We start from the raw sequence: 121,896 nt of genomic DNA on the forward strand, positions 1-121,896 counted from the left end.
TCTCTCTCTGTTTCTGCTCCTGTCCTTGTCGGATTCTTGTTTGTTTGTGTCATTCATGCCTGAACCAGACTGTCGTCATGTTTGCTGTAACCTTGTCCTGTCCTGTCGGAATCTGCCGGTCCATCTGAGCCTACCTATGTTTGGTAATTAAAGAAGCTCTGTTTAAGTTGATTCGCTTTTGGGTCCTCATTCACGCACCGTAACAGAAGAATCCGACCAAGAATGGACCCAGCGACTTCGGATCCTCTCCACTCAGCCGTCGAGATCCAGGGAGCGATGCTAGGCAGACACAAGCAGGAATTGTCTGCTGCTCGACATGCCGTTGAGACCCTGGCCACCCAAGTCTCCAACCTCACAGAACAGGTTCACCATCTCCGCCTCGATCCACCGGCCACTTCCAGGGCTTTCGAATCTCCGGAGCCCAGAATCAATAACCCGCCGTGTTACTCTGGGGAGCCCACTGAATGCCGCTCGTTCCTCACCCAGTGTGATATTGTGTTTTCTCTCCAGCCCAACACTTACTCCAGGAGCACTGCTCGTGTCGCCTACGTCATATCTCTCCTTATTGGACGGGCTCGTGAGTGGGGCACGGCAATCTGGGAGGCAAGGGCTGAGTGTACTAACCAGTATCAAGACTTTAAGGAGGAGATGATACGGGTTTTTGATCGATCTGTTTTTGGGGAGGAGGCTTCCAGGGCCCTGTCTTCCCTATGTCAAGGCAATCGATCCATAACAGACTACTCTATTGAGTTTCGCACTCTTGCTGTCTCCAGTGGCTGGAACGAGCCGGCCTTGCTCGCTCGTCTTCTGGAGGGTTTCCGCGCAGAGGTAAAGGATGAGATTCTCTCCCGGGAGGTTCCTTCCAGCGTGGATTCCTTGATTGAACTCGCTATTCGCATTGAGCGACGGGTTGATCTTCGTCACCGAGCTCGTGGAAAGGAGCTCGCGCTCTCCGTCGCCTCCCTCTCCGCATCACTACCATCTTCCTCTGCCGGCTCGGGTGCTGAGTCCATGCAGCTGGGAGGTATCCGCATCTCGACTGAGGAGAGGGAACGGAGAATCACCAACCGCCTCTGTCTCTATTGCGGTTCCGCTGGTCATTTTGTCACTTCATGTCCAGTAAAAGGCCAGAGCTCGTCAGTAAGCGGAGGGCTACTGGTGAGCGCTACTACTCCTGTCTCTCCTTCAAGATCCTGCACTACCTTGTCGGTCCATCTACGCTGGACCGGTTCGTCAGCTTCCTGCAGTGCCTTAATAGACTCTGGGGCGGAGGGCTGTTTTATGGACGAGACCTGGGCTCGGGAACATGACATTCCTCTCAGACAGTTAAAGGAGCCCACGGCCTTGTTCGCCCTGGATGGTAGTCCTCTCCCCAGGATTCAGCGTGAGACGCTACCTTTAACCCTCACTGTTTCTGGTAATCATAGTGAAACCATTTCTTTTTTAATTTTTCGTTCACCTTTTACACCTGTTGTTTTGGGCCATCCCTGGCTAGTTTGTCATAATCCTTCCATTAATTGGTCTAGTAATTCTATCCTCTCCTGGAACGTCTCTTGTCATGTGAAATGTTTAATGTCTGCTATCCCTCCTGTTTCCTCTGTCTCTTCTTCACAGGAGGAGCCTGGTGATTTGACAGGGGTGCCGGAGGAATATCACGATCTGCGCACGGTGTTCAGTCGGTCCAGGGCCACCTCTCTTCCTCCACACCGGTCGTATGATTGTAGTATTGATCTCCTTCCGGGAACCACCCCCCCCCGGGGTAGACTATACTCTCTGTCGGCTCCCGAACGTAAGGCTCTCGAAGATTATTTGTCTGTAGCTCTTGACGCCGGTACCATAGTCCCCTCCTCCTCTCCCGCCGGAGCGGGGTTTTTTTTTGTCAAGAAGAAGGACGGGTCTCTGCGCCCCTGCATAGATTATCGAGGGCTGAATGACATAACAGTGAAGAATCGTTATCCGCTTCCTCTTATGTCTTCAGCCTTCGAGATCCTGCAGGGAGCCAGGTTTTTCACTAAGTTGGACCTTCGTAACGCTTACCATCTCGTGCGCATCAGGGAGGGGGACGAGTGGAAGACGGCGTTTAACACTCCGTTAGGGCACTTTGAATACCGGGTTCTTCCTTTCGGCCTCGCTAACGCTCCAGCTGTCTTTCAGGCATTAGTCAATGATGTCCTGAGAGACATGCTGAACATCTTTGTTTTCGTTTACCTTGACGATATCCTGATTTTTTCACCGTCACTCCAGATTCATGTTCAGCACGTTCGACGTGTCCTCCAGCGCCTTTTAGAGAATTGTCTTTTTGTGAAGGCTGAGAAGTGCACTTTTCATGCCTCCTCCGTCACATTTCTCGGTTCTGTTATTTCCGCTGAAGGCATTAAGATGGATCCCGCTAAGGTCCAAGCTGTCATTGATTGGCCCGTCCCTAAGTCACGCGTCGAGCTGCAGCGCTTTCTCGGCTTCGCGAACTTCTATCGTCGTTTCATCCGTAATTTCGGTCAGGTGGCAGCTCCTCTCACAGCCCTTACTTCTGTCAAGACGTGCTTTAAGTGGTCCGTTTCCGCCCAGGGAGCTTTTGATCTCCTCAAGAATCGTTTTACATCCGCTCCTATCCTTGTTACACCTGACGTCTCTAGACAGTTCGTTGTCGAGGTTGACGCGTCAGAGGTGGGAGTGGGAGCCATCCTTTCTCAGCGCTCCCTCTCTGACGACAAGGTCCACCCATGCGCGTATTTTTCTCATCGCCTGTCGCCGTCGGAACGTAACTATGATGTGGGTAACCGCGAACTGCTCGCCATCCGGTTAGCCCTAGGCGAATGGCGACAGTGGTTGGAGGGGGCGACCGTTCCTTTTGTCGTTTGGACTGACCATAGGAACCTTGAGTACATCCGTTCTGCCAAACGACTTAATGCGCGTCAGGCGCGTTGGGCGCTGTTTTTCGCTTGTTTCGAGTTCGTGATTTCTTATCGTCCGGGCTCTAAGAACACCAAGCCTGATGCTTTGTCTCGTCTCTTCAGTTCTTCAGTAGCCTCCACTGACCCCGAGGGGATTCTCCCTGAGGGGCGTGTTGTCGGGTTGACTGTCTGGGGAATTGAGAGGCAGGTAAAGCAAGCACTCACTCAAACTCCGTCGCCGCGCGCTTGTCCTAGGAACCTTCTTTTCGTTCCCGTTCCTACTCGTCTGGCCGTTCTTCAGTGGGCTCACTCTGCCAAGTTAGCCGGCCACCCTGGCGTTCGGGGTACGCTTGCTTCCATTCGCCAGCGTTTCTGGTGGCCCACCCGGGAGCATGACACGCGTCGTTTCGTGGCTGCTTGTTCGGTCTGCGCGCAGACTAAGTCCGGTAACTCTCCTCCTGCCGGCCGTCTCAGGCCGCTTCCTATTCCCTCTCGACCGTGGTCTCACATCGCCTTAGATTTTGTCACCGGACTGCCTTCGTCAGCGGGGAAGACTGTTATTCTTACGGTTGTCGATAGGTTCTCTAAGGCGGCTCATTTCATTCCCCTTGCTAAGCTTCCTTCTGCTAAAGAGACGGCACAAATCATCATCGAGAATGTTTTCAGAATTCATGGCCTTCCGTCAGACGTCGTTTCGGACAGAGGTCCGCAATTCACGTCTCAATTTTGGAGGGAGTTTTGCCGTTTGATTGGGGCTTCCGTCAGTCTCTCTTCCGGCTTTCACCCCCAGTCTAACGGTCAAGCAGAACGGGCCAATCAGACTATTGGTCGCATCTTACGCAGTCTTTCTTTTCGCAACCCTGCGTCTTGGTCAGAACAGCTCCCCTGGGCAGAATACGCCCACAACTCGCTTCCTTCGTCTGCGACCGGGCTATCTCCTTTTCAGAGTAGCCTCGGGTACCAGCCTCCGTTGTTCTCATCTCAGTTCGCCGAGTCCAGCGTCCCCTCCGCTCAGGCTTTTGTCCAACGTTGCGAGCGCACCTGGAAGAGGGTCAGGTCTGCACTTTGCCGTTATAGGGCGCAGACTGTGAGAGCTGCTAATAAGCGTAGAACTAAGAGCCCTAGATATTGTCGCGGTCAGAGAGTTTGGCTCTCCACTCAGAACCTTCCCCTTAAGACGGCTTCTCGCAAGTTGACCCCGCGGTTCATTGGTCCATTCCGTATCTCTCAGGTCATTAATCCTGTCGCAGTGCGACTTCTTCTTCCGCGATATCTTCGTCGCGTCCACCCGGTCTTCCATGTCTCCTGTGTTAAGCCCGTTCTTCGCGCCCCCGCTCGTCTTCCCCCCCCCCCCCCCATCCTTGTCGAGGGCGCACCTATCTACAGGGTCCGTAAAATCTTGGACATGCGTCCTCGGGGCCGTGGTCATCAGTACCTAGTTGACTGGGAGGGGTACGGTCCTGAGGAGAGGAGTTGGGTTCCCTCTCGGGACGTGCTGGACCGTGCGCTGATTGATGATTTCCTCCGTTGCCGCCAGGTTTCCTCCTCGAGTGCGCCAGGAGGCGCTCGGTGAGTGGGGGGGTACTGTCATGTACTGTCATGTTGTCTTGTCTCTGTCCTTTCCCTTCACCCTGTCTCCCTCTGCTGGTCGTGTTAGGTTACCTTTTCTCCCCCGCTTTCCCCCAGCTGTCCCTTGTCTCCTCTAACTACCCATTCACCCCGTTCCCCACCTGTTCCCTTTTTCCCTCTGATTAGGTCCCTATATCTCTCTCTGTTTCTGCTCCTGTCCTTGTCGGATTCTTGTTTGTTTGTGTCATTCATGCCTGAACCAGACTGTCGTCATGTTTGCTGTAACCTTGTCCTGTCCTGTCGGAATCTGCCGGTCCATCTGAGCCTACCTATGTTTGGTAATTAAAGAAGCTCTGTTTAAGTTGATTCGCTTTTGGGTCCTCATTCACGCACCGTAACAATATAGACGTAAATAGCATCATTGATGAAATATGATTACATTGATAAAGTATGGTTTCATTTGCGTTGTTAAACCATCCCTTTGGAATTACATTTAAAAATAGCAACAGTGGGAAGTGGAAACTCTCCAACAATCATTCTCACGATAGCACATTGGTTATAGACAGTGACAAATATGAAAGCTAAGCAAGGCTGGACTTGGTTAAAGACCTGAATGGGAGACGAAAGGGATAGATAGATCAACTGTCCAGTAGGAGGTCCTGCCGGCCTCTTGCTTTTTCTGATAGTGGTTTCTGATAGTGGTGATAAAGGTTTGTGTTGAAAATTGGTTGACATAATGACATATTTCTGTGGTTGAAATTTCAACCTCAAAACAGTATTTCTTTATGACTTATTGCAAATCCAATGTATTTTACACGTAGATTCCACATCACAATACAATGACAAATTACATTGAAACAATGTTGATTCAACCAGTTTGTGGCCAATGGGATATGACTAGATGCTAGATAACGTGAAAAAATACTAATCGAACAGCAGTTATACAACTGAACACAAGCTCATCCTGTTTCATATAGTGAATATGTGACCTGACCTCAGAGAGAGAAGAGAAGCAGTACTTGGAGAGTCTGTGGGAAGAGGAAGCCTCAGAGTGTACACTTGTACTTTGGGCACTGGGCCAATACTCTGCCACGTTAGCTACAACTTCGTACACGTTATTGGTCATTTTATCAACTATTTTAGATTTAATTTTAAACTTAGTCTTGGACTAAATTACCTTTTTGTCATAGTCCCATTTTAGTCATTTCATGCTTCTTAGTGTTAGTTATTAAATTGTATCTCTTAGACACAGCTTGGGTCACCTGGCATTGCAACAACTACAACTTTTCACAGGAAGTGAAGTAGTTCAGAGTAATCATTTAGTTAATCCTTGCAGGAAATCAGGAACAGTCCACACCCTTTGTAAGAGCAAGCGTTTGCCATATTCCAGAACCATAAGAAGGCCAGTGACACAATTCCATTAATTCCATTGCACTGAGGTGACAGATGGATGATCTAGCACGAAGGTTGCTATTCCCTTCAACAACTTCTTATCCTCTTCACTAAGTTTGAGTTCAGTGACTTGGATGAGAAAAGGTGATGAGGGGTGACCTCACAAACCTGTTACCTCACATGTAGTCACCATTTTCTCCTCACAGATGTCCACCAAAGACGACATCACCCTTCTCTTGGCTTCTGCTCTCTCACCTTAGTTCAACAATTTAAAGGCAATGCTTCCAATTACTAATTGAGTGTATGTAAACTTCTGACACACTGGGAATGTGATGAAAGAAATGGAAGCTGAAATAATAATTTAAATAAATAATAATTTCACATTCTTAAAATGTAGTGGTGATCCTAACTGACCTAAAACAGGGAGTTTTCACTCAGATTAAATGTCAGGAATTGTGAAAACTGGGTTTAAATGTACTTGGCTAAGGTGTATGTAAATGTCCGGCATCAACTGTACACGTGATTAGCAGATGTTATTGCGGGTGTTGCGAAATGCTTGTGCTTCTAGCTCCGACAGTGCAGTAATATCTAATAAATTACACAACATATACACACAAATCTAAGTAGGAATGAATTAAGAATATATACATATGGACGAGCGATGTCAGAGCGGAACGGACTAAGATACAATAGAATAGTATAGAAAACAGTATATACATATGAGATGAGTAATGCAAGATATGTAAACAATATTAAGTGAATGAGATACCATAGAAAAAGTATATACAGTTCAAGTCAGAAGTTTACACACACCTTAGCCAAATACATTAAAACTCAGTTTCACAATTCCTGACATTTAATCTTAGTACAAATTCCCTGTCTTAGGTCAGTTATTATCCCCACTTTATTTTAAGAATATGAAATGTCAGAATAATAGTAGAGAGAATTATTTATTTCACAGTCAAAAGCGGCAGCTATGAAAAGCGGCAGCTATGACTAAAAGCTGGAGGAGGAGGACTGCGAGATAGACTGCAGGCCTGTTGGCTTGGGTGGAAGGGTGGAGGGGCGGAGGACGGTTTGCTGGAGAGCTTGTTAAACAGTTGAATCATCGGAACCCAGCGATTGTCCAGGTGGGTGAAACTCCCCTCAGGCTTCTCCTGAGGAAAGCCTTCCCACCAGGGCATTCAACACCATGGCAGAACCTCCAAAGGGAGATAAATCATTATTTTTAGATAATGAGCATAGGGGCGTCATTCAGCTAAACATAGGGCATGGCAAAGTGACTGGAGGAGGATTGTTTTAAAGTTGAAGCTCATTTACTGCATTTCTGCATCATGGAAAAACTCAAATTCAATGATGATGGTTTCATTTCAGAGAGACGGCATTTTTGCAAAATGCTATATATACACCTTACTCTCAGAGAAATAAGTAGTACTGCTAGGTTTTAGACAAAAATGTAACAAGAAAATGTAACAAATAACATTTTTTTTTATAAAGAACTGTAATAAATTATACATTTGTGTCATCAATATCTTTTTTTATTTATATACAGTAAAATGAGATCTGTATGTAAAACATTTACATTTGACATTTTATTCATTTAGCAGATGCTCTTCTCCAGAGCGACTTACAATAAGTGCATTCATCAAATATACAGGATACAAACATTCCATTCCAGCTAAACAATGGATGTTCTGTGTTTTGCAAAAAAACTCATTTTCATACACATCAAAAATCTATTAATTAAAAATCTGAGGACACTAATATTTTACACGCACACAAATGTACCCTAATGTACCCATTTCTGATCAAAAAACAGAAATGTTAAAAATTGGTGGATATCGCGTTTTGGAAATAAAGTCTTCATCTGTAGAACTTAACATTCAGACACTCTCTGCTCTTCTTTTCTCCATCTGCCTTTTTGGAGTTCTCACACGTGTGTGTGTGTGTGTGTGTGTGTGTGTGTGTGTGTGTGTGTGTGTCTAACTGCAACCCAACCAACGTTCACCAAATTTTGCACGCCCAATTTTTCAGTTTTTGATTTGTTAAAAAAGTTTGAAATATCCAATAAATGTCGTTCCACTTCATGATTGTGTCCCACTTGTTGTTGATTCTTCACAAAAAAATACAGTTTTATATCTTTATGTTTGAAGCCTGAAATGTGGCAAAAGGTCGCAAAGTTCAAGGGGGACGAATACTTTCGCAAGGCACTGTACTTACCCAGAGAGACCCACAGCTGTAATCACTGCTAAATGTGATTCTAAAATGTATTGACTCAAGGTGTGAATAATTATGGAAATTAGATATTTCTGTGTTTCATTTTCAATATATTTGCTAACATGTCCAAAAACATGTTTTCACGTTGAAAAAAATATATTTAATCCATTTTGAATTCAGGCTGTAACACAACAAAATTTGGTGAAGGAGTATGAATACTTTCTGAAGGCACTGTACTTACACTGACTATACAAAACATTATGAACACCAGGTGAACCCTATGATCCCTTATTGATGTCTGTCACGATCGTCATAATAAGTGGACCAAAGTGCAGTGTGATATGGGTTCCACATCTTTTTATTTCTAAGTGAAACTCATAGCAAAACCAAAACAATAAATCTATCTATCCATAGACAAGATCCCACAAAACACAAAGGGGAAATGGCTGCCTAAATATGATCCCCAATCAGAGACAACGATAAACAGCTGCCTCTAATTGGGAACCATACCAGGCCAACATAGAAATATAATGACCTACAGTAGATGACCCACCCTAGTTACACCCCGACCTAACCAACATAGAGAATAAAAGCTCTCTATGGTCAGGGCGTGACAATGTCACTTGTTAAATCCACTTCAACCAGTGTAGATGAAGGGGAGGAGATAGGTTAAAGAACGATTTTTAAGTCTCGAGACAATTGAGACATGGATTGTGTATGTGTGCCATTCAGAGGGTGAAGAGGGCTCACCGATTTGTGTCAAGAACTACAACGCTGCCGTTTTTTTCATGCTCAACAGTTTCTCGTGTCTATCAAGAATGGTCCATCACCCGAAGAACATTCAGCCAACTTGACACAACTGTGGGAAGCATTTGAGTCTTTTTACAGACTTCATCATTGGCAGTGTGCAATTTACAAAAACATTTTAAATTACACAACAGAACACTTCACTTTTGGTTGAGATGGATACGTGAATCCAACATTTAAATTATGAATTTGTATCTAAATGACTAAAATGTAAATGTTCTTGGCTGATAAAGCCGGTGTATTCATTCTCCTGAACTCTGGCTAATTATTGTTCAATGGCCGAGGGGGTGCCTTGTAACCTTATCCAGTTTGGATAGAAAGCTTCGAATTTGTAGATAACTGAAGAAGTCTAACCTTGGTATATTAAACTCATAGCTCAGTTTTTCAAATTATTTTAGAGTACCCTTTTCAAGTAATTGATGGACATATTGAAGTTTTAAGTGTGTCTAGTTTCTAAAACTTGTGTCTAATCGTAGTGTTTTAAAACCCTTAATTTTTCCCTCAGGGATAGAGGGGCCGAAGTACATTCGGAAGCGCATACGTTCTAAACCATTAGCTGCATTTCATTTGTCCAACGTCACTTCGGCCCTGAGATTCACTACCTGGCTTTTTCCAGGCAGCAGTCATTTGGCTCATGAAGAATTAGTTTATCTTGGAGTTTCCGTGTCCCACCATTCCAAATATGGCCTAAATGGGTGGCTTCCAGTGCAAGCCCTCCAAGCCGCTTCCCCAGGCCGTGGAGGACTTTGTCCAGAGCTCCGGGGACCATGGGGTCATCCTCATGTCCCTGGAGACCTTGGTAGGACAGCTACCTGAGGACAACGCTGAGGGAATCGCCGCTGCCTTTGCCCAACTGCCTCAGAAGGTCATCTGGAGGCACACTGGGAAGACACCCGCCTCCCTGGGCATCAGCACCTTACTGGTGGACTGGCTCCCCCACAATGACTTCCTGGGACAACCCAAGACCCGGGCCTTCATTGGCCACGGCGGCACCAACGGAGTCCAGGAGGCCATCTACCAAGGTGTCCCCATAGTTGGCCTCCCGTTTATCTTCGATCGGCCTGATAACCTCAACAGGAGGAGGGCTAAGGGAGTGGCTAAGGGAGTGGCTAAGATAGTGGACATCTCCACCGTAGACAGAGATGTCTCCCTGGAGATGTTGAAGACTGTCCTCTATAAGCCGTCCTACAGGGAGAACATGCAAAGGCAGTCCAGGCTACACAAAGACCAGCCTATGGGACCCTACTCTTTGTTTTGCAGTACTTTAGGTCTTGGGGAAGGTAACCTCACTGTGAGACACTAAGCTAGCGTCGATTAGCGGTCATCTGCTACACTTTCCCATTAGAGCTACAGGCCTAAGTGGCTGCTGTGCCAGCCTGTTGTTCAGTGCCAGTGAATTTCAGTCAACATGGTCAGGGCTCTCCACCAGCCACAACACTCTCTAAGTGCATCGGTAGGACATCAGAGATTTCATCCTCGAAATGCCATTACACAATGTTTACTGAATAGGTCCTGAATCAAGCCCACACTAGGCTACCATTATGAACCCAGAGGAAAGGATTGCATTACTCAACGCTTTTTCCAATATTGTTGGTGAAAACACCATACAGTATTAAACACAGAGCATGTCTCAAGGACAAGGCCTTGAGGATTGCTGGGTGAATACAAATTGCCATCATCGGCAGGACGTTATGGAAAGGGAAGAGTTCAGAGTAAAATGGAAGAAGACAGACGTATCCTCTTGAAGGCTGGCAGACTAGAGTTTACTCCTTGCTTTATTTAAAGGTGGACTCAGCGATTTGATGTAGATGCAGAAAGTAAACAGCATAGTGGGTCAAAACTGGGTGATTGTATTGTTCGATTTAGCAGCATGGCAGAAATGTCATACATAATTCACATTGAGTACAACTGCCACTGCCACACAAATAATATACATGTCTGTGTTGTTGTTGATCTGTCTAGCTCATGGTGCCCCTTTAAAGATAATACAGTCAGAGAGGGAGTTCCAGACAAACACAGACATACACCACATTGCTCTTTCAGCATTTTTCATAATTGAATAATAAGGATGAAGCAATTTCTTTGTTTCCATTTAAAACAATCACTTTCTTTTTTATAATGGTGATCATGATGAAGCAGCTTCCCAGTAAACATCACCCCATGTGGTTATTTGGTGGGCAGGGTTTGCAGGGCCTGGCCCACACAAAGCCCACACCACGCAAACACGTATTGGCCCAGCACAGGCTAGCCCACAGCAAGCCAACACTAGCTCGACACGGGCTAGCCTACACCAGCCCAACACAGGCTATCCCACATAATGTAGAGGGGGAAGAGGCACTGTCGTGCCCGCATCACGACTGTGCGGTGTGTGTGCACCACGTTAGGTCATTAGAGATGCAAAAGCCCTGTTGATATTCTCCTATAGTCCACGATCAGCTCCTTGGTCTTACTGATGTTGAGGGAGAGGTTGTTGTCATGGCAACACACTGCTATGTCTCTGACCTCTTCCCTGTAGGCTGACTCATCACTTTTAGTGATCAGGCCTACCACCGTCGTGTGTTGGTGTTGGAGTCATGCGTGGCCACGTAGTCATGGGTGAACAAGGAGTACAGGAGGGGACTAAGCACACACCCCTGAGGGGTCCCTGTGTTGAGGGTCAGCATGGCAGAGGTGTTGTTGCCTACACTCACCACCTGGGGGTGGCCCATTAGGAAATCCAGGATCCAGTTGCAAAGGGAGGTGTTCAGTCCCAGGGTCCTTAGCTTGGTGATGAGCTTGGAAGGGACTATGGTGTTGAACGCTGAGCTGTAGTCTATGAACAGCATTCTCATATAGTTATTTCCCCTCTTGTCCAGGTGGGAGAGGGCCATGTGAAGTGCAGTTGAGTTTGCATCATCTGTGGATCTGTAGGGGTGGTATGCGAATTGGAGTGGGTCTAGTGTGTCTGGGATGATGGTGTTGATGTGTGTCATGACCATCCTTTCAAAGCACTTTATAAGTACAGATCTGAGTGCTGCAGGGCGATAGTCATTTAGGCAGTTACCTTGGAGCTCTTGGGAGCAGGGACAATGGTAGTCAGCTTGAAATATGTAAGGATTTGTCATGTGAGCCCCCACTCTGGCCTCTAAGTCACCAGACTGCTCGTTATGGCGCACACCTGTCACCATCGTCACACGCACCTCCGCGTCATCAGACTCAGCTGGACTCCATCACTTCCCTGATTACCTTCCCTATATATGTCACTCCCTTTGGGCATTATTGTTTCTGTTTATTGTCTCTGTGCCGTTAGTGTTTCTTGTTTTGTATTTTGTTTATTTTATTAAAACACTCACTCCCTGAACGTGCTTCCCGACTCTCAGAGCACATGGTTACAGGATTACAGACTGGGACAAGGATAGATTGAAAATGTCCCGGAAGACACTTGCCAGGTGGTCTGTGCATGCTTTGAGAGCACGCACTGGTATTCCGTCTGGCTCAGTGACCTTGTGGTTGTTAACCTGTTTCAACATTTGGCTCACATCGGCCACCGAGATCACACAGTCATCTGGAAAAACAGGGGCTTACACGAAAGGCACATTAGTAATTGTTCCCATATTCCTATTATTTTGAGGAATATAACAAACTTTTGACTACTTTATTTAGGGGTGTCAATAGTTTTGACCCCTACCTTTTGAGATTTTAAAAAATTACTAAAATCTCTTTCTCTGAGCAATTGTATTAGTATAAAATTTATCATTTCCAATTTTTTGGAGAATACAATTTAGCTCAGTATTTTAATTATTTATTTTATACAGTCATTATTGCTCATTTTTATTAAGGGTGTCAATCATTTCAGACCCCACTATTGAACTATGTGGAGAACTGTATATGTGCCAATGCTCCAGTAGGAGGAGTTGCCCAGTTTGTTTGTTTCTTCTGATAGTGGATTTAACGTTGCAAATCTCACATTGTTTCAAAGGTACAAATTCAACGTATTTTATACAAGGTTGGTCTTGTTGTTGAAATTTTAACCTCAAAACAACAGTTTAAGTTGATGACTTTTTGCAAATCCAATGTATTTTTCAAGTAGATTCCATGTCACAATACATTGACAATGTACGAAACAATGTTGGTTCAACCAGTTTGTGCCCAGTCATTTTGTCTGTCAACTTTGCTCCTATCATTGGGACATATGAGAGAGGTGAGGGGGCAATCGCAAAGTGACTCTTGCCCTGGACTGTCCACCTGACGTTAAAGACAAAAGGAACACCAAGGTGTTGAGCCAGAAACACAGACCCACCATTTGCAGGATCCATCAGAAACAGATCATAGTTAGCGTGAAGGAATGACAGCAACAGCTCGGTATCTTCAAATATCTGAGTCACCATCTCCAACCCATCCCTGTGTAAAGTGCCCTTTAAACCCATCCCTTTAAGATGCAGACCCTTAAGAGCCAACAAGTCTTGACCATCTCTTTGGATCTGCAGTAGTCTGGGCACAAACCAACTAAAGAACTCCTTGTCAAGTCCACCACCAGAGATAGGGATGGTGATGCTTGAGTAGTGAGGGGACTTTTTCTCAATGTACCAGTTGGTGGATGGACAAATCACTGTGATGCTTTGGCCTCTTGAGTGCAGGTATTTGATGAGGACCTTCATGTTCACCCAGTGGCTTCCATCCAATGGGATGACCAGCACCTTCCCCCCCCATAGACACTGGTTAGAGAGAAGCACTGGTTGATGCAACTCTAAGGGGAGTCCTTTGATGGAACATACTGGGCACAGACATCAATTCAACATCTATTCCACGTGGGTTCAATGTAATTTCATTAAAATGACGTGGAAACAATGTTGATTCAACCAGTGTGTGCCCAGTGGGAAGGGAAGAATAGTTATTTACAGAGAAACTTCATCACTCATTTCCTCTGCAATAGCCGCAGGATTTAGTAATTATATTGGACTTTGGATTTAATCACTATACTAAAACAAAGAAAAACAAAAATATAAACACAACATGTGTAACAGTATAACTTTCGACCGTTCCCTCGCCCATACCCGGGCGCTAACCAGGGACCCTCTGCACACATCAACAACAGTCACCCACGAAGCATCGTCACCCATCGCTCCACAAAAGCCACGGCCCTTGCAGAGTAAGGGGAACCACTACTTCAAGGTCTCAGAGCAAGTGACGTCACCAATTGAAACGCTATTTAGCGCGCACCACCGCTGACTAGCTAGCCGTTTCACATCCGTTACACATGCAACAATTTCAAAGATTTTACTGAGTTACAGTTCATATAAGGAAATAAATTCCTTAGGCCCTAGTTTATGGATTTCACATGACTGGGAATACAGATATGCATCTGTTGGTCACAGATACCTTAAAAAAAAGGTAGGGGCGTGGATCAGAAAACCAGTCCGTATCTGGTGTGACCGACCCCCAGTTGCCTCATTGAGCGCGACTCATCTCCTTCACATAGTTGATCAGGCTTTTGATTGTGGCTGTAACGGTGGGTGAGCGATGGGTGTGGAGTCAGACGCAGAGAGCAAAAGTAAACGGGAAAAAACGCTTTAATGTCCATAACAAAGTAACAGGCCCAAACAGGGGTGAAGCCTTAAACACAGGTGCAAACAAACCCAAAACCTTAGTTACAAAACCCAGACAGCGAAAACCCAAAAGACAACGATACACCACAAACGTAACAATAACAACAAACCTGCACAAACACCAGCGGGCTAAACAAACTTAAATAACACCCATCCCAAAACCCCAACAGGGAACAGGTGAAAACAATTAGACAAAAACAAACGAAAAGGAAAAAGGGATAGGTGGCAGCTAGTAGACCGGAGACGACGACCGCCATTCGCCACCCGAACAGGAAGGGAAGCCACCTTCGGTGGTATTTGTGACAGTGGCCTGTGAAATGTTGTCCCTCTCCTCTTCAATGGCTGTGCGAAGTTGCTGGATATGGGTGGGTATACATGTCGATCCAAAGCATCCCAAACCTGCTCAATGGGTGACCTGTCTGGTGAGAATGCAGGCCATATAAGAACTGGGAGATTTCCATCTTCCAGTAATTGTGTACAGATCCTTGCGACATGGGGCTGTGCATTATCATGCTGAAACATGAGGTGATGGCGGCAGATGAACGGAACAACAATGGGCCACAGGATCTCGTCACGGTATCTCTGTACACTCAAATTGCCGTAGATAAAATGCAATTGTGTTTGTTGTCCATACCAAAACCCCATCACCACCATGGGCACTCTGTTCACAACGTTGACATCAGCAAACTGCTCAAACCACACAACGCCATACATGCTACACTGTCTGCCATTCGCCCGGGACATTGGAAATCGGGATTCATCTGTAAGAGCACACTTATCCAGAGTGTCAGTGGCCATCAAAGGTGAGCATTTGCCCACTGAAGTCAGTTATGACGCCGAACTGCAGCCAGGTCAAGACCCTGGTGAGGACGATGAGCACGCAGATGAGCTTCCCTGACCAAGTTTCTGACAGTTTGTGCAGACATTCTCTGGTTGTGCAAACCCATAGTTTTATCAGCTGTCCGGGTGCATGGTCTCAAATGATCCCACAGGTGAGGAAGCCAAATGTGGAGGTCTTGAGCTGGCATTGGTTACACATGGTTTGCGGTTGTGAGGCTGGTTGGACCACTCTGGTGGACATTCCTGCAGTCAGCATGCCAATTTCACGCTCCCTCAAAACTCGAGGCTTTGCGTTGTGGGACATAACTGCACCTATTAGAGTGGACTTTTATTGTTCCCAGCCCAAAGTACACATGTGTAAGGATCAGTGGTGCAACTTTCATTGGGGACGGGAGGGGACATGACCCCCCTACATTCTGAAATTGCATATTTGTCCCCCCCAGTTTTATCATTGCACTGTAAAACACAACCCTGCACCAGTGTGCTTTAGGACCATGCAGACGCCTCAGAGTGGGTAGGCTGTTTTACAGTTCCAGCCAGCAGAATTTGGACCTGCACGGACAAATCAGAGTGTGCAGACAGGCTGTGTGAAGGCAAAACTTCTGAAAGTCTGGCGTATAGGACCAGCACAGGCGAGATGAACAGAGGCAGCTGCTGTCTGTGTTGCACTTTTTCTCCGAGTTGTAAAAGCAAGCAGAGCTGAAAATGGTTACTCTTTAGTTGACTGATCTAGTTGGCAAGGTTATTGCTGTTTGACAGGGAAAAAAGTATTTATTCCCAGTGCTGAGCTATTAGTGTAACTGACGTGTTACGTTAGCTAATGTTTCATCCCCTCTCAACTGAAGAATGAACTAGCTAGTAGCAGCTAGTTAGCTAGCTAGCAGCTACCACAGCCAGTTCAGGTCTAGCTAGCCTCTAGCAGTATCTAACAGCTTTTGTGCAAATGGAAAAGTTTTGTAGCCTTTGTTTTTCCCCGTTTCAACAGAATTAAATTTGATGATGTACCATTGTACCATTAGTTAGAGCTAGCAAAATGTGGCTAACTTTAGCTAGCTAGATCACTAACTTTAGCTATTATTTTTGCCTCAACCACACTAGACCTGAATCAAACTATGAAGCCAGCTGCTAAACGATTTTCAGAATTTTTTTCAACGCAATGTGAGTTTTATTAGTCAGTATAGCAATGTACTGTTATTGATCTGTCTGTTTCCCTAGCTAATTCCCTACTTAGCTGTATAGATTATGTATTTTGGATGTTTTCAGTGTATTTTGAACACTTTCCCAAAAACATTGGTGCACTCAAATTACAAAAACTTAACTCAAGTTAAGTTATACACTGATGAAGACAGCTTGTCTGTCAAAACGTTGGTTATTCAATTATTGCATCTGAGCTCCTAGAGTGTGCGGCTCTCCTTAAATTTTTCAACTGATTAACTCTGACACCCCAATTAAATCACACATTACTGCTACTTCATGATGAAATTGTCTTGCGTAATAGTGGAGATCCCAATCCAACCTGTTAATTATCTAGCTGTCACGTTCTGACCTTAGTTCCTTTGTTTTGTCTTTGTTTTAGTATGGTCAGGGTGTGAGTTGGGTGGGTTGTCTATGTTCGTTTTTCTATGATTTTCTATTTCTGTGTTTGGCCTGGTATGGTTCTCAATCAGAGGCAGCTGTCAATTGTTGTCCCTGATTGAGAACCATATTTAGGTAGCCTGTTTTTCTAGTGTGTTTTGTGGGTGGTTGTTTTCAGTCTTTGTGCCAGACAGAACTGTTTCTGTTGTTTCTTTGTTATTTTGTTATTCAGTGGTCAGTTTTGATTATTATTAAAAATCATGAACACTTACCACGCTGCACCTTGGTCCTCACCTTCTTCCCACGACAGCCGTTACACTAGCAGCATTGTGTTTGCACTGTGGGGAGCAGCAACATGTACACTGCCCTCAGTTTCATGCTGTGCTTCATCCACATTTTCACATTAGAACTTCTATTTGCACTTCAGAGACACTTACTGCTGCCGCCCAGCTACGTGCATACAATACTTAGAACACTCTGCCAAAGGATTGTTCCAATCTAATAAACAGTGACAGACAACACAGGGCACCTACTTCACCACTAGATAGAGTGAGTAACAGTAGAGAGTGGGCTGTCAGTGCAGTGGGGTTTGCTACTGTTGGCCAGATGGGAGACAAAAAGACAGGAGGCAGGAGGGAGGGTGGACACTGACAGGCAGTACACAGTCTGATGGGTGGAAGGCCGCAGTAGGTGGGTGGGTGGATTGTCATGTGAATAACATACAGGCAGAGAGATGGGAAAAGGAAACAGCCAGACACAGGGAGGAAGATGGGCTGAAGCACAAATACTGGGGTGACTGATTTCCAGACTGTTTGTACCTGCAAGTGCAAAGTTTGCACCTGCTACTTTCAGAAGAGAATAAAATGCATAAAACAAAGCTAGAAGCATGAAACTGTCTTCAACTTTGAGATTTTCTACACTTTTTTAAAACCTTTTGTTCTACTACCCCTGTAGGTCTTACTACCTCTGAAAAAGAACAGGTGCTAGCAATGTACACATGGAAGCTGTACACACACACACACACAAATAGACAGTAAATCTGACCCTGGCCCTTGTATATAAACATAATAGGGGCTTGATTTAGCATGACTGGTAATCCATGTCTGTGCAGGTGGGAGTGCTGTCTGCCTTTGCCCCCAGCTGGAAGCTCCTAGGTTGCTCCACATTGATATGCCACAGCAATCAGGCAAGGTTGGTAGACACTGGGCTTGTTTGACATTGCAGCAGACTTAACAGGCGAGTCCAAGACTGACTGATCTACAAAGCACCAGGCATGATAAATAAATACTTGTTAATATTTGTAGATCAGTTACTCAGTCACAATTTACCCACAAATGTTATCTGCTTGAACATGCCCATGGACTGTGCAGTAATGTACAGTGTAAGTGTATTCCTGAAGTAAATCTGTTTTTGAGGGCTAAACTACAAGTAACAGTGTATTTTACCCTCTTTTTTTCTCCCCAATTTCGATCTTGTCTCATCGCTGCAGCAATCTGCTTGAACATGCCCATGGACTGTACAGTGTAAGTGTATTCCTAAAGTAAATCTGTTTTTGAGGGCTAAACTACAAGTAACAGTGTATTTTACCCTCTTTTTTTTCTCCCCAATTTCGATCTTGTCTCATCGCTGCAGCAGGCTCAGGAGGCGAAGGTCAAGTCCTGCATCCTCCCAAACATGACCCACCAAACCGCGCTTCTTAACACCCGCCCGCTTAACCCGGAAGCCAGCCACACCAATGTGTCAGAGGAAATGTGTCAGAGGAAACACCATTCTCACCCAGTTGTGATACAGCCTGGGAATGAACCAGGGTCTGTAGGGATTCCTTTAGTACTGCAATGCAGTGCTTTAGACAGCTGCGCCACTGGGAAACCCAGTATAGGCTATTTCTATCCTGCATTGGGGCTGCAATACCATTGCGAGCAATTCTACCTTGATTAAATATTTTGCCAGAGCTCAGTACAGTGGAAAGTCTTTGAATACTTGTTGTGGGCCAATAGTTAGCCAAAGAGGGTGTGAATCATTGCTATCGAAAGGAGGCAGAAAACGTTTAGCGCTCTGTCTGACTCTGTTTATCGGCTTGGGCTTAGATAATGGTGGAAACTGTGCAAAGATATCTTTGGTTCAGGTCAACTGGCAATCTTGTTCATCATGCAAGGGAGACCCAGATGTTCCATCAGCAGCTGTTCCTTTAAATCAGAAATTAAGTGAATTAACAGATGTGTGACAATGTCCTAACCAAGTAGGAAGTCACAGGCTTTTACACTACAGTGCCTTGTGAAAGTATTCGGCCCCTTGAACTTTGCGACCTTTTGCCACATTTCAGGCTTCAAACATAAAGATATAAAACTGTATTTTTTTGTGAAGAATCAACAACAAGTGGGACACAATCATGAAGTGGAACAACATTTATTGGATATTTCAAACTTTTTTAACAAATCAAAAACTGAAAAATTGGGCGTGCAAAATTATTCAGCCCCTTTACTTTCAGTGCAGCAAACTCTCTCCAGAAGTTCAGTGAGGATTTCTGAATGATCCAATGTTGACCTAAATGACTAATGATGATAAATACAATCCACCTGTGTGTAATCAAGTCTCCGTATAAATGCACCTGCACTGTGATAGTCTCAGAGGTCCGTTAAAAGCGCAGAGAGCATCATGAAGAACAAGGAACACACCAGGCAGGTCCGAGATACTGTTGTGAAGAAGTTTAAAGCCGGATTTGGATACAAAAAGATTTCCCAAGCTTTAAACATCCCAAGGAGCACTGTGCAAGCGATAATATTGAAATGGAAGGAGTATCAGACAACTGCAAATCTACCAAGACCTGGCCGTCCCTCTAAACTTTCAGCTCATACAAAGAGAAGACTGATCAGAGATGCAGCCAAGAGGCCCATGATCACTCTGGATGAACTGCAGAGATCTACAGCTGAGGTGGGAGACTCTGTCCATAGGACAACAATCAGTCGTATATTGCACAAATCTGGCCTTTATGGAAGAGTGGATAGAAGAAAGCCATTTCTTAAAGATATCCATAAAAAGTGTCGTTTAAAGTTTGCCACATGCCACCTGGGAGACACACCAAACATGTGGAAGAAGGTGCTCTGGTCAGATGAAACCAAAATTGAACTTTTTGGCAACAATGCAAAACATTATGTTTGGCGTAAAAACAACACAGCTCATCACCCTGAACACACCATCCCCACTGTCAAACATGGTGGTGGCAGCATCATGGTTTGGGCCTGCTTTTCTTCAGCAGGGACAGGGAAGATGGTTAAAATTGATGGGAAGATGGATGGAGCCAAATACAGGACCATTCTGGAAGAAAACCTGATGGAGTCTGCAAAAGACCTGAGACTGGGACGGAGATTTGTCTTCCAACAAGACAATGATCCAAAACATAAAGCAAAATCTACAATGTGAATGGTTCAAAAATAAACATATCCAGGTGTTAGAATGGCCAAGTCAAAGTCCAGACCTGAATCCAATCGAGAATCTGTGGAAAGAACTGAAAACTGCTGTTCACAAATGCTCTCCATCCAACCTCACTGAGCTCGAGCTGTTTTGCAAGGAGGAATGGGAAAAAATGTCAGTCTCTCGATGTGCAAAACTGATAGAGATATACCCCAAGCGACTTACATCTGTAATCACAGCAAAAGGTGGCGCTACAAAGTATTAACTTAAGGGGGCTGAATAATTTTGCACGCCCAATTTTTCAGTTTTTGATTTGTTAAAAAAGCTTGAAATATCCAATAAATGTCGTTCCACTTCATGATTGTGTCCCACTTGTTGTTGATTCTTGTCACGTTCTGACCTCTATTTCCTTTGTATTGTATTTATTTAGTCTGGTCAGGGCGTGAGTTGGGTGGGCAGTCTATGTTTGTTTTTCTATGTTTTGGGGCATTTCTATGTTTTCGGCCTAGTATGGTTCTCAATCAGAGGCAGGTGTCATTAGTTGTCTCTGATTGAGAATCATACTTAGGTAGCCTGGGTTGCACTGTTTGTTTGTGGGTGATTGTCTATGTTAGTGGCTTGTGTCAGCACAGGTCTCATTTTGTAGCTTCACGGTCGTATTTGGTTTATTGTTTTTGTTACTCTTTTGCATAGTGTTCAGTCTTTCTTTATTAAAGATTCACCATGGACACTTACCACGCTGCGTATTGGTCCTCAGATCCATCTCGCCTCTCCTCTTCAGATGAAGAGGAGGACGGCCGTGACAGAATCACCCACCAACCAAGGACCAAGCGGCGTGGTAGAAAACAGCGACGACAGCAGCAGCAGCAGCAGCAACAACAACAGCGGCCGGTATCACAGGACTCCTGGACATGGGAGGAGATACTGAACGGAGAGGGACCCTGGGCACAGACTGGGGAATATCGCCGCCCCAAAGCAGAGCTGGAGGCAGCGAAAGCTGAGCGGCGGCGATATGAGGAGGCAGCACGGCAGTGCGACAGGTACGAGAGACAGCCCCAAATTTTTTGGGGGGGGGGGCACACGAGGGGTGGAGCTAAGCCAGGTAGCAGACCTGCGCTCACCCCTCGTGCTTATTATAAGCAGCGCGATACTGGGCAGGCACCGTGTTATGCGGTTAAGCGCACGGTGTCGCCAGTACGTGTCCATAGCCCGGTGCGCTATAGGACAGCCCCCCGAGAGTGTCATGCGAGTGCGGGCATCGAGCCAGGGCGTATGGTGCCTGCTCAGCGGGTCTGGTTGCCGGTACGCAGTTTTGGTCCAGGGTATCCTGCGCCGGCTCTGCGTGCTGTGTCTCCGGGGCGCTGGGAGGGTGCAGTGCGTCCTCTGCCTGCGCTCCGCTCGTGCCGGGCGAATGTGGGAATGGAGCCGAAGGGAGAGGTGCGTGTAGTAAGCACTAGATTTCCCGTGCTTACCCACAGCCCGGTTCAACCTGTGCCTGCACTCTGGACGGTCCGGGCTAGAGTGGTTATCCAGCCTGGGGAAGTGGTGCCAAGGTTGCGCACCAGAGCTCCAGTGCTCCCCCACAGCCCGGTCTTTCAGGTGCCCCCTCTTAACCCCAAGCCTCCTGAAGGTCTTCCCAGTCTGGTGGTTCCTGTGGCAGCCCCACGCACCAGGCTGTCTCTCTGTCTCCTCCCTGCAGGTGGTCCTGTCTGTCCGGCGCCGCTGCCGGAGTCTCCCGCCTGTCCGGCGCCTCTGCCGGAGTCTCCCGCCTGTCCGGCGCCTCTGCCGGAGTCTCCCGCCTGTCCGGCGCCTCTGCCGGAGTCTCCCGCCTGTCCGGCGCCTCTGCCGGAGCCCCCCGCCTGCCCGGCGCCGCTGCCGGAGCCCCCCGCCTGCCCGGCGCCGCTGCCGGAGCCCCCCGCCTGCCCGGCGCCGCTGCCGGAGCCCCCCGCCTGCCCGGCGCCGCTGCCGGAGCCCCCCGCCTGCCCGGCGCCGCTGCCGGAGCCCCCCGCCTGCCCGGCGCCGCTGCCGGAGCCCCCCGCCTGCCCGGCGCCGCTGCCGGAGCCCCCCGGCCCAGAGCCGCTGCCGCCCCTCTGTCCCGAGCAGCTGCCCCTCTGTCCCGAGCAGCTGCCCCTCTGTCCCGAGCAGCTGCCCCTCTGTCCCGAGCAGCTGTCCCTCTGTCCCGAGCTGCCCCTCTGTCCAGTGGGGTCATTGAGAGGGGTGGTCATGCTGAGAAAGCCACGGAGGCGGACAATAAAGCGGACTAAGACAATGATGAAGTGGAGTCCGCGTCCCGCGCCAGAGCCGCCACCGCGGACAGACGCCCACCCAGACCCTCCCCTATAGGTCAAGGTTTTGCGGTCGGAGTCCGCACCTTTGGGGGGGGGGTACTGTCACGTTCTGACCTCTATTTCCTTTGTATTGTATTTATTTAGTCTGGTCAGGGCGTGAGTTGGGTGGGCAGTCTATGTTTGTTTTTCTATGTTTTGGGGCATTTCTATGTTTTCGGCCTAGTATGGTTCTCAATCAGAGGCAGGTGTCATTAGTTGTCTCTGATTGAGAATCATACTTAGGTAGCCTGGGTTGCACTGTTTGTTTGTGGGTGATTGTCTATGTTAGTGGCTTGTGTCAGCACAGGTCTCATTTTGTAGCTTCACGGTCGTATTTGGTTTATTGTTTTTGTTACTCTTTTGCATAGTGTTCAGTCTTTCTTTATTAAAGATTCACCATGGACACTTACCACGCTGCGTATTGGTCCTCAGATCCATCTCGCCTCTCCTCTTCAGATGAAGAGGAGGACGGCCGTGACAATTCTTCACAAAAAAATACAGTTTTATATCTTTGTTTGAAGCCTGAAATGTGGCATAAGGTCGCAAAGTTCAAGGGGGCCGAATTCTTTCGCAAGGCACTGTATATAACTACAAAGCTAGCCCACTAGCGGCACAAGTATCAGCTGCTGCACATTCTCTCATAGTTGTCTTGTTTTTGCCAGCTAGTGTGTGAGCAAGTTTCTAAATGAGTTACTCCTGTGAACATTTGGCAATACATTTTACAGTATGTGTGGGAGTATGAGATTCCCCCTTTCAAGGATCTCACCCTCCAGTGTACCGTAACGTATGTACTTAGGCAACTGTTCTGGTCATAGATGGTTTTCTATAGTAATAGCATCACCCACATGGTTTTTCACACACACAAAATTCTCAGTCTATTCTATATTCCTCAATGTATTTTTTTGTAAGATAATGCACTTCAGACCATGAGTGAGAAAGACACATTGTTAAATGACAGATGAACAAATGTTAAATCAAATTAAACTTACAGTAAATATACATATGGATTAGTCTTGACCACTCCGGAAGCATCATTCCATTACTCACACAGGGATGTTTTGCAGATGAGCAACTACGAGGATTCTAAATTGAAAAAGCTAAGTCTGAAGCTAGGTCTAGCTTTAAATGGTCATTTCCGTTGTAGAAAAAGTAATTTAATATAGAAGTCTGCTGTGTGACGCAAAGTAAAGGTACACACACACCTCCGCAGCTAGTCACAGGAGTGTAATACAGTGAAGGTAAAACAAATAAATGATTGTGCCCACTCATTGTACTTCTACTGCTCCAACTATTATTATGAGAGGACAGTGTGTGGGTTCCAATGTAAATGACATTTTTCCATTACATAAATCAAGTCTTCGGCATTTATTCCACTGGTAGAAGACACAGTCACAAATGCTTCTTGGGGAAGAGGAAAAGAAGGTAGAATGTTCTCAAGAGATAACTACTTAACCTCCAGTTCAACCACTCACACACACACACACACACACACACAGGTTTCCAGGCTTACATGAGAGGATGACTTATAAGGTAACGCAGTGTCGGATTTTCAAACATGTACCTCATTTAAGTGAGATAGGTGAGAGTGCTATGTCGCATAGCCTGCTGTGCTGTTCTGCAGGGAACAATGTTCTAACACCCAGAGCCCTGATGATGGCATGGACACCAACCTACCAGCCACAGCATCACAGTGGAGGCTGGTGACTTGAAAAATTGAGAAGGACGGGAGACCTACAGTATGGGCGCGGAACGCATGGAGACGACAAAAGTGTGTTTCAAATATCGTCAAATGAATTATTTTAACCTAAAGCATTTAATAACGCATTTAATAAATGGGAATGAGAGAGCTACTTACATAGTGTTGGGAAGGGATCACAGCAGTGTTTGAATGAGGGTATGAGGCATGAGATGAGGTGTTCAGAGGCTTGACCAGTGCAGGACAGGATTTGACTGGGAAGACAAAAAACAATAACACAACACATTACACAGCTATACAAAAGAGCTAAGAATGAGTTAGTCCAAGCATGAAATAAAATCATTGATGTGTAATAATGTGAATGTTTTTGTGTATGTGATTGACACACAGTAATGAGAGAATATTAATAGGGGCACTCACAGTGCTTGGAAAGGAAACACTCAATGTGCCAGTGGATGAGCGGGGACATGAGACGTGGCTTCAGTTCATGTCATGTGAGAGTTGACAATGGTAGTGTAGTGGAGTGGTCATCACCTCTTAAATAGGGAGCAGGAGGGGGCTTAGCTGTAAATACAAATAGCAGGTACATTTCATCCAATTTGATTTGATCAGATAGGGTTAAAGTTAAAGTAGTGGAATAAAGTGATGGGTTTTAATGAGTATAGGGTCAGTAATTAAAATGAGTATATTTATTTGGAATTTTTCCCACTTCCCTTTTCAATTTTATATCATACAGTGTAATTGATCTATACTATCTTTCAGTTGGGGGCGGTAATGCAACATATTGGATGCCAACCACTGTTACACCTCACCGAAGAAGAAGAAATCAGTGGGATCTCACATTTTGCAACACATGATTTGAAAAAGCACGTGATCAAACGAAGCTTGATGAAGTAATTCTTGGAATGGACTGTTGTGCTTCCCTGGGGGCAGAAATGTAAAATGCTACACTAAACTGAACTAGCTGGCTAAGCAGATAGCTAGCTACCTCTTACTAATGTTGAATAGCTAGCTATCTAGCTCTCAAATATGCCAGTAAATTAGAAAATGACAAGAAGCGAAAATAATTGGTAAACTAGAAATTGGAATGCACTCGTTAAATACTGCTCCAGGGGCAGTAATGTTAGTTTGGGTGAAGATAACCATAGCATATCATTTAGATAAGTCCATGGCTGCCCCTAGGACAGTAAATACATTTTATGTGATCTTGTCCCAAGCTAACATTACTTTTTTACTTTTTTACCTTTATTTAACTAGTTACCTAGTTAATTAAACTAGATAACTAGTTAAGAACAAATTCTTATTTACAATGACGACCTACCCCTGCCAAACCTGGACGACGCTGGGCCAATTGTGCACCGCGCTATCTGCCCAATCACAGCCAGATATGATGCAGTCTGGATTTGAAACAGGTACTGCAGTGACTGGCACTGGCTTAGACCACTGCACAACTCGAGAGCCTCATTACAGCTCCTGGGGAGATATGTAATCAGTGCATTCAAATGGCTGCCCCGAGGGCAGTTAAAAAAGTATTGCGTTTTGCTTCAAGTCAGGAGAACAGTTGTATCTTAGAGATAGTCACATTTGTCTGACTACTGTAGCACAATAATGGTTTCAAACCGTTACAACTCAAAGTTTTATTTCAAGGTTCTCAGTTCAAACCTCCGCCATGTTTTCAAAAGTTGTGTATCTGTTAAACTCCACCAATTGACTTTTAAGAAGCTATTCAAATTTGTTCTGCACTAAACCAATTAGATTAATTCTGCCCTTAGAACAAAGTTGACTACACTTTATGTCAATATGCCAGTGACGAAGGAGATGGAGGCAATGTAAAATGTTTGGACATTTACAAAGTATCTGAAGATGGAAGGGAAGTGTGGGGAAGTCACTAGAAGAGAGTGGCAAAGGAATAGTTGTTTTTATTTATTTCACCTTTATTTAACCAGGTAGGCAAGTTGAGAACAAGTTCTCATTTACAATTGCGACCTGGCCAAGATAAAGCAAAGCAGTTCGACACATACAGCGACACAGAGTTACACATGGAGTAAAACAAACATACAGTCAATAATACAGTATAAACAAGTCTATATACGATGTGAGCAAATGAGGTGAGATAAGGGAGGTAAAGGCAAAAAAAAGGCCATGGTGGCAAAGTAAATACAATATAGCAAGTGAAACACTGGAATGGTAGATTTGCAGTGGAAGAATGTGCAAAGTAGAAATAGAAATAATGGGGTGCAAAGGAGCAAAATAAATAAATACAGTAGGGGAAGAGGTAGTTGTTTGGGCTAAATTATAGATGGGCTATGTACAGGTGCAGTAATCTGTGAGCTGCTCTGACAGCTGGTGCTTAAAGCTAGTGAGGGAGAGAAGTGTTTTCAGTTTCAGAGATTTTTGTAGTTCTCCGTGGTCTAATTGCTGCAAAGAAACCACTACTAAAGGACACCAATAATAAGAAGAGACTTTTCGGGCCAAGAAACACGAGTAAATTTGTCCTTGTCTGATGAGTCCAAATTTGAGATTTTTTTGGTTTCAACCGCCGTGAATTTGTGAGAAGCGGCGTGTGTGAACAGATGATCTCCACATGTGTACTTCCCACCGCAAAGAATGGTGGAGGAGGTGTTATGGTGTTGGGGTGCTTTGCTGGTGACACTGTCTGTAATTTATTTAGAATTCAAGGCACACTTAACCAGCATGGCTACCACAGCATTCTGCAGTGATACGCCATCCCATCTGGTTTGGGTTTAGTGGGACTATCATTTGTTTTTCAGCAGGACAATGACCCAAAACACACCTACTGTCTATATAAGGGCTATTTTACCAAAAAGGAGAGTGATGGAGTGCTGCATCAGATGACCTGGCCTCCACAATCCCCCGACCTCAACCAAATTAGATGGTTTGGGATGAGTTGGACCGCAGAGTGAAGGAATGCAGCTGACAAGTGGTCAGCATATGTGGGAAATCCTTCACAACTGTTGGAAAAGCATTCCAGGTGAATCTGGTTGAGAGAATGCCAAGAGTGTGCAAAACTGTCATCAAGGCAAAGGGTGGCTATTTGAAGAAATATATAAAATACAAATATAAAATACATTTTGATTTGTTTGACACTTTTTTGGTTACTACTTGATTCCATATGTGTTATTTCATAGTTTTGATGTCGTCACTATTATTCTACAATGTAGAAAATAGTAAAAATAAAGAAAAAACATTGAATGAGAAGGTGTTCTAAAACTTTTGACTGGTAGTGTACATAACGCCATCTAACCAAACATAAAATAATGTTAGCTACATGCATTTAACTTATCAAGCTAGCCAGCCAGCTAACGTAAGCTTCTGTATTTATCCAAATAGCATTTGCTCTTATCCACAATAGATAGATTCCAGATGTCAGTCAGCTAGCGCGCTAAGCCAAGGTGGAAAAAGTTACAAAATAGCCTACTTTACAAAGAACATGCTGAGCAGTTGACAGAACAAAAAGGACACACTTTCCTCTTTTGTTTTGAGCCCACGGCAAGAAGGCACCAGAGTCTGCAGTGCTAACGGATTCTCACTAGATAACACGACCACAAAGTCTGTGAAGAGCATGAGGTGTAGCTAACGTTAGCCAGCTTGAGCTAGCTACGAACTCAGTAGCACAGAGTAGATCCTCCATATGATGTTGAGAAAAGGTTAATTGTGGGTAGGTCCGAAGATATCCGGAAATAAGTTACAGTTTTCCCAATTGTTAACACACGTTTTCTGAAACTACATTTCAGGTACTCTATACTCTAAACACAAAACACTAAACCGTTGGCCAATTCCCCCAAACCCCACAGATATCTTGCAAAATGAAACACAGCAATCAAAATCATGGAAGATGGTAGGGTTTTCAATAATTTGCACAATGGCAGTCTCCTGTTTGTCTGTAAACAGACGCATTCTACCACCATGTGGTTACCGTCTTTCAGTTGTACAAAAACAAAATAGCATACAGTACAGTAAGCACTGCAGTAGTACAGTATACAAGATAAACATGTTACAAAATACATTAAGCATTTACTCTGTTTCCCCATACTGTGCTTTATGTTGTACTACTGACAAGTAGAAGAAGTAGTAGATAGGTTCAATGTCTGCAGTGCATACCTATTCTCATTTTGGAACGTCTGGATGATGGATGCTACGGTGAAGCGGCTCAGATTGGGCTGCACTCTCTACACAGCATCTCTCAAGGTCAAACCATGGTTGACCATATGGTCCAACACAGTCGCCTGAATTTCATCAGAGATTACTCTCCTTGTTCTTGTTCTTGTTCTTGGTCTTCCTCCACCTCTACCTCTACCCCCACCTCCACCTCCACCTCCACCTCCACCTCCACCTCCACCTCCACCTCCACCTCTACCAAGTTTGCTTCCATTGTTCTCCAAACACAAGAGTACTCACCTGTGGCCTTTTTATCCATACCAAAGGTCTGATTGCAAAGTGAACATTTACACAATTGGTGTTTGCACATGTGAAGAGTGAAATTGATCAACTGGCAATTGAGCTTAGCTTGTTGAACGGTGTTGCTTTTCATATTATTGGATTAGCTATTGGATTGGCTGCCTTCAACTAATTTCATCGCTGTATCAGGAACTACATGTTGAAGATAGAAATAGAATGAATAGAGCACACAATCTCCTATACTATTCCAATCTACCTGGTAGTCATATTTGATCTAGAAAATAAATTTCTGTCTGAACATTTTGTAAATGTCCATTCTCCTGAAAGTCCATTGCCCCAGGTATACATAATCAAGCCAAACCAATTAACCAATTATATTTTGTACAGATAAGTATAAATACGTTGTAATGCTCAACTACTGTATGACTCTTTCAACATGCCACTGAAAAGGTTGAAAGCTGCAAATAATTTTATGATACGTGAAAATACTATTAATACTAGTAAATCAAAGCCATTTGCAAACATTGCAAACAACAAGTTGGACGCTTGGCAAAAACAACTTTGAACCTCTTTGTCCATCTGAGGGTAAGTGTTCTTGTTTCAAATGTACATTTTACCAGGGCTCTCCAACCCTGTTCCTGGAGAGCTACCATCCTGGAGGTTTTCACTCCAACCCTAATCAGCGCATCTGATTGTAATAATTAGCTGGTTGATAAACTGAAATCAGGTTGTTACAACTGGGGATGAAGCGAGAACCTACAGGAGGGTAGCTGTCCAGTAACAGGGTTGGATAGCCTGCACTATATCATCTTTAAAGGGATAGTTTAATCAGATTACACACTAAAATTATTTTCCACCTACCTTGGCAGTAGTTTATTAAATGTGGGGTATTTTGTTTCCTTTCAACACTTAATAGCCATTTTGTTACTGTTAGCATTCTCAGTAACACTTAACAGTAAACTATTATTTTGCCTGTGTAAAAAAACTAAAAATACTTTTGGAGCAACATTTTATCAGCATGTTGTTAATATGATACTTTGCTATGCAATTAAAATGTCATTACCAATGAGTGAGTTTGTAACTACTGTACAGGAGGAATAGTGACTGTTCCTTATTCCACTTATATAATAACTCCATTATTATTCAATTTATAACGCAATTTCCGAAGTCCCATGTTACAATGTTGCTATTGTAATAATGAAAGTTACTACACATATAAGAAGTTGGTGTCATGTATTACTGTATTATCTTATGTCTCATCCATTATGTTTGGGGGTGTTCATAGCAGCTATTATGGTCATGAACTCTTTTACATGACCCATCAGCCAAATGTGTCTGGGTTAGCCTCATCTTTTACTAAAAAAAAAGTTGGAATTTGTCTTTCAGCAATAAGACCAGAGCGAACACTTTGTGAGAGATTGCTGGGGTGGTGAAGGACGGCACTGTGACAGGAGCCAACATCCCACAGCTGGTTGGACTGGAGGACGGTACTGTGGTGGTGGTACTGTGGAAAGTTACAGTATGGCTGGCAACAACACCTGACTCCATACTTACAGATCAAGCAGTGCCAGCACTTAAGGTAATTATCATTGTCATTACATGGTATGAGCTTATTCTTATCAATTTATGTTATAGCTGGTATTCATGGTTTTGTCTTGTCTATTTTCCTGTTTTCCAGCTTTGATGCTCTGTAGCCTGGTGTTATTGTCGCCAAGGAGCGTTCGGACTCAGTCGGGACCAGGTTTCAGCTGCTGTGCAACGCTGACGTCCTCCCCCCCCAGAGATGGTCTTACCTGTACAAACACCACCTGGACTAGACACAGCTCGATAAACATCTTTTTGAGAAGATCAGGGAGTTTTGCAATGACGAGGCCATGGTCATCACATGCCCTGCACCAAAGTCAAGGGCAGGACAGATACAGGCTTTCAGAATATCGATTCCATTGTTGATGCATGATGCAGTCGACCGAGTCCATCACTACAGTAAGACTGCTGAATAGCTCATCAATGGCTGTCTACCTGCACCCTCTATCTGCACAGATTATGCACACTTGCATGACTCTCTTCTAACAGTCTCTCACTCATACATACACACACCCCTACCATACATTGCTGCTACTATTTATTAGAAATGTATCCTGCTGCTCAGCCACCTTACCCCTGTTTGTATGTATAACTCCCCTGTTTGTATGTATAACTCCCCTGTTTGTATGTATAACTCCCCTGTTTGTATGTATAACTCCCCTGTTTGTATGTATAACTCCCCTGTTTGTATGTATAACTCCCCTGTTTGTATGTATAACTCCCCTGTTTGTATGTATAACTCCCCTGTTTGTATGTATAACTCCCCTGTTTGTATGTATAACTCCCCTGTTTGTATGTATAACTCCCCTGTTTGTATGTATAACTCCCCTGTTTGTATGTATAACTCCCCTGTTTGTATGTATAACTCCCCTGTTTGTATGTATAACTCCCCTGTTTGTATGTATAACTCCCCTGTTTGTATGTATAACTCCCCTGTTTGTATGCATATAACTACCTCATCTATCACCAGTATCACTGCCATCATTATTGATATTGTTCTTCTAAATAGTGTAAAGTATTGTGTTCTTTCTCTACTGGTATTGACACTATCTATTTTCTGTAGATAGTTTTGTATTGCCACTTTCTATTTTTGATATTGATGCTGCACTGTTGAGGAAGAGCTTGCAAGTAAGCTGTAAGTAAGCATTTCACTGTACGGTTTAAACCTGACGTATCCTGTGGATGAGATAGATTTTTGTATGATTTGGTTTGATATAGTGTGTTTACCAGAGACCATAATGTGAAGACCATCATGACCTGGACCAAAGTCAGGTTAGGATATAGGCTAAGGACTAGATAGTGTATTTTTACCTGGAGCTATTCCTTATTGTAGGCTACTACTTTCACCACTCTCACTCTGTTTAGAACTAAGCCATATACAGACACACGTCCGCATGGGAATCCTTAAAGAGATGGGTGGGGCTAAGGTTTAAGAGGGTGTGAACTATGCTGAAAGGGTGTAAACTAAAAAAGAGCTCTCTGGCAAGTCCAAAAACCTTTCTCAAAAAGGCTTTTCCTCAAAACTGCGTATACAAGAGAATAAACTTTTAAAGCAGCATACCTTTCCCATATATTTCTCCAACTGTAATGTATTATATACCATTACGAGGCTGTGAGTCTGTTCTTTTATCAAAAAAAAAAAAAAAATAGCAAATCACTTGAATTTCACATAAGTCCCCATAGAGAAATTCAGACACATATGTTCAACTCATATCTAGTTTATCCAGTGACCACTGCATTTACAAAGGTGGCTACTGACTGAAATGTAGCTAGACTCAGGAGCTCATGGATACACAGGCTACATTGGCAAATTGGTAGTATATGATTACACCACAGGCAACAATAACTGGTGACTAGTTTGTTTTCAGACAAATACACTAAGTATACAAAACATTAGGGATACCTGTTCTTTCCATGACAGACTGACCAGGTGAATCCAGGTGAAATGTATGTGGCCTTATTGATGTCACTTCTTAAATCCACTTCAATCAGTGTAGATGAAGGGGAGGAGACAGGTTAAAGAAGGATATTTAAGCCTTGAGACAGTTGAGCTATGGATTGTGTATGTGTGCCATTCAGAGGGTTAATGAGCAAGGCAATAGGTTTAAGTGCCTTTGAACAGGATATGGTAGTAGGTGCCTGGTGCACCGTTTTGAGTGTGTTAAGAACTGCAACGCTGCTGGGTCTTTCACACTCAACAGCTTCCCCGTGTTTATCAAAAATGGTCCACCCACCAAAGGACATCTAGCCAACCTGACAACTGTGGGAATCATTGTAGTCAACATGGGCCAGCATCCTTGAGAACGCTTTCGATACCTTGTAGAGTCCATGCCCAGACGAATTGAGCCTGTTCTGAGGGCAAAGTGGAGTGCAACTCGATATTAGGAAGGTGTTCCTAATGTTTTGTACACTCAGTGTATGTTCAACTCCTCATTGGTTTATGCTCTGACCACTGCATTCAGACTCATTACATCAGTCTTTAATGGTTTTAAGAAGAAAATAATGTATTCACTCAAATATGGCCACACTGTACTGTACTTTTGTAACTGTCATGCTGTGAACAATGTTCATTGCTGGTCACAGCTACAGTGCCTTGCGAAAGTATTCGGCCCCCTTGAACTTTGCGACCTTTTGCCACATTTCAGGCTTCAAACATAAAGATATAAAACTGTATTTTTTTGTGAAGAATCGACAACAAGTGGGACACAATCATGAAGTGGAACGACATTTATTGGATATTTCAAACTTTTTTAACAAATCAAAAACTGAAAAATTGGGCGTGCAAAATTATTCAGCCCCTTTACTTTCAGTGCAGCAAACTCTCTCCAGAAGTTCAGTGAGGATCTCTGAATTATCCAATGTTGACCTAAATTACTAATGATGATAAATAGAATCCACCTGTGTGTAATCAAGTCTCCGTATAAATGCACCTGCACTGTGATAGTCTCAGAGGTCCGTTAAAAGCGCAGAGAGCATCATGAAGAACAAGGAACACACCAGGCAGGTCCGAGATACTGTTGTGAAGAAGTTTAAAGCCGGATTTGGATACAAAAAGATTTCCCAAGCTTTAAACATCCCAAGGAGCACATAATATTGAAATGGAAGGAGTATCAGACCACTGCAAATCTACCAAGACCTGGCCGTCCCTCTAAACTTTCAGCTCATACAAGGAGAAGACTGATCAGAGATGCAGCCAAGCAGCCCATGATCACTCTGGATGAACTGCAGAGATCTACAGCTGAGGTGGGAGACTCTGTCCATAGGACAACAATCAGTTGTATATTGCACAAATCTGGCCTTTATGGAAGAGTGGCAAGAAGAAAGCCATTTCTTAAAGATATCCATAAAAAAGTGTTGTTTAAAGTTTGCCACAAGCCACCTGGGAGACACACCAAACATGTGGAAGAAGGTGCTCTGGTCAGATGAAACCAAAATGGAACTTTTTGGCAACAATGCAAAACGTTATGTTTGGCGTAAAAGCAACACAGCTGAACACACCATCCCCACTGTCAAACATGGTGGTGGCAGCATCATGGTTTGGGCCTGCTTTTCTTCAGCAGGGACAGGGAAGATGGTTAAAATTGATGGGAAGATGGATGGAGCCAAATACAGGACCATTCTGGAAGAAAACCTGATGGAGTCTGCAAAAGACCTGAGACTGGGACGGAGATTTGTCTTCCAACAAGACAATGATCCAAAACATAAAGCAAAATCTACAATGGAATGGTTCAAAAATAAACATATCCAGGTGTTAGAATGGCCAAGTCAAAGTCCAGACCTGAATCCAATCGAGAATCTGTGGAAAGAACTGAAAACTGCTGTTCACAAATGCTCTCCATCCAACCTCACTGAGCCCGAGCTGTTTTGCAAGGAGGAATGGGAAAAAAATTCAGTCTCTCGATGTGCAAAACTGATAGAGACATACCCCAAGCGACTTACAGCTGTAATCGCAGCAAAAGGTGGCGCTACAAAGTATTAACTTAAGGGGGCTGAATAATTTTGCACGCCCAATTTTTCAGTTTTTGATTTGTTAAAAAAGTTTGAAATATCCAATAAATGTCGTTCCACTTCATGATTGTGTCCCACTTGTTGTTGATTCTTCACAAAAAAATACAGTTTTATATCTTTATGTTTGAAGCCTGAAATGTGGCAAAAGGTCGCAAAGTTCAAGGGGGCCAAATACTTTTGCAAGGCACTGTATATACTGTATATTACTTTTTTTGATCATTTTAAGTGAAAACAATCACAGTAAGGTAATTCATTGTTACCCAGAAATCTAACCCTGGAATGTAATGAAATTCCAAAGATCTGGAAATCAACATTTGTCCTACCACTTTTAAAAGGGGGAGATCCAACTCTTAAATAATTATAGGCCAATCTCAAAGCTGTCACCCCTGGTGAAAATACTTGAAACACTTGTGAGTGAACAGCTAAAATAGTTTTTATATACTAACTATATTTTATCAATGCACCAATCAGGCTTCAGGAAGAAGCATAGCACAATTACAGCAGCCATGAAGGTTTTAAATTATATCACTGAAGCCCTTGACAAAAAACAACACGGTGTCTCACTTTTTATTGATCTCTCTAAGGCTTTTGATACAGTTGATCATACTATACTGAGGCAGAGATTATCGAGTGTAGGTATTTCGTAGCATGTAGTTGCATGGTTTGCTAACTATCTGTCTGATAGAACTCAGTGCACTCAATTTGATGGGCTCATGTCTGTTAAATTGTCTGTGTGTAATGGTGTGACCCAGGGCTCTGTACTTGGTCCCCTCTTATTTACTATTTATATAAATAATTTAGACAAAAATGTGCAAAATGCGCAACTTCACTTTTATGCTGATGATACTGTTATTTATTGTTGTGCCTCATCTCTCACAAAAGCTGTCCAGAACTTGCATACTGTTCAACATACCTTGTGTCAATTGAAGCTTATCCTCAATACTGACAAAACTAAACTAATGGTTTAGTTTTGAGAGAAATATATCTCCTTTCACCTATTACTACCTGTCAGGGCAATGAGATTGAGACTGTAACCTCATAAATATCTTGTAATTGTAATTGATGACGGCCTCTTTTAAATTGCATATTCAACAACTTACAAAACAATTGAAGCTGAAGTTGGGATTTTATTTTAGGAATAAGGCCTGTTATTATTTTGAAGCCAGAAGGAGGCTAGTATCAGCTACATTTCTGCCTTTACTAGACTATGGGAATATTTTATATATGAATGCTTCCGCTCTATTTGAGATCAATTGACACCCTTTACCATGGAGCATTGAGATGTATTTTAAACTGCAAAACACTTACGCACCACTGCACTTTATATACCAGGGTTGGCAGGCCTTCTCTAGTCACTCGTAGGCTCAGTCACTGGTATACTTTTATTTACAAAGACATTTTGGGTTTAATACCATTTTTATTGTTCAGAAATGTGGTGGGTACTCTCTTCGTTCGCAGGACTTTATCCTGCTAGCTGTTCCAAATGTCCGAACTGAATTTGGTAAAAAGGGATTTTATGTACTCTGTGCCATCGGCTTGGAACGCCTTACAAAATACTTTTAAACTGGAAGAACTTGTCCCAATTGGTGTTTTTAAATCACTGATGAAGGATTTTGAGGCGGATTCCCTGACCTGTCAATGTTTTTAATTTGCTGTTTTATGATTTTGTTATACTCTTGTGAATTCTGTGGTTTTTACTAGATTATGTGTAGTTTTTCATGTTGTCTGTCTGTAATTGCGATAATGACTTGGTGCTGCCTATCTTGGCCAGGACACTCTTGAAAAAAATATTTCAAATCTCAATGAGCCCTTCCTGGTTAAATAAAGGTTAAATATAAAAAAATAAAAATAAAATGATATTGAGATAAAAATTGCTGCATTGGACCTTTAATGTAGCCATTATCAAAAATTCCCATCTCTACAAAGCACTTTAAACTACAGATACCACTCACACTCAGAACATCTACTACAGTCCCCTTTAGGCAACATAAATATTCCAGGTCACAGCTATGATTGGTCAGGTTGAGGAGTTTGATGTGGAGACGTGAAGGACATTTGATATCATATCTTTGTGTGATGGCTAACTATTAGTCCACCCTTGTATATCAAGGGCACTTTACATATTCAGTCGGAAGTGAAGCAGCACCCACACACGTTTCTGCTCTATGCTCAAACATGTCTAGAATTCTGTGCTATATGCAAATGAAATTGAGCAGAGTCAACATGCAGCTGAGTCAGGGGTGATGGGTGCAGTGTGGGTGTTCAGAGGGGATGAAGATCTTTATTAAGACATAACCACAGGTGGCTGGTGGCACCTTAATTGGGGAGGACAGGCTCATAGTAATGGCTAGAACGGAATAAATGGAATGTTATTATTAAGCACATGAAACATGTGGTTAACATGTGTTTCACACCCCTCCGTTCCAGAAGTTATTATGAGCCGTCCTCCCACCACCAGCCTCCTATGGACACAACGTGATTGGCCTTCTTTTGCACCTTGTCTGTAGGATTCTATGTAAAAAATAAAATATCTCGCTTTTCCTGCCATGCGTGCTGTCCAATCACGTCAGCTCATAGATAGTGTTGGATGTCAAGAGGTATGACGATGACTCAGTGATTTGACTCACAGATTTGGATGTAATTTGGTTAAATAATTATGCATACTCGAGTACAGTAAGTGATGCATCTGCGGAGCATAGAATAGCCAAACACTTCATTTCAAATGGGCCAATGCTAACTAACAGGCCTAGTGCTATTCATGCATGCATGATGCCATGTTACTGGTCCCATAGCTGCTATTACAATATACTCTATGGCACAGCCCCATCAGAAGAACAACAATTCAGCCAAATTGAGGATTAAACAAAAGTAATTGTATTTTTTTACATTCCTTCTGTAGCTTCCAAACCAATACAGTTTCTAATGGTCTATAACATCTCAGCTGCATGCATCCAGGCTTTCACAACAAAACAATTTCTTAGAACAGCTATGTTGGTAGAGAAGCACCTGCACTGCAGCTGCTACTCCTCCTCGCTGTTTAGAAATGGAGGTTTACATAGATACTGTAGCCTTCATGTAAACAGACACTGGTCGGTTCTAGGCCCTCTCTATACCAAGTCACTAGGCTCCGTCATATCCTCACATGGTCTCTCCTATCATTGCTTTGCAGATGACACTCAACTTCTTTTCTCCTTCCCCCCTTCTGACACCCACGCATCTCTGCGTGTCTGGCAGATATCTCAGCTTGGGTCTCGGTCCACCACCACAAGCTCAACCTCGACCAGATGGAGCTGCTCTTCCTCACAGGGAAGACCTCTCCATCATGGTTGACAACTCCACAGTATTTCCCTCCCAGAGTGCAAAGAACCTTGGATTGACCCTGGACAACACCCTGTTGTTCTCTGCAAACATCAAAGCAGTGACTTGCTCCTGCAGGTGCATGCTCTACAAGATCCGTAGAGTACGACCTTTCCCCTCACACAGGAAGTGGCGCAGGTCCTAATCCAGGCACTAGTCACCATGGTGCTTACCTACGGAACAGCAAGAGGAACTGCCCCTCCCTACTGTCAGGCTATGCTCAAACCCTACACCCCGACCCGAACACTCTGTCTTGCCACCTCTGGTCTCTTGGCCCTCCCTCCTCTGTCCTGACACCCCAATGGTGGAACCAGCTTCCCCCTGAAGCTAGGACAGCAGAGTCCCTCCCTATCTTCCAAAAGCACTTGAAACCCTACATCTTCAAAGAGTATCTTAAATAATCCCCCTCCTCACCTCAACCGTCCTTAACCAGCATAGTCCCCCCCCCCCAGCTCTAACTTTGCTAATAACTACTTTATTGAGGAAAAGTGTACTTACGATGCCTGTGACATGTGGTTGTCCCACCTTGCTATCTTAAGATGAATGCACTAACTATAAGTCTCTCTGGATAAGAGCGTCTGCTAACTGACTCAAATGTAAATGTAAGACTCACTGAAGACAAATTGTGAAACAGTTGAACATGATAGCCTGCCAGATACTAACGGACTTCTGCTTACATTTGAGACTTGTAGTGTTGGTGAGAGTTTGTAAACATGACGAATGATAAAAGTAGCCTCACAGTTAACAATAAATAATGAGCAGCAGTGAGTTTAGTTTTCCTGTGTCTGATGTGTCTCAGTCATGTCTTGTTTATGTTACTCATGGCCATTTCTTAGAAGTCCTGGGTGAGTTCCTGTGAAGCCAGGTAGAACTAAGCCCAGTAACATTCTGTATACAATGGAACAACTCTATGGATAGCTTATGCAAAATAAATTCTACTTCATCCCATTTCCTAGAATATGTCCTATTAACTAGGATCCAGACTGGAAAACGGCATTAATGCATGGCCTTATTCTTCAAGTCCTAATGATGAAATCATTATAAACAAAAGGGGAAAAGTACATTTCTGGGACTGATCGCTACAAGGGAAAGGTGTGCAGTCCAGCCGAGCATCTCAGAGAAACACAAAGAAAACTGTAGTTTGTATGGCATGTAGCCTTTTGCATCCACACTTTTTAATTCCATGTACCAACGTCTGCCTTGTAATTTAATTATATCTTAAAATCTCTCTCCATGGAATTGTGATCATTTTTGTTGTGTTGGGTTGGCAGCAGGGCTCTTGTCTCAGACATCTAATTTGTGGCATTGTGGTCGTCATCATGATCGTCATGGGTAACTGCTGAGTTCATTTTTATTCTAATTGCTAGTTAGCAACCACCTCCTCACAAGGTGCTAACATGGCAACCCTTTTGAAAGTTGCCATCCTCATCAAGTGCGTGTACATTATCTGACTTTAGAAAATGAATGTCAAAGCACAATGTATTTACAAGTATGTTTAATATTATACTGTACATGCATGGGTATTTCTAGTGTTATTACAATGGTATCAGGCATGTAATGTATAGTTTCACAGTTGTCCTCCAACTTGTGTGTTTTTGTGAGTACCCTACACACAGTTCTATGTCAGGGTAGAAGTTCAGGGGAGGCATCAAGCTCCAACATTTTGCCTTTTGAATCATCTACAATGTTCATCCAGAACACAATCAAAACTTGCACGTTTACTCCAATGCTTTCGAAGATGTTGCATTGTTGAAAATGTAATTGATGCTGTTTGTTTTGGTCTCTCCAGACGCCGCCACTGGAAAGACACATGGCATGAAATAGCCATTTTACTGTAATGTCCCCCCTGCTATTAACATGAGAGTGCATTCTCGGGCTACCCCACTCATAGTAATTGTATCAGTAGTGTGGGCACAGTCTCTGCAGTGAATGGAAGAGTCTGAATCACAAGTCTGTAGGCCCAGAACAATGCATTCCCAGCCACCCCAGTCTTTCTTCTCTATCCATAACACACAACATTATTAGAACCTATTGTTGATTGTTGACGTCATTGTTGATTTTGGTCAAAACCCTGCTTCTTCCTACAAGTGGTATTGTGGTAGTTGATAATGTATTAACAACCCTGGAACTGAACCATATTGGTAGTGGGGATGATGGTGGTGGTCATAGGGGCGAGATGATGCATGTGCAGAGAGCGGGAAATCCATGAAAAAAATCTGACACGGGCAAAGTTTTTCCAAATTTCACATTTTCATAACCTGATTTGAGGTTGTTGCCCATCTCTGTCCTTCGAGCACAAACTAACTCCCTCCACAATAAAGGCAATGAAACATGCCTTTGTGTCTTCCTGAGCCCAGTAAATAAGTCCGTAATTATCTGTTCTGTAATCTAAACCCACGGCCACGCCACCCACCTGCTCACCAATAGGGCCACGCTGCTTCCTTTTGGGGCCATCTGCTTTCAAAACACTGCAGTGTTTAGTCACTTTGACAAACCCCTTGGACCTCTGTCCTTATAAATGGGTCCTAATGATAAACAGTTGTGGGCTGTGATTACTCCATATCTAGAGAGTGTCTCCTAAACAACCTTTAAACAAACTAAAATCAAAGAGAAAAGGACAATTTTGGCCTTCAGTGTGCATGGAGGCCAACATCACTTGACACAGTTTATATAAGTGACACAGCTGTTATGATGTAAAAATCCCACCTTCCCCAAACTGATGATGCATGTGGAATAACAAGTGGAGTCAGAGTGTTTTCCTCTATCCGATAGAGAGGGAGAGTAAGTAGCCTCTCTCTCTCTAAGCAAAAGATGAGGTGAGAGGGTGGTTTAAGGTCACTGATTTGCTTATAAAGACAGGGAAATATGCAAGGAAGAAAAGGAAATGGGCAAGAGAATTTTTCACTCCATTTATAGTTCAGTTGTGCCCCCTACTGGTAATGCAATTTGGGTCTGCAAGGGGTAGGGGCTATATAAATGGCCTGTTGACTGATTTAACTGAATTTAGTTGTGTCTTCCTGAGCCCAGCTTCCCAGTAAATAAGTTCGTAATTATCTGTTCTGTAATCTAAACCCACGGCCACGCCACCCACCTGCTCACCGATAGGGCCACGCTGCTTCCTTTTGGGGTCATCTGCTTACAAAACACTGCAGTGTTTAGTCACTTTGACAAACCCCTTGGACCTCTGTCCTTATAAATGGGTCCTAATGATAAACAGTTGTGGGCTGTGATTACTCCATATCTAGAGAGTGTCTCCTAAACAACCTTTAAACAAACTAAAATCAAAGAGAAAAGGACAATTTTGGCCTTCAGTGTGCATGGAGGCCAACATCACTTGACACAGTTTATATAAGTGACACAGCTGTTATGATGTAAAAAGCCCACCTTCCCCAAACTGATGATGCATGTGGAATAACAAGTGGAGTCCGAGTGTTTTCCTCCGATAGGCTACTTACACACACACAAACACTATCTCTCTGGATGCAAAATATCAGGTGAGAGGGTGGTTTAAGGTCACTGATTTGCTTAGAAATACAGAAATATGCAAGGAAGAAAAGGAAATGGGTGAGAATTTTTCACTCCATTTATAGTTCAGTTGTGCCCCCTACTGGTAATGCAATTTGGGTCTGCAAGGGGTAGTTGGGCTATATAAATGGCCTGTTGACTGATTTAAATTGTCTGATTTAGTTTTAGTAAATTGTTTGATTTTCCTTTATTCAAGGAAAATTAAATTCATCATGATTAGCTATTTATGTGTTTCGACACTATCTGCTTGGAAAGTGGTAAGTAAGGCTACTCTTAGGTCTCAAATGACACGCCTATAAATACAAACCGATTTAACGTTTGCCAATCAATACATTTTTTTATCAAAGTCAATTTATACAGTAACATTCCTAGATTATGACAGGTAGCCTACCAGTATTTAGTTAGAAAGACGTCACTACTACTGTTACCTGGATCTCTGATTGGCTCAGAGAGTCGATCCGGGTACTCGGCTGGAAGGCTGGAAAGAGCCTATAGGTACCAATATGGCGGAGGTAAGAGGGAAAATAGGGGAGAAGCATCAGATTTTAAATCGATGTTTTTTTACATTTTTGTCGTTAACTTCCTTTTTAAGTGTTATCGATTTCATAGATTAATGTTTTTTTGTTCTATATGTGTGGTTTTGTGTAATGATTGCCGCAATTGCCTCTAAAATATGTTTAAATGTATATACCGATCTTTCACGACAAGGCCTGTGCGCGTTCTCAGCTGCTTTGCTAACATCGACTGGGTAGCTTGAGACGCCAATTTGGTGGAGGAAGAAAATAAGACATTATTTGCAAGTAATTGCGATGGTATTTTTTGGTTCTTGTGTACACAAAATAATGTAAAAAATCTTTAATGACCGGGGAATTGTTCCCAGTTTTAGAAATACCGTGTAGCTAAACAAAACGATTTTTTTTCTCTAGCCTAGGTTTTCCTGTGTAACGTTAGTTAATAAGATTACCTTTCTCGACCATTTCCGAACACCGACAGTTTGTGGGAAAACTGTCTATTGTTGTTATTTTGCGTCCCACATCCAAATGTTATCCTATTGCTAGCATATTTACTAATAATACGATAACATTACATCAAACCGCTTATCTATACGGTTGGTAACTCGCTGAGGAACACTCAACTCCGTTCTCTTATATCGAGGCGGAGTTGAGTTTTGATAACTGGTCGCGGGATTTGTTAGCAACAACCTTGAGTCACCATCAGTCGATTCTTGTCAAAATGTAAATTCTGAAACCGCTTACTTGTACCAATGTTTGTCCTGTACAACTGCGGTCCTTTCGCAGGGTGCTGAAATTAATGCTTTTAATAAAACTTTTAGCAAATACAACCACCGACTGTTATCTAATTTGTGTTGCTCGGTTGCAAACTGGTCTCAGAGCGTATCATATTATTCTGTACGTAAATTCGAGACACTCCATTTAGTATGATATGTTACGTTTGGTCTGGTTCCATAAAACAGACGGTTACTTAAGGCAAAAACGAAAGGATGGGTGGGTGAATAGGTTGCGAGTTCGAATCTAATCACGGAGAACTTTATAATTTTAGATCGTTAGCAACTTTTCCTCTACTTTGAGCTAACCCTTCACCTAACCTTAACCCTTTTTAGCTAAACCCAACCCTTAACCCGAACCAAAAATGTAATCTTCAATGCGGTAGGGACATCCCAAGGGTCCCGGATAGCATGTAGCCAATTGAATCTCATCTTACGAAGCTAGTATGTACAAGGAAAAGTTGGTTGTAATTTAAATTTTTACAAGAATCGACTGATGTTTTCAACAGTGTAACAGAGCAGCATTCACATTAGCCTGGGCAGCTGCTAGTGGGGTTTATGGATGTCTATTATGGGCTTGATGTGAATGAAGAATGTTTTATGTATGAACTGGTCACTGGGGGACTCGAGTGCATTACTGGTTGTACACTAAGACTAATGGTGGAGATCCATAAAGCCCACTAGCGACAGCTCAGGCTACATTCATGTATAGTATTTAATCTTCAATGTTGCTTCATTTGTGCTCTTATTTTTTGTTCTTCTAAACAGGCTTCCTTCGGGAGTTCGAGCCCAGGTAATGTAGAAATTATATATATATATTTTTTAAACACAATCCTTAATTCAAACAATAACATAGCGTCACTCCGGCTGTTTTTATAAAACATCGGAGGGATAGGCCTGGATAAATGTGTAACCACTCTCAAATTCATAGACAGGGGTATGGATTCAAGGACTGACCATCCATGATATAAAAATTATAGTTTTAATCATGTTTTGAAGCAATAGTGTTTGTTTACATTTGTTGTTTACAAATATTGGAGTAAAACAAGCATACATACATACATACATGCATGCATGCATACATACATAGAGTACCAGTCAAAAGTTTGGACACACCTACTAATTCCAGGCTTTTTCTTTATTTTTACTATTTTCTATATTGTAGAATAATAGTGAAAACATCCAACTATGAAATTACAAATATGGAATCCGGTAGTAACCAAAACATTGTTAAATAAATATACTTTATATTTGAGATTCTTCAAAGTAGCCACCCTTTGCTTTGATGACAGCTTAGTCACACTCTTGGCATTCTCTCAACCAGCTTCATGAGGTAGTCACCTAGAATGCAGTTCAATTAACAGCTGTGTCTCCTCACAGCTGCTCATGTCCCTTAATATTGATGATGTGGTTCTTACTGACAAGAAGCACATGGCTGAGCTCTTTAACCACCACTTCATTAAGTCAGGATTCCTATTTGACTCTAACATGCCTCCTTGCCCGTCCAACATTTCCTCATCTCCCATCCCTTCTAATGCAACTATCCCCGATGCTTCTTCCTCTTTTTCCCTTGCCCCGCTACAAAGTTTCTCCCTGCAGGCAGTCACTGAGTCCGAAGTGTTAAAGGAGCTCCTTAAACTTGACCACCAAAAAACATCTGGGTTAGGTTTCGACCCTTTCTTCTTTATGGTTCCTTCCCCTATCATCACAAAACCTTTTTAACCTGTCTAGGACTGGCTCCGTAACAGCCAGTGAAAGTGCAGGGCGCCAAATTCAAAACAACAAATATCTCATAATTAAAATTCCTCAAGCATACAAGTATTTTACACCATTTTAAAGATAAAATTGTCATTAATCCAGCCACAGTGTCTGATTTCAAAAAGGATTTACAGCGAAAGCACCACAAATGATTGTTAGGTCACCACCAAGCCACAGAAAAACACAGCCATTTTTTCCAGCCAAAGAGAGGAGTCACAAAAAGCAGAAATAGAGAGATTATTAATCACTAACCTTTGATGATCTTCATCAGATGACACTCATAGGACTTCATGTTACACAATACATGTATGTTTTGTTTGATAAAGTTCATAGTTATATAAAAAAAATCGGAGTTTACATTGGCGCGTTACGTTCAGTAGTTCTAAAACATGCGGTGATATTGCAGAGAGCCACATCAATTTACAGAAATACTCATAATAAACATTGATAAAGATACGACTATTATACATGGAATTTAGATAAACTTCTCCTTAACCTCTTTATGATAGGGGACGGTTGCGTCCCACTTGGGCAAAAAACATGGAAAATGCAGCGCGGCAAATTCAAAAAAATTATATAAAAATCTAACTTTCATTAAATCACACATGTAAGATACTCAATTAAAGCTACACTCGTTGTGAATCCAGCCAACATGTCAGATTTTAAAAAGGCTTTTCGGCAAAAGCATAAGAAGCTATTATCTGATGATAGCACAATAGTAAACAAAGAGTGTAGCATATTTCAACCCTGCAGGCGCTACACAAAACGCAGAAATAAAATATAAAACATGCGTTACCTTTGACAAGCTTCTTTTGTTGGCACTCCAATATGTCCCATAAACATCACAATTGGTCCTTTTGTTTGATTAATTCCGTCCATATATATCCAGATGTCCACTTATTTGACACGTTTGATCCAGAAAAAAACAGCTTCCAAAAAAACGCAACGTCACTACAAAATATTTCAAAAGTTGCCTATAAACTTTGCCAAAATATTTCAAACTACTTTTGTAATACAACTTTAGGTATTTTTAAACGTTAATAATCGATCAAATTGTAGACGGGTCTATCTGTGTTCAATACAGGAAGACAGCAAACCATGCTACTTTTCATGTCTTGCGCACTCTCAACAGTGTTACCCAGTTCCTAGATGGCCTACTTCTTCATTGCAGAAATGAATAACCTCAACCAAATTCCAAAGACTGGTGACATCCAGTGGAAGCGGTAGGAACTGAAAATAGGTTCCTAAGAAATATAATTTGCCAATGAGAAATCGGTGAACAGACAGAGACCAAAAAAAATAATCTGAACGGTTAGTCCTCTGGGTTTTCCCTGCTACATAAGTTTTGTTATACTCACAGATATGATTCAAACAGTTTTAGAAACTTCAGAGTGTTTTCTATCCAAATCTACTAATAATATGCATATCTTATATTCCTGGCATGAGTAGCAGAAAGTTGAAATTGGACACGCTATTTATCCAAAAGTGAAAATGCTGCCCCCTATACCTTAAAACCTGTTGAGGATAGGGAGACGCTAGCGTCTCAACTGGCCAATTGCCAGGGGAAATGCAGAGCGCCAGATTCAAATAAAATGCTATAAAATTCAAACTTTCGTTAAATCACACATATAAGATACTCGATTAAAGCTACACTCATTGTGAATCCAGCCAACATGTCAGATTTTAAAAATGCTTTTCGGCGAATGCATAAGAAGCTATTATCTGATAGCATGCACCCATCTGCACCAGTAGTAAACAAAAGAGTATGTATTACCTTTGACGAGCTTCTTTTGTTGGCACTCCAATATGTCCCATAAACATCACAATTGGTTATTTTGTTCGATTAATTCCGTCCATATCGAAAATGTCCATTTATAAAGTGTGTTTGATCCAGAAAAAAACAGCTTACCAAAAAACAACTTCACTACAAAATATTTCAAAAGCTGCCTATAAACTTTGCCAAAATATTTCAAACTACTTTTGTAATACAACGTTCGGTATTTTTAAACGTTAATAATCGATCAAATTGTAGACGGGGCAATCTGTATTCAATACAGGAACGAAACCAAAACAGCACTGCTGTTCACGTCTTGCGCAACTCACAAATGTGTCCCCAGTTCCGAGTTGGCCTACTTATTCAATGCACAAAGGATTAACCTCAACCATATTCTGAAGACTGGCGACATCGTGTGGAAGTGGTAGGAACTGAAAATGGATTGCTATTAAATATCCAATGGCAACGACAATATTGTCAACAGAGAGGGGGGAGAAAAAAATAAAAAATCTGAACAGTTAGTCCTCGGGGTTTTGCCTGCTACATAAGTTCTGTTATACTCACAGAAATGATTCAAACAGTTTTATAAACTTCAGAGTGTTTTCTATCCAATACTAATAATAATAATATGCATATATTAGCATCTGGGACAGAGTAGGAGGCAGTTCACTCTGGGCACGCTATTCATCCAAAAGTGAAAATGCTGCCCCCTATCCCAAAAAGGTTAACCTGTCTCTCCTTTCTGTGGAGGTTCCCATTGCTTGGAAGGCAGCCACAGTTCGTCCTTTATTTAAAGGGGGAGATCAAGCTGATCCTAACTGTTATAGGCCTATTTCTATTTTGCCCTGTTTATCAAAAGTGTTGGAAAAACTTGTCAATGATCAACTGACTGGCTTTCTTGATGTCTATAGTATTCTCTCGGGTATGTAATCTGGATTCCGCTCAGGTTATGGATGTGTCACTGCAACCTTAAAGGTCCTCAATGATGTCACCATTGCCCTTGATTCTAAGCAATATTGTGCTGCTATTTTTATTGACTTGGCCAAAGCTTTTGATACGGTAGACCATTCCATTCTTGTGCGCCGGCTAAGGAGTATTGGGGTCTTTGGCCTGGTTTGCTAACTACCTCTCTCAAAGAGTGCAGTGTATGAAGTCAGAAAATCTGCTGTCTCAGCCACTGCCTGTCACCAAGGGAGTACCCCAAGGCTCAATCCTAGGCCCCACGCTCTTCTTAATTTGCATCAACAACATAGCTCAGGCAGTAGGAAGCTCTCTTCTCCATTTATATGCAGATGATAGTCTTATACTCAGCTGTTCCCTCCCCGGATTTTGTCTTAAATGCTCTACAACAAAGCTTTCTTTGTGTCAACAAGCTTTCTCTACCCTTAACCTTGTTCTGAACACCTCCAAAAAGGGTTATGTGGTTTGGTAAGAAGAATGCCCCTTTCCCCACAGGCGTGATGACTACCTCTGAGGGTTTAGAGCTTGAGGTAGTCACCTCATACAAGTACTTGGGAGTATGGCTAGATGGTACACTGTCCTTCTCTCAGCACATATCAAAGCTGCAGGCTAAAGTTAAATCTAGATTTGGTTTCCTCTATTGTAATCGCTCCTCTTTAACCCCAGCTGCCAAACTAGCCCTAATTCAGATGACCATCCTTCCCATGCTAGATTAGAGACATAATTTATAGATCGGCAGGTAAGGGTGCTCTCGAGCGTCTAGATGTTCTTTACCATTCGGCCATCAGATTTGCCACCAATACTCCTTATAGGACACTGTACTCTATACTCTGTAAATTGGTCATCTGAGGAACCTGTCGCAAGACCCACTGGTTGATGCTTCATTATAACTCCCTCTTAGGCCTCACTCCCCCTTATCTGAGATATCTCCTGCAGCCCTCATTCTCCACATACAACACCCGTTCTGCCAGTCACATTCTGTTAAAGGTCCCCAAAGCACACACATCCCTGGGTCGCTCTTCTTTTCAGTTCACTGCAGCTAGCGACTGGAACTAGCTGCAACAAACCAGCACTCAAACGGGACAGTTGTATCTTAATCTCTTCATTCAACGACTCAATCATGGACAATCTTACTGACAGTTGTGGCTGCTTTGTATGGTGTATTGATGTCTCTATCTTCTTGACCTTTGTGCTGTTGACTTTGCCCAATAATGTTTGTACCATGTTTTTGTGCTGCTACCATGTTGTGTTGCTGTCTTGTTATGTTGTTGTCTTAGGTCTCTCTTTATGTAGTGTTGTCTCGTTGTGATGTGTGTTTTGTCCTATATTTATATTGTATTTATTTTTTTAATCCCAGGCCCCCGTCCCCGCAGGAGGCCTTTTGCCTTTTGGTAGACCGTCATTGTAAATACGAATTTGTTCTTAACTGACTTGCCTAGTTAAATAAAGATAATACACATAATTTGTGGAATTTCTTTCCTTCTTAATGCTTTTGAGCTAATCAGTTGTGTTGTGACAAGATAAAGGCGGTGTACAGAAGATAGGGCTATCTTCCAAATAGGGCTAAGTCCATATTATGGCAAGAACAGCTCAAATAAGCAAAGAGAAACAACAGTGCATCATTACTTGAAGACATGAAGGTCAGTCAATCTGGAAAATGCCAAGAACATCAAGCGCCATGATGGAATTGGCTCTCATGAGGACCGCCAAAGGAAAGGAAGGCCCAGAGTTACCTCTGCTGCAGAGGATAAGTTCATTAGTGTTACCAGCCTCAGAAATTCCAGCCCAAATAAATGCTTCACAGATTTCAAGTAACAGACGTATCTCAACATCAACGGTTCAGAGGAGACTGTGAATCAAGCCTTCATGGTCGAATTGCTGCAAAGAAACCACTACTAAAGGACACCAATAAGAAGAAGAGACTTGCTTGGGCCAAGAAACACAAGCAATGGGCGTTAGACCGGTGGAAATCTGTCATTTGGTCTGATGAGTACAAATTTTAGATTTTTGGTTACAACCGTTGTCTTTGTGAGACATGGAGTAGGTGAACAGATGACCTCCATGAAGCATGGAGGAGGTGTGGGGGTGCTTTGCTGGTGACACTGTCGGCGATATATTTAGAATTCAAGGCACACTTAACCAGCATGGCTACCACAGCATTCTGCAGCAATGCGCCATCACGTCTGACTTGCGCTTAGTGGGACTATCATTTGTTTTTCGACAGGACAATGACCCAACACACCTCCAGGCTGTGTAAGGGCTATTTGACCAAGAAGGAGAGTGATGGAGTGCTGCATCAGATGATGAGTTGGACCGCAGAGGGAAGAAAAAGCAGCCAAGTGCTTAGCATATATGGGAACTCCTTCAAGACGGTTGGAAAAGCATTCCTCATGAAGCTGTTTGAGAGAATGCCAAAGTGTGCAAAGCTGTCAAGGCAAATGTTGGCTACTTTGAAGAATCTAAAATATGTTTTGTTTAACACTTTTCTGGTTACTACATCATTCCATATGTTATGTCATAGTTTTTATGTCTTCACTATTATTATACAATGTAGAAAATAGTAAAAAAATAACTTTTGACTGGTACTGTATATTGATATCGCAACTAAGGATTCCAGTTTTAATGGAATACTTAAGTTATGAATATGACATGTCCATTTTCTATTCAGGTGATGTTTATTATGATACCATGAAGCTAAATCTGTTAATTAAGAAATATTGAATAAATAATTCCATGAAAATTATGCTTTGGGTGCGACAATGGCATTGGCAGTGCCAGTTTTGCAGAGTGTATCTAATTGATTTGCCATTTGTCCTCAATGGTGCCATTCAACTGTGATCTAAAATAGTTTTCCCACTCCACAGTTGGCTCTTTATCGTCTGAAGATCATGACTTCGATCCGACAGCAGAGATGCTAGTCCACGAATATGACGACGAGAGGACCTTGGAGGAGGAAGAGTCATTGGAGGGCGAGAGAAACTTTAACTCAGAGATAGCCGATCTGGAGAAGGTTGGTTGGCTAATAACAGGAAATAATTCCCCGTTTCCTTTCTTTTGGACAGGAAATGTAGTTGTTGCTTTTATCGGAATGTTTTTCATTCTGTCAATGCTTGAATGACCACTTCCTTCCCTACTATAATTAATCAAACGTTATAGGCTAGGGGGGTGGGAGAATATTGTATCACATGGAACTTCTTGTCAAACCATTGTTCATATAGCAGACATGTATTATCATAATTTGGATTGTAGAGACGTGATCTAAAGTGATTTCTCTTTGTTGTAACAGGAGGGGAACATGCCGTTGGAGGAACTGCTGGCCATCTACCGCTATGAGGCGTCAGTCAGTACGGCTGCAGGCTCCAGCATGGACAGCTTTTCTGGGGAGCTGACGGATGAGCTGCCAGATATGACTTTGGACAAGGTGAACAAAATTCATTCCAATATTTTCTGATTTGGTAAAGGGAACATTGTCACAGTGTACTGTAGAGCCAATTTGTAGATATTCAAAGATGTTTTCAGTCAAGTTCCCTTATGTATCTGTGATATAATCAGTAGGCATCTATCCCAACTATGATTACATTATAAGTGTCTGTTTTACTTCTGTATTACCTACAAAGTGTGTTTACGACAGATAGGGAACAAAACAACTTGTAGCTTTTAGGATCAATTGATCCTTGGTGGGCTCCCAGCCCTAAATAACAGTTACTGATGTAGCTAATGGTTACTAATGATAATTGGGTTCTTCCACAGGAGGAGATAGCTAAAGACCTGCTATCAGGGGACTATGAGGAGGAGACCCAGTCATCCGCTGATGACCTCACCCCTTCAGTCACCTCCCATGAGGCCACCGACTTCTTCCCCAGAACACTCAGATGTAAGGCAATTCAAACATTATTAGGACATCTCAGGGATAAATGATAAGACATTGTCAGAGCTCGAGCACAATTATAAAACACAATTGGTCAAATTCATATAATGTTTTATAGTGTGAATATTATGAGCCACTGCAATGTTTTGTTTGTTATTGTTTCCCAAGTTTAGCCTGCCGTATACCGTCATTGAAAACTCATAATAATGGCAAAAATACTGTCAAGTGCAGGTGTCATTATAAACAAAAGTACTTTAAAGATATACTTCTCCTTAATGCAACCACTGTGTCAGATTTCAGAAAAGCTTTACAGCGAAAGCACACCATGGAATAATCTGAGTACAGCGCTCAGAGACCAAAACAATCCATACAGATACCCGCCATGTTGTGGAGTCAACAGAAGTCAGAAATAGCATTATAAATATTCACTTACCTTTGACCTTCATCGGAATGCACTCCCAGGAATCCCAGTTCCACAATAAATGTTTGTTTTGTTCGATAAAGTCCATCATTTATGTCCAAATACCTCCTTTTTGTTCGTACATTTAGTTCACAAATTCACAAGGCGCAAGAACTAGGTCCAGACGAAAAGTCAAAAAAGTTATATTACAGTTCGTAGAAATATGTCAAACGATGTATATAATCAATCTTTAGGATGTTTTTATCATAAATCTTCAATAATGTTCCAACAGGACAATTCCTTTGTCTTTAGAAATGAAAGGGGACGCAGCTCGCTCTCACAGCTGCGCGCGAGACTTAGGTCATGGCATTCTGCCAGACCCCTGGTTCAAACAGCTCTTATTCGCTCCCCCTTCAAAGTAGAAGCCTGAAACAAGGTTCTAAAGACTGTTGACATCTGAAGCCTTAGGAAATGCAATCGGACCAAATTGGACACTTTATATTGGATAGGCAATGACTTGAAAACCTACAAACCTCCCGATTTCCCACTTCCTGGTTGGATTTTTTTCTCCGGTTTTTGCCTGCCATATGAGTTCTGTTATACTCACAGACGACATTCAAAAAGTAATCATCCAAATACTAATAATATGCATATCTTAGCTTCTGGGCCTGAGTAGCAGGCAGTTTTGCAGGCCGTAGCAGGCAGTTGACAGAGCCTGGGCGCGAACCCAACCTTTTGCCTAACTCTGGCCACCTTATTCTTCCAAGCTACTCAATACTGTCCCCCAGCCATAAGAAGTTAACTTATTTATCTTGTTAGCTTTGACAGCATTTATCCCCTCCTAAACATTCATTCCATATTTTAATGGCCTTGTCACATGATTAGTTGATAAGCACAGGGTCCCATTCGTATAACAAGCATTCTAATGGGGCGTGCCCGTTCTGTCTTTGTATTGTCAGCTAATACAATCTACGACGGTGATAAGGAGTCCGAGTGTGAGGAGGATGGCCCAAGCCTAGAGGACTCCAGAAAGGTAAGAAACTTGTCCTCCTTTTAAAAGTGACTTGATTGAAGAAGATACAGGATTAAGTTTCCCATAAGCACAGATTGGAGGTCAGTTCTTTTATTTTTCAATGGTTAAGGTTGTTTAGTAACGTTATTCGGTTAAATGATTCTAGACCTACATTTACTGATGGTAGAAACATGGGGCTGCATGTTCTGGGGGTAACTCTGTTTTGTATTTGCATTTCACAGGAAATAATGGTGGGGTCGCAGCACCAAGCAGAGGTCCCCACCCACCTCTGTCACTATGGCGACGATAAGGGTGAGTGCAGGCTTTCTCAAGAGGTTAACCCATAAACCCGTTGCACTTGACAGTCAGACATTTAGCAGTGTTTCCAAGTGTAACATTGCACAGAGTGTCTAACGTTGTGATTCTCATCTGCCATTTTCATGAAGTTTACGAAGATGATGACCAGTTGCTATGGAGCCCGGACGTGTTGTCAGAAAGCAAGGTCAGGGACTTCCTGTGTGAGGCGTCGTCACGGGCAACCGATGAGAGGACAGGAAGTGACATGGCAGGGGCTCATGTGAGCGACAATGAGCAGGTCAGTCATCGCTACACGTGATGGTCAATCTTCATCTAGCGGTCTGTCTTACTGGCATTGTGCAAGACTTCTTTAAGACTCGCTGGATGTCATAACATTAGACATTCTCCAGCTGCCATCTCAAAGTTATTGTCCGTCTGTCAAAGTTACATGATTGTCATGGTTGTTGTCAATGTAAGTCGTTGAGCTATTCCTCTGTCGTTTCCCTGTAGGCTCTGTATGAGCTTGTGAAATGTAACTACAATACCCCTGAAGCACTGGAGAGGTATTGCAGTAACGTGAACTCATCACAGGGTAAGTCACCATTTTGAATAATTAGTAGGCTCTTTCAAAAATGTCACTCTGTTGGGAGAGGGAAAATGACCCCTTGTGATTATTACAGAGGAATCCCCACCGTGGTCTGAAGATGAATGCAGAAACTTTGAACATGCACTACAGCTATACGATAAGAACTTTCACCTCATACAGAAGCACAAGGTGGGACTCTCTCTCTCTCTCTCTCTCTTACTGATTTTAGAAGGTGATGAAATGATTGTAATATCATGTTGATAGCTTCTGTAAGGATATGAACATGCATACTTTATTTACCCTTTCTTTAAAAAGCCTGTGGCACTAACTTCCTGTGTCGGAGAACTCTTCTTTTCATCATGTATTTCTTCCCTTCATCAGGTTAAGACACGGACGGTAGCTGAATGTGTGGCCTTTTACTACATGTGGAAGAAGTCGGAGCGCTTTGATTTCTTTGTCCAGCAGAATCGCTTTGGCAAGAAGAAGTATAGCAGCTATCCTGGTGTAACGTAAGTGATCCTTCAGTATGCTCAACAACCGTAGTAACTGAGGTCTGAATTCATTGCTGTTCAAAAGTTTGGGGTCACTTAGAAATGTCATTGTTTTCCATGAAAACATAAACTTAGAACAAAAAAACCTTACCCTTTTCAGGACCCTGTCGTTCAAAGATAATTTGTCAAATCCAAACAACTTCACAGATCTTCATTGTAAAGGGTTTAAACACTTTTTCCCATGCTTGTTCAATGAACCATAAACAATTAATGAACATGCACCTGTGGAACGGTCATTATGACACTCAGCTTATAGACGGTAGGCAATTAAGGTCACAGTTATGAAACCATAGGACACTAAAGAGGCCTTTCTACTGACTCTGAAAAACAACAAAAGAAAGATGCCCAGGTGCATGCCCTGTCCCACAGGATGCCCTGTCCCGCAGGTGTGATGTTTGGATGTACCAATCCTGTGCAGGTGTTGTTACACGTGGTCTGCTGCTGCGAGGACGATCAGCTGTCCGTCCTGTCTCCGTGTAGCGCTGTCTTAGGCATCTCACAGTACGGACATTGCAATTTATTGCCCTGTTCATCTGCGTGAATGTGCCTTAGGCATGCTGCAAGGACGCATGAGGACTGCAGATGTGGCCAGGGCAATAAATTGCAATGTCCGTACTGTGAGATGCCTAAGACAGCTCTACAGGGAGACAGGACGGACAGCTGATCGTCCTCGCAGTGGCAGACCACGTGTAACAACACCTGCACAGGATCGGTACATCCGAACATCACACCTGCGGGACAGGTACAGGATGGCAACAACAACTGCCCGAGTTACACCAGGAATGCGCAATCTCCTCCATCAGTGCTCAGACTGTCCGCAATAGGCAGAGAGAGGCTGGACTGAGGACTTGTAGGCCTGTTGTAAGGCAGGTCCACACCAGACATCATCGGCAACAACGTTGCCTATGGGCACAAACCCACCGTCGCTGGACCAGACAGGACTGTCAAAAAGTGCTCTTCACTGACGAGTCGCGGTTTTGTCTCACCAGGGGTAATGGTCGGATTTACGTTTATTGTCGAAGGAATGAGCGTTACACCGAGGCTTGTACTCTGGAGCGAAATCGATTTGGAGGTGGAGGGTCCGTCATGGTCTGGGGCGGTGTGTCACAGCATCATCGGACTGAGCTTGCTGTCATTGCAGGCAATCTCAATGCTGTGTGTTACAGGGAAGACATCCTTCCCCCACATGTGATACCCTTCCTGCAGGCTCATCCTGACATGACCCTCCAGCATGACAATGCCACCAGCCGTACTGCTTGTTTTGTGTGTGATTTCCTGCAAGACAGGATTGTCAGTGTTCTGCCATGGCCAGAGCCCAGATCTCAATCCTATTGAGAATGTCTGGGACCTGTTGGATCGAAGAGTGAGGGCTAGGGCCATTCCCCCCAGAAATGTCCGGGAACTTGCAGGTGCCTTGGTGGAAGAGTGGGGTAACATCTCACAGCATGAACTAGCAGATCTGGTTCAGTCCATGAGGAGGAGATGCACTGCAGTACTTAGTATCTGGTGTGGCCACCAGCTGCATCCCCCCCTTTGTTCAGGGACACATTATTCCATTTCTGTTGGTCACGTGTCTGTGGAACTTGTTTAGTTTATGTCTCAGTTGTTGAATTTTGTTATGTTCATACAAATATTTACACATCTTAAGGTTGCTGAAAAGAAATGCAGCTGGCAGTGAGAGGACGTTTACATGAAATGAGTTGCAAAATGAATAGGAAATATAGTCAAGTCAAGGTTAGAAATAATGTTTTGTTTTTTTATTGAAATAATAATTGTGTCCTTCAAACTTTGCTTTTGTCAAAGAATACTCAATTTGCAGCAATTACAGCCTTGCAGACCTTTGGCATTCTAGTTGTCAATTTGTTGAGGTAATCTGAAGAGATTTCACCCCGTGCTTCCTGAAACACCGCCCACAAGTTGGATTGGCTTGATGGGCACTTCTTACGTACCAAACGGTCAAGCTGCTCCCACAACAGCTTAATAGGGTTGAGATCCGGTGACTGCTGGCCACTCCATTATAGGCAGAATACTAGCTGACTGCTTCTTCCCTAAATAGTTCTTGCATAGTTTGGAGCTGTGCTTTGGGTCGTTGTCCTGTTGTAGGAGGAGATTGGCTCCAATTAAGCGCTGTCCACAGGGTATGGCGTTGTGAAATGGAGTGATAGCCTTCCTTCTTCAAGATCCCTTTTACCCTGTACAAATCTCCCACTTTACCACCACCAAAGCACCCCCAGACCATCACATTGCCTCCACCATTCTTGACAGATGGCGTTAAGCACTCCTAGCATCTTTGATTTTTTTGCTTTTCACTAATGTTCTTCTTTGTGATCCGAACACCTCAAACTTTGATTCGTCTGTCCATAACACTTTTTTCCAATCTTCCTTTGGCAAAAGAACACAGACACTGGACAATCTTTTATTTTTATTGGCCAGTCTGACATATGGCTTTTTCTTTGCAACTCTGCATATAGAAGGCCAGCATCCCGGAGTTGCCTCTTCACTGTTGAGGATGAGACTGGTGTTTTGCGGGTACTTTTTAATGACGCTGCCAGTTCAGGACTCAAACTAGACACTGTAATGTACTTGTCCTATTGCTCAGTTGTGAACTGGGGCCTCCCACTCTTTCTATTCTGGTTAGAGCCAGTTTGCACTGTTCTGTGAAGGGAGTAGTACACAGCGTTTTACGAGATCTTCAGTTCCTTGGCAATTTCTCGCAATGGAATAGCCTTTATTTCTCAGAACAAGAATAGACTGATGCGTTTCAGAAGAAAGTTCTTTGTTTTTGGCCATTTTGAGCCTGTAATTGAACCCACAAATACTGATGCTCCAGATACTCAACTAGTCTAAAGAAGGCCCGTTTTATTGCTTCTTTAATCAGAACAACAGTTTTCAGTTGTGCTAACATAATTGCAAAGGGTTTTCTAATGATCAATTAACCTTTTAAAATGATAAACTTGGATTATCTAACACACCGTGCCATTGGAACACAAGAGTGATGGTTGCTGATAATGGGCCTCTGTATGCCTATGTAGATTTTCCATAAAAAATCTTCCGTTTCCAGCTACAATAGTCATTTACAACATTAACAATGTCTACACTCTATTTCTGATCATTTTGATGTTATTTTAATGGACAAAAAAATGTGCTATTCTTTAAAAAACAAGGACATTCCTAAGTGACCCCAAACTTTTGAACGGTAGTGTATGTCGACGGAGTTCTCTCTGAATATGATGATGGCCTGTGAATGCAAATTTTATTTGAATGTACTTGCAACTACACAAAAGGGGTGGACATTGCTAAAGGTTATTATGGGAGTCTGTGTGTGTTAACATCTTGTGTGTTCCCCCTGCCTGCAGGGACCTGATGGACCGGCTGGTGGACGAGGCGGAGGGCCTGGCAGTAGACAGCTCCTCCTCTGTGTGCTCAGGCGGAGGAGGAGGGGTGAGGATGGAGCCCACCACAGAGCAGCAGCTCAGCCTGCTCAACTCCATCACTGCCAGCGACCTCACAGGTTAGTCAACAGGGTCTCAGACTCTCAACATGGTATGTAGCACAAACGGACCCACTCCTTCCTTGATAGGCTTGTGAAAAATAGTTACTCTAACTTCAGATATGGCGTTCGGTATTACATTACACAGATTATACACAACAATACAACTTTATACATTCAACACAAGTCCTAAAAACAATACATATGAAATCCACAGATAACCAAGTAGTTTATTTATGTTTCCCCATCCCTCAGCCCTGAGTAACAGCGTGGCCACAGTGTGCAGCCCAGCGGAGGTGAGCTGCCTGGACTCGTACGGTTTCCCCCCTCTGGAGAGCCTCCACCGGGGGTCCCTGGCACAGGAAGAGCCCCTGGGCTTTCCCTCCAACGGAGGAGATCCCGACTGTCTCAACATGCTGGACGCTGGCTTCTACCACTCAGACCTGGGCCAGCGGGGAGGGGTGTACGGGGGCAAGGACTGCGAGCGGCCTTCTAAGAGGCTCAAGTTGGCGCTGCCCGACTCTTTCATCAACGACGTTTCTGTGGGTAACCTCGGAGTGGATTTTGAGGGGCGGCGGAACACGGCACACCACCGCATCACCGGCGCCAAGATGGCGGTGTCCGTCACGGACTTTGGGGGCTTGGCGGGCAGTGGGGAGCCCAATGGGTTTATGGGAGCACATGCACGACGTCACAGCACAGCGCTCCAGTCAGAGTGACCGCCCCCAGAATCCCTCTTTTAAATCCACCATCCCATGTGTACATAAGACTCACTCACTGGAGATTTTTGTTTAATAATTATATATACACATCTATTTCGTTTTTGATTTTATTTGTGAAATATGACATCAGTGATGTCTTTATCGTATAGAACAAAAAATCTTGATTTCTCAAGAGTTTATATAGCCATTTATTTTCCGCGGCCCTGAGATGTCAGTGTCCATGTAGTGTGGGGCCCAGCCCAGCCTGTCCCGGAGGCTGCGGATAGACAGTTGTGTTTTGTTCCTCATCCCTCACACACACATCTACAGACGACTTCTTCAAAGCTACGTAATCCTGCCACTCATATACAGTTGCCAAACCAGCTTTGTTCTGGTTTACTAAGTTTGTTCATTATTAAAGTGGTATTTTTGATTAACAATCAGTGTTTACAGGTACTTGCAGAAACCAAGCTTGGTCAAATGTGTTTTGTCCGAGAGGAGCCTGGGTTTTGTACTTAATGCAACAACACTCGTTGGTGTTGAGGCGGTGTAGATTTTAACTAGGAGCATATCAGTTGCTAGGATGTTTTTCTCTCCCTCTCGCCTTTGTTTTTGTTCCTGTGGAAGCTTCTTTTGTACTCGGCTTGCTTTTTTCAGACTTTTACCAGTCTGAAGTGGCCAAACCAGAGGAGAATGTTCTAGAATTTTAACAAAATATTATATGATGATTTTCCTCAGTGTTCAGCTGTGACAGAGCTTGCCAAAACATTTTAAACATTTTTTAAATCCGCCAATTTTATTAGCGGAGTCAAGTGATCAATGTAAAGACTAAAAGGCTGGGTCTGACACCCAACTAATCTGGGCAGTTTTATCTGTCCATCATATTATCTGAAACATGCCCTTATAAATCTGGCTCTTATTGCCCCAGAAATTAGCCAATATCATGACCAATATTTTACATTATGACAGAACAGTTTTTGGATTGGCATTATAGCGTTGCACTGAGATGTCATGTGTTCAGCTCCAGTAATGTATATAGTTTCTGCCCTATACTCTTAGCACAACATGTATTTCTTCACAAATCTATTTGGCCCCAGTTGAGTGCTAATTGTGCTGTTTGCATGTTCATCGTGGAGCTTGATCAATCTGCAAAAGTTAGGGTTTATTTTTTTCCCTCTACTGTATTGTTCTTTATTGAAACTACTTAAGGCCTGCATAAGCTTGTTAGCAGTATTATTTCTTTATTTAAAGCCACTTTTTTTTCCTTTTCTGCAACTTCCACTGTACTGACTGGAGGATGCCTTGTATTATCCGGTCCATAATTTAATGTCCAGTTGCAGTCTAACAGAGATTCAACTTCTATTTCTCTAGACTGAACTAATTGTGAATTGTGGGGGGAGGGGGGGGGGGTCATCATTGTCTTTTTAATGTATGCAGTAGTGATTGCTTAATTTACCTATGCATTATGAGTTTGATAATTAGTTGGTTTCAGGGGTGTGTATATATACTGAACAAAAATATAAATGCAACAATTTCAACGATTTTACAGAGTTACAGTTTACAGAAGGAAATCAGTCAATTGAAATAAATGAATTAGGCCCTGATCTATGTATTTCACATGACTGGGCAAGGGCTCACCCACTGGGTGCCAGGCCAATCAGAATTTGTTTTTCCTCACAAAAGGTCTTCATTCCTGCAGTCAGCATGCCAATTGCACACTCCCTCAACTTGAGACATCTGTGGTGTTATGTGTCAAAACTGCACATTTTAGAGGGGCCATTTATCTATGTCTAGAGTACAAGGTGCACCTATGTATTGACCGTGCTGTTTAATCAGCTTCTTGATATGCCACACCTGTCATGTGGATGGATTATCTTGGCAAAGGAGAAATGCTCACTAACAGGGATGTAAACAAATTAGTGCACAAAAATGTAGAGAAATAAGCATTTTGTGCATATGGAACATTTCTGGGATCTATTATTTCAGCCCATGAAACCAACACTTTACATGTTGCATTTATAGTTTTGTTCAGTATAATTCTGAATCACTCACAAAAGTCCATAGATTTCCTACATAAACATTTACCATACAATAATTCACTATCCTGAGTATGTACAGATGTTTTTTTTTGCATTGGTTTTACCTAGCTAGGCGTTATCTAGTCACTGTTTCTATGGCAGACATTGGAGTCAGCTGTTTGTTCACCTTGCATTATTTCCCCAAATGTGGACAGTTTCATGTAAATAATTAACTAATAGCCTTAAATGTCTTCATTGACCTCTTTAAACTTGTGAATCTGTGTTGATCTAAATACTTAAAATTAGATTCCTTGTCAAAAGGCAATAATGTGTCTATGTACTGACATTACATGTTTTTACATTTTACTGATTGGCTTTTGGTGTTTGGATATTTGGGGGGGTGGGGGTTCCCTTGGCAGTGGGAGACAGCAAAACAATGCATGCTAGCTGTGTGACAGTTCTCAAATGTACAACTTAAAAAGGCTTTACCTAAGACGTATTAATATATTATTCAATGTTGCATTTTGAAGTTGCAATCATAATGTACAAATCCCATTTTGTTACTCTTCATTTATTTCCTTTACACATTTCTGTCTTTGTCTTGGTGAAAGGGATGGCTTCTGTAGTCAGTATGTTGAAAGATGGGTCTGGTTCAGAATCAAGCCCTCGTCCCTTAGGTACTTTCATAGATCTGGGCCCGTATCCACAAAGGCCAAACTGATCCTAGATCAGCACTCCTACTCTGAGACGCTTTGTGGATACGGCCCCTGGTATGGTTGGATAGATGGAACCAAAATGGCAGATGAACTACTACCATATTGCTTATACCTATCCAATGCTTTCAGATAGATCAAGTGCCTAGGGGTATGTACCAGACCATTGTTACTCGCCATCATCAAAAGTGCAGATGTCGTGGGTGTCTCCAGGCTCTCTCTAGCTTTAGCAGTGCAGTGATATTTATTTCACCCTATGGTTTGGTATAAAGACTCAGAAATACTGTCTGAATGTAAAGGCCATTGACTAGTAGATTAATATTTTGATTTTACAACTCTGTCCTGAAATCTCATAATGTGATATTTTTTTGGAAATCTCTGGAGAGACTTGTGTGTAAGAAAGCACTAATTTCTTTTTATATTTTGTATTGTGTTTTGAAGTTTAATAGTATAAAAAGATATAGCAGTTGTGGTTGTTTAAAAAAAATAATATCTAGTTCTTTGAAGTAAAGAAAACACCTTTTGTGAATAAAACAAATGTATATCCAGAAATATAGACAATCAACATATTTACTATCGAATGTTCAAGAGAAACTCGCTTTTGTTTAAGAATTGTACATAGACACGGAATTGTTTTTTTTCTTTGGGTTTTGTTAAACATTTTGTATTTTCTGTTCTTTAATACCTGATGTACATATCCAGAAATAAAGCTCTGGAAAAGGTCTCAAGATTTCTGCTTTACTCAGTTTTATGTGCATTGAATTTCTGCTTTTTGTGGTGGATCTCTCCCCAAAATTGGTTGCCGTCCCCTAATAGCCTAATCCCTACACTTAAGCCAAAATTAGCCTTTTGGGCCTTTAATATCTTTCCCTTTTTTTACATGCAAAAAAAGTTACATAGGCCTAAATCATTAATGGTGACACAATGTTACAACGTTAGAAATGTTGGACACGTTACATTTGTCGAACCTGTTAAAGTGCTGCCGTTTCATGGGTTTGTCATTAGGCCTACAGAAATGGCGTGGTTAAATCTGGTTTATTCTGTTGCTTGTGAAATGTCAACTGTCATTGACATGTTCAAATGGTGGTGAAACGTATTACATTGCAATAGGCTTTTGCACATTTGCAAAGACGTGGCTAGCAGACAGACATTTTTCACAAAGAAAGGGTGAGAGATTGGCTATATCGAACATTCAGAATGGCCAGCGCGCGCTTCTTCGGCTTCAAGGGATGTTGGAATTGGAGGCTCTTAAATAAAAAATCTGCTCAATGCAAAAGATTTCTTCCTCTTCGATTGCAATGGTGTGATATGCCACGGAGAAAAGCCAATAACCGGTGTGTTCCTTGATCAAACACGGCAAAAAAAAATGCAATAACCGGTGAGTTCTTTGATCAAACACAGCACTAGGCCACGGGAGAATTACGTGACAAATTCTACCGCCTGGGCTTTGATGTAATGCAAGAGCAGATATTCAGCTTCTCTTATTGTTCAGCGCTTTACCTGAGAGATGTGTCTAAGGTGCAAGGCAAGGCGTTTGTCATAGGCTGAGGGGGTGCGTAATGAATTGAGAAGCTGGCGTTCATTTTGTTGATGAAGATGACCGCACTATATTTAACTGGACATTGGCCTCAGATGTCAAATTGGTCCTTGTTGGAATTGACAGGTTGACCTTCCTTAAAATGGCCAAAGCCTCCTGCAATCTGCGGGATCCAGAGCCCGGATGGAAGGATCAGGGGCGCCGCCAGGGATTTTGGACCCCATGAAAATATATCACATTGGACGCCACCATCACAGGCCACACCAACCCTGCGCAATTGCTGTAACCACAGACCCCCAGAACCCAACCAACCCAACTCCAACTTGGCCAAGATAAAGCAAAGCAGTGCGACAAAAACAACAGAGTTACACATGGGATAAACAAATGTACAGTCAATAACACAATAGAAAAATCTGTATACAGTGTGTGCAAATTAAGTAAGGAGGTAAGGCAATTAATAGGCCAATAGTGGCGAAGTAATTGCAATTTACACTGGAGTGATACATGTACAGTTGAGGATGTGCAAGTAGAAATACTGGTGTGCAAAACAGCAGAAAAACAAAATATGGGGATGAGGTACGTAGTTGGTTGGATGGGCTATTTACAGATGGGCTGTGTACAGCTGCAGCGATCGGTAAGCTGTTCTGACAGCTGAAGCTTAAAGTTAGTGAGGGAGATATGTCTCTAACTTCAGTGATTTTTGCAATTCGTTCCAGTCATTGGCAGCAGAGAACTGGAAGGAAAGGTGGCCAAAGGGGGTGTTGGCTTTGGGGATGACCAGTGAAATATACCTGCTGGAGCGCGTGCTATAGGTGGGTATTTTGTAAATGACATCACTGAAGTCAAGAATCAGTAGGATAATCAGTTTTACAAGGGTATGTTTGGCAGCATGAGTGAAAAAGGCTTTGTTGCGAAATAGGAAGATTTAACTTTGGATTGGAGATGCTTAATGTGAGTTTGGAAGGAGAGTTTACAGTCTAGCCAGACACCTAGGTATTTATTGTTGTCCACATATTCTAAGTCAGAACCGACCAGAGGACTGATGCTAGTCGGGTGGGCGGGTGCGGGCAGTGATCGGTTGAAGAGCATGCATTTAATTTTACTAGCATTTAAGAGAAGTTGGAGGCCACAGAAGGAGTGTTGTATGGTGTTGAAGCACGTTTGGAGGTTTGTTAACACAGTGTCCAAAGAAGGGCCAGATGTATACAGAATGGTGTCGTATGCGTACAGGTAGATCAAAGAATCACCCGCAGAGCAAGAGCGACATCATTGATATTTACAGAGAAAAGAGTCGGCCCGAGAATTGAACCCTGTGTCACCCCCATAGAGACTGCCAGAGGTCCGAACAACAGGCCCTCCGATTTGACACACTGAACTCTATCTAAGAAGTAGTTAGTGAACCAGGCGAGGCCGTCATTAGAGACACCAAGGCTGTTGAGTCTGCCGATAAGAAAATGGTGATTGACTGAGTCGGAAGCCTTGGCCAGATCGATGAAGATGACTGCACAGTACGGTATTTTATCGATGGTGATTATGATATTGTTTAGGACCTTGAGCGTGGCTGAGGTGCACCTGTGACCGGCTCGGAAACCAGATTGCATAGCGGAGAAGGTACGGTGGGATTCGAAATGGTTGGTGATCTGTTTGTTCACTTGGCTTTCGAAGACTTTAGAAAGATATCGGTCTGTAAAAATTTGGGTCTAGAGTGTCTCCCCCTTTGAAGAGGGAGGTGACTGCGGCCGCTTTCCAATCTTTAGGAATCTCAGACGATACGAAAGAGGTTGAACAGACTAGTAATAGTGGTTGCAACAATGGCGACAGATAATTTTAGGAAGACAGGGTCCAGATTGTCTAGCCAAGCTGATTTGTAGGGATCCAGATTTTGCAGATCTTTCAGAACATCAGCTGTCTGGATTTGGGTGAGGAGAAGTGGGGGGGGGGGGGGGGGCTTGGGCCAGTTGCTGCGGGGAGTGCAAAGCTGTTGGCCGGGGTTGGGGTCGCCAGGTGGAAAGCATGGCCAGCCGTAGAGAAATGCTTATCGAAATTCTCGATTATTGTGGATTTATCAGTGGTGACAGTGTTTCTTAGTCTCAGTGCAGTGGGCAGCTGGGAGGTGGTACTCTTATTCTCCATGGATTTTACAGTGTCCCAAAACTTTTTGGAATTAGCTTTCCTAACTGACTGTGTGTATTGGTTCCTGACTTCCCTGAAAAGTTGCATATTGCGGGGACTATTCGAAGCTAGTGCAGTACACCACAGGGTGTTTTTATGCTGGTCAAGGGCAGTCAATTCTGTAGTGAACCAAGGGCTATATCTGTTCTTAGTTCTAAATCTTTTGAAAGGGGCATGTTTATTTAAGATGTTGAGGAAAGCACGTTTAAAGAACAACCAGGCAAATGTGCTAAAGACCATCTTTTACAGTCTAAATGTAATTTTAATGGGAAAATTCTCTTAACATTAATGAATAACTTAAAATAAATAACTTAAATATACAGTGCCTTGCGAAAGTATTCGGCCCCCTTGAACTTTGCGACCTTTTGCCACATTTCAGGCTTCAAACATAAAGATATAAAACTGTATTTTTTTGTGAAGAATCAACAACAAGTGGGACACAATCATGAAGTGGAACGACATTTATTGGATATTTCAAACTTTTTTAACAAATCAAAAACTGAAAAATTGGGCGTGCAAAATTATTCAGCCCCTTTATTTTCAGTGCAGCAAACTCTTTCCAGAAGTTCAGTGAGGATCTCTGAATGATCCAATGTTGACCTAAATGACTAATGATGATAAATACAATCCACCTGTGTGTAATCAAGTCTCTGTATAAATGCACCTGCACTGTGATAGTCTCAGAGGTCCGTTAAAAGCGCAGAGAGCATCATGAAGAACAAGGAACACACCAGGCAGGTCCGAGATACTGTTGTGAAAAAGTTTAAAGCCGGATTTGGATACAAAAAGATTTCCCAAGCTTTAAACATGCCAAGGAGCACTGTGCAAGCGATAATATTTAAATGGAAGGAGTATCAGACCACTGCAAATCTACCAAGACCTGGCCGTCCCTCTAAACTTTCAGCTCATACAAGGAGAAGACTGATCAGAGATGCAGCCAAGAGGCCCATGATCACTCTGGATGAACTGCAGAGATCTACAGCTGAGGTGGGAGACTCTGTCCACAGGACAACAATCAGTTGTATATTGCACAAATCTGGCCTTTATGGAAGAGTGGCAAGAAGAAAGCCATTTCTTAAAGATATCCATAAAAAGTGTTGTTTAAAGTTTGCCACAAGCCACCTGGGAGACACACCAAACATGTGAAAGAAGGTGCTCTGGTCAGATGAAACCAAAATGGAACTTTTTGGCAACAATGCAAAACGTTATGTTTGGCGTAAAAGCAACACAGCTGAACACACCATCCCCACTGTCAAACATGGTGGTGGCAGCATCATGGTTTGGGCCTGCCTTTCTTCAGCAGGGACAGGGAAGATGGTTAAAATTGATGGGAAGATGGATGGAGCCAAATACAGGACCATTCTGGAAGAAAACCTGATGGAGTCTGCAAAAGACCTGAGACTGGGACGGAGATTTGTCTTCCAACAAGACAATGATCCAAAACATAAAGCAAAATCTACAATGGAATGGTTCAAAAATAAACATATCCAGGTGTTAGAATGGCCAAGTCAAAGTCCAGACCTGAATCCAATCGAGAATCTGTGGAAAGAACTGAAAACTGCTGTTCACAAATGCTCTCCATCCAACCTCACTGAGCTTGAGCTGTTTTGCAAGGAGGAATGGGAAAAAAATTCAGTCTCTCGATGTGCAAAACTGATAGAGACATACCCCAAGCGACTTACAGCTGTAATCGCAGCAAAAGGTGGCGCTACAAAGTATTAACTTAAGGGGGCTGAATAATTTTGCACGCCCAATTCTTCAGTTTTTGATTTGTTAAAAAAGTTTGAAATATCCAATAAATGTCGTTCCACTTCATGATTGTGTCCCACTTGTTGTTGATTCTTCACAAAAAAATACAGTTTTATATCTTTATGTTTGAAGCCTGAAATGTGGCAAAAGGTCGCAAAGTTCAAGGTGGCCGAATACTTTCGCAAGGCACTGTACATTAACCTCTTCAATTAAAATAAATGAACATGATCATCTATAGAATGATATAACAAACAAAATAATAAAATCAGCAGCAGATTTTTTGAACTAAGTACCAACTAGAAAATAAGCAGCTGTAAAAGTGGAAATGGAAAACAAAATGGAAATGGAAAGGCCTGATGGTGGCGCTAGAGGAAAGGTCAAGAGGTCACCAAATCAATAGGGTTCTTCCACTTGGGGTCTTGATTGTGCACAACAAATGTTATGGCAATCCAGCCATTACTTTGAGATATATCTTGCACTCCGTCTGTTCTCAGTCTTGTTCTCAGCCTGTGGGCATCATGTGTGTAGTGATCCAATATCCAAAGCCATGCCATTTAATAACAGTTATCACTGGCTCTTGCTCAGCCTTACTCACCAAGAGTCCAGCGCCGAGCCTTCTTGCTAGCAAAGTCACTGATCAAGTCTTTGAAGTCCAGCTTTCTAGCTAACTGACTTTCAATGGACAGCATGGCAAGACTGCAAAGCCTGTCCATAGTGGACCTCAAATAGTTTTTAAAAATCAGTTTTAGCTCACTGAAAGCTCTCTCACCACCAGCAACAGTCACAGGCAGTGTGCAAAATATACGTAAAGCAATGCACACTTCTCCAACAATGCTTTGCAGCTGCATCATACAAATTGCGTTCAGGAGACCAAGAGGGGACACATTAGAGGGGAAAGTGGCAGCATATACAGTGTTCAGGTGTCTTACTTCATGATGAAACTCAGGTGTAAGATCTCTGGAATACTTAATGATCAGTGGATGGTACACAGAAGGGACTTTATCCTCACTAATCTGCCCAACTTTCAGAACAGCAGAAAATGATTCTACAATGTTTGCAGTGGTGTGGAACCTAGTGTCCAAGTCACTTATGATGTTGTCCATAGCAGTAAAAAACACTGTGTTCGGAAACACCGTTGCTGCACTGCCCTGAGCTGTCTCCTCTTCAGAGGTCTCATCATGGAATCTCTTCCTTTTCCTCTGGCGGCTGTGTTCCTAAATTGAGGTGCAACATTCATTTGCGTAGCAATCAGTGTTGCCTCAGACAGGAGAGACCCCCATCCATCTCTAAGAGACTGCATCTCTTCCTTTAAGGCTCTGATATTGGCTGCATCTGTGTAAAGTGAGATTTTTCCTGTGAGATTCCCGTCCTCAATGTATTGCAGTACCTGCAACTATGCCAATTGACATGTCATTCAACACAATGCTGCTCACCTCCTTCGGTTGGGAGTTGGGCTGGTTCAGGGGTATGGGGATGGGGAGACAGGGCTGGTTCAGGGGTATGGGGATGGGGAGACAGGGCTGGTTCAGGGGGGTGGGGATGGGGAGACAGGGCTGGTTCAGGGGTATGGGGATGGGGAGACAGGGCTGGTTCAGGGGGATGGGGAGACAGGGCTGGTTCAGGGGGGTGGGGATGGGGAGACAGGGCTGGTTCAGGGGTATGGGGATGGGGAAACAGGGCTGGTTCCGGGGTATGGGGATGGGGAGACAAGGCTGGTTCAGGGGTATGGGGATGGGGAGACAGGGCTGCTTAGCCTGAAGCTGCATCTGTTGGGCCTGGCACCAGGCAGGGACAACTGATTTAGTATGAATAGCTTGCTAAACGTTCGCCTGCATTGATTAAATGTTGGCTAAAAGAGGAGCAAAATGTAAACACTCAGAATTTTCTGTGAAGATATTAAGTAACTAATGTTAGGGGAGCAAGAGTAGCCTATTTCAATACAGAGGCTCTCTGGGTGTTTACTTTTTGCCAAAATCAAGAAAATAAAAAGAAACAGTTTTATTAGTACATTGTAAATGTGTGTGTGTGAGTGAGTGAGTGAGTGTGTGAGTGAGTGAGTGAGAACATACTCTATTTCCAATTCTCATCTCTCTCTGTCTGGTTCTGGGTGTCTGACAGCATTCTTGGAGGTGGCCACAGGCAGGAAGGCAACGGTGATCGGCAAGCCCCTTTGAGTGCATCTCCAATCAGTTCAGAGTGAACCCAGCCTAGAGCCTTGTGGTGGGGGACCTTATTGAGTCTGGAGACAGAAATGCTGTTTGTGGACAACTGTGGCCTGGATACCATGCTTACACTCACAGGTACAGGGTGAAGACGGCCCAGGAGGAGAGATTGATCTCTCCACAAACCACAGCTTTGTGCCAGACGATGTTGTTAACACTATTGCTGACTTCATACTGTGACGCCCTGAATTTTTCTCAACTGTATCAGTGGCCCACCCTGCGAATGGGGCGCTTCCCCTTTAATTCCCTATTAAATAGCCAGCATCAGTCGGTTGTGACAGTGGCGCGAGAGAGCTTCCAACCCTCAGCTTGGAAGCTCGTTCATACCCAGTTTGTTTTTGTTGTATTTAAAAGCGTGTACTGTAGCCGTGGCGCAGAATCAAACCAGTATCGGATCTACTTTGGTCTCAGCTGTTTTAGACTTTCTCTGCTGGAGAAATGTGGCGGATTGGATTGTCTGACTGACCACAACTGTTTTGCATACGGTAATTCTTAATTTGTTTTGGGGTGATTTATACCGTGTTGGTTTGTGTTCCCTTGACACCCAAAAGTGCTCGTTACATTTTGAACGCTTAGTAACAGGTAAATGGTTAAATCCACTCACTTATCAACAGAACATCCCTGGTCATCCCTACTGCCTCTGATCTGGTGGACTCACTAAACACACAGGCTTTGTTTGTAAATAATATCTGAGTGTGACCCTGGCTATCTGTACATTTAAAAAAAATCTGGTGCCATCTGGTTTGCTTTTATGATTTATACTTAAGTATTTTTTTTAGCAGTTACATTTACTTTTGATACTTAAGTATATTTTAAACCAAATACTTTTAGACTTTAACTCAAGTAGTATCTTAGTATCTGTCTTTCACTTTTACTTGAGTCATGCTCTATTAAGGCACATTTATGTAAGTATGAAAATTGGGTACTTTATCCACCACTGTTTTTACAGGAGTCCTTTGAATTGGTACAGACTTGAAAGGCTGGACGGACTCATTCCCAGACAAACAAAAAGGAGAATCAATATTTTCTCTGGTAGGTACAACCTACCTGGCACCCCGATCAAAAAACAACCAAGTCAAAACCGTTACATAAAAAATGGCACCCCTTATGGGACTTCGCAACATAGAGAATTAACCAAAGCAAATCTTTCGTGTGGAATTTAAACAATGGATTCAACTCAAGACAATGTGCTCATCCATATCCTACCTGTCAATGGGAATACCCAGGTTCATTCTGAAAATGGAGTTGACAATGCAAATAATGTGACTACTGAGGATGTGAATGAAGATAATGGAGTTGATTTGGGCCAGCATACATTAAAGTAACATGTACAAAGTTTCCATCCTCTGCCTTGTGCGTTCTACATGTGATTTTAGAAACTACAAGAGGAAATTGTTTATATAACTGTGCACAGTAAGTGGTCACCACCCCCTTGAGTGAGGTCAGAGAGTGTGTCAGCGTGACAGAACCTCCCCTTTGAACGAAGGTTGCCAGGTGCACGGCGTTTCCCCCGGCACATTGGTGCGGCTGGCTTCCGGGTTGGATGCGCGCTGTGTTAAGAAGCAGTGCGGCTTGGTTGGGTTGTGTATCGGAGGACACATGACTTTCAACCTTCGTCTCTCCCGAGAAAAAGGTGTAAAATTCAAAAAAAAAAATATATAAATCTAAAAGTTTAAATTCAACTAATGCAAGAGCCTTTAACTTCCATCATCAACTAAGTAAAATACATTGGCCTAAAAATGTATGTTCTTTCAATCACAATCTCTCTACTTCACCTGTCTGCCTCCCTTTCTATCTATCTTGACTTGAGCTGTCGCTAGTGAAGTATCAACTAGCCTATTCCGGGCCCCGAATTTCCTGTGCTAGTGAGCTCGGGAGTTTTTTTATGACATTTCCACTGGATACATGGAATCATCAGATCATGATAAACAGACTTCGTTGACTTACTGTGTACGGTGAAGAAAAAAATACTGAGAAGCTCAGCTTATTAGTGGTGGACGTGGTGAGTTAAATCAATCAGAATCTCCAAATGGGCACTTTCCTACATTTGTGTGCAGCAGGCTAACTTTATCAGGACAAATAACCCAGGCACATTGCTCACATGGAGCATTCCAAACAAAAGACAATGAAACAAATTACAAAACTCGTAAATGATGGTTATGAAATAAACCAAAAGTTGTTTCTCACAAGTGTTGTAGGTTGTGAACTCTGCAAACAATGTTTACATTTACTAGGCCTTTTGAGTCATTTAGCAGATGCTCTTATCCAGAGCGACTTAGAGTTAGTGCATTCATCTTAAGATAACTAGGTGGGACAATCACATATCACAGGCATAGAAAGTAAATTGTTCCTCAATGTAGCTGTCAGAGCTAGGTGGGAAGATGGGCAGGCACTCTGCTGCCCTAGCTTCAGAGGGAAGCTGGTTCCACCATTGGACAGATAAAAGCTTGGACTGGGCTGAGTCGGAGCTGCCCTTCCATTGGGGTGGAAGGGCCGAGAGACCTGAGGTGGCAGAACGGAGTGTTCGGGTCAGGGTGTAGGGTTTGAGCATAGCCTGAAGGTAGGGAGGGGCAGTTCCTCTTGCTGTTCCGTAGGTAAGCACTATGGTCTTGTAGTGGATGCGAGCTTCAACTGGAAGCCAGTGGAGTGTGCAGAGGAGCAGGGTGACATGAGGGAACTTGGGAAGGTTGAAAACCAGGCGGGTTGAGGTGTTCTGGGTAAGTTGCAGGGGTTTGGTAGCACAAGTGGGGAGACCAGCCAACAGCAAGTTGCAGTAGTCCAGACGGGTGCCTGGATTAGGACCTGCGCCACTTCCTGTGTGAGGGGAAAAGTCGTACTCTACGGATCTTGTAGAGCATGAACCTGCAGGAGCGAGTCACTGCTTTGATATTTGCAGAAAACAACAGGGTGTTGTCCAGGGTCACGTCAAGGTTCTTTGCACTATGGGAGGGCGACACTGTAAGAGTTGTCAACTGTGATGGAGGTCTTTGAGCGGGCAGGCCTGCCCTGGGAGGAAGAGCAGCTCCATCTTGTCGAGGTTGAGCTTGAGGTGGTGGGCCGACATCCAAGCTGACATATCTGCTACACACGCAGAGATGCGTTTCGCCACCTGGGTGTCAGAAGGGGGAAGGAGAAAAGTAGTTCAGTGTCATCCGTATAACAATGATAGGAGTGACTTGTGTATAGAGATAAGCCAAGTGACTTGTGTATAGAGAGAAGAATAGAGGGCCTAGAACCGAGCACTAGGGGAACCAGTAGTGAGAGTATGTGGTGCAGACAGATCCTCTACACGTCACCTTGCCAGGTAGGATGCAATCCAAGTGTGCATAGCCTTAGACACCCAGCCCTGAGAGGGTGGCGAGGAGTATCTGGTGGTTCACGGTGTCAAAGGCAGCAGATGGATCTAGGAGGAAGAGAACAGAGGAGAGTCAGCTTTGGCAGTGCAGAGAGCCTCCGTGACACAGAGAAGAGCAGTCTCGGTTGAGTGACCCGTCTTGAAGCCTGACTGGTGTGGGTCAAGAAATTTGTTCTGAGAGATGAGAAAATTGATCAGAGACAGCAGTGTTTTGGAAAGAAAAACTATGTAATGGGGAATTTATCAAAATAACGACATTATCTTGATACATTTTTTTTATTTTTTATTTCACCTTTATTTAACCAGGTAGGCTAGTTGAGAACAAGTTGTCATTTGCAACTGCGACCTGGCCAAGATAAGGCATAGCAGTGTGAACAGACAACACAGAGTTACACATGGAGTAAACAATTAACAAGTCAATAACACAGTAGAAAAAAGGGGAGTCTATATATACATTGTGTGCAAAAGGCATGAAAAGGTAGGCAAATAATTACAATTATGCAGATTAACACTGGAGTGATAAATGATCAGATGGTTATGTACAGGTAGAGATATTGGTGTGCAAAAGAGCAGAAAAATAAATAAATAAAAACAGTATGGGGATGAGGTAAGTGAAAATGGGTGGGCTATTTACCAATAGACTATGTACAGCTGCAGCGATCGGTTAGCTGCTCAGATAGCAGATGTTTGAAGTTGGTGAGGGAGATAAAAGTCTCCAACTTCAGCGATTTTTGCAATTCGTTCCAGTCACAGGCAGCAGAGAACTGGAACGAAAGGCGGCCAAATGAGGTGTTGGCTTTAGGGATGATCAGTGAGATACACCTGCTGGAGCGCGTGCTACGGATGGGTGTTGCCATCGTAACCAGTGAACTGAGATAAGGCGGAGCTTTACCTAGCATGGACTTGTAGATGACCTGGAGCCAGTGGGTCTGGTGACGAATATGTAGCGAGGGCCAGCCGACTAGAGCATACAAGTCGCAGTGGTGGGTGGTATAAGGTGCTTTAGTGACATATTGACACTTTTCACTGACAGCTGCAACTCAGCTAATTCTATTGCCGCTCGCGCAACCCAAATTGGAGGCTTCCCAAATAGGCATTTTTTATAAGAAGCTAATGATCCTCTGTGGCTAAGTCATGCTCCCTGGTGAAGTATTTTGAATGTATTATTTAGAAGTAATTACATAATTTTGGCAAACCATCCATTTACTTTAGAGGAAGCCAGCATCCGAACAGTGCACTGTGCCCCTGCCAACTTTCCTTTCCAATTCGCAAGTAGCTGAAACCAGAGATCTGTATATAATGACCAGATGCTCATGTCTCCACCCTAACAATGTGAGTCTTTGTCCCAAAGTTGGTTGGAGCGCAAGTCCTTTCGCTTCACCACCCCTGCTGAAACTAATGCGCGAAACGGCACCCCTCTGTCTCACTATATGTAGTACATGTAACTGACGCTGTATAGTGTGACATGCCATAATCGTTTTGTCAAGATATCAGATACATGGTCTACAGATACTGAGAGGCACCGCTTCACTCACACAGATGTTTCATCTGACAATGATGCGTCTTACGGTCAAAATTCAGTCTGGTCCTTGTTTGGATGTGGTATCATAAAAATGCAGAGCAAAATGTGCAACTAAGAAAGCACCTTTGGATTTGGACAACAATAGTGTAGAGATGGGAAAACTTACTGGTCAATTAAAAACTAATGTACAGTGGATCATGCCAACATTCACATCAACCTTAAAGGATTTAATTAAGTGAAGGTGTGAAATAATGGGCACTGAATGAGGTGGGTGCTGAACAAATAAATGGTGATAGAGATTTATTGTAATTGCTTTTCTTCCAAGACAATTAAATTAAAAATGTCCATTGAAATAAATATCTACACAATCACATCTTTAAAAATATACTTTATTTGTACAGTTTCAGTTATTATAGTATTATTCTGTGTCTGAGGTGTGGCAGCAGGTCCTCTCTTGTTGGGGAACAAAATTAGGCAAAAACACAAACTGATTTCCACAGGTAAGGACTTATCACTCTGGTCCACCACGCTGGAAAAGATAAGAAAACAAAAGAATTGGTGGTTAGTGAGATCTTCCCTGTATTGCAAGACTCGGGTAACAACAGTTAATGCACTTTGAGTACTCAGAATGCCTTCTCTAAAACTATGGGGTAAACCAAAAGCAGAGATCTAATTAAAGTACAGGCCCAAACCATGAGTGTAACTGTATGTCACAAAAATATCACCCCTTTCAGTATTTGTATGAACACTTAAAAAAAAAAGAATTACAGCACTTCTTCAGTGCCCCAGCTAGGCACTCACCTGAATATAGTCCATCTCGTCTGTTTCCAATGCCCTCCTGCGGTATCTCTGGGGGAGTTCCTTCACTGTGGCCACACTGTCTGGGGTTCCAGAGAGTAGAGTGACAGGTCTGGGGGGTCTCGATAACAGCGGCGGTGCTACAACTGGAGGTGAACTTGGAGAGCCGACTGCTAATGTTTTAAGAGTCTCTTGGACTGAAACAGAGGAAAAGGTTGTTTTAAAACATTAGCCGAATAGGTAGCTTTAAATCAGTGATGTTATTGTTTTAGACATCCAGTGTTTATTCTACAAATATTTCCAGCAGTGGCAAATTTAGTGTGTGTGTGTGTGGGGGGGGGGAATAAAAATAGCAGTTTCAAATCAAATTTCCTGCACTTACACACATTTTGCCATGGCTTATTCTATCAGAGTGACTCAAAATCAATGGGGGCCCCATGCCATACTATATTTGGAATTTCAGATTGTTCGTTCTCAGGGATTCTTATTTAAAAAATATTACTCCATTATCCTTTCTGAATACTTTCTGGTTTTAGTCATTTAAGTATACACTGAAAGTTACCATCCAGTGCACCGCTGCTAAATGCACATAGGTGAAACACTGGACATCCTTTGTGTTTTATGTTATTTTATTCATTACTCATAGCACTATTTTATAATGAAATTGGAAAGGACTAAAACAACCTCTTACTAAAATACACTGGGGTTGACAAAAGGGAAAACAAGTCAGTGTTTCCAACTTTGATTTGAAAAGCGCCTGAAAACAATACCCAGGTTTTCCAACAACAAAATGTCAAACCGATAGAGGAAAACGTTGAAGGCAGACAGCTACAGAGAAATAATTACAATTGTACATTGTTTGACACAGTTTCTACTGTCTATCGAGTTAAAGTTGATACAACCAAACAATATTCAACCAACAGGCTACATTTTGACTAACAACGCACAATTGCATAAAGTAGCTGTGTCCCTTAACAGACAAAGGGTGGAATGTCCTCTTCAATAGGGTTAGCACTACCCATGGACGAAAAAAATAACAATAGGTAGTGCAACATCACACTGGCAAGTTCTTACTCACCACTCAGCCTGGGGACCCCCTCTCTGCTGGGAAACTTCATTAGCGGAGCATGAGGTTTCACAGCCTGAAAGGTAGTCGAATGAAAACAGACAAGTTACTCAATCACTTCAAGACTTCTCTTTTGCAACCAGACAATCCTATATTGCTTATTGCTATGAATTGAAAGCAATACCATATAGCAGTAGGCGAACAAAATGTTTATCATTGCCTTGAATAAACTGCCAGATAAATTGGGTAGCTAGAGTAGACACTGACAGGGAGAACTACTGATCAGCGAACGTGCTATTTCTAGCCTTAGTTCAACGACTAACCGTGTATGGCAGTTAACATGGCATTAGTTCGTTTGAACTGAGTAAGTCAACTTTTACGTACATGTACATGATAGTTAGTAGCTAGCTACGTGCTCAAGCTTTTGAATTACATGCAGACCAACAAGGGCATTAGCATGGGTAGCAAGCTCGTTAGTTTGGGGATGCACAGCAAAAACAAAGCGAAAACAAATGTCGTTGACTTCTGACCTTGGAAATCGCAACTTGCATTGACTATTGAACTTTTAAAAGTACTCACTTGAGTTACAAGTGTTGTTGCAGTGCGATAAATATCCAAGTTTGACAAGCGTACCTGTACCACCCGTCCAACTGCAGCCATTGTGCTACTGACTTTGCCACCCATGTCCTCGCGGGTCTTCTTCCGGGTGAAAACAATCCTCAGTTCCTAAAAGTACCAGAAGAGGGAGTTGTCATGTGAAAATGGAAAATGACTATGTCCGCAGTATATAAACCATAGGTTTAGAACAACGGTATGTGATAGGAGACATTCTACTGCATGGATGCTAATGTGAGCTATCAAAAAGCTAATGGGGCATCGGAGGATAACACCATCCCATTCAGAGGAAAATACACAATAAAACATATCTTAGACATGTATACGAATTTCAAACCCGGCCAGATCAGATCTAATGTCTTAAAAAGTTGAGTTAATTGTAACATACAATGTCTTACCTTCGGCTTGATGTTGTCAGCTGAAAGTAGGTTATATTATTCGAAAACAAAATAAACGTTCAGGTCAGTTTCCCAGGCCATACTGTCAAACCATGACGTTTGTTTGCACCGAGTTGATTTCTAAGAATAGCAATCGGACAAAATGCTGGTAGCAGACAAATTCCATCAACCAATTTGAGCTATTCAGTGCCCATTGAAAATGAACCTCGTTTTACATGTTAAAATAAGCACTATAGACAATGGTGAACCAAACGCAGCTAGCAAAGGCATATAACCTTCATATCTATCTTTCAGTCAGCCTAGAGATTGCTGAAGGGGGCGGGGGGGTTGCTGAATAATTATCTGGTCACGTGATTAGTGGTAACTTCCGAGCGGTACATTCAAAGGTCGCACCAAGAGCCTATCATACAGCCTAACATGGACTATATAGGGAATAGGGTGCCATTTGACACAACCACTGTCTTATTGGAATCAAACAGCTCCTCCTAAACTGGCTTTGAGAAGGAAAACAAATATTAGCACTACCCATTGATCTACTTTGGGATAGATTTCAATGCGTTTGCACTGTTTGTCAAAAGTGTCAGTCACACAAACCAGAAATGGGTATCAGTTGTTAACCCACTGATGTTGTAATTACACTGCACCTGCCAATGGAAAAAAACATGTAAATGCATGTTTTAAGCATAACTCGATGTATAGAGTGGGGCCTGTATTTTTTTTCCCCAGAGCAATGAGGGAACTGACCAATCGTAGCCTAGACCTTTGTTCAAAGATGAAGACACTTCAACAGGTGGGTGCATCTGTTATCAATATGGTTGGACAATGGATGTTTTCACCAATCTGTGTGACCGTAACTAACTGCTTTATAAATTAGAACAGAATGTTTATTGCTTTCATCATAAAAATGGTCATTGGCATAGTTCTGCTGCTGTATTGTGTTACCAACTGTTGTGGATTTATGGAATGTTATTTCTGACCTCTTGTTTGCTTTGTCAACAGGAATCATATGAGCTTCAAGACCAAATCACAGACCTACAAAAAGCAGAGGCTAGGTATTTCATCATCCACACTATGGATGCTTTACCATGGAGGATATATAGGAATTCACTAAATGTTATTGAAGATATTCAATCACCTTTTAGTTCATGTTTTCATACTTTGCCCTGTAGTTCAGGTGGAGCAGAGAACTGAATAAAAAAATGAAACTCCTTCAAACATATTTAAATCGTTTGCATTTTATTTTTCTCCTCTGCAGATCCAAAGCGTCTCACTCATGAGAAGATGGACGAGTGAAGAGGGAGCCTCCCCGAGGCGAAGTACAGAAACATCCTGCAGAAAGGCCAGTCTCACCGAGAGAAATACCAGAAGATGGCCACCATCACACAGAATGTCCTGCGGGTAAATGGGCATTTTTCTATCTTTAAGAATACATTTATTTTTATTCTTAAGATGTGTCCCAATCTCTTTTTTCTGAAGTGTGCACTCATTCACTTCTTCTCACAAGTCTAAAAGCATTGGATTGGTGGAGTCATGGGCTAGTGGGAATTTCCACCATATTTCTTATACCAGTCGTTTCCTTTCAAACCAGTAAAGGGAAGTGAACTACTGCACACTTCGGGAGGAAGAGGATATCATTGGGACACAGTCTTTGTGCAAAGAGAATGACAGCATATTACCGGTTTTTGTTATGTCAAAATCATGTTGCGATGTTTTCTCCAGGGGATCATCATTGCCAGTAAAGTGAACTGGCGAGATGACCACCAAACTGAGAGCCATCGCCATGACGTTGGAGGACATTCCCATCTGAGGAATGAGTAGTCAGCATGGAAGGAAAAGTAATTGTAACATTGTTTAAGCATATGTACAGTTATCAGAAGCTGTAGTGAGAGAGAAGGAACAAAGTGTTGATATCACAGTAATGTAAAACACATACATAATACACTGCTTCAGAGATGGACATTTGTACTGCAGTTGCACTGCATTTTGTATTGACCTTAACTTGAGTTATGAATGAATCTACTAATCATCGGTTTGAAATATGTTATTCTATTGAAATTATGGAAAATAAATGATGCATGATGAAACCACAGGAGTATGGCTCTGCCAGTAGGTGCGGTACAAACTAATCGGCCACGGTCTCTACCATTCTAATTACTGCAGAAGTAAAAAATATTTCCTGTAGACTTGACACTCCAAGTCATGATATATTTTTGGAAATATTATTGCGACTCATAATTGTGTAATTTTGTCATTCTTTGCATGTGTCTCTCAGCCGACTCAAATAATGACAAGGTAGAGCAGAAAAAACAACCAAGTAGTCAAAAATTCAAGGCTTGTTTAGTAGCTAACTAGCATTAATGTGCCAGATGTTTTTTAACTAGATATACTGAACAAAAAATATAAATGCAACCATTTCAAAGATTTTACTGAGTTACAGTTCATATAAGGAAATCAGTCAATTGAAATAAATTCCTTAGGCCCTAATTTATGGATTTCACATGACTGGGAATACAGATACCTTTTTAAAAAATGGGCCGCACAATGGGTCTCAGGATCTCGTCACGGTATTTCTGTGCATTCAAATTGCCATTGATAAAACGCAATTGTGATGGTTGTCCATAGTTTATGCCTGTCCGTACTATAACTCCACCGCCACCATGGGGCACTCTTTTCACAACGGCGACATCAGCAAATCGCTCGCCCACACAACGCTATACACACATTTGCGAGAAATAAGATGTGTATGGAACATTTATGGGATATTTGATTTCAGTTTATGAAACATGGAACCAACACTTCACATTTTGCGTTTATATTTTTGTTCAGTGTAGATAGCTAGCCATAACTGGCTGGATATCCATCTAGCCAGTGTACATAAACATCCATGTATAAACAAACTCCCTTACTTGACAACTTCCTTCACAATAGCTCTGCTCCGCAAAACGCAATTAGTATGAAAACCCTGAAGTCTGCCGACACTGCATCGCAGTGAATGCTGTACGGCAAATTCAGATGCAGATTGACCATGCAGAGTCTTTTAGAGTAAATCATCTGCGTTTCGGTTCGATGAGATACGATTCGACGCACTAGCATGTTTTTACTGAAACACATTCATTTTCCATTCTAAATTCAAATCTGCTGCTATTGGAGCTTACGAGGTGGGCCTCTGAGTTGGATCTGTCTTCGTGTGTGTGGAAATGGTATATAGTGCCTTCGGAAAATATTCAGACCCTTTAATTTTTCGACAAAATATTAAATATATTTTTTCCCCTAGTCAATCTACACACCTTACCCCATCGTGACAAAGCAAAAACAGGTTTTAGACTTATGCTAATTCATACAAATAAAATATCACATTTAAATAAGTATTCAGACCATTTACTCTGTACTTTGTTGAAGCACCTTTGGCAGTGATTACAACCTCAAGTCTTCTTGGGTATGACGCTACAAGCTTGACACACCTGTATTTGGGGAGTTTCTCCCATTCTTCTCTGCAGATCCTCTCAAGCTCTGTCAGGTTGGATGGGGATTGTTGCTGCACAGCTATTTTCAAGTCTCTCTAGAGATGTTTGATCGGGTTCAAGACCGGGCTCTGGCTGAGCCCCTCAACGACATTCAGAGACTTGCCCCGAAGCCACTCATGCGTGGTAATGGCTGTGTCCTTGTCCTGTTGGCAGGTGAACCTTCGCCCCAGTCTGAGGCCCTGAGAGCTCTGGAGCAGGTTTTCATCAATGATCTCTCTGTACTTTACTGCATTCATCTTTTCCTCAATTCTGCCTGGTCTCCCAGTCCCTGAAAAACATCCCCACAGCATGATGCTGCCACCACCATGCTTCACCATAGGGATGGTGCCAGGTTTCCTCCAGATGTGACACTTGGCATTCAGGCTAAAGCGTTCAATCTTGGTTTCATCAGACCAGAGAATCTTGTGTCTCATGGTCTGAGAGTCTTTAAGTGCCCTTTGGCAAACTCCAAGTGGGCTGTCATGTGCCTTTTACTGAGGAGTGGCTTCCGTCTGGCCACTCTACCATAAAGGCCTGATTGGTGGAGTGCTGCAGAGATGGGTGTCCTTCTGGAAGTTTATCCCATCTCCACAGATGAACTCTAGAGTGACCATCGGGTTCTTGGTCACCTCCCTGACCAAGGCCCTTCTCCTCAGTTTGCTCAGACGGCCAGCTCTAGGAAGAGTCTGGGTGCTTCCAAACTTCTTCCATTTAAGAATGATGGAGGCAATTGTGTTCTTGGGGACCTTCAATGCTGCATATATGTTTTGGTACCCTTCACCAGATCTGTGCCTCGACACAATCCAGTCTTGGAGCTCTACGGACAATTCCTTCCACCTCATGGCTTGGTTTTTGCTCTGACATGTACTGACAACTGTGGGACCTTATAAAGACTTGTGTGTGGCTTTCCAAATCATGTCCAATCAATTTAATTTACCACAGGTGGACTCCAATCACATTGATTAACAGAAACAGGATGCACCTGAGCTCAATTTTGAGTCTCAGACCAAAGGGTCTGAATAGATATGTAATTAAGGCATGTTTTTTATTTTTTATAAATCAACAATGTCAACCTGTTTTTGCTTTGTCATTATGGGGTATTGTGTGTAGATTGCTGAGGATATTTTTTTATTTACTCCATTTTAGAATAAGATTGTAACGTAATAAAGTGGAAAAAGTAAAGGGGTCTGACTACTTTCCGAAGGCACTGTATAGACAGTGCGTTTTAATCAAATCAACTATATATATATGCATTGAGCTTGCACGGTTTAATGAAATAAGACAAATGACTCAAGAGGAAGCCAGAGATCAAGATGTCCTGACCATCTTCCTCAGGCTCCTATCGGCTTTCGCAGATTCTGCCATTAATCTCCTAAAGTTGGCTGCTACACAAAGACCGCAAACTTTCTGCCAATTTACCTTACCATTTCTACTGATCTGCATGCCAGTTATGTCATATTTTCGTAGAACAGTTTCCTTTCATTTATAATATGTCTATCTCAAAATCATTGTCATGTGGTTAATTAAAATTATATCCAAATCTAAATGAAAAGGATACAAACCTAAAAAGTAACTTCTATTGCCATTGCCAACTATGTAAAAAATAGCCTATAAAGCCAACAAATAAAAACATTGCAGCCTGCAGGTAGAAAATATCCTGATAAAAATAAATATCCTATAAATCACATTGTATCAACTATTAACTTGGGTATGGCCTGAAGATCCTTGCTGTAGGCTATTTGCGCAAGGGATAAGAAGTAATCAGGTAGGCCTATTTTAAGATGTTTCAACTGGATCAGAGCATGACATTTTTCCCTTACCTGTTGAGTTGTTATTGAAAATGAGAGTGCTGTAAAGATTTTTCAAATACACTGAGGAATTAGTCATTTTCAATGGATGTCAAAACATACTCTGTTTGCTTGCTGTTTGAGGTGAAGAAAACATTACGTTGAGAAGCTCCACAGCGTTTGTGAGTGTTTGAGTTAAGCCAATCAGAAATACTATCAGATCCCCAAATGGGCACATTAATATGCCTACATTTGCGAGCAGGCCAGGTAGCCTATAGCCTTCTACTATGCGTAATCAGGTGCACGTCCTTACTCAACTATGACAGGAGCTCTCCAAACAAAAGACAATGACTAAACTGACAAAACTCATAAATGGAATGAAATAAACCAAAACTTGTTTCTCACAAGTGTAGCATAGGTTGTGTGCTGTGCAACTAATGTGTCCATTCCGACAATGAGAACCGTGGAACAATAATATATAGAATGCATTGACAGACATTACCATAACCAAACAGACATTGTAGATGAGAAATTATAGGAATTAACGGTAAAAGTCCTACTGGTGATAAAGTATGTAATGGGGAATTGATAGACACTAACAATCAAACGCAAACAATTCACACGATCAAGTTATGAAACAATGAATGTGCACAAGCTGGCGGGACAGAGCGTATTCTGGAGAGACGTGCATTGTCCAGCAACACTCCCCTTCTTTTTGGACTGTGCCATCCCCGCGGCCTCTGCAATGAATTAGTTCAGAGAGATGGGCGCGAATAAGACCGGTGTCTCGTGTGCCATAAAATATATGTATATATTTGCTACTGCTCGACTAAAAACAATCTCGGTCAACCAACAGCCTATCAACTAAACAATCGACCAGTTGAATAATTGGGGTCAGCCCTACTTTCATCTTCCCCTTGTCTGAAGTTCGTGGCCTGCGAGTTGGACGTTAGACTGGCTGCTGAGCTCAAGAAGTGACTACCAAAACAAAGGGTATTCAAATCATAGTTGGTCATATCCTGGCAGCATCAAATGGTAATGTGACAAGCAATATATAACATTAACACCGAAGACGATAGTTCTTTCCAGGTCCACTGCAGTTGAGCAGCTGTTGGAGAACTACAGGATTCACTGTTCAGTACACAATGTGGTAAGCACACACCTCATGACAATATTCACTGATGTTTCTGCAGTCTGTATATTTTCACATTCTGGATGTTGTTAGGTAATTATAACTTATCAAAGTGAGTCATTACATTTGTTCATGTTTCTGGAACAGGAAATCCTAGCAGACTTCAGCAGAACCAAGAAGATTGAGTGTTCTGCAGGAGATATTGTTCAGTGAGAAGCAAGCCAGGAGCATAGACAGACGACTTCATGGTGTAAGTGGAGCTGGACTATTCTACTTATGTATGCGTTATATTTTGTTTTAATGTTACGTTAACTAGTGATTCTTCATGTCATAACCTTCATAATGTCTTCTGTCCACAGACTTCACACATTCAACTCTGCTGGGATCCACTTATCCTAAGCAGACGTTACTGCTGAGGACTTGGTGCAGGAAAGCAATATTGTGGAAACCTATCCAATTTTTAAACCTCCAGGGCTCTTTAAGGAATGGCAACTGGAAGCTGTTATGGACTGTTGAGACACATCCAAGTCATGTGACTGATGGATGATGACAACACTCATTGGCTAGATCAATGCAGCAAAACACCATACTGGCTTACCCCTCTGGACTACTACCTTCGTTATGCCTTTTCTATGAAAATGAGCTCGTGATCAGTGAAATGTACATATTTATTAAGTGGTTACGTGTATAGCTACCCAAACTCCTTGCTCCGGCCAAACGCTACGCCACACCCGTGGTCGTTAACCTTCTTCTCCGTAACGAGTCTGGGTCTGAGTACCTCCACGACAATTTCACAAAACACATTCTAACCGTTCTGATTGGATCCAGAAAGCGGTGGGTTGGGCCAGAACACACATGGGTAAAGCAGCGTAGTGAACAGAGCAGCGTAATAATTCTGTTGGAGTCGTCAGGCAAGTGTACAGCTAACGTTCATTCATCAAATAGATGCACTACAATGTAGTTGGTCATCCCTAAGTATCAGTTGAACCTGGCACGTGCTTGGTTGTAATGGACAGGTTGAAAAAAATATTTTGTAAGCTGTCTGACTTTCAGGGTTGTTGAAGAGCCTTGAGATAAGAGTTTTTGAAACAGTGTTGGTGTATTTCAAGAAGTTCAGCAATTCATGACTTCTTTACCACCACAAGACAATACATTCTGACTTACTGTATATCTCTATCTTAAAGATGTAGCTACAACTACGACAATATTCAAACTGGGCCATTGCTACGCTGTAGGATCCCCCTGGTGTCTCCCTGTGCAGACTGTCCTCACGATGAAGCTGAAGTCTGCCTCTAGATGGCGCTGCTGGTGTCACTGACTACTACTGCTGAGTGACAGGGCCAGAGTCACCACAGTCTCCCTTCCTGGCAACTTTTGCTGTCTCTCTGGGCCCTACAAACACAGAACATCACACTGCTTACTAAGCAGACAAATGTAAAGCCTATCATTATCAACCACTGTCAGAGCCTTTACTACCTACGTATGAAGACTGAAAAACAAACATTTTCAGTAGTCAGCTAGTCAGCCCTGTCATACCCGACCTGCATCCTTTGTCGTATTTTGACCACATGCATTTCTTTCAGAGCTCAAGGGAAGACTAGAGGTTCTAATGCCATATAAAGAATTAAATGTCACCACACTGCACCATTCATTGGTGCAGGTCAAAGTTCAAATCAAAACAGGTGGTTCTTTATTGAGCCAATGTTACATCTGGTGCAAACACTGAGTAACATATGCAGCAGTAGGTCAGTGGTTTTTACTATACATTTGTTAGTGGTTTTTGTTCCATTTTTTTTTTTTTACAAAGTGAATGAAAAATGACTTCACAGTATAAAAGTAAAAGGGGTAACAAATTAACTGGGGTCACCACAAAACATGAACACAACTGAATCAAACTATAGACTGTTCTTTGAGGAAAAAACATGGATACAAGAGGGAGGAAAGACAACACGAGAAGCACAGCTTGATTTGACACCTCTCAAACTCAGAGGAGCAAGAGAAAGACTGGTCCTACAGAGTAACATCTATATGCTGTAGAGTGTTAACTGAGGAGTGACCCAGCCACATGCATGATCGAGGCCAACATACAGAGTGGCACATGGCTGCATGTCAGTCAGACCTACCAGAATCCACAACACTGGTATCGTAGAACCCTAAAGCACAACCAACATGGAGAAGTCTATGATGAAGCAAAGTCAACAGCCGTTCAATTTAAAGAAATACGGGAAAAAAGAGAAGTAAATAAATAAAATTAGAACAGGAAAAAAAACTGAACATTTTAAATCAGCAACAACAACAAAAAATGGATCCAAGGTTGCATTCCCCTCCAGTTATTTCTGGTGACATCCGTGACCCTGATTGGTAAACAAATGAGTCCTTTCCTTTGTCTTTTCACAGGCGGTTGTGACAGGGTGAGACAGCTGTGTTAAGTACACTACAATGCAAAAAGTATGTGGACACCTGATCGTCGAACATCTCATTCTAAAATCATGGGCATTAACATGGAGTTGATCCCCCTTTGCTGCTATAACAGCCTCCACTCTTCTGGGAAGGCTTTACACTAGACATTGGAACATTGCTGCGGGGACATGCCTCCATTCAGCCACAAGCGCATTAGTGAGGTCGGGCACTGATGTTGGGCAATTAAGCCTGGCTCGCAGTCAGCATTCCAATTCATCCCAGAGGTGTTAGATGGGGTTGAGGTCAGGGCTCTGTGCAGGCCAGTCAAGCTCTTCCACACCAATCTGACAAACTATTTCTGTATGGACCTCACTTTGTGCACAGAGGCATTGTCATGCTGAAACAGGAAAGGGCCTTCCCCAAACTGTTGCCACAAAGTTGGAAGCACAGAATCGTATAAAATATCATTGTTTGCTGTAGCGTTAAAATTCACTGGAACTAAGGGGCCTAGCCTGAACCACTAAAAACAGCCCCAAACCATTATTCCTCCTCCACCAAACTTTACTGTTGGCACTATGCATTGGGGCAGGTGGCGTTCACCTGGCATCCGCCAAACCAATATACGTTAGTCAGACTGCCAGATGGTGAAGAGTGATTCATCACTCCAGAGAACACGTTTCCAATAGTCCAGAGTCCAATGCCAGCGAGCTTTACACCACTCCAGCCGACGCTTGGCATTGCCCATGGTGATCTTAGGCTTGTGTGCGTGCGGCTGCTCGGCCATGGAAACCCATTTCATGAAGCTCCCGACGAACAGTTCTATTACTGACGTTGCTTCCAGAGGTCGTTTGGAACTCGGTAGCGAGTGTTGCAACAGAGGACAGATGATTTTTTACACGCTTCAGCACTCAGCGGGTCTGTTCTGTGAGCTTGTGGCCTACCACTTGGCGGCTGAGCGTTGTTGCTCCTAAATGCTTCACAAGAACAGCACTTACAGTTGACCGGGGCAGCTCTAGCAGGGTAGAAATTTAACAAACTGACTTGTTGGAAAAGGTGGCATCCTATGACGGTGCCACATTGAAAGTCATTGAGCTCTTCAGTAAGTCCACAAATCCACTAATTTGAAGGGGTGTCCATACTTTTGTATATATAGTGCATCTAGTGTATATGTTCCTGTATGTGCCACTGCCCCTCCACACACCCCTCCCTGGCCTGGTCTACAGCAGGGCACGCGGCCTCTTAGGATTGATCTGCTTACTGGCTTGTTCTTCTTCCTGGAGTGACGAGCGGAACGACTTGACTTTATCTGAGGAAAGAGGAGCACAGACAGTGGATTAGATATTATTGTTTATCAAAAAATACCATGATTCACATTAATAAAAGTGAACCTACGAATTAATGTCAACGGTGATCTGCATAGAGACAAACCAACAAAAGATTGAAAAAGAACCTCAGGAGGTAAATAATACAAATGCTGTCTTGCATAGGCCAGGAGTTCAAATTCTCGCTCATCCCTAAGAGATTTTCTTCCATCAGACAAACGGTACCATGTCACTAATAACATTTATGTCCATGCCTACCTCTGAGCTCCGTGAGGATGTCAATCTTCTGATCCAGGATCTGCTCCAGCTGAGTGGCGTAAGAATCCACATCATAGTCCACCTCCTCAGTCATCTCCAGCAGAACCTTCTCATCCTCCAGCCACCGGATAGACTCCTGCAACACACACATTAGCATCTCACTTACTCATCTCATCTTCCCACTGAAATATATTCCTCAATCAATTATTTTGCTCCTATAGAGTCAGCATCACATTAGTTTGAAGAACCTGATTTAGAGCATTTCATGGATAGTGGCGCCACACTTCACAGGACCTCAAGCTTGCAGATTCATTCATCTCAGAGTTCGAGCCTCCTAACTAACTATATGTGAAAGGATCTAAAAGGAGCCAGTTGTTAATGTAGCCTGACCTGGAAGACAGCTCTGTGGTCCTCCAGCACCTGTTCCTCCATCTCCACCATCTGAGAGACAGCCTCATGGAAGGTTAAGAGCTGGGGGGACACCTCCTCCAGCTGGGGAGAGAAAACAGTCAAGACACACAACCAGCATCAGACACAACACCTCTATTGGGGAAATGGATGCAAATGCATGCACACAGTAAGAAAACCATTGAGGATAAATGCCGTGTGTGAGCATAGGAGTGTAGCTTACGTTCTGCTCACAGAGCAGTTTGAGGTCATCTCTCTGGGGGGAGCTGCCCAGGTGGTCCCAGTCATCATCCAGCTGGTCCACCACATGGATGTTGGGCCGGACCCCCTCTATCACCTGATTAGTGTCCACCGTCAGCTCCTTCACTCTGTGGGTCAATCAACACCTTCGGTCAGCTAACAAACTGCTGCTCAGCCCAGTTAAGTACACTACACTCAACATGGGCATCTTCACTAAGGGCCCAACATTCAGAATGATGGAGGTAGTCACAGTCATTTCTATATTAAGTCATGCAAGTTCTATGCAATACATTTCTGACTGAATGTTTTGGCCCATTGAATAGATGCCAAGACACCATCATGACACCATGCACAGCCAACGGGGTTCCATCTGTGTCTTATTGGTTGCCTTTAACTCTAGCCAGCAGAAAGACACTCCATTTTAGTTCACAGTGAAACTCCCTTTTTTTCCCCCCTTGATGAAACCGAATTAAGCAATATGAGAAGAATAGCTAAGGTTAGTCAAATTTGGAGTGCTTGTTCAGTTGTTCCCCACTAAAGTATATCTAACTGATAATGCTATAGAACCTGTTTCAACTGGGCTCTTGCATGTTAGCCATGTTTTGCACGAGAATGAGTGACAAGGAGTTGGCATGATAGCACAAATATACTGGTACTCAGGCTACTTGCATGTAGAGCACAATGAGTGCTGTGGACAGTCCATAAGGCCAGGCCTGTTTACACTGCTAGAATCTGGGCTTGTATTTAATGAGGTGTGACTGAGCTGATAAGGTCCAGTACAGTGAAAATGACCTTATTGACCTGTGTCTGACCCACTGACTGACTGGGTGGGGACTGGGATTACTACTGTAGCAGTGGGAGGTGGAACAAACCGGCTGGTCTCATTGCATCTGTGGCATGCATGTACTTAGCCACGGCATTATCCTCCAACACCGTATAAACTGATCAGTCAAATATTAGGTGTTAACCCATAAGAGTCTAAGCCCTGTAAGCCGGGGGAGGGTACTACTAAGCTATATGGAATTGTTAAGGTCATACCAAGGATCACATTGCTTTTGGATTTTGAATTTTAAGACCCCTTGAAGTATCAAAAATATATACAAAATATTTATGGGAAAATATTTTTGGCCTGCTATTAGCCCATACAATCACATTTAATAACAGATTCACTACATTGAACAGATAGTCTCCCCAAAAAGTCTAAAGGAAGTTTGTTCTGAAGTGTCTGCCCAATATCTGAGAGTTAAGACATTTCAGGAATACATTTTTTATTTCATATTTTTACTACTAAGCTATATGGAATTGTTTTAAGTAAGTCATACTTATGATGGATTGAGTGTGTTACCCATCTAATAGAAAATAGTTTTTTTTGTTAATGGGAGCTTCTCTCATGCAAATTCAGTTGAGTGTGGTGTACCGCAGGGCAGCCGGCTAGGGCCATTGTTTTTTACAAATTATCTTCCACTGACCTTGAATAAAGCCTGTGTGTCTACAGTTGAAGTCGGAAGTTTACATACACCTTAGCCAAATACATTTAAACTCAGTTTTTCACAATTCCTGACATTTAATCCTACTAAAAATGCCCCGGTCAGTTAGGATTACCACTTTATTTTAAGAAGGTGAAATGTCAGAATACTAGTAGAGACAATGATTTATTCCAGCTTTTATTTTTTTCATCACATTCCCAGTGGGTCAGAAGTTTACATACACTCAATTAGTATTTGGTAACATTGCCTTTAAATTATTGAACTTGGGCCAAACGTTTCGGGTGGCCTTCCACAAGCTTTTCACAATAAGATGGGTGAATTTTGGACCATTCCTCCTGACCGAACTGGTGTAAACGAGTCAGGTTTGTAGGCCTTCTTGCTCGAACAAGCCTTTTCAGTTCTGCCCACAACTTTTCTATAGGATTGAGGTCAGGGCTTTGACATAAGAAACTAGCTCCCTGGTATTCAGAAAATACCCGAGCTCAGAAGCAAGCTTCCAGAAAATTGGAACGGAAATGGGGCCACACCAAACTGTAAGTCTTCCGACTAGCTTGAAAAGACAGTACAGTGCAGTATTGTAGAGCCCTCACTGCTGCTCGATCATTCTATTTTTCCAACTTAATTGAGGAAAATAATCCAAAATTTATTTTTGATACGTTCACAAAGCTAACTAAAAAGCAGCATTCCCCAAGAGGATGGATTTCACTTCAGCAGTAATAAATTCATGAACTTCTTTGAGGAAAAGATCATGATCATTAGAAAGCAAATGACAGATTCCTCTTTAAATCTGCGTATTCCTCCAAAGCTCAGTTGTCCTGAGTCTGCACAACTCTGCCAGGACCTAGAATCAAGGGAGACACTCAAGTGTTTTAGTACTATATCTCTTGACACAATGATGAAAATAATCATGGCCTCTAAACCGTCAAGCTGCATACTGGACCCTATTCCAACTAAACTACTGAAAGAGCTTCTTCCTGTGCTTGTCCCTCCTATGTTGAACAAAATAAACGTCTCTCTATCCACCGGATGTGTACCAAACTCACTAAAAGTGGCAGTAATAAAGCCTCTCTTGAAAAAGCCAAACCGTGACCCAGAAAATATAAAAAACGAATCGACCTATATCGAATCTCCCATTCCTCTCAACAAATTTTGAAAAAGCTGTTACGTAGCAACTCACTGCCTTCCTGAAGACAAACAATGTATACGAAATGCTTCAGTCTGGTTTTAGACCCCATCATAGCACTGACACTGCACTTGTGAAGGTGGTAAATTACCTTTTAATGGCGTCAGACCGAGGCTCTGCATCTGTCCTCGTGCGCCAAGACCTTAGTGCTGCTTTTGATACCATTGATCACCACATTCTTTTGGAGAGACTGGAAACCCAAATTGATCTACACGGACAAGTTCTGGCCTGGTTTATCTTATCTGTTTGTCTCTGTGAATGGTTTGTCCTCTGACAAATCAACTGTACATTTCGGTGATCCTCAAGGTTACGTTTTAGGACCACTATTGTTTTCACTATATATTTTACCTCCTGGGGATGTCATTCGAAAACATAATGTTAACTTTCACTGCTATGCGGATGACACACAGCTGTACATTTCAATGAAACATGGTGAAGCTCCAAAATTGCCCTCGCTGGAAGCATGTGTTTCAGACAAGGAAGTGAATGGCTGCAAACTTTCTACTTTTAAACTCGGACAAAACAGAGATGCTTGTTCTAGGTCCCAAGAAAGAAAGAGACCTTCTGCTGAATCTGACAATAAATCTTGATGGTTGTACCGTCATCTCAAATAAAACTGAAGGACCCCTGCGTTACTCTGGAACCTGATCTCTTTTGACTTACATATCAAGACTGTTTCAAGGACAGTTTTTTCCATTTACATAACATTGCAAAAATCAGAAATGTTCTGTCCAAAAACGACGCAGAAAAATGTATACATGCTTTTGTTACTTCTAGGTTAGACTACTGCAATGCTCTACTTTCCGGCTACCCGGATAAAGCAGTAAATAAACTTCAGTTAGTGCTAAATATGGCTACTAGAATCCTGACTAGAACCCAAAAAATGTATCATATTATTCTAGCCTCCTTACACTGGCTTCCTTTTAAGGCAAGGGCTGATTTCAAGTTTTACTGCTAACCTACAAAGCATTGCATGGACTTGCTCCTACCTATCTTTCTGATTTGGTCCTGCCGTACATACCTACACGTACGCTACGGTCACAAGACGCAGGCCTCCTAATTCTCCCTAGAATTTCCACGCAAACAGCTGGAGGCAGGGCTTTCTCCTATAGAGCTCCATTTTTATAGAATGGTCTGCCTACCCATGTGAGAGACGCAGACTCGGTCTCGACCTTTAAGTCTTTATTGAAGACTCATCTCTTCAGTAGGTCCTATGATTGAGTGTAGTCTGGCTCAGGAGTGTGAAGGTGAACGGAAAGGCGCTGGAGCAACGAACCAACCTCTCTGCCTGGCCGGTTCCCCTCTCTCCACTGGGATTCTCTGCCTCTAACCCTATTACAGGGGCTGAGTCACTGGCTTACTGGTGCTCTTCCATGCCGTCCCTAGGAGGGGTGCGTCACTTGAATGGGTTGAGTCACTGACGTGGTCTTCCTGTCTGGGTTGGTCAGTCTGTTATATCTGGAGTATTTCTCCTGTCTTATCTGGTGTACTGTGTGAATTTAAGTATGCTCTCTATAATTCTCTCTTTCTTTCTCCCTCTCGGAGGACCTGAGCCCTAGGATCGTGCCTCAGGACTACCTGGCATGATGACTCGTTGTCCCCAGTCCACCTGGCCGTGCTGCTGCTCCAGTTTCAACTGTTCTGCCTTATTATTATTCGACCATGCTGGTCATTTATGAACATTTGAACATCTTGGCCATGTTCTGTTATAATCTCCACCCGGCACAGGCAGAAGAGGACTGGCCACCCCTCATAGCCTGGTTCCTCTCTAGGTATCTTCCTAGGTTTTGGCCTTTCTAGGGAGTTTTTCCTAGCCACCGTGCTTCTACGCCTGCATTGCTTGCTGTTTGGGGTTTTAGGCTGGGTTTCTGTACAGCACGTTGATATATCAGCTAATGTAAGAAGGGCTATATAAATACATTTGATTTGGATTTGATTTGTGATGGCCACTCCAATACCTTGACTGTTGTCCTTTAGCCATTTTGCCACAACTTTGGAAGAATGCTTGGTGTCATTGTCCCTTTGGAAGACCCATTTGCGACCAAGATTTAACTTCCTGATGTCTTGAGATGTTGCTTCAATATATACACAATTTTCCTTTCTCATGATTGCATCCAATTTTGTGAAGTGCACCAGGCCCACCTGCAGCAAAGCACCCCCACAACATGCTGCTGCCACCCCCGTGCTTCACGGTTGGGATGGTGTTCTTCAGCTTGCAAAGCCTCACACTTTTTCCTCCAAACATTAAAAATGGTCATTATGGCCAAACAGTTTTATTTTTGTTTCATCAGACCACAGGACATTGCTCCAAAAAGTATGATCTTTGTCCCCATGTGCAATTGCAAACCGTAGTCTGGCTTTTTTATGGCGGTTTTGGAGCAGTGGCTTCTTCCTTCCTGAGCGGCCTTTCAGGTTATGTCGATATAGGACTCGTTTTACTGTGGATATAGATACTTTTGTACCCATTTCCTCCAGTATCTTCACAAGGTCCTTTGCTGCTGTTCTGGGATTGATTTGCACGTTTCACACCAAAGTACTTTCATCTCTAGGAGACAGAACACGTCTCCTTCCTGAGCGATATGACAGCTGCGTCGTCCCATGTTTATACTTGCGTACTATTGTTTGTACAGATGAACGTGGTACCTTCAGGTGTTTGGAAATTGCTCCCAAGGATAAACCAGGCTTGTGGAGGTCTACAACATTTTTTTCTGAAGTCTTGGCTGATTTATTTTGATTTTCCCATGATGTCAAACAAAGAGGCACTGAGTTTGAAGGTAGGCCTTAAAATACATCCACAGGTACACCTCCAATTGACTCAAATGATGTCAATTAGCCTATCAGAAGCTTCTAAAGCCATGACACCATTTTCTGGAATTTTCCAAGCTGTTTAAAGGCACAGTCAACTTAGTGTATGTAAACTTCTGACCCACTTGAATTGTGATACAGTGAATTATAAGTGAAATAATCTGTCTGTAAACAATTGTTGGAAAAATGACTCGTGTCATGCACAAAGTGGATGTCCTAACCGACTTGCCAACACTATAGTTTAACAAGAAATTTGTGGAGTGGTTGAAAAACAAGTTTTATTGACTAACCTAAGCATATGAAAACTTCCGACTTCAACTGTATATACGCTGACGACTCAACCGTATACACGTCCGCTGCAACAGTAAAATAAATAACAGACACTTAACATAGAGCTCCAGTCAGTTTTAGAATGGGTAACAGGTAATAATAGGTAGTAATAGGCTTGTGCTAAATATCTCAAAACCCAAAAACCTTTTTGGGACAAATCACTTGCTCAACGCTAAACCTCGTTTAGATCTAATATTGAAAAATGTGGCTATTGAGCAAGTTAAGGAGACTAAACTGGGTGTAAACCCTAGATAGAAAGCTGTCATGGTCAAAACAGACTCAATGGTTGCTAAAATGGGAAGAGGTCTGTCCATGATGGGGCATTCCTCTGCCTTCTTGACATCTCAATTGACCAGACAGGTCCTACAGGCCCTAGTTTTATCGCACCCGGAGTACTGCCCAGCTGTGTGGACATGTGCGGCAAAGAAGGACATAAGTGAATTGCAGTTGGTCCAGAACAAAGCAGCATGTATCGCACTTAGATGTACGTTGAGGGAAAGTGTCAGTAATATGCATTTCAGTCTCTCCTGGCTCAAAGAGGAGAGATTGACTGCATCACTATTGGTCTTTGTGCAACGGATTGATCTGTTGAAGGTCCCGAACTGTCTGTTGAAGCGGTTGGCACATAGTTCAGACACTCATCGGTACAACACAAGACATGCAACCAGATGTCTCTTCACAGTCCCCAGGTCCAGAACAGAGGCTGGGTAACACACAGTATTAAATAGAGCCATGACTACATGGAACTCTGCCACAGCCGGTAACTCAAGCTAGCAATAAAACCATTTAAAAAATAAATAAAATAACACCTTACTGCACAAAGGGGACTGTGAAGAGACAGAACCTTTAATATATCTTGTATTGTAATTTGCACTGTACTATGTATTAGACCTAGATATTGTTTGTATGTACTGATATGTAGGCTGTGTGTGACATTTTAAATGCATCCATTTCTGTCCTGTCATGTTTCATGTGGACCCCAGGAAGAGTAGCCGATGCTTTTGCAGCAGCTAATGGGGATCCTAATAAATACCAAATATCAAGGATCATTTTGCTATTTGATTTTGAATTTTAAGACCCCATGAAATATTTAAAAAATAAATACATATATAAAACAATTATTTGATAAAAAGTTGTATTTGGCCTTACTGCTATTAGCCCATACAAACGCACTGAATAACAGATTCCCTACATGGAACAGATAGTTCCCCCCCCCCAACTAAAAACTAAAGGAAGTTCGTTTTGAAGTGTCTATCCTATATCTGAGAGAGACAAGATCTGGAAACATGTCATTTATTATGTATTTAATCCCTTATTCTTGTCACTAAACAGTCTCCATATATACAGTACTTCCATATACTTTTTCAACTGATAGGTTGGACCTTCAGACAAGTCTTGTGAGGCCTGTGGGCATCCTAGAGCAAAACAACTTCAGACGAGTCTTGTGAGGCCTGTGGGCATCCTAGAGCAAAACAACTTCAGACGAGTCTTGTGAGGCCTGTGGGCATCCTAGAGCAAAACAACTTCAGACGAGTCTTGTGAGGCCTGTGGGCATCCTAGAGCAAAACAACTTCAGACGAGTCTTGTGAGGCCTGTGGGCATCCTAGAGCAAAACAACTTCAGACGAGTCTTGTGAGGCCTGTGGGCATCCTAGAGCAAAACAACTTCAGACGAGTCTTGTGAGGCCTGTGGGCATCCTAGAGCAAAACAACTTCAGACGAGTCTTGTGAGGCCTGTGGGCATCCTAGAGCAAAACAACTTCAGACGAGTCTTGTGAGGCCTGTGGGCATCCTAGAGCAAAACAACTTCAGACGAGTCTTGTGAGGCCTGTGGGCATCCTAGAGCAAAACAACTTCAGACGAGTCTTGTGAGGCCTGTGGGCATCCTAGAGCAAAACAACTTCAGACGAGTCTTGTGAGGCCTGTGGGCATCCTAGAGCAAAACAACTTCAGACGAGTCCCAAGATGCTTGTGGGGGTTGAAGAGAAAAACGTAATAGTTTGTAGGCCAAACCGTTCAGACACTACGGACAATTTTGTGAGAAGACGGATGTCGCAGGGTCTGACAAACACCTTTCTAGCTCTGTCACCTTCTACCACAGATGTGGAAGTTATATAGGCGGATGCGGTGGATTGAGACGCACCCACTGCCAAAAAACATATCTAGCTTAAAACAGACACATTTTTAAATGGGGATATTTGGATTAAGCTAATTAATTTCCGCGGGGGGCATGAACATTGACCTTAGAGGTTTAACTAATAGGGCTGACTGTTTATGGTGTCATGTATCATAACAGATTATATTCAACCAAGTGAAAACACCAAGAAATTATTTGATCAAATGCACACAGACACACACACGCGCCTGTTATCGTCCATGAGAGAGTATGAGAAGAACAGCAGCATTCACAGTTAGCACAACCTCAGCAAAGCAAGAGATGAAAGGAGAAACGCATGCCAAGGATGAAAGAACGTGTCATGGAGATGAAATAAAAGGAGAAGGAAAAGAAGACGTGTGAACAAGTCCTCCAGAGACTGGTGAGAACGATGGAACAAAGAAGAAGTGTTTAATGTGTATTTTACAACTAATATACAGTGCCTTGCGAAAGTATTCGGCCCCCTTGAACTTTGCGACCTTTTGCCACATTTCAGGCTTCAAACAAAGATATAAAACTGTATTTTTTTTGTGAAGAATCAACAACAAGTGGGACACAATCATGAAGTGGAACGACATTTATTGGATATTTCAAACTTTTTTAACAAATCAAAAACTGAAAAATTGGGCGTGCAAAATTATTCAGCCCCCTTAAGTTAATACTTTGTAGCGCCACCTTTTGCTGCGATTACAGCTGTAAGTCGCTTGGGGTATGTCTCTATCAGTTTTGCACATCGAGAGACTGAATTTTTTTCCCATTCCTCCTTGCAAAACAGCTCGAGCTCAGTGAGGTTGGATGGAGAGCATTTGTGAACAGCAGTTTTCAGTTCTTTCCACAGATTCTCGATTGGATTCAGGTCTGGACTTTGACTTGGCCATTCTAACACCTGGATATGTTTATTTTTGAACAATTCCATTGTAGATTTTGCTTTATGTTTTGGATCATTGTCTTGTTGGAAGACAAATCTCCGTCCCAGTCTCAGGTCTTTTGCAGACTCAATCAGGTTTTCTTCCAGAATGGTCCTGTATTTGGCTCCATCCATCTTCCCATCAATTTTAACCATCTTCCCTGTCCCTGCTGAAGAAAAGCAGGCCCAAACCATGATGCTGCCACCACCATGTTTGACAGTCGGTATGGTGTGTTCAGGGTGATGAGCTGTGTTGCTTTTACGCCAAACATAACGTTTTGCATTGTTGCCAAAAAGTTCAATTTTGGTTACAGCTGACCAGAGCACCTTCTTCCACATGTTTGGTGTGTCTCCCAGGTGGCTTGTGGCAAACTTTAAACAACACTTTTTATGGATATCTTTAAGAAATGGCTTTCTTCTTGCCACTCTTCCATAAAGGCCAGATTTGTGCAATATACGACTGATTGTTGTCCTATGGACAGAGTCTCCCACCTCAGCTGTAGATCTCTGCAGTTCATCCAGAGTGATCATGGGCCTCTTGGCTGCATCTCTGATCAGTCTTCTCCTTGTATGAGCTGAAAGTTTAGAGGGACGGCCAGGTCTTGGTAGATTTGCAGTGGTCTGATACTCCTTCCATTTCAATATTATCGCTTGCACAGTGCTCCTTGGGATGTTTAAAGCTTGGGAAATCTTTTTGTATCCAAATCCGGCTTTAAACTTCTTCACAACAGTATCTCGGACCTGCCTGGTGTGTTCCTTGTTCTTCATGATGCTCTCTGCGCTTTTAACAGACCTCTGAGACTATCACAGTGTAGGTGCATTTATACAGAGACTTGATTAAACACAGGTGGATTGTATTTATCATCATTAGTCATTTAGGTCAACATTGGATCATTCAGAGATCCTCACTGAACTTCTGGAGAGAGTTTGCTGCACTGAAAGTAAAGGGGCTGAATCATTTTGCACGCCCAATTTTTCAGTTTTTGATTTGTTAAAAAAGTTTGAAATATCCAATAAATGTCGTTCCACCTCATGATTGTGTCCCACTTGTTGTTGATTCTTCACAAAAAAATACAGTTTTATATCTTTATGTTTGAAGCCTGAAATGTGGCAAAAGGTCGCAAAGTTCAAGGGGGCCGAATACTTTCGCAAGGCACTGTATACATACAGGAAATGCATGTAGATAAGTGTATGTGTGGGCAACAGAAAAGTTAGGTCTGCAGTGTGTGTGTGTGCGCGCACGCAATGGGAAAGTGCTTGACCTGCTGGGAGAGGTAGCAAAGTCATCATACTCATAGGTGGGCGAGAGCTCCGAGAGCTCCGAGCGACTTCCACCGCCCTGGGAGAAGGGGATGTCTGAGGGACTGATCCCAAACTCCTTTACTCTGCACAGCACCAGGCCCAGAGCAGGAAGAGGGGAGGGGGAGCAGGAAAGACGAGAGAAGAGACGAGGGTCAGGACACAGAGCTACAGACAAGAGTTATTTTCCATTCACCACCACCACAGCCACAGCGGCACTCCTTCAGTCTTTCACATATGTAGCCTACATCTGACCAAACTGCTGCAGGCAGATATACCTAATTCTGTCTATTGAGGCTCAGAAGTATTATCTGCCCATAGCTAAGCACAACAACACTGCGTATAAGAGCACAGTGAAGACCTCAAGGTCATTACTACACCTTGTGGGTGTGATCAGTTACCATAGAAACCTAAAGGGAGAGTGGTCAAATAAGATGTTCCTATATTCCTTTTCCCCCCAGACTAGAGTTCTCTGCGGAAAGCACAGGTGTACGAGACAGATTCCCATGGCCAGCTGTAACGCGTGTGCCCACCTGTTAGCGTAGCGTAGCGTGTTGAGGGTGTTCTCACAGGACGTCATACCAGGAGAGATAGTTGCTATCTGGATGGGACAAGAGGTAAGGAGAAACTCAGTGGCGGTAAGGGAAGTACAAAGAGAGTGAAATCACCAATTACCAAATCCAATAACTAATGATGAACTCACCATGCATGTGCGGGAGTTCTCCCCTATGAAGGAATCTCGGAGGACCTGGGTGAGCTTGCTGGCCCTGAACGGAGTGTGAGGTTTGTTCCGCCCCAGCGCCCTGATGCACTCCTGGTAGGGTTAAAGAGAGACATGATGAGCTACTGTCAGTCTACTGCAAGGCCTGACTGGCTGGGTGACTGACAGATATACACATACTGATAGAGGAGGACAGGAAAAATGCAGTTGACCATTTCTATAACATTAAGTTATTTCCAACTAGGACTGCTAGTTCTGCTCAGCTGAATCAAAAAAACATGTCAGACAGCACACGGTGGAGCTGTAATCGCTGATGGTACTACCAATATTAGTTGGTAAGTTATTTCTCGTGTATTGGCTGCTATCCTACTTAAACTACAATCAAGTGGGATGGAACAAAATGGAGATGGTGACCAAATCTAAATGGTGACCAATACTAACAAGTTATTTCTCCCTCGCACATAGAAATACACCCCACTTCCTTTTACAAGTTTTAACCAGCGTTATCCTGCTGTTGTTGCCAACTAGCAGGGAAGGGCTCATCAGGGCGATAGACTGAACCCATTCATCACCACTCCACAGTCAGCTGCGCGACATACTCAGTGGACAGTTTATTAGGTACCCATTCACGAAAATGGTTCACGCCTACAGACAGTGAGTCAAGTGGCCATGGCTTGCTATATAAAGCTGGCAGACAGACATCGAGGCATTCAGTTACTGTTCGATTGAACAGTAGAAATGGGCAAAACCAGTGACCTAAACAACTTTGAGCGTGGTACAATCGTCAGTGCCAGGCGCTTCAGTTCCAGTAACTCAAAAACAGCCGGCCTCCTGGGCTTTTCACACACACACACACACACGTCTAGGGTTTACCGAGAATGGTGCAGCAAACAAAACCCATCCAGTAAGCTGCAGTCCTGTGGGAGAAAATAGCTTGTTGATAAGAGGTTGAAGGAGAATGGCAAGAATCGTGCAATCTAACAGGCGGGCCACAAACAGGCAAATAACAGCGCATTACAACAGTGGTGTTCAGAACGGTATCTCTGAACACACAACTCGTCAGTCCTTGTCACAGATAGCCGATTGCAGCAGATGACAAAACCGGGTTCCACTCCTATCAGCTAAAAACAAGATCAAACACTGGACAATTGAGGAGTGGAAAAACATTGCCTGGTCCGACAAATCCCGGTTCATGTTGAGTCATGTAAAGGTATGGGGAATGTTTTCCTGGCACACGTTAGGTCCCTTGATACAAATTGAGCAACATTTCCATGCCATGAAGAATTCAGGTTGTTCTGGAGGCAAAGGGGGGTCCAAGCCATAACTAGATGGGTGTACCTAATAAACTGGTCAATTTGGGCTCTGTCAGATTCCTCTGCAGCTCCCGCTGACCTCTCCCTTCTGACCTTTAGTGCCAGCAGGCTCTTGTTGATCTCGGCTCCCTCCAGGCGTGTCTGGCGGTCGGCGCTGGACGTGTCGGCACCCCTCTCATTCCCCGCCAGGTCGATCAGGGAGAACTTGCCGTGCATTTTCCCCTTCCTCCTTAGAATGATCTGGAACACTGCATGGCTACGGGACGAGTGGGCGTTGGCCGAAGTCTGACCTGACGTTCTGAGAGAGACAGAAATGGAGTAGGACAGAGAAAGAGGGACAGAGACAGAGTTTAAATGTAATGCACAATAACATTTTAAAGATCAATGTTTATGTCATCACTTAGGGAAACTCTGGGATGTTGCACAAATACCTGCAGCTGTTGCCCACTTCTATGAGTTTGAGGACGTCCTCTGTGCATTTGACGTCTCTCTCATGCAGCCCCACCACCTGCACCTGCTGCTTCCCATCCTCCAACACCCGGAGCTTAGCCTTACCGTTCAGCAGGTCAAACACCTATAGGACCGGACCACACCATAACCACAGACTTATCATCTTCTAATACACTCAGCTTGGCTTTATGGTTCAACAGGTCAAAGACCTACACAACACAAGCACAACCCCACATTTTCAGGTCAACAGACCACAACCACACACAGGTGAACAAATGACAACCATCCTCCAACACCTGAAACTACACACGTTTAATAGAACCATCAGACAAATAACTACACAACCACAATACAGCCACAGACACAGTCAGGTCAAACGCCTATAAGACCACAACACAACCACACACGGTCAACTTAACACAAAACTAGTTTGTCACTGTCGACATAACCACCCACTGGCTCAATACACATACCTTCCCATTACAGTCCGGGTCAAACACCTACAACCACAAGTTGATGCTCAATAAACAAGTCATTAAATCACTTGCCTTTCCACTGTAGATTTCAAAGAAAGTTGCGTACACCTGAAGTTCTAACTTCCTGTAGCAGGGTTTCTTCAACATGACAAACACATCCCGAGCTGAATGAGGACAAAGGGGAAATATAAAGAGTTTTACCATTTTAATAGGATCTGAGCAGTACACCACCAAACCTCATAATAGTCCACTAAGAATCACTTGCCTGCTAATGCGTAAATTCCTTTAGAACAATCCTGGTTCTTTCCAGAAAAATCTCCACCCATAGTCTGAAAAACAAAGACCCCAATATTCACAGTTCTGCTTGTGGGTTGAAAGATGAATAAAAAAAATATCTAGGCCTTTAAGAAATGGAAATGCAACAACGCTTGTACACACTGAACTTGGATGTCGCTGATGTATGTTATTGTTAATTGAGTGCTGAAATAACTGGCACGAATCAGCAGCCGAGATGAGGAGGCTGGTGTGTGTGGTGTGGGTGTCTGGCTCACATGTGTTTTGCCACTACCAGTCTGTCCATAGGCGAAGCACGTGGCCATGCCCCTCTCAAAGATAGTCTCCACCAGGGGCCTGGCAGTAAACCTGTAAAGGAAACACACACACATCCAAGCATCAGTGTATGTGTGTAAACACACAGTCTAGCAAAACACACACTTGAACACATTCCATCTAAAAACAACCTAACAAACACACGCCATCAAAATACTTTCTATACACACACACAAATCCAAAGCACGCAGTCCTCCTGGACTGAATTCCAGTAAAAACATACATTACCACAAGTCAAACAAAACAGTTGTTCTACTGCAACAACCGCCCGCTCTCTGTCTGACCTGTAAACCATTTCATTGGTGGTGCTGTCATCGAAGGCGTAGTCGAAGCGGAAGGTCTGGTTCTCCAGGTAGCGTGTCAGGTCCACCTTCTGCTTGGGCTCATGGACCATCACCACATCCTTACTGGGGATGGTGATCACATCCAGGTCCCGTATGGTCAGCTCTGGAACACACACGGCCATGTTAACGAAAGGATACAAAGAAGATTGTTTCCCTGAGCGCGGGCCATAAGGAAATACCTGAATATGACCGATTCGGACCGTCCAAAGGCTCATTGTAGGGAAACTCATGATCCGTTCCTCATCTATGATTGAAGGCTCTGTTTGATGAAGGTAGTCCTCCTTACCTTTCTTGTTGAGTGGACGTTTCCTCACACAAACACATATTCTGTGCTCTTCAATCTGACAAAATAAAAACAAATTGATCAGGCCGTTGTGGGTTATCCTCTATTTGGACAGAGAGAGAGCAGAGTGTCGTCTGTACCCACCAGGTCTGCGGTGGACAGCGGCCGGTAGTCCAGACTGGCACGGAAGTCTCTGATCATATACAGGATCTCATAGTTCGGGACGGTGGTGTCCACCTCCTGAGACGGAAAGAGTTAAGATACTGTTCAATGTATGCGTTCATTCATTTTTCAAGTAACCACGAAAGACAATGTTTTCAACGACTAACGTGGCTATAGAGGAGGTTAAATAAGTGAGCAAATTCTCTCATTTTATAAAATAAAAAGGTATTAGAGAAGATATGGAGGGAGGGGGTCAGAGGATAGGAGGAGGATTCCCCTGTACCTGTGCTTTCTTCTCTCTCAGCTCCTGTTGTTGTATCCGTCGTCTCTCCCTCTTCTCCTGCAGTTTCTCCACTTCCTTCACACAGTTGGACTTCCTCCTCGCTGCCACAGAGGAACAGAAAACACAGGCAAAAGGAACAGGAAAGGCCGTCACAAATGCTGCCTTTCACAGAACATACACACCCTCAGCCTATCTGAAAGGGATCTCTTCCTCTCACCATCTTCTGGCGTTTCCCTTAACTTAACAGAGTGGTGTCTGGCTGGGGGACTGGGCCTAGCTAGCACCCAGGGGGACAGCAGCTCTACACACATGGCCTCCAGCTCTCAAAGTCTGCATTTCTAAAGGGCTTTATGACAGATCCTGCAGCTCCCTGCTAACAATTCACATTACTATACTATTACACTAGTACAGGGCTCTTCTTGACTGACAAACCACTGATACAACAACAGTCAAATCGCTGCTTCTTGACTGGGGAAAGCTGAGACATGAGTACATAGGGGACTTTCATTCTAGGTTCCTCAAAAGTTCAATAAATCCCCCCCTCACATTAGTTTGACTCTGAAACGCACAGAAACACCCAATATGATTATTAGAACATAGAAACCCAATTCATCACTTGAACACCCACATCGGATTACGAAAAGAGGACAGTATAAAATGAGGGTCAGTAATCCCTTCTGATTCCACCAGACCCAAAGATATCCGGCTGAGCACCACCGCAACCATTCCTCCAGCATACAGCCCATCCGAACGCCTGCAGGCTTGTCATTCAAAGCAGAGAGCAAAGATTAATAATCTGCAGTAATCTGGGGGAGCAGGGCCAGGTCAGAGACAGGCTAGGCAGGCCGGCGGGAACAGGATTGAGAGAGCGCTAAGAGATTGTCTTTGTCTCCGATTCCACTGGTGGTGGCAGATAACCACACAAAGGGGGAGTGGAAGGAAATTAAAAATACAATTGTTTCTGCTAGGACCTACTGAGGGAAAACTGCAGTGTCAAAGGCGTGTGTGTGTGTTCGTGTGCAGTGTATTTGGAAGGTATTCAGACCCCTGGACTTTTCCCACATGTTGTTACAGCCTTATTCTAAAATGGATTAAATAGTTTTTTCTCCCTCATCAATCTACACACAAAAGCCCATAATGACAAAGCAAAAAGAGGGTTTTAGAACGATTTGCAAAAGTATTCACTCTTTGCTATGAGATTTGAAATTGAGCTCAGGTACATCCTGTTTCCATTGATCATCATTGAGATGTTTCTACAACTTGATTGGAGTCCACCTGTGGTAACTTCAATTGATTGGACATGATTTGGAAAGGCACACACCTGTCTATATAAAAAGATCCCACCCATTGACAGTGCATGTCAGAGCAAAAACCAAGCCATGAGGTCGAAGGAATTGTCCGTAGATCTCCAAGAAAGGATTGTATCGATACCCCATAATGGCAAAGTAAAAACAGTAGATTTTTTGCAAATGTATTAAAAATAAAAAGCTGAAATGTCATATATTCAAACGCTTTATAAAGTACTTTGTAGAAGCACCTTTGGCAGTGATTACAGCCTCGAGTCTTCTTGGGTATGATGCTATAAGGTGGTATGGCACACCTGTATTTGTAGAGTTTCTCCCATTCTTCTCTGCAGATCTTCTAAAGTGCTGTCAGGTTGGATGGGGAGCGTTGGTACACAGCTATTTTCAGGTCTCAAGAGGGTCTGGTGGATCGGGTTCAAGTCCGGGCCACTCAAGGACATTCAGAGACTTGTCCCGAAGCCACTCCTTTGTTGTCTTGGCTGTGTGCTGGGGGTCAATGTCCGGTTAGAATGTGAACCTTTGCCCCAGTTGGAGGTCCTGAGCGCTCTGAAGCAGGTCTTCATCAAGGATCTCTGTTCATCTTTCCCTCGATCCTGACGAGTCTCCCAGTCGCTGCCGCTGAAAAACAAACCCACAGTATATTGCTGCCACCACCATGCTTCACCGTAGGGTTGGTGCCATGTTTTCCAGACGTGACGATTGGCATTCAGGCTAAAGACTTCAATCTTGGTTCCATCAGACCAGAGAATCTTGTTTCTCATAAACTGAGTATTTTTAAATGCCTTTTGGCAAACTCAAAACGGCAAACTCATGTGCCTTTTACTGAGGAGCAGCTTCCGTCTGGCCACACTACCCTAAAGGCCTTTTTGGTGGAGTGCTGCATAGATGGTTGTCCTTCTGGAAGGTTCTCCCATCTCCACAGAGAAACTCTGGAGCTCCTTCAGAGTGACCATCAGGTTCTTGGTCACGTCCATGACCAAGTCCCTTCTCCCCTGATTGCTCAGTTTGGCCGGGCGGCCAGCTCTAAGAAGAGTTTTGGTGGTTCTAAATTTCTTCCATTTAAGAATGATGGGAGGCCACTGTGTTCTTGGAGACCTTTAAATGGGGATCTTCAATTTTTTCATACCCTTCCCCAGATCTGTGCCTCGGCACAATCCTGTCTCGGGCCTCTACAGACAATTCCTTCGACCTCATGGCTTGGTTTTTGCTCTGACATGCACTGTCAACGGGGGGGACCTTATATAGACAGGTGTGTGCCTTTCCAAATCATGTCTATTCAATTGAATTTACCACAGGTGTAATCCAATTAAGTTGTAGAAACATCTCAAGGATGATCAATGGAAACAGGATGTACCTGAGCTCAATTTTGAGTCTCATAGCAAAGGCTCGGAATTATTTGTAATACATTTTCAAAAAATTTAACAAACTGTTTTTGATTTGTCATTATGGGGTATTGTGTGTAGATTGATGAGGAAAAATATGTATTTAATCCATTTTAGAATACGGCTGTAACGTAACAAAATGTGGAAAAAGACAAGGGGTCTGAATACTTTCCCAATGCACTGTATGTACAGTACCAGTCAAACGTTTGGACACACCTACTCATTCAAGGGTTTGTCTTTATTTTTTACTATTTTCTACATTGTAGAATAATATTGAAGACATCAAAACTAGAATGCCAAGAGTGTGCAAAGCTGTCAAGGCAAAGCGTGGCTACTTTGAAGAATATCAAATATATTTAGATTTGTTTAAAGATTTTAGATTTTGTTTTGAAGGACTACCGCAAAGTTGTACCCCACACATACAGATAATTTTAAGGTCCCTCAGTCGAGCAGTGAATTTCAAACACAGATTCAACCAAAGGCCAGGGAGGTTTCCGATGCCTCGCAAAGGGGCACCTATTGGTAGATGAGGCCAATGGTGAATTTAAGACAACTACAGTTTAAAGGCTGTGATAGTTTTCTCCTGAGGATGGATCAACAACATTGTCGTTACTCTACAATACTAAAATCAAGTGAAAAGGAAGAATTAAAAAAATGCACACAAAAAAAACGTGGCAAAGAATGTAGCTTTATATCCTGAATGCAATGCATTATGTTTGGTGCAAATCCAACACATCACTGATTACCACTCTCGTTATTGGGTATGCTTATCATAGGCAAAGACTAGGGTTTTTTAGGATAAAAAGGGAATAGAGCTAAGCACAGGCAAAAGCCTAGATAAAAACCTGGTGTTCAGACTGCCTGCCAACAGACACTGGAGACAAATCCAGCCTTCAGCAGGACAGTAACCTAAAACACTAGGCCAAATATACACTGGAGTTGCTTACCAAAACGACATAGAATGTTCCTGAGTGGCCTAGTTACAGTGATTCTAACATGTATTGCCTCAGGGGTGTGAATAAATTAGATATCTGTATTTAATTTTCAATACATTTGCAAACATTTCTAAAAACATGTTGTTTTCTCCTTGCCATTATAGAGTACTGTGTGTCTAGATGGGTGAGAAAAAAAATCTTGAATTACATTTTTAATTCAGGCTGTAACAACAAAATGTGAAATAAATCCTTTCTGAAGGCACTGTATGTATCAGTAGAGGCTGCTGAGGGGAGGACGACTCATAATAATGGCTGGAACAAAGCAAATGGAATGGCAACAAACCATGTATGTGATACCATTCCACTCCAGCCATTACCACGAGCCCGTGTGTGTGTGTGTGTGTGTGTGTGTGTGTGTGTGTGTGTGTGTGTGTGTGTGTGTGTGTGTGTGTGTGTGAGAGAGAGAGAGAGACTCAGTGGAATTTAAAAGGGGACCATAGCAGCGCTATAATCTGTGTTTTCTGCTGTAAATCCAGAAAGCCTGTCTGCTAGCTGAATTACATTTATACTTTCCTATTACTGCTTTGAATATAGCGGAAGCCTTTAAGGTGAGTAGTAATCACAAACTACAGGTTCTTCAGAGGCAAGCGGAAGGGTTCCACAACAACATAAACCATTGGGGTTGGGAGAGTTGATACATACAAAGCTGTCCAAACTCCTTTCTTGTTAGATGATGCATTGACGCTTCTGTGATACACATATGATCGACAAAACTTAGAAATTCAGGAACATCAAGTCTTTTGGTAAAATTCTATAACATACACATAACATACATGAAATAAAATAAAAAAGTCCCAGTGCTTGTTTAAGAGGGTGAAAATGAAAGAACATTCCGTTTTTGCTAAGACTAAATAACTCAAAATGTAAATCCTCCATAAATGGATGTAGGTAGTTCCTACCGTTGGCTAACTGTTGGGCTGTCTGGGCCTGGGTGGGCTGGGCTGGCTGGACGGGGGGAGGGGGAGCAGGCTCTAGTTGCTGGGGCTGAGTTGGTCTGGCCCTGGTCGACACCACTGTGGAACCCAGCACAACAACAGAGGTCAGAGGTTAGAGTTATATTATACACATCAAACATGGCACCCAAGACAAATAAAATAAAAACTGTCAATGGTCACTCAGAACACCTCTGTTATCCCTGGACGGAGTGTCATTCTTAGTGGGTGCTATTGTTCGTCGGTTCTGCAAAAGAAAAGATGGAGGTAAGATAAACACTTAGACAAAAATAATTGAAGTACATGAGGATTAAACAGTAGTCATGGTTTACGAGAGAGATTTCACCGAGCTTGCTAGAACACAAGCCTGAAGAGTTGAACACTTCTAACTCGCATGACTGCAAAATAAGGGTTATAAAAATGGACAAATACTGAGAATCAGATGACTTCTTATTACTGGAGCGTCCATTGTTCTGTTCAGTGGTTCTTCTGCCACTGAGGACACTCACTGCACAAGCAGACTTCACCCTGCGGTGGTTATACTAGCAGTCCATAACAGAAAACAAAACAAAACTGAGCTCACCTTGGGGATCTTGTTGACCTTCACAGAGGTCGGCGTTGGTGGAGGCGGGGTCTCTGGGCTGGGGGCAGTCTCTTCTTCTGGGGCCACGTCTGGGTTTAGTGCAAATATACTCTCTAAGTCAATCTGGACAGAGAGAAGAGTGTGTTACTGTAATTGTAGATAACTGATACAGTCGTTTCTCAACATTTCCACTAGACTGTTCTCTTTACCCTTCTGGTGTGTGTGCGTGTCTGTCTGGTGTGGCAATGAAAGTAAAGGACTGTCAATGTACATCTGTCTCCTAATGGTCATTACCAAACCTTCTAACAGAAAATTGTACCAATGTCACTGGAACTTCCTGCGGAGTCCACCACCAGTTGGTTTCACCCTTTTTAATTATCCTTCGAGCCATATTCTTCAATGTCAATATTCAGCAGGAGAATTAACACAATATACTTTACATATCATACCACGGCACTGCTTGGCTGAAAGGACAATCTAGAGTATGCATTGTTTCTCTGTAATGCACGGAAATAACCAACAGCTATGAAGTTCATTCTTACACTCTCTGTTTGAGCTGCTTTTGAAAGCAAAAGTCAAACTGAAAGCATTACAGGCATTGTTTAATTCAATTTTTCATAATAGCAAGTTAGGAGGACTGATGGTTTGGTTAGCTGAGCTAGAAAGTGAAGAATGAGCCCATGTTACAGTGTATAGAGGGCAGGGAGGCACATCTGTGTAGCTCAGAGGAGCAGAGCAGTAAGACAAGAAACATCTGTATTCAACAGCAAAGCTCAGGAAATATGACTGCTGTAAGGATTTCTGAACTCATGTATATTCAGGGCAGAGAGTGATGTCTGGCGGAACTGTAGAACATGCAGGAAGACTGATCTCCAAAGCTCTACAATGTCTTCAGATGCATTATTCATAGAGCTCAATGCCTAAGAGCTGAGTGGATGACAGCTGTGGTGCGATGCCCTAGCTAGGCTTCTTTACCTCTTTTCCTTTTGTGTCTCCATTTTCTATCCACTCCACGGTGACGCTCTCGTTGTCTTCATTCAACGATGTGACCATGGCTTGGTGTATTCGTCCTGTAACAGAAAGCACGTGTGGTTGGTCATTATCTAAGGTAATTTCCACGTAAAATGATCCATGAGCACCAACATCTGAGGTTCATAGGTGCATGTCAAATTGGGTGTCTATTTTTCAGAAATTAAACATTTTTCAACCCTTTTCCATCATAAAAATTTGAAATAAACAAAGGCTTTGATTTCTGGTCAAACAGATACCAGAAAAGTCTTACAAGTTATTAGAAATACATCAACACACAATGTTGAAGACGCCTGCCAACTAATATCAACACTCATATTTTGTTTTCAGTAAGTTTAATAAACATTGCCCTGTGCTTTGAAATTCTTTTGAAATTCCTAAAACTTCTTTGGGCTAGGGGGCAGTATTTTGACAAGCGTTTTGACAACAAACGTGCCCAAAGTAAACTGCCTGTTACTCAGGCCCAGATATGCATATAATTGGTAGATTTGGATAGAAAACACTCTGAAGTTTCTAAAACTGTTAAAATAATGTCTGTGAGTATAAAAGAATTGATATGGCAGGCGACAACCCGAGGAAAATCCATCCAGGAAATGGGATTGTTTTTATGCGAGTGGTTTTCCATTGAAAGCCTATTGACTATATAGGGGTTTAGCCCAGATTGCAGTTCCTATGGCTTCCACTAGATGTCAACAGTCTAGACATGGTTTCAGGCTTGTTTTTTGAAAAACGACGAAGAATAAGGCCTTTTGGTAAGTGGTCTATGAATACGCTATTGTCCTGTTGAAATATTATCAATTATTTAGATAATTGACAACCTGAGGATGAATTATAAACACTGTTTGACATGGTTCGACAAACTTTACCGGAACTATTAGGATGTATTCGTCTGCATGTTTTGACCGCCTTTGAGCCAGTGGATTACTGAACAAAACGCGCCAACAAAACATAGTTTTTGGGATATAAGGAGGGACTTTATCGAACAAAACAACCATTTATTGTGTAGCTGGGACACTTTGGATTGCCAACAGAGGAAGATCTTCAAAGGTAAGCTATTTATTTTATCGCTATTTCTGACATTCGTGACGCCTCTGCTTGGTTGGAAAATGTTTCTATGCTTTTGTAAGCGGGGCGCGGTCCTCAGATAGTCGCATGGTATGCTTTCGCCAGTAAAGCCTTTTTGAAACCTGACAAAGCGGCTGGATTAACAAGAAGTTAATCTTTTAACCGATGAATAACTTGATTTTTCATGAATGTTTATTATTATTATTATTACTACTACTACTACTACTACTATCTTTGTAATTTGAATTTGGCGCTCTACATTTTCACTGGATGTTGTCGAGCGGCACGCCTTTAAGATATTTTCTAATTTCTCTCCCTCGTGGAGGAAAATGAAAGTTCACAGAAGTAACAAGTTAACCTAATTAGTTATTTTTTTACTGATATCAACTTTGTTTATGATTTATTAAGTGATTAAAACAATTTTGTCACTGAATTTACCCTCTTTTTTTACACTGTACTCAAACTTGTGAACCATAGACATCTATGATTGGTTCAGATTTGGTCTGGTCCAACCAAAACTGGTCTTGTTTGGGGCAGAGGTCATTAAAAAAAATAGCCAGTGTGTAGAATAATACACAAATATGCAAAGAAGGATATTGCATATTTATATACGTGTACCTATTTAGGATACATCACCATGAAGAGAATGACAATCATATCCATAATTATGCATTTTTGTTTAGTACAGATCAGGGACCATGATGAAATCAGTCACCCTTTCCCTGTCCTCCCTCCCAGCTGCTGGTCTAAATACACACAACACAGGCAGCATGAGCTTAGCCTGCTCCATAATCACCAGCAAGCTTACTGCTCCCTCCACCATGTCTTTGTGAGGGCCTAACCCTGGTCCCTGACACAAACATTCCCTGCTCACTCTGTTCGGGACGACGACATGTTCCGGTATTTATTATTTAGAGCCCTGAGCTCTATGACGCTCTAAGTCTTCTGACTGTTCTCTGGTGGGTTCTACCCGTGCAATGATTCTACTTCAGCACAAGCACAGTGTAGGCTAAATAAATTACTCAGTAAGAGAATAAGGAAACCCTTTGGCTGCCTATCATTGCGAAGATTTGAGTTGACTCTTTCATATCAATGGCACACGAGACCCATAGGTAGTAAGTGTCAGTGATGTAAAACAGCCTACATCCCACTGGCTGAGAGGAGGCAAGTCAAATGTGGAACACGTGGTCAGATGTCCGCGTAATAAGACCGTAGGAAGTTATGCACGCCAGTTCACCATCATGTCTTGCCCTCCGCAACCGGATCCTGGACTTTGACGGGCCGCACCCAGGTGGTGAGGGTAGGCAACAGCACATCTGTCACACTGACCATCAATACGGAGGCGTCTCAGGGGTGCGTGCTTAGTCCCCACCTGTACTTCCTGTTCACGTACGACTGCGTGGCCGAGCGCGACTCCTACACCATCATTAAGTTGACCGACGACACGACGGTGGTAGGCCTGATCACCGACGACAATGAGACAGCCTATAGGGAGGAAGGAGACCTCTCCCTCAAAATCACCAAGACAAAAGGAGCTGATCGTGGACTACAGGAAACGGAGGGCCGAGTGGGATGTTGTGAATGGGGCTGTAGTGGAGCGTGTCGCGAGCTTCAAGTTCCTCGGAGTCACCATCACTAAGGACTAGAGGTCGACCGATTAATCGGAATGGCCGATTAATTAGGGCCGATTTCAAGTTTTCATAACAATCGGAAATCGGTATTCTTGGGCGCTGATTTGACAGCCTAGGAACGATGGGTTAACTGCCTCGTTCAGGGGCAGAAAGACAGATTTTCACATTGTCAGCTCGGGGGATCCAATCTTGCAACCTTACAGTTAACTAGTCCAACGCAATAACGACCTGCCTCTCGTTGCACTCCACAAGGAGACTGCCTGTTACGCAAATGCAGTAAGCCAAGGTAAGTTGCTAGCTAGCATTAAACTTACCTCATAAAAAACAATCAAAATCACTAGCTAACTACACATGGTTGATGATATTACTAGATATTATCTAGCGTGTCCTGTGTTGCATATAATCTGACTGAGCATACAAGCATACAAGTATCTAAGTATCTGACTGAGCGGTGGGGTAGGGAGAAGCAGGCACGTAAACATTCATTCAAACAGCATTTGTGCGTTTTGCCAGCAGCTCTTTGTTGTGCGTCAAGCATTGCGCTGTTTATGACTTCAAACCTATCAACTCCCGAGATGAGGCTGGTGTAACCGAAGTGAAATGGCTGGCTAGTTAGCGCGCGCTAATAGCGTTTCAAACTTCACTCGCTCTGAGCCTTGGGGTGGTTGTTTCCCTTGCTCTGCATGGGTAACGCTGCTTCGATGTGGTGGCTGTTGTTGTTGTGTTGCTGGATCGAGCCCAGGGTGGAGCGAGGAGCGGGACGGAAGCTATACTGTTACACTGGCAATACTAAAGTGCCTGCCTATAAGAACATCCAATAGTCAAAGGTTAATGAAATACAAATGGTATAGAGGGAAATAGTTCTATAATATCTACAACCTAAAACTTCTTACCTGGAAATATTTTAGACTCATGTTTAAAGGAAACACCAGCTTTCATATGTTCTCATGTTCTGAGCAAGGAACTTAAACGTTAGCTTTTTTACATGGCACATATTGCACTTTTACTTTCTTCTCCAACACTTTGTTTTTGCATTATTTAAACCAAATTGAACATGTTTCATTATTTATTTGAGGCTAAATTGAATTTATTGATGTATTATATTAAGTTTAAATAAGTGTTCATTCAGTATTGTTGTAATTGTCATTATTACAAATACAATTTTATTTTAGAATCGTCCGATTAATCGCTATCGGCTTTTTTGGTCCTCCAATAAATCGGTATCAGTATCGGCGTTGAAAAATCATAATCGGTCGATCTCGACTAAGGACCTATCATGGTCCATACACACCAAAACAGTTGTGAAAAGGGCACAATGCCTCTTCCCCCTCAATAGGCTGAAAATATTTGGTATGGGCCCTCAGCTCCTCAAAATGTTCTACAGCTGCACCATTGAGAGCATCTTAACTGGCTGCATCGTCGCTTGATATTGCAAAAATCGCTGAAGTTGGAGACTTATCTCCCTCACCAACTTCAAACATCTGCTATCTGAGCAGCTAACCGATCGCTGCAGCTGTACATAGTCTATCGGTAAACAGCCCACCCATTTTTACCTACCTCATCCCCATACTGTTTTTATTTATTTATTTACTTTTCTGCTCTTTTGCACACCAATATCTCTACCTGTACATGACCATCTGATCATTTATCACTCCTGTAATTATTCACCTACCTCCTCATGCCTTTTGCACACAATGTATATAGACTCTCCTTTTTTCTACTGTGTTATTGACTTGTTAATTGTTTACTCCATGTGAAACTCTGTGTTGTCTGCTCACACTGCTATGCTTTATCTTGGCCAGGTCGCAGTTGCAAATGAGAACTTGTTCTCAACTAGCCTACCCGGTTAAATAAAGGTGAAATAAAAATGTAAAAAAACTGCCTGGCATCCGTCCGCGATGTGCTACAGAGGGTAGTGCGTACAACCCAGTACATCACTGGGGCTGGGCTCCCTGCCACCAAGGACTTCTACTTTGACGTCCAGGCTCCCGAGTGGCGCAGTGGTCTAAGGCAGTGCATCTCAGTGCTAGAGGAGTCACTACAGACCCTGGTTCGATCCCGGGCTCACAACTGGCCGTGATCGGGAGTCCCATAGGCGGCGCACAATTGACACATCGTCATCCAAGTTAGGGGAGGGTTTAGCCGGGGTAGGCCGTCATTGTAAAATAACAATTAGTTCTTAACTGACTTGCCTAGTTAAATAAAGGTTAAATAAATACCAGGTGGTGTCAGAGGAAGGCCCTCAACATTGTCAAAGACTACAGCCACCCAAGTCATAGACTGTTGTCTCTGCTACCGCACAGCAAAGAGCGCCAAGTCTGGGACCAAAAGGCTCCTGAACAGCTTCTACCCTCAAGCCATAAGACTGCTGAACAGTTAATCAAGTGAAAACCTGGACTATTTGCATTGACCCCCTTTTATTTTTTGCACTGGTCTATGAATACTCACTGGACTCTACCCACACACACTACACTGATACTCCAACACACACACAAATGCATATTGATGCCACACATATAGACTTTCACAAACTACATACGCTGCTGCTACTCTGTTTATTATCTATCCTGATTGCCAGGTCACATTTACCCCTAACTACATGTACAAATTACCTCGTACCCTGACTCGGTACCGGTGCTCTTTGTACAGTGCTGTGGAAAAGTATTTGCTCTCTTCCTGATTTCTTATTCTTTTGCACATTTGTCACACTTAAATGTTTCAGATCACATTTTTATATTACACAAAGATAACCCAAGTAAACACAAAATGCAGTTTAAGTGATCATTTTATTTATTAAGGGAAAAAGCTATCCGAACCTTCATGGCCCTATGTGACAATGTAATTGACCCCCCCCCTTGTTAAATCACAATTTTGGAAGGCTGAGTTCAATTTTACTAGCCACACCCAGGCCTGATTACTGCCAGACCTGTTGAATCAAGAAATCACTTAAATAGAACCTGTCTGACAAAGTGAAGTAGGCCAAAAGATCTCAAAAGGCAAAAGGCAAGAAATTCAGGAACAGATGAGAAACAAAGTAATTGACATCTATCAATCTGGAAATGGTTACAAAGCCATTTCTAAAGCTTTAGGACTCCAGCGAACCACGGTGAGAGCCTTTGTCCACAGTGGTGAACCGCAGTGGTGAACCATCCCAGGAGTGGCCGGCCTTTCAAAATTACCCCAAGAGCGCAGCGACAACTCATCCATGAGGTCACAAAAGAACCCACAACAGTGTTCATGACTCAACCATAACAAAGAGACTGGGCAAAAATGGCATCCATGGCAGAGTTCCTAGGCGAAAACCATTGCTGACCATGAACCACCTGATGGCTCGTCTCACATCTTGATGATCCCCAAGACTTTTGGGAAAATATTATGTGGACTGACGAGACAAAAGTTGAACTTTTTGGAAGGTGTGCGTCTCATTACATCTGGCATAAAAGTAACACAGCATTTCAGAAAAAAAACATCATACCAACAGTCAAATATGGTGATGGTAGTGTGATGGTCTGGGGCTGCTTTAGGACCTGGACGACTTGCTGTGATTGATGGAAGCATGAATTCTGGTCTCTAAAAAATTTTGAAGGAGAATGTCCGGCCATCCGTTCGTGACCTCAAGCTGAACCGTACTTGGGTTCTGCAGCAGGACAATGATCCAAAACACACCAGCAAGTCCACCTCTGAATGGCTTTTAAAAAACTAAATGAAGGTTTTGGAGTGGCCTAGTCAAAGTCCGGACTTAAATCCGATTGAGATGCTGTGGCGTGACCTTAAAAAAGCAGTTCATGCTCAAAAATCCTCCAATGGGGCTGAGTTAAAACAATTCTGCAAAGAAGAGAGTGGGCCAAAATTCCTCCACAGCGATGTGAAAGACTCATTGCCAGTTATCGCAAACACTTGATTGCAGTTGTTGCTGCCGAGGGTGGCACAACCAATTATTAGGTTTAGGGGGCATTTACTTTTTCACATAGGGCCATGAAGGTTCGGATAGCTTTTATCCCTTAAATAAAATCATCACAACTGCATGTTGTGTTTACTTGGGTTATCTTTGCGTAATAATGACATTTGTTTGATGATCTGAAACATTTACATGTGACAAATGTGCAAAAAAAAAAAAAGAAATCAGGAAGGGGGCAAATACTTTTTCACAGCCTCGTTATTTTTATTCATACTTTTTAACTAAGCATTTCACAGTAAAGCCCACACCTGTGTTATTCGGCACATGTGACAAATAAAATGTGATATCTGCTCTAGACAAACATACTTCTGGTCAGGAGGGATTAGGTCCAACTTTACACACACCAATTGGTGTGTTGCTGAAGTGGAATAGCCTGACTGCCATGGTGTAACTGTGTTACTTCCGTCCCTTTCCTTGTCCCAACCTGGGCTTGAACCAGGGACCCTCTGGACACATCAAACTGCCTCCCACGAAGCATCATTACCTATTGCTCCACAAAAGACGACGCCCTTGCAGAGCAAGGTAAACAACTACTTCAAGGTCTCAGAGCGAGTGACGTCACTGATTGAAAAATTACTAGCGCGCACCGCTAACTAGCTAGCCATTTCACACCGGTTACATTGACATACAGTCTTGATTTTCTTAGTTAGTGTCTTGCTACATAGACTGTGTGTGTGTGTGGGGGATTCTGACAGCTGTGTCTCCAGATATCTGTACAGTAGAGCTGGACCAGAGCCAGGTAGCAGGCTGTTAAATCCCATGGTGGATCATCAGGTTGGTTGCCAAGCTACCCTGGCAACAAAAGGCGAGACTGTGGACACCCGACCTCAGACAGACAGCGTTATATTAAGAGAAGGGACACATGAAAGGTGACAGAGCCCAGTTCAGGAGGATTTGACGAGGACACACACCTTAGGAACAGAAACCACCAACTCGCCCTGATTGAAGGGAGCATGGGCAACAGCCAGCAAGCATATCAAAAGTGTAGTAGTCACTAGTCACAGTAAAACAAGTCCACATTGACCAGACTACTAGTGGATATAGGCTGTCTTGCTGGGAGAACATACCAAAGATTGAGTGACAAGAAGTTGGCATGCTATAGGGTCGTTGCATTTGATTTCAAATCAGTTTTTGACCGCACCCCTTTTGATTTGAATGAAACTTTCTATACATATTTTGCCTGAAATTGACTTTTCAGACCTGAATGAGGGTATGAATACTTTTTGAAAGCACTGCATAGAATACATCCAGTTAATCATGTTCAGCTGTAAACATGTCAACAGACCGTTGAATGGTACCCTGTCCCTGTGCACTGACTGCAGTGCCATACTCTGGCTTTTAGTTCTATTCCAAAGGTCATTAACTGACAACACAGGGCTGAAGGATGCAAATTGCATCTGCTTGCTTTGTTGCAAGCTGCAACAGTACATTGGTTAAGTTCGCCTTGGGTCTCTACTCTACTTCAGCCATAAGGTCAACAGACACAGCAGAGCCTCCCAAGGCATGATGATGACAGAGACAGAACCCCAGGTAAGCTGCAAAGGACACAGTGTCACATTCAGAAAGAACCTCAGTCACTGACTAGCGGGAACAAATCATAGGGGAACGGATTAGCCTAAATACTGTGGGGTGAAAATGTGACAAACAGCCTACACCATGTTCGCCGTGAATGGAGCATGCGGTCCACCCTACACCACCAACTCTAAGAACACACCTGGAAGCTGGTTGCATCATGCAGAGAGGCCAGTCTAACCTGTTACAGTGTAGTCTATGGACTCGCATATCCATATTTTCAGTTCTTTCAATTAGATGATACAGTACAATGCAGCTCAATCACATGACTCCTCTATTCCCGATGGACACAATTGTAAAGTAGCATATTTAAAAGAGAGAATAATACTGCTGTCACCCCAACTGCCTGAAAACAGACCTAAAATGGTGCCTAAAGGTGTCAGCATGCTTCAGTTTGGCTGGCGCGTTGCCAAACTCGGATGGGCGAACCAAACGAGTGTGCTCGCATACTCCCTTAAAAGACTTTCGCTTGAAAAAAGTGACAATAGTACCGTTTGTCCATCCTGAGACGCCGTAGCCAGTATACACTTCCTCAAAAAAGTCACAATTAATCTAAGATAACTCGGCTTTTGCCAAAGAGATCTTAGTTGCGCAATTTTGCATCTAACTAAGGTGTTTTGTGCAGTATTTCTCAGGTGAAAAAAATGTGCATGAAAATGAGTCGTCTTCTCATTGAAATATCCCTTCTTTTGCCTCCCGAGTGGCGCAGCGGTCTAAGGGACTTCGTTACTACAGAGCCGGGTTCGATTCCATGCTGTCTCACAGCTGGCCGTGACCAGGAGACCCATGATGCGGCGCATAATTGGACCAGAGTCGTCCGGGTTTTGTGGAGGGGTTGGCCAGCCGGTATTTCCTTGTCCCATCGCGCACTACCGACTCCTTGTGGTGGGCTGGGCACCTGCAAGCTGACCTCGGTTGCCAGCTGGACAGTGTTTCCTCTAACACATTAGTGTGGCTGGCTTCCGGGTTAAGCGAGCAGTGTGTCAAGAAACCGTGCGGCTTGGCAGGGTCGTGTTTTGGAGGACGCAAGGCTCTCGAACTTCGCCTCTCCCGAGTCCATAGGGGTGTTGCAGCGATGGGACGAGACTGTAACTAACAATTGGCTCTCACGAAATTGGGGTAAATGTGCAAAAGAATGGATGAAATATCCCTCCTGTTGACCAATCACAGACAAAGGGACTTGGATTTCGGCTTGCCTCGATAAAAAATTATTTGTGCACAAAGAACTGAAAAAACCCTTGCCGAACACCAGAACCAACAAAAACAAATATGCTAAGTGTTCCAAACTGTTTCAGATGGGAAGCATGCGGGTGCCTTAAAGAGTAGAGATGAGACTGGCTGCATCGTTAACCATGTTTGGCCACTTTAGTGCTGAAACCTGGCTGAGTGGGTGTGTTGACACCACCCATATGTTTAAGGGGGTTACACTGCTTAGCAGGAAGAACAAAGCACTGAACACATTAGTTTCACTCCCATAACAAAGAGTCTGTCAGAATCTGAATCTGTCATCATGACATCAACAGGGAAGAATTCCACAATCTTTACTTTACTGACTGCTAGGTGCTAAGCATTCCCTTGTTCCAACATGAGGAATCCATCTACTTTGAAAGACACTGAATGGGGATAATTTCATGCAGAAATGGGTACAATAGAGTAGATAATCCATGATGAAGATTAAATATATTTTATCCCATTGAAAAATGGCCAAAGTTTTTCTTGTCCAGGCTGGGATTAACATTAATGCTGGTGTCTGATACACCCTGCTCAGTTAAAATACTAGTAGACTGGACTGTAATGTAAACATCATTTAGGATGGCAAGAAGAGTGAAATTGATAGTCAGCTATCATTATGGCAGGCAAGCAGTATTTTGTGGTTGGGTGTTTAATCTGAGCCCGTTTTCAGATACAGTCCCCTTTAAAATATCCGATATCAGGCCTTTTTAAAGTGAACTCCGGGATAAAGAAAAGCGAAAGAATTCAACCTCTCTTTGTATTCACATTGCCCTTGCCTTTGAATGAGGACTCAACTCTTTTGCCAGTTCACTTCACCTATTTTGTGGTCCGAGTCCTCTCTACATTCACATTGCTATCTTTAGAAAGGAACCAATATCTTTTTCCCAACATTCACGCAATGCACTCTGGATTTTTACAAAATGCAGGAGAAGCCATTCCATCAGATCATGCTATCTAGATATACCTACTTACATTTTGGAAGCTAATAGATTGCATTTAGTTAAAAGATTAGACGTAATAATTAGAATACGATAATATTAACATGTAAATATTATTGGTAACAGAATAAAAAGCTAAAGAATAAGGCAGATTAAATAATACAATTGTACACTCAATGTAGGCTACTGTCCCTTTAAGAGATAGCATTGATTTTGTGGTTAGCGCTATCTGGGATCCTTGGGACATCTAAAACCAAAATCCGAACCCCTACCCCAACCATTTTAAAATATCAACTTCAATGGGGTAACGTCAGAGTTGGGATGTCCAAAGCCGGATAGGAAGGACCTTGATTTTGTACTCTGTTATGACTCTCACAAAATATATCTACTCACACTATTCAAACCCAATGATCGAATAAATAGCGTATGAAGCTCTCTTAGCCCAAAGATCACATATTGCAAATAAATCATCTTTACATCGTGTCAGTACAAAACTCAACACATTTTGGAATTTCTGTGCATCCTTGACAATTAGTTTGGTCCCTTTTGGAGGGGTCTCAGTTCCTTTGGAGTGTTCACACTGCACAAACAATTAAGCAAACTGCACTGAGTTCACAAAGATTGTCTGAAAGTGATCATGTGTGAACACACACTTAGAGCCCATCACTGCCTTGCTAATGGTAGGCCTAGTGATCGAGAGAGGAGAGTCCTCCTGGCATATTCCAGAGAGCTGCCTACAACAGATGGGGTGGTTGTTAATAGGTTGAATCGGGCTTCCCCAGCCGCCAACCCCCCACGACCACCACAGAGAGAGCAATCCGTACTCACCATGCCACATCAGTCAGCCTGCCTATGGTACATATGCTAGGCTAGATAAGACTCACTTCCCATTCAGGCCGGGGGCTAGACCTAGCTATGATGCACTCAAGAATAATGCACACCATTATAGATGAACACCAAAGTAAACCACAACAGTCTAATTCACAATAAACCGCAACCCTCTTTACCCAGAGTTTGTAGTAATCTGAAGGGATATATGGTGGTTACTGCATGTTGCTGTGCTACAACTCAGAACAGGAGGAGCCTCATGAGTCTTTACTCGGTTTTGGCTGCCTGTAATCACCACAGTACAATTGATGGTATGGAGATGCTAGAATGAAGTTGGCATTCAGACAAACAAATCAAAATAACAGCCTCTTTCTCTCCCCTTCCCATGACATCTCAAGCTCATCTTGGTTTCACTGCAAACCTACTCCATGTTATAAGATCAAGTTGGTCTTAATATATAAAACAGCAAGTCTCCTTGTCCTCTGGATTTCACAGAAAAATAATGATTCCACCTGGCTGGTTGTCAATATGATCTTTTTACGACCATTGCTTGCCTACTAGCTAACATCTATATACATGACATGGCTAGACAATCAATAGTACTTGCCCAACAATTAATTAAAATGATCGCCTTGTCAGACCATTAACTTACTATTTTCCAGGTGGCTGAACGGTGTTATTACTGTAGATAGAAAGCTAACAATATTGCTTGGCATAGCAAATACTTTCCGACCAACCTTACGTACACACTGTTGGAGTCCTTCATGGAGCAAAACAATGATTTAATTTAATAATGTAACATTTTTCAAATTCAAACGAACACCCTGCAACTAGACACGGACGTTTAGAAGACATTGGTTGTCTTCCATGTCGGGTTAACGTTAGTATTTCCAAGTTAAGGTTGGTCGGAAATGATCTGTGATAGCTAACAGTACACCAAACAGTACCTAACCTGTAACAGCTAAATGTGGTGCCTCACATTACGTTTGCACGTTAGAATCTGCTACCTAGACAAAACCCCAGTTGATTACCGTTATACCCACGAATATACCTACCTATATGTAACTTAGCTAGTTATGCTAGCTATGACACACGGATAGCGAACATTAGTATATATACAATAACTAGCCAGTCATGTACGTACATGCCAAGTAGTTAACTTAACTAACGTTAGCTACGTTAACTAGTAAAGTTCACCAGACTGGCGTTAAAATACCTAGCTACCGTAACCTTTAGTTACATCCGCGGCAGGGCCTTTAGCTAGCAACAAGCTGCTAACTTTAACTAATGTGGTAATTTAGACATAACTAACTATAGCAACCATATCGTTAACCAAGTTAGGCTGCTATAACAACACATGCTAGTTTAATTGATACGCATACAGATGAGCTAATAGGTTATTAATGTGCATTGGTTGTCTAGTAACGTTGGCTAGCTCGTGAGCTAACGTTAGTTAAAGTTAGGCTAGCTAAGATGACTAACGTTAGCTAGCTACTCAATAAAGCCACCCCAACTTTGCAGCTGCCTCTTTCTCGGCGTCTACGGTTGCTGTGTGTTCACCACAGCAACACAAAAGCTTCCCCAACAACTCCCAGTGAGCGAAATGTATCGAGACCTGAGAACTTACCATCACTTCTCTTTATTTCAACATATACGCCAACGATGATCTTTCCAAAACTACCCGCCATTCTTCATCAGTGAAGATAATATTCAGAAAAATACAGCTAGACTGTTTGTGTTCGAAAAAGCAAAATTTTGGACCGGGAGAGGAGGAAGCCGACAGCAGCAAGATAGGAAGTGATCAAACTGTGTAACTGCGCATGCTCAGAGGTGCCTTGTGTAAGGTGTTGACCAACTTCAGGTTTTCATCCATTCCAAATTCAAATTAGGCCTACTGTACAGGTGAATGGTGGCATACGATGAATCACCAACGATTATGGATATACTGACAAAATACATATCTCTCCGCCCTAACGATGGGAGTCGTTGTACACAAAGCAACAAGTCGGGTTGTCTAGCTCCCGCCTATCCTTTATTTGGATTGGTGCATACATCTTAATATTGTTATCTATTTTTGAATATTCGACGAGGGTCGTTGACGTCAACCGCTTGTATTCAATGGAGAGAGACCCTATCCTACTAGCCGCATGTCATTAATATGCATAGCCATCCCCGATATAAAGAGTTTTTTCTCAAAGTTGCCGGGAATGCACTTGTAAATTAAAGAGTCAATCTGTGATTTCTACATCAATTTTTGAACTTTTAAATTCATGATATATAGCCATTGATTCTTGAAGAATATTACTTACAAATGCTTCATGATCTTAGTTCAACTGTCTTACCCCATCAAAACCCAAAATATAAGCTTGTAAACAATGTCATTGTAAACAAACACTGTATGTCATGGTTAAAAATATCCTTTTGATATCATAGATGTTCAGTGCTTGGCGCATCCATACCTCTGTCTATGAATTTGAGTGTTTATATTTCTCCAGCCCCATCCCTCAGCTGTTTACCAAAAAAGTGGTGGGGTGAACGCT

General features: G+C 42.9%; 3 protein-coding genes and 2 pseudogenes across 8 annotated transcripts; 3 read left to right on the forward strand and 2 right to left on the reverse strand.

The window, feature by feature from the left end:
• Positions 1-9,567: 9,567 nt before the first annotated feature.
• Positions 9,568-10,179, forward strand: LOC118965022 (UDP-glucuronosyltransferase 2B1 pseudogene; annotated as a pseudogene).
• A 31,447-nt stretch (positions 10,180-41,626) lies between these two features.
• LOC110525782 (mesoderm induction early response protein 3) lies at positions 41,627-61,338 on the forward strand. The gene is made up of 13 exons (XM_021606207.3): positions 41,627-41,715; positions 43,257-43,281; positions 49,845-49,990; positions 50,267-50,401; positions 50,731-50,854; positions 52,208-52,281; positions 52,503-52,572; positions 52,707-52,855; positions 53,068-53,149; positions 53,238-53,332; positions 53,525-53,652; positions 57,051-57,205; positions 57,440-61,338. The coding sequence occupies exons 1-13, from the start codon at positions 41,707-41,709 to the stop codon at positions 57,901-57,903; spliced, it is 1,656 nt and encodes a 551-aa protein (XP_021461882.1). The 5' UTR covers positions 41,627-41,706; the 3' UTR covers positions 57,904-61,338.
• A 101-nt stretch (positions 61,339-61,439) lies between these two features.
• Positions 61,440-68,476, forward strand: LOC110526889 (chronophin-like; annotated as a pseudogene).
• A 5,068-nt stretch (positions 68,477-73,544) lies between these two features.
• On the reverse strand, positions 73,545-76,394 carry LOC110525784 (alpha-ketoglutarate dehydrogenase component 4). Of its 2 annotated transcripts, none has more exons than XM_021606209.3 (5): positions 76,051-76,394; positions 75,671-75,763; positions 75,050-75,113; positions 73,975-74,168; positions 73,545-73,702 (listed from the first exon to the last, which is right to left on the reverse strand). In XM_021606209.3, the coding sequence occupies exons 2-5, from the start codon at positions 75,719-75,721 to the stop codon at positions 73,685-73,687; spliced, it is 327 nt and encodes a 108-aa protein (XP_021461884.1). In that variant the 5' UTR covers positions 75,722-75,763; positions 76,051-76,394; the 3' UTR covers positions 73,545-73,684. The 2 variants fall into 2 exon arrangements, with proteins under 2 accessions (XP_021461884.1, XP_021461883.1); XM_021606208.3 differs by having other exon boundaries at positions 75,617-75,763; positions 76,051-76,386.
• A 7,158-nt stretch (positions 76,395-83,552) lies between these two features.
• Positions 83,553-121,429, reverse strand: LOC110525785 (kinesin-like protein KIF2A). 5 transcript variants are annotated; one of them, XM_090237702.1, is made up of 22 exons: positions 120,984-121,287; positions 108,078-108,172; positions 107,103-107,225; positions 106,712-106,766; positions 106,487-106,600; positions 106,230-106,274; positions 101,907-102,007; positions 101,606-101,701; positions 101,465-101,519; positions 101,119-101,281; positions 100,777-100,867; positions 100,491-100,554; positions 100,298-100,389; positions 99,731-99,873; positions 99,393-99,597; positions 97,969-98,079; positions 97,799-97,866; positions 97,229-97,351; positions 87,084-87,228; positions 86,843-86,944; positions 86,453-86,588; positions 83,553-86,178 (listed from the first exon to the last, which is right to left on the reverse strand). In XM_090237702.1, exons 1-22 carry the CDS (start codon positions 121,042-121,044, stop codon positions 86,090-86,092), a joined length of 2,277 nt encoding a protein of 758 aa, XP_090093828.1. In that variant the 5' UTR covers positions 121,045-121,287; the 3' UTR covers positions 83,553-86,089. The 5 variants fall into 5 exon arrangements, with proteins under 5 accessions (XP_090093828.1, XP_036835826.2, XP_021461887.3 ...); XM_036979931.2 differs by lacking the exon at positions 106,230-106,274 and having other exon boundaries at positions 97,259-97,351; positions 120,984-121,429; XM_021606212.3 differs by lacking the exon at positions 106,230-106,274 and having other exon boundaries at positions 120,984-121,429.
• Between the last annotated feature and the right edge of the window lie 467 nt (positions 121,430-121,896).

Source organism: Oncorhynchus mykiss, chromosome 6 (assembly GCF_057628025.1).
Source record: "Oncorhynchus mykiss isolate SJ-2025 chromosome 6, ASM5762802v1, whole genome shotgun sequence".
Classification (NCBI taxonomy): domain Eukaryota; kingdom Metazoa; phylum Chordata; class Actinopteri; order Salmoniformes; family Salmonidae; genus Oncorhynchus; species Oncorhynchus mykiss.

Coding starts and splice junctions, on each gene's coding strand:
- LOC110525784 (XM_021606208.3), bottom strand. CDS start 75,721: ATGGGTGGCAAAGTCAGTAGCACAATGGCTGCAGTTGGACGGGTGGTA. Junction 75,114..75,616: donor CAACAACACTTGTAACTCAA/GTGAGTACTTTT, acceptor ACTACCTTTCAG/GCTGTGAAACCTCATGCTCC. Junction 74,169..75,049: donor GGGGGTCCCCAGGCTGAGTG/GTGAGTAAGAAC, acceptor CCTCTGTTTCAG/TCCAAGAGACTCTTAAAACA.
- LOC110525785 (XM_090237702.1), bottom strand. CDS start 121,044: ATGGCGGGTAGTTTTGGAAAGATCATCGTTGGCGTATATGTTGAAATA. Junction 107,226..108,077: donor GAGACACAAAAGGAAAAGAG/GTAAAGAAGCCT, acceptor CTCTCTGTCCAG/ATTGACTTAGAGAGTATATT. Junction 99,874..100,297: donor TTGAAATCTACAGTGGAAAG/GCAAGTGATTTA, acceptor CCGGTCCTATAG/GTGTTTGACCTGCTGAACGG.
- LOC110525782 (XM_021606207.3), top strand. Junction 53,150..53,237: donor TAACGTGAACTCATCACAGG/GTAAGTCACCAT, acceptor TGATTATTACAG/AGGAATCCCCACCGTGGTCT. Junction 57,206..57,439: donor CACTGCCAGCGACCTCACAG/GTTAGTCAACAG, acceptor CCCATCCCTCAG/CCCTGAGTAACAGCGTGGCC.